Source organism: Protopterus annectens, chromosome 3.part0, assembly GCF_019279795.1.
Source record: "Protopterus annectens isolate FY-2018-M chromosome 3.part0, PAN1.0, whole genome shotgun sequence".
NCBI classification, from domain to species: domain Eukaryota; kingdom Metazoa; phylum Chordata; order Ceratodontiformes; family Protopteridae; genus Protopterus; species Protopterus annectens.
In genome coordinates this window covers 822,461,628-822,605,806 of record NC_056731.1, presented here as the reverse complement: position 1 = coordinate 822,605,806, position 144,179 = coordinate 822,461,628, and positions in this window count along the sequence as shown.

The window sequence follows — 144,179 nt, the reverse complement described above, 5'->3', positions numbered from 1 at the left end:
TCAGCATTAGAAATGACCACAACAGCCCCTGTGGGTGTACCTCATGCAGACACATCCAGCACCTGTAAAGTCCACAACAGTACCTCACCAGGAGTATGAAAGAGCTGGAACACATGTAATGTGTAGTCTGATTAAACAGAGTGCAGCTCCACACACTGCCATGCTGTCCACCCAGATGCAAGCTGTGCCTGATGTAGAAAGCCATGTCCAAGCTGGAATCAATGCACATGCTGCACCTTGTACAATCTGAATGGCAGGGAGCTATGCACATGAGGGACCTGAACCCCAGCACTGACATACATAGGACAGGCTGTACTGCATTATCCATAACACAGAAGCCACCCCCACGCATGAGTAAACTACCAGTACAGGTTGTCCGTAGAAACACTCGTTGAGTCCCCTCAACAGGAATCCTAATGAGTGGATGGGAGATGGGAGGTTTACCCTGGGTATCAATGTTATGTCACAGGTAGACAGAGGCACAGTATACTAAACAAGACATATGTCATGGCAAACTACACTTACAATGTGTTGATGGACAAACACACTCTCCGACTAGCATTAGAAATGGCCTAGGGCACATCGGTAGTGTTTGCCAATGTACACCCATGTTGTGGAATACACTACTGATGTTGGATGAGGCTGTTGTAAGTAGTTCACATCTGAACATAATGCAACATGGTCAGATAGGTTCATAGGTACATAGGTTTATACTAGGCTATCTTCCCTAAGGCAGGTATAAGCCTAGCACAGAGTTCACTGGCGTACACCACCCCTTATATGGAAACAGTACTGTGCCCATTATTTTGTCATGCCTCTCTCCAGCAGTGACACAGTGACGATCCCCGGGTTAAACGTATGACCTTCCATCCACAGGTCAAGATACCTCTTGAACACAGCCAGCAAGGTGCTCTGCCTCAAATGGACCGGGATTGTATTCCACAGCATAGGGAGTCTCCGGGTGATAACTCCATCCCTCCAACATGTCCAACGTACATCCCTGCTAAGGTGTAAGTCACCTGCACTAGTGGTTCAGGTGGATCTGCCAATTCTGAGGTGGAGCATGTCCATTAATCCCTGTTTGGACATGGCCTTGCATGTCAGGCACATGTCACCTCTAAGCAGACGGTATGTGAGTGAATAGAATGGGAGTGTCTTCAATCTGGCAGCATATGACAGCTGTTGGGGTTCCTTGATCCTTTAGGTGGGGGACATTCAGGGTGTCTCCAATTACTGCAGATGTTGGGTGAGATACATCCAGAATAGGGCATTCTACTTGATCACCGTTCTGATAAGTGAAGAGTACAGGGGAACAATCACCCACTAGATCTGGATGTGAATTCCATCCTGATCAGGTGGGCAATGTAGAAGGTCTTTCTAGCCACATGTTGTGCACTTTGACTTCAGGCCATGGCTCTGGCACCAGCTATCAGTTACCGTGAGTCCCTTGTGAAGGATATCCGTGTCTGATGCACTGTCCACTATGGCGCCCAGTGTGCAGTCATCTGCAGACATTGTCAGCCAAAGTCCTCCCATGTTGGCCTGTACTTCTGGGAAGTACATGACAAACAATGGGGGCCAAGGACTGAGCCCTGTGTGACACCACCTGTGACCAGCCTGGAGTCTAACATAGTGCCAGCAACTCTAACCCTGTGGGTCCCGTCCTTAAGCCAGTTTGCAATTCATCTTGTGACATATGGGTTTACATTTCAGTTGTTAGGGTTTTCCACAATACCTGAGTGGGGTATTGTGTTGAAAGTGTTTGCAAGGCCAAGGTAGGCTGTATGGACTGCCTTTTCCCAACAATGACCTAAGTGACCATTTTGAAGATGTCAACCCAGTACAAAAGGCATGATCTGCCCTTGACCAAGCCAAAATGGGATGGGTACAATGTCTGTATGTCCCCCATATCTTTGTTTATGAGCTCAATTATGATCCTCTCCATAGCTTTGCAGACTAGACTTGTTAAGCTTATGGGGCAGTAATTACCATGGTCTGCAGAGGCACCGCCTTTGTACAGATCTGCACAACTGGACCCTAACCAGGCTGTTGTGCACACTATGGAAATGTTAAGCAGTGATAGGACTAAAGCCCAGGATACTGACCACCACAGTGAAAGTACTAAACCACTACACTATACAGTACTACAGTGTTAGGTCAGTATGAACGGATGTTGACAATTGTGTGCAAAGTATCCCATGCAAAACCTGCAGGCACAGTATACTCCCTGTTGTGTTCACACAAAAAGCATCTGGACAGTAACTACACAACATGGCACAGAACACACAACCATAAACTGGAGGTATTTGTTGAAGGTCACACTCATCCACAAATGTGATGTGCTGCAGAGTTCAACATATGGAAAGCCCACACTGGGCATGCTCACACACTTAGATAAATGAGACATCTTTCACACAACATGCCATGGGAAGGCTGAACTGGGCATGCTCACACACTTGGTCCAAATGTTACTCCTAGCAACTGTGAAAACACACCGGAGGATGCTCATTCCCCTTTCTAGACACTGGTCATGTAAGCACCCTATAAGTATATCAGGAGAAAAGGAATCTCTCACTAATCTGAATAGCACGCTGCGCTAATGCGTCTGTCTCTAGTGTCATAACCTAGTTAGATAGGGGTTTGAATCCACCAAGTGGCAAGTGTGTGTGTGCAGGGGGGTCAGTATGTATGCAAAAAACATCCCTTTTGGCAACTGGGAAAACACACCACAGGATGTTCATTCCACTTTCTAAACTCTGATGATGTCAGCACCCTATAAGTATATCATGTGAAAAGGAATCTCCCAATAATGTGAATAGCGCGCTGTGCTAATGTGTCCGTCTCTAGTGTCATAACATAGTTAGGTAGGGGTTTGAATCCAGTAAGTAGCAAGTGTGTGTGCAGGGGGGTAAGTGTGTGTGTGTCAGTGTGTATGAAAAGAGCATCCCTTTTAGCAACTGGGAAAACACACCACAGGATGCTCATTTCACTTTCTAAACTGTGATGATGTCAGCACCCTATAAGTATATCATGTGAAAGGGAATCTCCCAGTAATGCGAGTAGCGCGCTGCGCTAATGCGTCCGTCTGTAGTGTCACAACATAGTTAGATAGGGGTTTGAATCCAATAAGTAGCCAGTGTGTGTACAGGGGGGTAAGTGTGTGTGTCAGTATGTATGAAAAGAACATCCCTTTTGGCAACGGGGAAAACACACCACAGGATGCTCATTACACTTTCTATACTCTGATGATGTCAGCACCCTATAAGTATATCATGTGAAAGGGAATCTCCCAGTAATGTGAATAGCACACTGCGCTAATGTGTCCGTTTCTAGTGTCATAACATAGTTAGGTAGGGGTTTGAATCCAGCAAGTAGCAAGTGTGTGTGCAGGGGGTAAGTGTGTGTGTCAGTGTGTATGAAAAGAACATCCCTTTTGGCAACTGGGAAAACACACCACAGGATGCTCATTTCACTTTCTAAACTCTGATGATGTCAGCACCCTATAAGTATATCATGTGAAAGGGAATCTCCCAGTAATGCGAATAGCACGCTGTGCTAATGCATCCGTCTCTAATGTCGTTAGATAGGGATTTGAATCCAGCAAGTGTGTGTGCAGGGGGGTCAGTGTGTATGACAAGAACATCCCTTTTGGCAACTGGGAAAACACACCACAGGATGCTCATTCCACTTTCTAAACTCTGATGATGTCAGCACCCTATAAGTATATCATGTGAAAGGGAATCTCCCAGTAATGTGAATAGTGCGCCGTGCTAATGCGTCCGTCTCTAGTGTCATAATATAGTTAGATAGGGGTTTGGATCCAGCAAGTGTGTGTGCAGGGGGGGTAAGTATGTATGACTGAAATCCCCCTTTTGGCAACTGGGAGAACACACTACAGGATGCACATACCCCTTTCTAAATGATATCACAATTATGTATGGCTTTTGAATACAGACATGCCACGTGTGTTTTGCCCACACAGAATGCCCATGTGTGCGGGTTGTCCCTCACAATAATGCATGACATTGATTAAACCAGTTATGGCAATGCACACATGATGTATGTGTGTGCCAAATACACATATGTACCTGTGACCTTCAATAGTTACCATGTGTGATGCCTGACACATGTGAATACATGGTATTTGCACAGGGTAACATTATGACCGTGGTCTTCTGTGCAGGTGCTGCATGTGGGATGTGTATATACAGTGTGAGATGTAGATGCTATCAGCCTAGTAGTGAGGGATACACACCTGGTCTGGGGAATATAGTCTACATGTTGCTGATGTACAGGTGCTGCATGTTCTCATCTGTTGTGGGAGTGGTAAGACGTTATTCCACAGCAATGCAGTGACAGCATGCTAAGAACCGTTCAGCCAGGGTGTCGTAGCTACACTAATTAATTAGCATTCAGTAATATGTCAGAATCCCTGGTGAGGGTCTGATGCCAACCAAGGTCAGGGGTCTACCAGCCTGTGTCACTTGCTCAGTGATCCCTTCCATGTTCCCTATCATGTATCCCGGTGAGGGACATCCCACATCAGCTGTGGTGGCATGGACAATGACTGAGTCATATGTGTCCATGAATCTGACTGACCTGTATGTTTGTGTTATGTGGTGGACCACAGTGCTCCATGAGCATATCACTGTGACCGACACATTGTCCAGCCTGGTGAGCATGTTCTCACTGTACTGGACAATAAAGGTACCTAACACAACTGCGGCAGTAGTGTTGTATAGCTGTACAGACTGTGCTTGTTTGACACACAGGATTTGTGTGCTATGTGTTATGTGCTGTGTGCAGGCCTAATGTATGCCTGTGTGCCAGCTGCAGAGATGTCTGCCAGTCATGCAGGATGCTATCCTTAGGCTCCACAACTGACCTGGTGTGTTTCCATGCTTGTATTGCTGTCCGTGTAGGTCCACATCAGATTGGTATTGCTGTCACTGTAGTATTTCATGCCACCAGACAGGTTATGCCAGTACTGGGTTCAGAGTGCTTAGTCCACAGTTCGGCCATATGTTTCCATCTCATACATGTGTTGTACATCCATGGGCAGGGGATAGGGTTGACTGTGTACATGTGGCAGCTGTGACATTACTACACATATCCCACAACTGTACCATAGAGGTGACTGACAACTGACCTTTGCACATGCTACCATAGTATTGAGATTGCATTGGTGATTAATAGCACATAGGGCCAATGGTGAACAAGATACATAGGTCCATAGGTTCATACAGGGATGTCTGCCCAGGGCATGTATCCCCCTATGCAGAATGTGTGTGGCTTTCAACATGCATTGTAAATCTGTCTTGCTATGCCCTTTTCCAAGGTTAGTATACTGTGCCTCTGTCTCACAGTGACACATAAGTGATACCCAGGGTAACCCTACAATGTCACATCCAGTCATTAATATCACTCTTGAAGACAGTCACTGAGTCAGTCTGCCTAACCTCTATTGGGATAATATTCAAGAATGAAGGGAGCCTCCAGAGTTGTGAATGTGCCCCTCCAGCATGTCCTATGTATATCACTCCTGAGGTTCAAGTCGTTCCAGCATGTATCCTGATGGGATCTGGATATTCTGAGGTGCAGCATGGCCATTAAGTGAGGGTTTGACATGGCTTTATATGTCAGGCACAGATTGCCTATGAAGAGGCAGTATGCCACCAAGTAGGGTTCGCAGTCACCTGCGACTTGCTCAGCCACAGTACTTCCATGTTGGCCTGTACCTATGGTAAATATATAATGAACATGACAGCTCCCAGGGATGAGCCTTGTGGGACACCACTTGTACCAGGTTGGAGGCTGACATGGCTCCAGCAAGTCTAGCCATGTGTGTTCTGCCCTTGAGCCAGTGTGCAATAACCATAGTGACATAGGGGTTAATATGTACACTGGTGAGCTTCCCTATAATGCACAAGTGGGGTATTGTATCAAAGGCTTATGCAAGGTCCAGGTAGGCTGTGTAGACCTCCTTCCCCTTGACAGTGGCCTTGGTGACTGTTTCAAAGAAATCAAACAGGTTTGAGAGGCAGGATCTGCCATTAACAAAGCCAAACTGTGTATGGTGACATGTCTGTAGGTACACAATATCTAGATATGTGAGGTTCATGTTGATCCTTGCCATTGCTTTGCAGACAAAGCTAGTCAGACATATGGGGCGAATAGTGTCCAGGATCCGTGAAGGCACCACCTGAATGCAGAGGGACCACTGTTGCTGTACGCCACTCTCTGGCCACATATCGTGTAGTAAGTCTGGGATTGAACAGTGGTGTTATGTCTGGGTGTAGTTCTTCTTGTGGTTCATGTAGGACACAGCCTGGGACACTGTCTGGTCCCATTGATGCAGTGTTTATTGCTTTGGGAAGGGCATCTCTTACCTGAGCATCTGTGATGTCAGGGCGGCACTCTGCATGAGACATATTTGCCCTTTCGGTGTGGTGGGGGGAGAAGGCAGCAGTGAACCTGTCCACTAGGATGATGGCAATGTCTGTATGTTTTGTATTTGTGTGACAGCTTGGATTACCTCTGAGCATATCTGGGTAGTAGCACCCGGGTTCCTAACATAACTACAGACAGCCTTGTGATTATCCTCAGTGGCTTGTGGAATCTTCTCTCAAAGATGGCCTTAGACAATTGTATGGGTGCCTGTAGTTGTCTTCCAATAACCATCAGTGGTGCCTTCACATTTTGGGAGGGTGTTGCATCATGTGGTGGCGTCATCCTTCTATTGTATAGTGTGTTTATGGCTGGTGTCCGACACCCAGGACATCTGCCTTTGGAGAATTGGGTCATGCTTTCATATGTGGTGTCATGATCCATGCATTCCTGAATGTGTCCATAGAATGCCTTTATACAGGTATCTGCAGTCTGGTCCATATTTTCAACAGGCCTGGGGCCTTTGAAGGTTTCCACATCATTTATGAGGGGTGTGAACTTGCTTGACATGAGCTGTTGACAGACGTGCCGCCCCCCAGACAGAGCAAGGTGAGGGTCACATTTAGCTACCTGTCGGGTGATAGAATGTGCCACATAACACAGGCACACAGGTCACTCCACAGCAGGTACAACTATGAGGTAGTCATTGTCCATGCTGGTGCAAACAACCTGAGACGTACCTCCCTGGACCACATGGAAAGAGACACAGAGGAGCTCTTACAGCACCCTCTCAAACCCAGGACTCCCACACAGCCTTCATGCTGACACAGGAGAGTATAGATTTCTCTGCAAACACCATCATACTGGGTGACATCAGATACCCAAACATAGACTGTGAACATTACACAAGCCACAATACCCAAGCTCTAGGGTTCACATAGATCAGACATTCTTCAGCTATGGAACAGGTAACCAACCTTCCCACAAGAGGGGCAGATATACTAGACCTGATCATCACAAACATGAGTACCAAATGCTCACCACTGGGAGTATATCCCTCATTGTTGCAATCAAACCATATACAAATCACACTGGAGTACTGGATCCCCCACATATGCAAACCTCGAACACATCGATGTGTGTGTGGGAAATGCCCCTATTCGCAGCTGTGACAGTACAGTACAGGATGCAGATCCCCCTTTTGAAACACTGATGATGTCAGGACTCTATATAACTATATTACCTGTATTAAAGTCCTCCTGTAATTCGCATAGCACGCTCTGCTAATGCATCTTTCTCCAGTGTCATAACATAGTTAGATAGGGGTTTGAATCCTGCAAAGGGAATGTATGTGTGTTAGTATGAGTGGGGTTTATGTGTGTGCACTATGCTGGGAGGGATAAGTGCCTTTCGCCAACTGGGAGAACACACTACAGGGTGCACATCCCTCCTCCTACACACAGATGATGTTAGCACCCTCTAAGTATAGCATTAGAAAGGATTTCCACAACTACTGCATATAGCACACTCTGCTAATGTTTCTGTTTCTACTGACATAACACAGTTAGGTATGGGTTTGCATCTTGCAAATGGAAAGTATGTGTTTTACTGTGGGTGGGGTTAGTGTGTGTGCACAATGATGGGGGTGGGATGTGGCTTTTGCCACATGGGGCTATGCACTGCAGGGTGCTCATTACCCTTAACAAGCAGTGATGTTGACAGCACCCTATACAAACAAAACTACAAAAGAGAAGGTGGTGGTACCAATAACACATGTAAGGTAACACTGCTTCAAGTAATGTCCACAAAACAAAGTAGGATAATCAAACAATTCTTTTATTCTATACAAACAACATGACAACAGACAACTGCCAGTACTCAGTATAGTGTTACATGCTACTGTAACACGCACATGTACCAGAATATACCTAGATAGTGTTTTGAAGCCTGTATGTGGCAAGTGTGTGGATGTGGGAAGTGTCTGTGTGTGCATTTCCGTATGGGAAACATGTTTGATGTGGCAATCAGGGCACCACAGTACCTGATGCACATTACATCTTTGAACTGATGAGGTTGCCTGCACCCTGTGAGTACAGGTAGAGAAGAGGAAGTGAGTAGTAAACAACATAGTGCACTTCTCAAATGTGTACCTGTCATGTATCGACAGCTACTCATGTAGGGTAATAAATTATGGGAATGGCAGGTGAGCGTGTGCATGTGTGTGGGTAGCAGGGTGTGTATAAATGCATGTGTGACAGAACAGATACATATAGCTGAATCTACATAACAGCACATGATGCATTCCCATGGTCAATGTTAGCATGTGATGGTGTGCAGCTGGTACACTTTGGTAAGTAGTATGGGTGCAGATAACAATTGAGGACATTCATACAGTTACAGCAGCAGGACTGCAGGGATATACACACAATCATACTGGAACACTGAACAGTTACAAACATGTTACTACTTATACACATCTATGTAGTCACCCTGTGCATCAGCAACGTGTATACCCTTTCCTGCACCAATGTTGTAGTATGCAGGAGGTGGCACAGTGTCATCATATGCACAGGGTGTGGGTTAGGTATGCCCAAGCCAGCCACTGGTGACACCAATTGACATGTGTGTGTATGTGTGTTTGTGAGGGGCAGCAGTACAGGGTGGACCAGTGTTGGTCCAGTGTGTGTGTGTATGTGTTTGCCCTAGGTGTTAGGTTTCTGCATGTGTGTAAGCACGCACACAGTCACACATAATGGCTGCCATGTACAGGGTTTTGTGGACAGCCACAGACTGCACCTGTCAGGTCATCCAGATCAGTGTCTGTGGGCACGGACATGGTACCTGTGCCTGGCAGGGGTGCTACGGGCCGTATCCGGTACTAACCCAGACTGGGTACTGTCGTCAGAAGCAGGGGTGTGCTGACTGGGCACAGTTCCCTGTTGGGACTGTGCAGAGCCACGTGCACATGGTCTCCTGGGACGTCCTGATGACAGCACAGACCCAGCATTGCTGGGGCTGGTGCTGGCACTTGAGGTGCGTGAGTGGGCCTGTTGTCGTCCGCGGCCACTGCCAGCTGGTGCTGTTGCTGGCATACGGCCACGTCGATGTCGCAAACGCACACCATCGCCCTGGCCCATGGACATCTGGTTGTGGAGCAGCTGTTCTATGCCCCCACAACGTCTGTCAACGACATCTGTGAGGTTACGGATAGCATTCGCAATGTCACGCATGCCGTCTGTCATGGCTGTGCGACATGCTCTCAGCTCCCTCAGACCCTGTCTGGTGTACCTTTCCATACGTGCCTGTGCCTGCATGACAGTTCTGAACATAGTGGAGGTTGACATACCTCCTTGGGCACATCGACCAGAGGCAGTACGGCCACAGATGCCCCCACGAGAACCCATGGGCGTCTGTCTGTGTGGTACCATTGGAGGACACTGCTCATGGCTGCCTTGTGGGGATGCATGTACCACAGGTACCACATTACCCTGATCTATGCCCACTGCAGACTGTCCATCACCTAGGGACAATGGTGACAAAGGATGTAACGGCAGGATGACTGTGTGCATTGACGGGGTTGACAGCTGTGTACTGTCAATTGGCTGACCAATGGTGGACCCAGACACACCTTCCTGCACCATTGCAGACATTTCATCATCATCAGTACCTGGGGCACAAGATTCAGGTTCCCTGCTGCAGGTCACCAGAGCAGCACCAGAACCTACGGAGGAAAACAGGGAACACAGATTACAGTCCCAACACATATTTGACAGAGATGCACTTCAATACTAATGCACACATTCAGAAATGGACACATGCACTCATGGACACTAACACACATGCACACATGGGCACAGGCACACTCGCACACATGCACACCCCACAGTAAACACACACATCAGTACCGTGTTACACTACTCTTAATTTAGTACAACTGGTTATTACAGTTATTATTAACACACTCACCAGCATGTCTACTACAGCATTACACTACTCTTACTAGTATTATAAATTGTTTTTCAGGTAATGTTACAAACACTCACCAGCATGTATGGCCTGCCTCGTTGCTAGATGGGAGGGACCTGGAAGTGTGAAGAGAGTAATGTCAGTGGGCACAAGTGTGCCATTTGTTTTGCACATGATACAGTACAGTAGTACACTAGTTCCCTTATCCACATCAGCTGCTCATAATGTCTGTATCACACATGCACAATTACATATCATGATGACATATACATACCACATGCACACCTTATGCGTGCATGAAGTAACAGTGTACAGAACAGTCATATGTACATACCAGGAGTTAACTCTAATCTCACCCTTACCTCTCTTCAAACGACAACTCAAACTGTACTTCCAGAACCACTGGCTTTGTTCTTGTTGGACTCCAGGCTAATGTCCCTCTCCCCACCCTCTCTTTACCTTTAACCCCCTCAATGTGCATAAAAACTAGCTTCTACCCTGTTTCTTTCACCTTGATGTCCTTCTATGCTCTGACCTACTTCTCCCATCCCTCCCACCTCCTCTTGACTGTCTTCCTTCTTTTCCTCACTTCCCTTCTTGACCCCTGCCTCTTCCCTATTATTTTATCTTTCATACTCCTTCTACTTCTCTACCCTTCTGAGCCCTAAGTATTATCTATATGGCTCTTGCCTTATTGCATAACCGTTATGCTTTAGGTAGAATTGCTTTGAAACCGACAGTACATTGTGTATGACTCTAAACTGTTTGAGTTCCTTAAATGTATGTTGATTTAATTAACAGGCTGGTGTATATTTCTATTCTGTTGGCTGTCTGTATTAACAACTTGTCTGTCTGCCTTTATTATGTTATGTGTGGAGCTTTTCTCCCCAGGCCTCTACTGAAAGTGGACATATATCCAGCTAGACTGTCTTGGTCAACAAATGTAACAGTAATAACAATAAATAGATATGGCATCTAACCTGCATGCTCGGTGTCTTGCTGCTGTGTGGATCCAACCTCCATCATGATGCATGGCTGTTGCTGTTGTTGTTCTGGGGCTGGATCCACAACACTTAGCAGTAGCCCCTCCTGTCTGGTGAGGGGGGGATGTGTGGCCACCCCCCCACCTGTGGCAACCTGTTGCCTGCGGATATCTGCAGCACGCTGGCGGACATTTCTAATCAAATCACTGCAGTGATGTCTCACCTGCTCATATGTCTTATTATGCATGCCAACATCATTTATCCTACTAAGTAGGTTTTACCACAGTGCAGACCTCTCCTGCTGATTCTGGGTGGTGCGTGAGAACAGGATGGCATAGTCACGCACCAGGCTCTGGTGAATCACGTCATCTTCTGCAGCAGAATATGCTGGGTTCCTTTTTGGAGCCATGTTGATCTGGAAAGGTACACAAACAGGTTATCAGCATAGTATCTCAGCAATACATGGTACACATTCTATACAGGGAGTATTAAATTGTACTTATTACTGCTTGGTTGTAACTTGATTACAGTGTAGCTATCATTCTAAGTCATTTTGACTAAGCACTTGGCCTTCAGGCCAGTTGTTTTACATTAGGGAGGTTTGTGGCAAGCACTGTGGTGGCAGGACACATATCTTTCATCCATTGAAGTTGGGAACTGCTGATTGAGGGTCCAGTGTACAAGTGTATTAGTTCTGGTATAGGCAGTTGGCCTTCAGACCAGTTATTTAACATTAACAAGGTTTGTGGTCTGCACTCGTGTGTGACAATAGGCTGTACTCTGCCATTCATAGCTGGGGACATCTGGTTTCAGGTTTATAGTGCCTGCATATCTGAGCTGTAACTTACTGACATTGCTACACCTTGTTTGCTGTAGCAAACACTACATCCAGGCCTCCTGGATCTACCTTTGTTTATATGCTTGTTATTTGTTAGCTTGTTATTTCACTGGTATGCTACTTCCACATAATACACAGCTTCTCAACACGTCTGTGACTCACTACTGATATCTGCATTGCTTACTGTACGTACTTCCATGTTACACATGACAGCAAGTGACTGCTTGTCATTGTTGCATTTACTTAATTGTGACACATTGCACTTGGGTTACCTGGCACTTGCTCACTGACGCTTTTATATCAGTCAGCAGTTGTAGGTAATATCAGTACACCCTCACTCCCCACTGGACCTTGTTTTCAATTATTACGGATTTCACAATAGTATTCTAGCATGTCCAGAGGTCAGTTGTCAGTTCCCTCCCCAGTCCAGCTGGTGAGTGTGGTACTCCAGAGACAATGTTAGAACAGCTGCATGTACACAGACAACCCCCTCCTCCTAACAACAAATTCAAACTCATGTGAGTGATGCAACCATATACCAAACTGGAGGCTAGGCTCTGTCTACTCAATACCACCATAACCAGTCAGGTAGCGAGGGAAACCACACTCACTACACTTCCAGTCTCACATAGACCTACCACGACAGCAGAACTAACACATGATCATACATGAACATACTTGTAGGCTCGGACTACAGGTCTGCCTACGCAGCAGAGACCTCCTAAGTAGACACTCAGGCAACCACTACCACGGAAACGTACACGTGCAACACATATAACACAAAGCCAATGTGCTGAACACTCACAGCCATTAACAGTACACAACACACCTCATACACCTGTACTAGGTGCCTCTATCATCAGGCACACTAACATCACATTCACCAGGCTTAACGAGGTGAGGGTAACGGTGTGCAGCCTGTCGGGCACTATGACCTGCCACATAACACAAACACTCAGGTAACCCCAAGGCAAGTACAGGTATGACTCAGTCAATGTCCATGCTGGTGTGTATGACCTGACACATACCTCCCTGGACTACATGACATGAGACAGTACAGAGCTCTCTGAGCACGTAGCCCAAGACAGTTTGACCCTGACCTTGAGTAGCACCCTACCCTCACCAAGAACAATGCCACAATATCAAGGCACGATGATCCCTTCCATCAATTGACTGACATACTGGTGTCATTCACAGGTGTGCCAATGCCTGCCATCTTGGGGTGGTATGCTTTGCTAGGGCCAGCTTGCACCTGTCACCCCTGTCCTATTGGAATTTGGCGGAGACTCTTGCTACACCCATAGTGCCTGTATTGGGCAAGGCTCATAAGGCAAACCCACATCCATTTGTATCACAAAGGATGAGGAAGTAAGAGTGATGCTACTCAACACCGGAAGTCTAGACCTCAGGATGCACGCACTCAAAACCCTACTTAGCATTCTGGACATCGATATCTGTGCAGTAACATGAACCTGTTTCAGGTTTCACAGGAGCACACCAGTACTACCAAGTTATAGCTGTTACCATTCTTGTTGGCCCCAACACTTGAACAAGGGAGGGGGAGTATCAGTATTCAATGCAGATTCCCATGCCTCCACATTGGTGGCAAAGTACAACATAGGTGTTAGGCCATTGAGTACAGAAGACGTAGTTGGGGACCTGGGGAAGAAACATGGTAGCGGTCTGTCATTTGTCAACCACATGGCCAACGTGGATTGAACGACATGTTATATAGCCCAGCTAATCATGAGGGATTCACATGTATGGCAGGGGAGGTCATTGTGCCTCTTTACTCATCCATCATCAGGCCTATAATTGCGTACAATGCACCTTTTGGGATGTACCTAACCAGACACCTACAGCAACTGGTACAGGACAACAGTACCTCATCAAGGGGATGCAATGGCTCACACAGATGTCATATGCTGCCCAGGTAAAGTAAATCCAGCTGGACTCAGTGGCATACTGCCTGTTCAGAGGCAATCTGTGCATGCCATATACAGCCATGTCCTACCCAGCAGTAATGAACATGCTGCACCTCAGGCAATCAGAGTCCCATACAGCCACATGCTCAGGAGAGCTGGACCTCAGCACTGACATACATGGACATGCTGGAGGGGCATATTCCTAACCGAGAGGCTCCCTTCACTCTGTAATGAGCTCACACTACAGGTTAGGCAGAGTCCCTCATTGACTCTCTTCCATAGGAATCTGGATGAGTGGATGGAGATCATAGTTGTACCCCAGGTATCACTTCTATGTCACTGTTAGACAGAGGCACAGTATACTAACGTCGGACAAGGGCATAGCAGCATAACTTGTAATTGGGTGGCGAAAGACAAACACATTCTACTAGGCTTACCAATGCCTTAGGGCAAATAGCCTAGTATGAACCTATGAACATGTGTGCACTGCTATAGTACTTCTGCCATATGTTGCATGTGTGTGTGTTGTGGGGGATGCACAGGTAATGGCCGGATATTTCTGCACAGGCGACACGTCTGACACATTCTGGGTGTTCATCCCTGCATACTGGATGTGTGTTGCCATCCAACCCTGTGATGTGGACACACATTACTCAGCCTGGATATACATATCCGAACAACACCACAAGCACAGTACACTACCTTGCTATGTATGCATGTAATTACACAGTTATTCACTAGTTATGACAGTGATGCTATCCATGCAGCCCATTGGGCCAGTGGAAGCCACAACACACACCGCCAGCACCTTTGCATATGCTTACCACAGACATCCCACATACTGCATGTACTGTGCACACACATATCTAACCCAGAACAACTGCACACCACTTATTAATCCTGTCCAGTGGACTACAGATACAGGCATATTGTATAACAATAGTAGGAGGCTACTGCAGCACAGGGCAGATTCACATGACGGCAAGGCATCTGTGGTCAGCAGTGTTAAGATGCTTCACATTCACCAAATGCACAGATATTGGCAACATTGTTGCAGACAGTTTAGGTGCAGGTACCTCTCCCATTCTGCTACACATGTGGTATTAGTTATCCCAGATGACTGTAACCTCCCTATCCTCTCACATGTCCAGGTGAGAGCCACCCTCATCATTGCAGAACACATAGCATCACTGTTGCGAAATGGTATCCCTGGATGTGTGCTACAGTCACCCCTGGAGGACATAGCACCACATGACAGACTGATATTAATCCCTGGCCATACTACGGGATATGTACCTGAACAGTGCCATACATACACAGTGGTCCCACACCAATGAGGAGTAACCTCTACTGACCCTGGTAACTACTGCATCATATGCACAACTGGCCTTGTGTTCTCATCTATAGAAGTTTTAAGTATGGGCAACATGTACAGCAATATTACATATGTGTATATTTCAGGACTATGTACACACAACCTATCTCATGGACATACCTATAGATAGTGAACTATGATACATTTGGAGGTGTCACAGTAAACACAGTATTGACCTGCTACTTTGCATTACCTTTGTTTGTGGCAGCTGTTGCTGTATCAGCAATGCTGCTTGCTGCTTGCAGTTTTCTGCTGCTGCTGCTGGTTTTGCTGCTGTCAGTCTGTTTATTTTCGTATTTCTGTTTCTCTCTCTCTCTCTCTCTTTCTCAGGTTTGTACAATGATTGTATTGCATATGTGGAGTGTGGGTACTGAATGCTTTTGTAGGTATCTGCATAGGCCCATGTGATGGCCTCTGCACCAATTGTAAGGCAGCATTGGCTAATTGCATACAGCCAGTTGTGTACTGATTGCATGTCTCACTGTGATTTCAGGACAGTGCTATAAAAAGGTATGTGAGATAGGCGTTGCCCTTTCAGATTGTAAGGGCGTGGACCATGCTGGTATGCTGTTGGAAAATGTTCTGTGAGTGTGAAGGTTAGTACATCTCTCATGCTTCATGCTGTGTTGTGAATTCAGGTTGCTGCATTTCTCACACCTGTTCCCTGTAGTGAGTGTGTATGCATACTGACACCCACAACTATATTTATTATGTATTGCTATATATACATATGTGTACATATACATACTGTCATATATGTACATTAGCTGACAATATTGGGTACAAGCTAACAATTTTCAGGGCTGTTTCTGTTAACACACACTAGTATGGGAATCCAGTAATTGGGACAGTGAAGGTCTGTCTGACATGCTTAGGGTAGTACACATACTATATTGCCTTTATCTTCATTCCTACTATTACATGTTCCACTTATTTAGCACTATATTCCTGTATGAGAGTCATGTCTTGCTGGTAGGTCGTACAGACTAGTGTTACAATGGTCTTGTGGTAGGGCCTACTAGTATGCTTGTATTTTGCTTTCAAATTGAGTACAGGGTCTATCAATCAAAGTGCTGGAGGCACCTTCCAGCAGTTAAAGGGGTTAGTAGGTCTCACAGGAGTCAGGCTGTGTTGCAGATTCTGGATGCTGCATTTATCTTCACTGTCTCCTGTAGTGAGTGTGTATGGATACTGACACCTACGACTATATTTCATATGTATTACTATATATTTATATATATGTAAGTGTACATTTACATACCTTCTTATGTGTACATTACCTTACATTATTATGTACAAGCGAACAATTAGTAGGGCTGTTTCTGTTAACACTGAACTAGTGTGGGAATCCAGTACTTTGGCCATTAAAACTCTACCTGAAATGCATTGGGTAGTACACCTCCTATATTGCCTTTATATTGATTCCTACTATTACATGTTATATTTATTTTAGCACGATGATCTCATGTGGTAGTCATGGCTTAGTGATAGGTCATATAGACTAATGTTACCAAGGTCCTGGGTTTGAGACTGGCAGTGGGAATTTATTTTTCTTTCCAAACCTTCCAGATGAGTACAGGACCTGTCAATCAAAGTGCTAAAGCCACCTTTAAGCAGTTAAAAGGGTTAGTGGGTCTCAGAGGGGTCAGGCTGTGTTGCAGATTCTGGCTGCTGCGTTTATCTTTACTGTCTCCTGTAGTGAGTGTGTATGGATACTGACACCTACGACTATATTTCTATGTATTACTATATATTTATATATATGTATGTGTACATTTACATATCTTCTTATGTGTACATTACCTTACATTATTATGTACAAGCGAACAATTAGTAGGGCTGTTTCTGTTAACACTGAACTAGTGTGGGAATCCAGTAATTTGGACATTAAAACTCTACCTGAGATGTATTAGGTAGTACACCTCCTATATTGCCTTTATATTGATTCCTACTATTACATGTTATATTTATTTTAGCACTATGTTCTTGTATGTTACCAAGGTCCTGGGTTCGAGACTAGCAGTGAGAATTTATTTTTCTTTCCAGACTTTCAAAATGAGTACAGGACCTGTCAATCAAAGTGCCATAAAGGCACTTTTAAGTACTTAAAACCAGGTCTGCGCTCGTTTGCGCGGATCTCACGCATGCGCACTTGCGTTTAGCTACGCGCACACAAGCGCACACCCGCGCTATTTTCTTTGAAAGAAAAGAAAAAGGGGTGACAGGAAAGTGGTGAAAAAGGGGTCACAAAGAGGGTAAGACAGTAGGGAAACAAGCGTGGGATTTGCAGGAGGGATGTAGGTAAGGCCCATAGATGCCCATGTCTTTAGCAGCAACAGCTATGCATTTCCATGTATTTTGGTGAGACATTTGAAACCTTCCACCCCTGAGAGAGGTGTCAGGACAACATTAATGTTTGTTGTAGAGCCAATTGTAATTAACAGTTTCAATGTCAAGCGGACATGTGTGCGACATGGACAGCTATGTATGGGGCGTAATTTTTTTTTGGGTACAGAGTGCCCTTTTTTTCAGGGAGAGTGGTATGTCAGGTGAAGGAAGTCGGTATAGCTGGGGAGGTAGGTTGGGTAGGTTAACAGACAAGACAGATGACGATATAGGGCGTGTATGACACACGTGGGGGTTACACAATTGACGGGACGGAGGTTGGGATATCCAAGATGCATGAGCCCACAGATGGCAACAGTGGAACTGATATCCCCACCCATAGGCAGTTGCCACTGTTGCTTCACAGCCCAGGATGGGCTGTGCTGGGGCTGTGTAGGCGGGCAACGGCGGGGCCGTTAGCTGTGCCACACGAGCCTCGAGCTGGCGTAGGGGCCCAAGAACGGAGTCTTGGATCTCCCTTCGCACCACAGACCGGACACCTTGGAGGGTGAGTGGACGAACTCCTCCGGCCACGCTTGCAGAGGGGGGACGGGCCCCATCCCCTGCAGCGCTTCCACCCGAAGGTGGCACAGGGCCACCGGAGGAGGGTCCGGAATGGGCACTAGTGCCAGGTGCAGTCGCCAGCTGAGGTGGGAAAGGTGGGTCCGCTGGGACCTGCCTTCCCAAGCGTTCTAGGTTTGTGAGTAGTTATGTTAGTTTGGGTTAGTGGCATATTATTCCATTCAGATTAGTTGTAACAGCATGCATTGGTATTCCCATTAAACAAACACCCAGATATTAACACCATTGAACAAGGGGCATATCAATATCACATGCATTATTTGAACGGAAATACACAATCAAACAAAATGCAGGGTTGATTAATGGCAACAGGCCATCAGATTTTCAGGTATGAACAGGGCACATGCATGAACAGACATGCATATATGTTTGGAACGGACAAATGTCCATGGTTAATGAAATGTTCACATACCAATATTTATTGGGTGTTGTTATATGGAATTATAGGGTTGGGTGGAGATAGAAAGTGATGACACATTCATAAGTTACACATTGATATACATTTGTAATAGGTACACAATTAAGTTGAGGCTGATGTTTCAAAATGATTTTTATTTGACTGTCATGCTACACCTGTTACAAATACATCACTATCCTACTTATTTTTAATTTGATCATATACATCATCCTGCTACACTTTGATGACAGGACAGGGGACAACTATGGCTGTTTAGTCTGTCAGATAATCATTCATTCTATCTGCAAATTGTTTACTGTTATCACCATATACAGATTTTGGCCTTGACATTCCAGATTCAGACACACTGAAATCAGTTTGGCATGTTAATTTGTACTTCACACATGCATTTAGTTCTGTGGAAACACACTGGGGCTAATATATTCAGGGGTTATTACTACTTTATTTATTCATACATGACCCTTTCTGTCACTCTCACACATCCTGCAACTTCACAGTTCATGTTGGTACTTCTAGGCTTTGTTCACATATTAAACCTGTGGTGATTCAAACACTTTCCAACAGCCTCACTTCTGTCATGATTCAGCATTTCAACAGGGGATAAATCACACATGTGACTACCTCAGATTCTGAAGCTGTACTCTGGAGACTACTGCAGGTTATACTACATTTAATTAATGGTGGGACATCTGTATTACAGCACTATTTATTTCTATAAATTATTTTTCCAGTCACACTTGCATACTGATGAACTTGTTGCAGACATACCTGCAAACTTTCAATTCTTGCTTGCACATTAGATTACTTTTAATCAATACACTGCAGTGTTCTGATACATGCTACACTATAATATTTATTTACAAGTACTAGATGGGGTTACTAACCTGCATGGTGGCGCAGCTGTGCCAGTCTATGGTCATGCTTCTCACGGTTCGCAGAGCGGACACCTGCAACTGTAATACAAAGGAAGTAATACTGGACTACACATCTCCATGGTATCAGCTAGTTGAAATCCTTACATACATGAGTAATATGTAACTTACTCAGTAGTGGGGCGTTGGGCATATCCCGGGCCTCCTGGATCCATTGGGTCAACTGGTCTTGCTTACGCCGCTTCAGGTCCGCATGGTGGTGACGGACCTGCTCACCAGTGCGTGGAATGCCAGTAGCACTGGTCAGATCATGAGCCAACTGGTCCCATGCCTCCACCCTGTACGCTCCCCATGAGACCTGGCCCTGCATGAGTTGGGCCTCGTGATGATGGACAAGGAGCCAGACCATGTATCTGGACTCCTCAACGCCCCAACGCTGTGCTCGAAAGCAATGTCCCTCACCTACTCCATTCATTCTGACTGCAGGTCTGTTCTACAATCGGTTATGGTGTGTATTCCCGCCTATGGGGCTTATATATGCTGCTTTTCCCGCACATTTCTCTGATTGGCCATTTTGGAATTGTATCTACTTCACTGAAAATGCTTTATCATGCTCCATTCTGTATTTTATCCCATATATATGCTATTTCTGCCTTTCTAGGTATTGCTGTCATGGCTTAGTGGTTTAGTACATTGACTCTAGTGCATGGTATCCTGGGTTCGAATCTTACCACTGATTTTTAATTTTCATGACAGAAATGAGTTGAGGACCTGTCAATCAAACATGCCATAAGCACTTTTAAGCACTGGCAGTTAGCTTGTGGGAGCGGCGCGCAAACGGTGTGCGCTGGGATAAACCTTAATTGGCTAGTGACACACATGTTGAGCTAAGCACAGCTAGTTGCAAACAGTTTCAGCATGTTAAACCGGTGCTTAGCAACGGGCATACTGATTGCAGCTTTTTAAACACTACGCAGCTACGGGCACTGTGTCTCACAGCAGCTTAGCTATCAGTACATTTCTAATTATTTTTATTATTGTGTTACTTCAATATGTATGCTCCATTTCATTCCATTTTACAAAAGGGTATACTTTTACATTTGGACAATACTGTCAGGGGCTTTTTTAGTGCTTATTTACAAAAAAAAAGGTTGTTGTGTGGGCTCGAACCCTGCCTGCCTACTCTTAAGCCAGCAACTCTACCACTAAGCTATTTCTTCTTGGCTTACTTTGCATATGTAGTTCTCATATCCTTTTCCACTGATTGCTAACTGCAGTTGCGCTAGTAGAACACCCGCGCACACGAGCGCACACAGTAGCACACATTTACGGGGGTTAAAAAAAATAAAACAGTTTTTATTTTCATTTTATAGCCTCTGTTCACTTTGTACACTGATGGTCTGTGGGGGAATGTGTTGTGTAGTGTGTTTGTTTACATTTCCATGGCTTCTCTCGTGGCTGTTTACTTTCAGCCATTATACACTTACGGGGGCGTGTCCGCATGCAGGGCTTAGCCTACAGACACGCCCCCTACTCTCTTACACGGACCATGTAAGAGTTACAGTGTGATTCAGCATGCCTCATGCGCCTCATGCATATGCATGACATGCTGACATCACACCGTTTAACTGCAGCCTCCGTGTAAGAGTTATAACTCTTACACGGAGGCTTCCTGAATCTGGCCCATTGTTTAACAGTGGAGAGATTGTAAAGTTTTAAATAGCTTTGAAATAGTCTCTATACATTGATGAAATGTTCAGGTTCAATATGAAAGATATGGAAATTGCTTTGATTGATGGATTGTCTCTATGTGAGGTGCTTTTATGGTAGTTAGATATGAAGCTTTCTCTGTGTAAACAACTAGAGTTCAGTTGGAATTCCTGCCTAAACAAGAGAACAGAGCTGTTCATGTTCAGAGGCTCTGACTGACAGGCAACTTTAGAATGTTAATTTGAATAAAAGATGGAACCTTTTAAATATGCATTAGCTCAAATTTCACTGCAACTGAAGTTAGACATATGTACTGGCATTGAAGAAGGGAAACAATTATAATGTTACACATACTGTGAAATACCTTTGGATACATTTTTAAGTAAATATATTTGAAATCAAGCATTTGAAGTTTGATAGTAGTTGTCACTGTCTAATCAGACTAAAATAGACAAGTCTTTGTGGGTTTGCAGCTTTATTATGTAAAAACACATCAGGATTGAGGCTTAATAACTTTAACTTAGATAAACTTATAAACAAACTATTACAGTCATACATGCTCACTCTCTGGCTGCACTCACAAAATGGCACTGAAGCTAGCACGTGCTGGCTATTTATATGCACATGGCAGCCTTGAAATGCTTCTTAAAGTTGCAACATACACACACACACACTATTCTACATTCTTCTTTGAGAAATAAGTCATGTAATGTTGACAACATTAATTGACATGCAAGCAATACAAATAATTTGTTTTCATACAATTATACAGAACTAAATATATATAATGAGTTATGTCCACGTTGCTGTGTATTTCACACTAGGTCTGGAAATACGATCAAATCATGTGACATAAAAATTAGAATCAGGTCTAGCAACTGGGACTGTCTCTGCTGAATGTTCAACTTTAGGGACATCAGGAACATCATCAGGAATGGAAGTAGAAGTTAAGACACGTTCTGCAGCAGGAACATTGTCTAGATTGTTCTGAGATCTAGAGTCTGTATCACAGGAACAATGCTGCAATATCGATTCTGGTACAAGAAGATGTCTGCGAATTCTCCTGTACTCCACACCCTCAGATTCTATAAAGTAGGATCTTGGCTTAGTACATATACCTGTTACTTGACCAATTTGGTCGAAACCTTTCGCCATTTGTATCTTCACTGTCTCTTCATCTTTCAAAGGATGAAGAAATCTGCTCAATTTATCATAACTGAACTTTTGGAAAGAATGCTTTCTGAATAATTCAGCTCTAATTGTCCTGTTGTTCTTTGCTTTAGGCCTCAACAAACTGGGAACTAATAGGCAATGTTGTTCTGGTTTGCCTAGACAGACGTCTCTGAGCAGATACACTAAGTATATCATCACGGGGTTATGTTTTTGAGATTAAGTAAATTCAAAAAAGACAGTGGTATTATCAGGCTTTGACCTTTCAAGTAATTGCTTTGCACTCTGTATTGCATGTTCAGCTAGATCATTTGACTGTGGATGTTCTGGACTACTAGTAACATGTACAAAGTCCCATTCTCTTGCAAATTTCTGAAACAACTGACTGGTAAATTGGGTACCATTGTCAGAAATAACTTTGTGTGGACTACCATGGACTGAGAAATGATGTTTCAACCTGGTGAAAGCAGCGGATGTTAGGTTAGGTAGCAAATCAATCTCAAACTAGTTCGAATAAGAGTCTGCCAACAATAAGTAATGCTGACTGTTCCACTTGAATATATCAGTGGCTACTGTTGACCAAGGTAGTTCAGGAACTTGACTTAGCTGAAGTGGTTCTTTTTGCAAATGCAACTTAGTACTATTGCATACTGAACAAGAAGAAAGTACTTTATCAATGTCTTTTAATAGAGAAGAACAAAATACTAATTCTCTTGCCCTTCTTTTGGTAGATTCAGAACCTGGGTGACCACAATGCAAAATCTAGATATATTCATGTTGTAAGGAAGCAGGAACAACAATTTTGGGAGCTTTGAAAATAATGCCATCTTCCATCAACATTTCATCTCTGTAAGGAAAATAGGTTTGCACTTCAGGTAGTACACTAGATTGCTTTGATGGACATCCAACATTAATATAGTGGTTGAGCTTTTGCAAAATTGGATGAGTCTTTGTATGATTTCTCAGCTCAAGTCTCGTGGTAGAAAAATGATGCACTTCCATGATGTCAAAGTCAAAATTCTCTGCATGAAGCTGTTCCATTGTATTTCTGGATGATAATGTATCAGGCAGCTAAAATAGTTTGCCTTTTGTACAGACCATTTTGAAGTTGTACTTTTGCAATTTGAGCATCATTCTTTGTAAGCTCACTAGAGCTGAATGCATAGGCTTCTTTAGTAACAAGAGGTTGGTCATCTGTTTCAGTCTGAATAGCTTGACCATAGATATAATAATGAAACTTTGAACATGCACATACTATTGCCAAAAGTTCTTTCTCAGTTTGAGCATATTGCATTTCAGTTTGTGTAAGAGTTCTAGCTGCATAAGCTATGAGTCTGCCTTCTTGAAGAATAACTGCGCCAAAACCAAAATTTGAAGCATCACAAGAAAAAGTTACTGGTTTATTGACATCATGGTATCTTTATGTAGGTGGGGTGTCAATTTTCTGCTTAAGGTCTTCAAATGCCTTTTGGTGCTGTTCCAACCAAGACTATGTAACATTTTTGTGCATCAGCTCTCTCAAAGGTACTGTAAACTCACTGTAGTCTGGTATAAACTTGCCTAAATAGTTGACCATGCCAAGAAAATGTTGCAGAGCCTAAACATTGTCTGGTGCTGGTATCTCAAGAGTGGCTGCTTGCTTGGATGGGTCTGGTCTCAAGCCAGTGCTAGGAAATAAATGACCGACATATGTAACTTCTGGTAGTCTGACTTTGCACTTCAGAGGACTGAGCTTTAAGTTCACTTCACATGCTCTGTCTAGAACTTTCTTAAGGTTTCTGTCATGCTCTGCTTCACCATTGCCTCCAACTAATAAATCGACTATTATGGCGCAAGAATAACCTGAATAAATGTGCTTCATTGCACTCTGGAATACTTCACCTGCAGAATTTATTCCAAATGGCATCCTGAGAAATCTATATCTGCCAAATGGAGTACTGAAAGTAGTCAGTAATGAGGATTTGTGATCAAGCATCACTTGCCAAATTGAACTTTTTGTATCCAAGACAGAAAAAACAGTTGCATTTGGTATTAGGGCTGCGACTTCCTCGAATGTATGCATTGGATGATGCAGTCCTTTAATGCTTTGTTCAAATCTCTTGGGTCAATACATATTCTGATTTTATAACTGTGGACAGCAAACAACAAACCAAAATGGATACACACCAGTAGAAGAAAAAACAAGGTACTCCAAAAACACAGATTTATTAAGAACATACAGTTGAGCGCTTTCATCTGTTACATCAACCAGACTACATCAGAACAACTCCCTTTCTTAACACTTCTCTTTTATACTCCCCCAAATTGATCAATTACTCAGTTTTAATTCATTCCATTTAAAAACACACGTACACTAAATATGTAAAAACAAATATATGTATATATATATATATATATATATATATATATATATATATATATATATATATATATATATATACATATATATATATATATATATATATATATATATCTAGGAAAACTGTTAATACACTAATATACCTGATATAAATGTAATATAAATAGTTATACACTTAAATGACGCATACAACAATCTATAAAAAACAATCTATAAAAAACAACCATATTTTTTCATCTTCAATATACTCGATAAACTAGTATATTCATTTAAACCTGGGAAAATGGTGGTATTCAACCTCAGCTGCCAACATAATTCACATGCATCTAAATGTTCAGGCGTAACCCTACCTTGTACATCATTAATAATATGTTGAATAACCAAGAACCAAAACTTGTGACTACTATGTTTCTCTATATGTCTACTCAGTGCATTAGTTTTCACCCCTTTAGCTATATCAGAGGTGTGTTCATATATTATTGTTTTAAATGCCCTGGCGGTTTTACCCACATAAAATATAGGGCAGTCTAATCACTTAGCTAAATGCACCACATTCTTAGAACAACAATTATAATGCAAATTAATATATATTTTGTAACCATTCAACATAAAAAGGTGATTCGTTTCAAATAAATATGTACATTGGTTATACCTCCCACACTTTAAATGACCTTTTTTTGGTTTAAATACATGTCCTTCAAGTGTGTACCATTCCTTTCCAGTAGATTTTTAAAATTAAGATCTCTTTTAAATGTAAAGGCTGGTACATTCCCAAACCTACTTAACAAATCCTGATCAGCAGTCAGTACAGCCCAGTTTTTCTTTATAATTGCACATACACTTGTAGTGTCCTTGTTGTATGTGCAAATAAAAGAAAATCTACCATTGGTAGTCCTAGAAAGTACAGCACTTGTACTCACTGGTGCTAAACATTCCATTTCCGTCCTTCTTAGAATGGGTAAATAAATATTATTGTTATTGTTTGCACATTTTATTCATTTACTTTAATATAATCTTGCAAATGGGGAATAGAAGGGTCTCAAAGTACATCACTCTTAAGGTGGGAGACTGTATATGTTAAATAACAAGTTAAGATGTGAAATAATTGTTCTACTATTATAAATTAACAATGCTTTAATTAATACAGGTTATCTTTATTTTACTGTTAATGACATCATATTTGATTGTAGCAGAGTAGATTGTGTTTTTTTAGCCAGAGTATTGGATGGATGTGTTTGCTTGGATGGTTAGACTATTCAAGCAAGGAGTGTTAGACTCCATGGGGGGGGGGGGGGGGGGTAAGATGGCTTTTAAAAGCAAATGTTTATTGCTAATTATATTTTTTATTTTTTCCAGTGTTCAAAATAGTAACTATTTTATATCTAATCAAACCTTCAAATGTTAATGTTCATATGATGATTACTAAGCAGTTCTTTAATAACAGATTGTCATTATCTATGAGAAGTACATGTATATTTGATAAGTAGGACAAATGGCATTTATTAACTGTATTTCCATAAATGTCAATGGATTAAATAATGGATGTAAGAGGGGTAACTTAAACAGATATTTGAAGTTGTTTAATTCTCAAGTTATTTGTTTTACAGGAAACACACTTATTAACAGACATAGACAGGTTAATGCTAAAAACTACATTATATTATCCAGTTCACAATATAATAAAAAAAATGGGGGGGGGGGGGTTGCTGTATTATGGAGAAATTCACTGCCTATCCCTATGGTTATAGAAACGGGTGTATATCACAACATCGAATGATGAATACATTGAATGAGATAACATCGAAATGACTTAATCGAACATCACAACATCGAAATGGGGAAAAAAACAAACAAAAAAAAAAACAAACATGTGGAGTGTGGATGACAAATTGCTCCATGCAGGGGGGGTAAGACCCCCTGCACCCCCCACACCCCCTGCCACTTAAACGTACCACTTCGGAGATCGCAGTTCAGTGCACTACAGTGCAGAAATGGAAGATTTCCATTTCCTACACTGTAGTGCAAACTTGGAGTTGGTATATTTAAGTAGAAGGGTGTGTGGGGGGTGCAGGGGGCTTGCCCCCTTGCCTACACCCTTAATCTTGTATGGCACTATTGGAGACTGCCATTGACATTGTTTTGATGTTTTCAGTCTTCAATGAAACCTGTTCGATGTTTTCACATTCGATGTATTCATCATTCGATGTGATATAAACCCTATAGAAACCTAGCAAGATTATAAAGGTATGCTTTGTACTGTAACTATAAAGTATACTAACAGGATATTAACTCTTATTAACTTGTATTGGATTCCTGGAATAGGAATTAAAACAGTTGAGCAAGTAATTCAAAACTCAAAAAGCAATATCATTCTAGCAGGAGACTTGTAAATTGTTACCAAGTGATACTCACACAATATGTAAAAGGAGAATACAGTCATCTGCAAAGGCATTGTTAAAATTTACTGAATTGTTTCATGTTAGAGACATAAATGAATTTTCAGAACCAAATTCATTATTTTTTGCACATTATTCCCATAGACATGGAACGCAGTCCAGAATTGACAGTTTATTTCTTTAACGACCTGATTTATACACTAGGCAAAGTCAAAACAGTAACCTGTCTGCTTTCAGATCACAATGCAATTACTTTTGGGCTGTTTTTGAAATCTAATAATAGTGTTAAAATCAGATTATCAGCATATATAACTTGTTTAAAAGGATTTAAGGACTTTTTAATTAAAGAAATCCTTTCCTTTATATAAATTAATAATATAGAACATACTTCAGAAATGTATTTATGGGATGCACTAAAATCATATATTTTTGATAGAATCACTAATTGGCTGTGAAATTAAAAAAAAACAATGGGACAAAGAATTACATGGGATACAAGAAAAACTTGATAAGTTAAAATGATAAAATCAGACAAATAAAAATAATGAGAAGTTTAAGATGATTGACTTCTTTATTAACCCAAAAGTTATGCACAATTTAACCACAAAAATAAAATTACTCAGTAAGTCCAATCACATAAAAGAAATCTACTCACATAGGAAGAAAAGAAAAGTAACAGAAACAGGAGATATTCTAAAGGAATTCAGAGATTATTATAACAAAATCAATCAAAATAAATAATTACAATATATATATATATATATATATATATATATATATATATATATATATATATAAACAAAGCCAAAAGGTGGAAGAAAGAGCTCAAAGTCAAGGATAAAGTCAACCTCTTTAATGAAGTAAACGCTACAACTTTTCACACGTTTTCATCTCCAGACTTCATCAGAAATACAAATAACATTTCCTCAACTGTCTTAAATAATCCAGTTAATTAAAAACCTACCAGTCAGTGTCTAAGCTTCATAAATATTAAGACATAAACATAAGACATTCAAGATAAAACCTTAATTACTTAAAAAATATACTGAATTACATATAAAATATTAATACACATTGTTAATATTACTTATACCAATATAAATACATATAGAAATTATAGATAAAAAATGTATGTGAACAAACAATTCTCATAGCTTGTATGTGTATTATCTAAGGCAATATCACCATCTACTGGCCAATATATAATACCAAAACCACACAGACACAGTGTGCTACAAATTGTATTAACCTGGTTTAATACCATTACAGTTTTGCTGCCCTGAGTTTTAATAAAGGAACTATAGATAAATGTTCATTCAAACCAGGATGTCTGCTAGCATCCAGGGTAACCTGCCAAAACAATCCATGGTATTCAAGGCGAGTTTCCCAAGGACCCCCCCTCTAATACCCATCGGGATACTCTCAAGGACAAAAAAGTAGGACCTAGTACGACAATCTGTATTAGTGAGTTTAAAAAGTGCATTTTTCACATTCCTTGTCCTTATGTCATATATATGTTCATAAATACATCTTCTTAACCTTCGCTCGGTCTTCCCAGTATAGAATGAACCACATTGGTTATATTCTGTGAGATATACAACCCTCTCACTATTACAATTGTAATAATCACTCGCCACCAAGTTCCTACCCCTAATAGCAAAATTAATACTTTCTTTGTTAGAAATAAATTCACATTGTTGACAACTTCCACATTTAAAGGTACCTTTTCCTTTTCTACTAGAACTTCTCCTATCCCCCTTTTGAGACTCCAAAAAACTTTTAAGATTTCTACCCTTTTTATATATAAATTTTAAGGGTCCTGTCTTTGAAAAGGGAAGGTCTGTAAATTCCAGAAAACTTTCCCATTCCACTTTCAGAATGTTATTCAAGTCAGTATTATCTGTGTTAAACTCAGTAATAAATGCTTTAGTCATATCCACATTGTTCACCACATTTATATTCTTTTCAGTCCGTGCATTAATATTTTCACCTAAAATGGGGCAAAATTTTCCTTCCCTGAAAGCAAGGACTTCAGCTTTAATATTTTGAATCAGCTCTCTTAGATAACCCCTCTCCTGAAAGGACAATTGAAGAAAATCACATTCATCACCAAAGTCTGAGTCCTGTGAGGTCATTCTACTTGCCCGGATAAATTGTCCTTTCACAATACTCTTTTTTTTGAAAGAAAGGGTGTGGACTAGTATAATGCAGGAAAGAATTAGAATGTGTGTTTTTATGATACACTTTAGATTTAATACCTCCATTATCCATTTTTTCTAGTGTAACATCTAAAAAATGTAAGGTATCCCTGGACATAGTATAAGTGAATTTAAAAAAATCAGTAGTAGACTCAATATAATTCAAAAACACATGAAGCCTAGATTCCGTATCCACCCAAAAAATACAGATATCACCTAGGAACCTAACATATTTCACCCAACAGTCGCTTTAATCAGACTGAAGTATATAAATTTTTTCCCACTATGCCAAAACTATATTAGCATAAGTGGGGGCACAGTGTGTACCCATTGCCACACCCTTAATTTGGTGAAAAATTTCACCACCAAAAAATATAAAATTATTTTTGAGGACAGATTCCATCAATGTTGTAATCACATGTAGGTCATGTGAAGAAATTTTAAAATCTTCAGTCAAAATTGCCTCTAACCTACTAAGTCCCATTAAGTGAGGAATAACAGAGAAAAGATCCTTGATATATATGGTCACAAAAATAATGTTTCCAAAATTACAATTCCCATCTATATTTTTAAGAAATTCCCAAGAATCTTTCAATATCTGACTACTAGACAACCAAATAGATTTGAGCTTAACATCCAGATATTTTGCTAGAGGTGCTGTTTTTGACCCTTCCATTGACACTATAGGCCTCAGAGGTGGGTCACTCAGATCCTTGTGTACCTTTGGAATTCCAAATATGGTGAGAATAATAGGTCTATCGTTACTAAGAAAGTGATGTGTCCATAGTAATGAGACCCTCCATCAAAAGGTCATACAAAACCATATCTATGTTCTTATAGGTGATATTAATTTCATTTTTGAAACCCTAGTATAGGTGCCAAGGTCACCTAGAAGGTTAAACAGTTTTCCTTCATATATAAGGGAACTCATAATAACAGCACACCCTCCCTTGTCTGGCTTCATAACTCGTATACTATGATCTAATTTTAACTTATCCCATTTATCTTTGTTCATATTAAATGCCCTACCCCTAGCATCATTGTAAAAGTGTCTTATTTCCTTCTCAACTTTAGACTCAAAATTCTTTAATTGGGGGTGTATGGGAGGGTTAAAAAGACTTTTCTGTTTAAGATTTTGTATTCCAGAACTTGTATTTTGATCACAAAACATAATTTCCAAGTTCATTTTTCTTGTAAATAATTTTAAATCAAGGATGTATATAGAAATATCACTCTTAACATGGGGCACAAATTTAAACCCTTTAGATAAATGTTTAAAAACCACAGCTGTTAATTCAAAGTCTGAATAATTAAATATATTAAAATTTTCATAACTATGTTTAAAACATTCTGAAAAAAGTACCATCACTCTGTAAACCATTGTTCATACCAGAAGTACCTAAAACCTCCCACTGCTACCCCGTCCCATACCCCACTTTGCTTCCACCCCATAATTCTGAAAATATTGAGGGGGTTCTTGATTCATAATCCTCTCGGACCTGCAAAATGGGGGAAAGTGTAAAGGGCCATTAGGTGAAACTTCCATTCCATTAAAACCATCCCCAATAGCATAAGATTGTATATTGACCCACCCACTATTGTCATGTCCACCCCTGACATAACCCATTCCCACATTCCTTTTTGGGTCTGGGTAGCAAGTTTTATTTTGGTATTTCAACAAATCCCTTTCTAATTTCCTCATTTTCCTACTAATATTAACCTCACATTTCTCTTCCACATTACTAAGTACAGCAAAATATTTATTCTTCTCAGCATCCACTGTGAACATTAAGTCAGAGGAAATATTCTTATTCGATACTTCAATTTCAGCACGTAATTCCCCAAGAGTAATCTCATTTTGTTTAATGGTGACCCTCACAATATCCAACCCACACTTGTTTAAAATCTCAAGTAAATCATTATAACAGTCAGTACCTTTCACAATATTATTAGGGTATTTTGAGAATAAACTGTCTGATGTCCAAATGAAAGTAATTGACAAGCCGATCTCTATGCCTGATCTTCAAACTCAAATTTCTAAACTGCAACCTAATGAAGCGCCAACTAATGATGGGATTATATCTGAACTTTATAAGCTTTTACCCAAAGAAGCCCTAGATATACTATGCAAGTTTTTTTCTATAGTCAAGGACAAGCTAAAGTTATTACTTCCTGGAAATATACCCTTATCTTTCCAATTTTAAAAATTGACAAAGATCTTATTGAATGCTCTTCATGCAAGCCGATTTCACTTTAAATGTAGAATATAAAATGTTCATGACAATTCATGCTAATAGATTAAAATATATTCTACCCTCCATGATTGATGATCAAACCAGCTTTATCTTAAATAGAAATATGTATGATAATATTAAAAGAATAATCGCAATAATTCACTATGCAAATAAAACAAAAGAGAACTTAACATTAATGAGTCTTGATATTAATAGTGCTTTTGGTTCAGTAAACTGGACATATGTGTTGCTGGTTGTAGAAGAATATAATTTCTCAAGTAACTTCACACATCTTATTAATCTTCTTTATAATGATTGTTTTGCATATGGTAAAATAGGTACTTTTACTTTTGATTCTATACAAATTTTGAAAGGAACCAAACAAGGATGTCCTCTTTCACCTCTGCTTTTTACGCTAATTATGGAACCATTTGCTAATTTTCTCAGATCAAATATAGCTATAAAAGGTATTAATATAAATGAGAATTTAACGTCTAATATTCAACTGTTTGTTGATGACATCCTACTGATATTAAATGACAATGATAATACTCTATCTGCAGTTTTCTTAGCAATGAATTTATTTCAAAGAAAATCTGGTTTTACATTTAAAAATGACAAAACAAAGATCTTACCTATAAATACAAATAAGAATAGAAGCAAAAATAAATTCATTAAATATATTGTCAAAGAGAAGAAAATTAATTATTTAGAAATAATTATAACAGATAACATTAACGATATAATCAATCATAATTATACTTACAGTATAAACAATATAAAAAATCTAATAGACAAATGGAATAACAATTTCTTCACAATGGAAAATAAGTTATTTATAATCAAAATTATTATCTTACCAAAAATCTTATATATTATACAATCACTATCATTACACCTCCCCCCACAAAGAGTTGTATTAAAGAATTTAACACTTTAATTTTGGGATTTCTCTGGTATCCCAACAAATCAAGAATTACTTTAAACCATCATATGAGAGACTGGGCAGCTGGGGGGATAGGGCTTCCAGATCTAGAATTATATTAATTATCATAAATTAGATAAACAATGTATATTTAGATTAAGAACACACAGCTAGGTGGAAAGAGTTTTTAGGAAATCTTTTTTATAAACTCTAGACATAATAGATATTCTGTTAATTATGTCATACTAAATAACAGTCTACATTGGTTATTAAAGGATTATCTTATAGGAAAAAGTCACCAAACAAGTGGCTCCTATTTAATTTCTACTACATTAAGCACTTTAAAAAAAGTATATATAGAAACCTGCTATATAAAGCATGGATATTCCTTATATTTCTTATGGCATATACCCAAGATAACATTGCCACCTCAAAATTAGAAATAATGATCACATTTAAAGAAAATTCTTCTTCTTCTTCTTTTGGCTTTTTCCCGGTTAGGGGTTGCCACAGCGGATCACCTGTCTGCTCATGATTGGCAGTGATGTTTTTATGGTGTCGAGTTGCCAGCCCGGCACCCAACCTTCCACAGAAGGCACTCATACACACACCTAGGGCCAATTTAGAGTGTTCAATCCACCTACAGCATGTCTTTGGGATGTGGGAGGAAACAGGAGTACGCAGAGGAAACCCACATGACCACAGGGAGGGCATGCAGACTCCATACGGAAGGCACCCCAGCTGAGGATTGAACCAGAGAACCTCTTCCTGTGAGGTGGCAACGCTAACTGCTGCACCACCGTGGCCGCCCCTCACATTTAAAGAAAATAATCTGCTATATTTGGTTTCAGTTAATGAAAGATGAAAAGCTACATTCTGTTGTTTATATTAAGAACAAATATAATTTAGATAATGACATGTGGCTAGGTATACAATCCTGCAGACAACATGTAGAAAGGGAAATTAAGTTAATGCAAGCAAGGATAAGAGATCACATCTGAAAATTAATTGAATATCTGATATTTTTAATGCAACAAAACACATTGGGTCAGGGTCTCTTATCTAAATTATATAGAGTTGTGAGGAAAGAAATAAAAAGTTGCAATGACAATTATTGGAACTACTTTACCCAAATTAATACTAGACCTCTGAGTGATGAAGAAGGTAAAAAATAATTCTAATATCTTCTAAACATACAACTTCATCTCTTAGATAAAATCTCTTTACTTGGAAATGTTTGCATAGCTCTTTCTTCACACCACATAAAATTAAATTATTGTTCAAGCAGAAACAAGTTTGGTGGTGATGTAAACAAGACCTTAAAGTGGACTGGCAACACATTTTTTTTGACTGTACTGTCTTAACACCTTATTGTTATAATGTTAATCTCTTTTTACAGGCTTTCTTGAAGATAAATTTGTTTTATCTAAAATCACTAATCCTTTTTAACACTCCTATTCCTATATGTGTTAAAAAATGAAATATCACATTTTGTGGTCTACACTATCTGGGCGGCCACGGTGGTGCAGTGGTTAGCATTGTTGCCTCACAGCAAGAGGTTCTCGGGTTCAATCCTTGGCTGGAGTGCCTTCTGTGCTGAGTCTGCATGTCCTCCCTGTGGTCACGTGGGTTTCCTCCAGGTGCTCCAGTTTCTTCCCACATCCCAAAGACATGCAGTAGGTGGATTAGACACTCTAAATTGGCCCTAGGTGTGAGTGTGTGTATGTGTGTGCCTTCTGTGGAAGGTTGGGCTGGCAACTCGACACTGTAAAATTTCACTGCCAATCATGAGAGGACAGGTGATCTGCTGTGGCGACCCCTAACTGGGAAAAGCCGAATGAAGAAGTGGTCTACACTATCTATAACGAGAAATGTTATAACTCAGAAATGGAAGAACAAATCTAAACCCTCCTTCCAAGAACTTATAAATATTGCAACTGAAGTCTATCACCTGGAAATCTTTACAATTAAGTCAAGAACAATCAGGATTACCTCTTGCTACAGTGCATGGACAAAACTTAGAGATCTGCTTGATAAGCAAAAATAACTGCATTTTAGATTTAATGTTATGTATAATAACTTGAACGACTTGATGGTTAACGGACACTCCTGTAAGTAGTTGTTTTTTTATTTTGTGTGTGAAGTTTAGTTGTAATTTTTTAATTTATTATGTTTACAAATCTCTGACTGTAAATATTGTGATTATTTTTCAAACTGAAAATCCAATACAAACTTTAAAAATATACAGAGGCCTGGAGAGATCCTGGTATAATAGGCAGGGGGTTAAATCTTATAACTGTTTACTATCACATGTTCATTCGTCTTTTAGACGAACGAACTATGTGCGAAAACCATTTCCCGAAACCGTTAGCGCGATCACCACAATGCTGAAGCTGACATGAGCAAATGGCCTCTGTTGTCAGCTCCAGTATTGCAGTGCAGATTGCACTATAGTGGGAATGGGGAAATGTACCCTTACCCTCACTGTAGTGCAATCTCGGAGTTTGTAGATATAAGTAGGGGGTGTGGGGGGTGCAGGGGGGCTTGCCCCCTGCAAACAGCTGTTGTAGTGTGTTGTTTAGGTAGGAGCATTTCAGTGTAGTTGACATTTTTGACATTCGACTGCACTGAAATGTTCCGTTCGACATTAACATTGTACGGTGTTCAGATTTCCGAACATTTGGTTCAGACATCTGTATTATTGAACAATGTTGAGTCGAACATGTGATAGTAAACCTCTTATAACATCTGTCTGTCTGTCAGAAAACCATGTCAGACAGCAGAGGCTTACACACAGACAATAGTTATGGCACAGTCAGAAGGCCTCCTTTTTCAGGCCTTGTCCTACAAGGTAGGGCATCCATACTCCTTATGACAGGAAAGTGCTGTAAGCCCCTATAAGCCCTTCAAGGTTGTTCTTCATGACATAACCAATATGCATATTTCTGTGGCATCCATGATTGATATGTATCTTGCTGATATTTTTCCTGGCATGTGTTCAAAAATGACATGATGTGAAAGTTTATTATATCATTCATTGCTTACAGGTATTACATGATCCCACAATAATTATGCTTTGTATTGCATGTCTTCATCTGGACATATCTTTATTACTGCAATTGTTTTCATCTCACTGTCCAGCTTAATGGCAGATGAGGACTTTCATAAATCTTTCTGTATGGCATGCTGCCACACCATCAGAAACTGTGAATGGTCCGCTGTTATAACACTTTCTTGTGTGTTGGTGCTGTTGAATTGCTGTTATTGGTCCCTGTAATTCTATGTAAATATGTCCAATATAATAATGTCTGAGATGTTCACAAATCAACAGTGGCAAACTTGAAATCATGACATTTCATCTGATCTGTGTTGTTATTTGTCACTTATGTATGTTGTGTGTTATTAGATTTCCATTTAGCATTTACGTGACTATAAATATTTGCTTGTCTATTACATGTTCATAGCTGATAACCTGCTTTCCTACAGGTGCCCTAACATTTCTTTGCAAAAACATGCCCATTTTTGATATACCTGATATCTATCACAGCTGTAAAGTCCATTTGTTCTTGTGTATACATGCTGAGGTGGAGAATGCAGTAGTGGTGGCTTGCAAACATAAATTCCTTGTATGTACATCTCATATGCAATAACTGCAGTCTGTGAATTCATCCCATAACGTGTCTTCTGTCCTTGATAACTCTTATCTCAACTTAGCATTTTATTCACATGTATATCATACTTTTACTCCCCTTTGTTACACTGCAGCTTTATAACCCATCACATCCTTTGTAGCATGTCTGTTTTTATTTAAGTGCATAACTGCGATATTGTCATTGACATTAATTATCATGACATCCATGTTGTAGGATTTATGTTAGAAATGTTTCTTTGACACTTCAACACATTTCCCTGCGGTATATCAGCACACTTTCACATTTCCCCTTCTATATTAATTAATCATGCAGTACAAACAATTATTATATGTGTACAATGCCCCCATTTCATTTCCCCTCCTTCAGTATTCTTTCACTGTACTTGCCCTTAATATTTCTGGGTTACAACACATGCTCGTATCTTAGCTTTACCTATAAGCAAGGTGTTTTGTTTACAATCTGTGCTCATGCTTGCAAGCAATTTCCATGGCTGTGGACACTACTGCTGGCCATGAAAAGGTAATTGCAAATGTGTAGGTGCAATGAGCAGCTTGCATATTTGATTAGCGCTGCTACTCATCGTGCTAACGTGCTTAATTGTGTAGGCTTACTGAGAAGCCTACATGATTTTTAATGAATCCCAGGGATTACTTTTTTATTTGCATGCTCTGCAGTTTTGTCCTGGAGCAAGTGAATAAGGCTTTTTATTTGTTAATCATTTTAAGTCAACTTTTTCATGTTGACATTTTTCTATTTAATTAATTTTAGGCAGACCTATATGTGTGTGTGTGTGTGTGTGTGTGTGTGTGTGTGTGTGTGTGTGTGTGTGTGTGTGTGTGTGTGTGTGCGTGTGTTTGCGTGTGTGTGTGTGTGTGTGTGTGTGTGTGTGTGTGTGTGTGTGTGTGTGTGTGTGTGTGTGTGTGTGCACTTATATTGGTAACCAATGGACAGCTTTTGGAGCAGTAAGTTAACCTAATCACAATGTTTTTGAAAGAAATCCATCTGGGCATGGGAAGAACATGTAAACTGTATTATACAGAGACCAACACTAAACCAACACCTGAAAGTAAAAAAGAAGCAGCAAACACTGCTTCTAAGGTGAGACAGTTTCTTAGTGTCTTTAATTATTACTAGCAAACAACTCCTTGTTTACAGATCTGATAATGAGTCACATTTTATACAGTAGTTCTTGGACTTGTTATAATTGCACTGGTAGTGAAAACTTTTGCTTGGATTTGTTACGCTGACTGAGTATAATCAGTGTCTGAAATGTTGTTTCATCCCTGTTTTACATTTTGCATTGAGGTCTGTGCCAGCCAAACTGAGCTGTTTATGTCTGCTTTTTGCACATAACCTCCATGACTGGAATGAGAGTCAGGATGTTGTAGTGCATTTTTAGGGTTATTTCTTTTGTCATCTCCTATATCTCATACTCCTCAGAATGGAATTGAAGTGGTCCTGGTTGAGAGTTATTCAGGCCCCTTTTCAGGAGAATCATCTGTCATAAAAGCATCTTCCCCCACAAATACACAGATTTCTACTGCAGTTTTACCTCCATCCAGTAGAAAGGTAACACTTTAGTAGGCATGGAGATCTACTTTTTCCATGAATAGAAAAGCATTTAATAAGTAATCCAGACTCCATAGCAGGCAGCACCAAATAGCAACAGCATTAACAGGTCTGCATGCAGAACAGCTTCAGTAAACAGGTTAATCTGATGTGTTCAGGTTTTAGTAGTATAACCACTTAATCTGTACACTTTGCTCCATCTAGTGACATAATATCTGATGTTACAAGAATGCTATACCCTCTTCTCATGCTAAACCCTTGTTGTTAAACTGCAGTTCTTGGTGCAAGCAGATATTTGCAAATCTAGAAACTATAATCAAACTTATACAGCATTAATAAGCAAGACATTAATGTCTGCATAAGTTTTTATTGTATTTTACTGACAAGATCAGTCAGGACAGACTATCATTCCTTCAGTGAAACTAGAACATGTTCTGCTCTTTTTAGTAAAAGCAGATTCCAATAAATCTAGCAGTCTTTGATGTAGGGTACATCTTTAATGCATAGAATGTCTAGATTGTATATCAAAATTTAAATCTGAGTATTTCACAGACATTTGTATTCCTTCATAACAAGGGTAATCATAGCATCCTCAAGTATTACTTCCAATCATTTGTCAGGAGGTCCTGATAACAAACATGGGGACCTCTACTTTGTTTAGTGAGTCTTTCATCTCTTTTTATTGCTGAACAGACTGAGCCAGTATCTCTGACTACTATCATTATTTAATTTACTGCCTCCTCGTGGATGCATTACCCATGACTGTGGGGCAACACAAAGATCCTGAACAATACCCCAGAAATCCATTTAAATTCATAACTATTGTTCTACATGCATACTTTGTCTCTACATGCAAAATGCTGCAACTTTTTTCTTCAAAATTTTTCTTAGCTCATTGTTTCTTTATGACTTTTGCTTTCAAAACTTGTAAAAACTTATCAGATTTAGATGTCAGCATTTGGTATCCTTTCAATACATAAAAAACAAGTGTAGCATTACAGGAACAACTGGGAATATACAAAAAAGTAAAGCAAACAGCCAAGAACCAGGAACTCATCACTTCATATCCTTAAAGCTTTTTATTCATATAAACAAATGTAAAAACATTGATTGAGCATTTACATCCTTTAATAACCAGGGCTTCATCACAATACTGAATAAAACAATTTAATTCCCTTATATACACTATTAATATACAAATTAGCCCCCTTAACTAAGTAATCTTAAAAGGTCTTGAAGAAACAGTTCCCAAAGTTAATATACAATTCATTAGAAGTACCTAATGAATGTTTTATAAATATATTATTAAAAAGACAAAATCAGTATGTGTTCATTGAAAAAATGAAAATTATAAAAAATTAGTAAACTGTATATGACCTCAAACAACACCTGATCTCATATTTAGCACAGGTTGTATAGAAATGTTTTCATTTATGGCAGGGTCTTGCGGGACATGCAACCTTAGTTGCCACTTAACGTCTCTGGTTTCTATTAGCACTTTGATATCTTCCCTTCTGGGATTTGCTTTTACTTTTTCCAATATACCAAACTTTGTAAACTGCGTACACATTTTTGAATGCTTAAAAAGTGCATTGTTTTCATTTTGTTTCCCTAAATCATAATTATGCTTGTAAATCCTTTTTTAGAGACTTCTCTCCATTTTACCCAGATAAGAGGGAGGACATCCCAAAAACTTTGGAAGGTAGACTACTGCTTTAGTCTGTCAATTTCCCACTTTCAAAGTCACCAGGGGACAGAGGTCATTCTTGAATCTTAAGCTTTTTACCTATAAAATGTAGGAACATTGAGCACACATTCCACATTTTACAATCCCCCTTCTTTAGGAATCATAAAAATCAGAAAATAATTTACCTCCCTCAAAGCATTCCTTTAAAATTTGTCCTGTTTTTGTAGCTGAATAGGTGTTCAGACCCTAACAATTGATATATAACAGGATTAGCTTTAACTATATTCCAATTTCTTTTTGTTATATTTTTAATTTTACCTAATTGAGCTCCATATTCAACCACCAAGGGTCTATCATAATTCTTCCCCTATGTACCTGAACCGTACGTGATAGCCCTAACCCTAAAATGTGGTTTATATTTATCACCTGATTAGGACTGCACATACTCTAGATTATCATTCACTAATTGGGGGGATAGCCTCTAACATCTTCTAAATGTGATGGCATCATGGCTACTCTTATGCACTGCCCCTTAATCAAACTTTTCTTTTGGCTATGGGGATGACAATTAGAAAAGTCCAAATAGGGATTACTAAAAGTAGGCTTCCTTTAAATAGTGAACTTAAAAACATTTTCTGAGTGCATAATAAGTGTATCCAAATAATGTATCTTTTCCTTGTTAAAATGATAAATATACTTTAAAAACTTAAAGTGTGATTAAGATAATTCACAAAATTTGATATATAATTTTCTGGCCCATCTCAAAGGATAAAAAATATTGTCTAAAAACCTAACATATAACTTAATATATCCAAATTAGTCAGACCCAAGAAGAGAATTAAATTCCCAATCTAATATACCAAGTTAGCGTATATAGGGGCACAGGAGGCCTCCATAGCTACTCCTTTAATTTGTTTATAAAATTCCCCTCAAAAGAAAATATAGTTACAGTCCAAAACCAAGCACATTAATTCAACTATCAAATTTATCTTTTCATTTGAAAAATTAGTAAACCTGACCATGCTATTATAAAAATGCCCCAGCCCTTCTTCATTGGGAATACTAAAACTAGATTAACCGCATCAGTGGTTAAAAATATCAGCTCCGTGGTCCAAAGTTCTTTCTTTACTCTTTTTAAAAAATCCCAGGAGTCATTGATCAAATGAGGTACAGACTGATAAACAAATTTTAACCATCAATACAGACCCCAATATGATGGGTTTTTGATCCCTGAGCTGCTACAATAGGTCTAAAGTGGAGTTTTCTTGTCTTTTGTGAATCTTTGGAATTCCAGATATATATATATATATATATATATATATATATATATATATATATATATATATATATATATATATATATAGATAGATATCCTATGAAATTCTCTGGTTTAGTAAATATTCTTCCAAAAATGAATCAATCCTTTGATGACCAATATTTACCTCATTAAGGAACACTGGGGAATATGTTTCACTAGCATTTAAGAATTCAAAAATCCTACTGGAGTATTCAAAATAGTTAAATAAAACAATGCCTCCACCTTTATCTGGTTTCATAGCATGTAAAGTTTTGTCTTTCCATAGTGTTTCAAATAATTCTTTCCGTTTTCTATTAAGGTTAGGGTGATTTGAACATTTAGTTTTATGTTTCACCCGTAACTTATAAATATCATCTACTATTACTTTCTCAAAAATATTTAAAATTGGGTGCAGTGGTGGATTGAATACACTTTTCTTTTTCACCTCACTTTCTTTGTTAACCATTCCACTTGTCCTAGCCTCTTTTTTTTTTGTTAAAAAAATGGCTAAGTTGAGTTTCCTGACAAACATTTTGCCTCAACCAAAGAATCAACAACATCAACATTTGCTCATTCAATTGTTCCACAAGGTTTAAGGATTTTTAAATTTGCTAACTGTGTTAAACGAGGGGATCCTCTTTATACACTGAATTGGTTTCACGGTTTAACAATACTGGACTAACACTGATGAGAACTTTGGTTAAGCGTTATAAACATGAAATTGGAAGTTATAGAACTCAGATGGAACAACTTCATGCAAAACTTAAAAGTTCAAATAGTTTTCTTTCTCTCAGTACATTGTATTCTGATATTGCAGCCAAAGCTGATCATTTGGGAGCATCTACAGTACAGAGAAAACAGGGTAAGCTTAGAAGGGATTTTGGACCTTATTCTGGAGCAACAGCTTATCCCTTAAAACCCCGTTATGACTACACAACAGACGGGGGGGGGGGCAGCAAAAATATTGCCACTTTAGTTCTGCTTTGTGACGCTGCAACTTCGGATGGAGGTGTGTCTGATGCTTCTCTTAATGTTGCTCCCAGTACAAGTGGTAATGCACTTCAGAATAATCCCCCCCCCCCATTACCTGTTGGTTCACCAGGTAATTTTTCTAGTGCATCCTTTGGGGCAAATAAGGACACCAAAGTGGTCAGCCAAGAAACAAATGAAAGGCAAAGCAAGGAGGAAGAACAAGGGGAAAACATAGAATACAAAACTGAAGTGTTGAATCTTAGTGGAATTCATTTGGACCCAGTGCATGTTTCTGTTCTAAAAAAAGGGCTAGCATTCATTCCAAGCAACTTAGTTGCTTACTGATTTCACGCTATATATAAGGAAGCAAAATTTGCAATACATTATGGATGATGTTTCACTGTCAGATTTACCGCCTGATTGTTTAAAGAAATGAAATACATTTAATCCTACACTTAATGGTACTCTTCAAGGATTCAGCAACATCTATGAGGATGAGCTGAAGGCCAATTTAACTATAAGATCCAGATACTACAATTTAAGTGCCACTGAAAGGACTGCTTTGAAAGACCTTTCTGGTAATAGAAATTTAAGGATTATGAAGATGGACAAGGGTGAAATGTTGGTCCTTATGAATAATAATTATTATAACTGTGAGATACAGAATATGCTAATTGATGAATCAAGTTACAGAGAAGTTTCCAGGAATACTATCAAGAGGAGTTTTTCCATTGTTGATCATACGTTGTTCGATTTATACAATCTTGGTCAACTGGACATGGACATCTGCACCTATCTTCAAGTGGATTTTCCCATAATGGCACTTTTTTTGGGGATGCCAAAGATCCATAAGGATAGGAACAGACCTTCTTTCAGGTCGATTTTATCTGCAGCACATTCAAATACTGAGACAATTTCTACTTTCTTGGACTACATCCTAAACCCAATAGTACAGAGTTCACAATATTATTTCAGGGACTCATGGCTCCTTCTGGAGCTCCTGAATGATTTTTCTCATTAGAGACTTTAATTTTCATTTTTCCTCAATAGATGTAGTCTCCCTGTACACTTGTATTCTGCAGGAGGCTGGAGGAGAGTTTTTAAGGGACTACTTGACTGTTCATACCACTTTTAAGTTGCACCAGATTAATATGACTTGTTCCATTATGGCCTTGATTCTTGACAATAACTACTTTAGTTTTCTTGATAAACTCTACAAACAGACCTCCATAGTAGCCAGGGGGGGGCAAGAGTTGCCTCTGTTTTTATGAACTTGGTCATGGTTATGTGGAGAGAGAAATTTCTGTTGAAGCATCCTTTAGCGAAGAAAATCTTGTTCCACAGGAGATACACAGATGATCTCTTTTTTCTATGGAGTGGGACTCTGGATGAATTTAAGTGCTTTGTGGAATACATCAACAAGAGCACTGATTTTTTGAGTTCACCATCAGTGGTTTTGGTGATACCTTAGACTTCCTTGACCTAAGTATTTTATATTATACCGCATCTCATTCTTTTGTGAGTAAAGTCTTTCACAAAGAGACCTTTGTTAACCAGTACCTTCACAAAGACAGTCTACACCCCTCCCATATGAAAAGAGGGGTGATTAAAGGAGATATGATTAGACTCAGTGGACTTACTAAGGATGAGTTTACATTTCTGCAAGAGCTGACTAAGCTAAAGGCTTTTATCATAAGACAGGGGATATAATTCAGACTGGTTAGGTACCATCGAATGTGAGGTTTTGGCACTATGGACATCCAAAGCCATCCTATTTTGGACAAGAAGCATTTAAAGATGTCTGCTAGTCAGGCCCCTGATGTTTTTTCTGATGTCCTTAAAGAAAGTTTTTGTTTTGTTTTTCCTGTTCCAGTTTGTAATGAGATGTAGTTAGTCAAGAATATAATACAAGAAAATTGGAACTTCATTTTGGGAAACAAGCTTGTATATAAAGTCTTGGGTGACAAGCCCAGGTTCATCTTTAAGAAATCTGTTAATTTTAAATCTATGTTTCAACGTAATAAATTTTGCCCTGATGTTGTACCTACAAGAAAGGTCACCTTTAGAACTTACAGTTGTGGTTTTTGTAAGCAATGTAGGTTCATTAACAAGTCATCCTCAGCATTTTTTTCAACACTGTAATGTGGTGGTTTGGGTGAAGGAAAGGCTCAGCTGCATTTCAAAAAATGTGGTTTATGCAGCCGTTTGTGATTCTTGTAATGCATTTTATATTGGCACGACTGTCAGATGTTTGAACAGATGGATTTATGAGCATGTTTTAGCTATTAGGAAAAATGACCATAAAAATGCACTAGCCAAACACACTGCTTTTTGTACGGATTTTAAGAAGTTTTTCTTTTGTGTAACTGACTCAGTTAATGCTGACTGTTTTACTGGAGATTATAAAGTTCATTGTAAGGAAAGCAGTTGGTAGATTAGACTGAGGGCAGACAGAGCTCCAGGTATTAATGAAACAATCAACATTAAATGCTTTTTCCGAGATTTAAGGATTTAATATTACTTGGAAGTTGACTTTGTTTATACATGCTTTTAACAAATTGCAGTTGCTTTTTAGTCCTATCACTTTAAATTTTCAGGGGAACTTTATATGTTTGTGACCTCATCAGTTTTATCTTTTAGTGGCTGTATGGCTCACATGATTATGTGCAGTCTTTTTAAATTCTTGTGGTGGATCTACATTTTACAATTTCTGATGAAGTTCTGTTCTGATTAAAGTAGAACGAAAGTGCTAAACTTTGTATCCGGAGCCTTGCCTTGACATTACTGTGTTTTTATTTCATTTTTTCAGTTTGGTTTGTTTTTGTGAGCCTAGTACATCTGACATCACACATGTACATGCATATGTTTCTCCTGCAAGTGAATGCATATCATACTTATGTGAATGCCACACATATTTTTGCAGTGATAATCACTGAGGTGATTACAGGTTAAATGCAGACATTACAGTTACAGCAGAACACTGATTTGTACATCTGCCCCAAAAGGACCTATACCATCTGCACTATATTCCATCAATTTGGCCAGACCACAGCCACGACCCATGGCCATAGATGACTCCTTCAGGAACCTCATTGGAGACCTCACTTATGATGAGATGCAGAGCATGATGCAGCAGTTCTTTGGTGACATGGATTGCACCATGTGGGACTCTGTCAGGCATGTAGTGTCTGAACTCATCCATGACTTTGGCCCCACCAGGAAGTTTCCTCAAGTGTTTAAGTATGACCTCTGTGGTCCTTCAGTGTTTCATGTTACCTTTATGTTCCATATAGCCTACAGTATAGAAAGTGTAACACATATTTGTGCATTGCTCAAGGTTATGTAATGTCATTTGAAGGTTATGCTTTTACTGTAGCACTATTGTTGCAGTACCACAGAAATGCATGTTTTGCCATCTCTTGTCCTCTAACCTTTTATATGTTCATAGGTTCATAGGTTGGTAGTAGGCTATCGGCCCTAGGGCCTATACAAGCCTAGCCATAACAATTCCCTGGATATTTCTTCCCACATTTACTTCCCTGGACCCCTGTCCAGCAGGTCGACTGACATGATCCCCGGGGTGAATTTCCTATCTCCCAACCAATCATCAAGGTTCCTTTTGAAGAGGGCCAAGGAGGCGGTCTGCTTGACATGTATGGGCAGTCTATTCCAGAGTATGGGGAGTCTCTGGGTCAGGAACCTATCCCTCCAGCATGTTTTGTTCATTGTGATGACAAGGAGCTCATGGCTCTGAGGAATTGGGAGTTCTTTAAGTGGAGCATGTCCAACAGCTCAGGGTTTGACATGGCCTTGTATGTTAAGCAGAGATCACCTCTGAGTAGACGATATGCCACAGAGTATAGCTGGAGTATTTTTAGATGGTCAGCATAGGGCATCTGCTTTAGTCCTGTGATTCTTTTAGTGAGGTATTTCTGCAGCCTTTCCAGCTGTTGCAGATGTCTTGTGAGGTACATACCAAATGGGGCATTGTACTCTATAATGGGTATAATGAGGGATGAGCACAGTGGGACAATGACCTCCTTTTTCTGGATGAAAAGCCCTTAGTGATGTGGTGTGCCACATAGAAGGATTTCCGGACTGTTGTGGCGATGTGGTTATCAAAGGTGAGACCACTGTCCACCTGTGTCCCTAAGTCTCACATCACACTTTCAATGTTTAGTGTACTGCCACCTATGTGGTAATTCATGGGTACATGTTTTTCCCAAAGGGGATAACTATACATTTCTTGGCATTAAGCTTGAGCCCATGGCTCTGGCACCAAGCATCTGTTTCTGTAAGGCCCTTCTGTAGAATATCCACATCATTTGGGGATTCAGTAATGGCTCCCAGTTTGCAGTCATCTGCGAACTTTGTTAGCCAGAGTCTCTTAGTGTTGGCCTGTACTTCAGAGAAGTTGATGCCAAACAAGAGCGGTCCCAGGACTGAACCCTGAGGTACTCCGCTTGTCACTTGTCTGGAGCTGGATTTGGAGTCAGCTACTTTTACAGTCTAGGTTCTGTCAGTAAGCTTGTTGGCAACCCGAGTGACGTATGGATTTAGTAAGTTTATCTGTGATTCCAGAGTGGGGGATGGTGTTGAAGGCCTTGGCGAGGTCCAGATAGGTTGTGTGGACCTCCTTACCCTCATCCACAGCTCTGGAGACTGATTCAAAGAAGTCAACCAGGTTCAGGAGACAAGATCGGCCCTTCACAAACCCAAACTGGGTGGAGTCCATTGTCTGAAGGTTGCCAGTGTCTTTGTTTATAAGTTCTATGATAATGCGTTCCATGCCCTTGCAGATCAGGCTTGTCAGACTGATGGGACAGTAGTTCCTGAGATCCAAGGTGGATCCCCCTTGTGGAGTGGGATAACTGTAGCTGTGTGCCACTCAGTGGGCATGAAGCCTGAGGTGAGGCTATGATTAAACATGACACTTAGGTGAGGTGCCAGTTCATTTTGTAGTTCATATAATGCACAGCCCGGGATGTCATCTGGTCCCATGGATGCTGTATTCTTAGCTTTGGAGAGTGCGGTTTCTACCTGTGTGGTGTGATTACTGGAATTTGGCAATCTTTTGGCATTGAGATGGGCCCTTTAGGGGATGAGAGGGGGGTGAAGTTGGCACTAAATCGATCTGCCAGGATATTGGCATTATCCTTGGGATCAGTATATTTAATGCCATTCTGTTGTAGCTCAAAGCATATCTGAGCATTGCCATTTAGATTCTTGATATAACTATAGAATGCCTTGTGGTTGTCTTTGGAATCTTTGGCAATTTTATTTTTGTAACTAGCTTTGTAGGATTTTATGAGGGATCTCAGGTTCTTACTGAGGCTGGTAAGGGAGTTTTTTGCATCCTGGGATTTTCCTCTTTTCTGCAACAGTTATTTTCTTCTGTTGTATAGTTTGTTTAAGGCAGGGGACCACCAGATTGGCTTCCTTTGTTTGGAGGAGAGCATCTTGGTTCTATTTGGGATGGCACGATTCATGCACGAGTGGATGTGCTTGCACAGTGCCTTAGTGTAGGAGTCAGCAGTCGAACTTTTAGCTCCCATCTGCATGGGTGTCATGAAGATTGTCACTTCTGACTTGAGTAGCATGAAGTTAGCTTTGGAGAAGTTTTTTATGGAGGTTTCCCTACTGGGGGGTGGGGGTGGGATGTGGATGTCAAGGGTGATTTGCTTATGGTCAGACCTGACCAATGAGGGGTGACCACTGGTGTGAAGCATCTATCTCCCATGTTGGTAATGACCAGGTCTAGGATATTGGAGCCCCTGGTGGGACAATGGATTAGTTGATCCAGTGTGTTGTAATTTATGAATTCCAAGAACCGTTGGGAAAAGGTGTTGGTACCCGAGTAGTTTTCCCAGTTAATGCCAGGGTAGTTGAAATCACCCAGTATTAGGGTGTTTGGTTGTATCTTAATATTTTCCAGTATGTTTAAAAAGGTGTAGTGAGAATCTTGGGGCATGGTGGGGGATCTGTAACAAGCTACAATTTGGATTGCAGTCTTATCTAGTGCTAGTTGCACCTGGAGAATATCAGATGCATTGTGTTGGGCAACTAGCCTGGAGGTATGAATATCCTTGATGAATATGGACACTCCTCCACCTTTAGTGTTCCAGTCTTGGTTTGGTGGCCGAAAAGTGTGGTAAGAGTTGTAGCCTGGTATTGCAGGGGTGCTCTCAGGAACCTTGAACCAGGTCTCAGTTACTGCACAGATATCAATGTTCTCCATTTTTAGGAGTGCCTCGAGAGAGTGCATTTTGAGGTTTAGACTTCTAGCATTGAGTAGCATTACCTTCATATTTTGCATGCTTGTATCTGTTACAGTGGTGGTTTTGTCCTTTGAACCTTGCCTAAAAAAGGCACTATAGGGGTGGCAAGAATCCCAGAGGTGACAGGTGCAGACCATCTCTGGCAAAGCATCTTGGTTTGTCGATCATGTCGTCCCAGGCAGACAAATACTGGATCCCCTTTGAATGACACCAGAAGCTTAGCCAATTGTTGAAGTCAATCATTTTATCCTTATACTATGGTATCATTCTGGGCAAAGGCAGGATGCTACTCAGGGCTAGGGTCATACCTGCCTGGGCCACATGATCCGAGAGCTCTTCCATGTCTCTTTTCATGTAGTTCAGGGAAGTATGTCTCAAGTAATTCACTCCGACAAGGACAATGACAGAGTCGTATTTGTACTTGTTGTGGAGTGACTTGAGTGCATGTATTATGTGGCGGATCCTGGCACCCGACAGGCAGCTGACTGTAATTTTCTCCTTGTTCAGCCTGGTGAGTGGAACATCAGTGTGCCTGACTATAGAGTCACCTATGACTAAAGTGCTGGGTACATTGCCTTGCCTTAGGGGCTGTTGGGTGGCACACTGGTGTTGTGAGCTATGTGTCACTTTGGTTGTGACTGGTGTTTGCGTTTCAGCTTTGGAGGTCCTTGTTGCTTGGGCAGGTTAATGTTAAGGGCCTCTGCATTTGTGAGTTTAGTGTTGCTATGTGTGGGTGTTGATGGTGTGGGTTTTGAAGGGCTATGTGTTGCTTGAGGTGTAGTGCAGGTGTTGACCTTCTCCTCATTTTGGTCTACATCCCATGTGTTTCACCTTATCTCTGGTATAAATGTCTTGTGTCCACTGACAAACAGACAACACTGTTATTCAAGAGTTGAGTATAAGGTAACATATTGTCACTGAGTCCCAGGTCCATTCAAGTTTGGTAATGGTGTCAACTACACTGTGACACACTGTATGACATGTTTATAGGGCTGCGTCAATGGTTTTCATTGTTATGAATAGTTGTACTTTGTTGCAACTTAAACATGCCTCTCCACCCTGTTTCTGATGATGGGAACCAGGGCCAATTGTGGCATTGTCACAATATTTCTAACATGGTTCATTGCATTTCTAAGGCTGATATGTACCTTCCATGTAACATCAATAGTAGGAATGCTGGTTGTGCCATTCTGATGATGTGCAGATGTGATCCACCTCTGCAGTGCTTTCATATTCAATCATATCCTGCTTCCACTTTGCACTCTCATACAGGCCTAGCCATTTTTGATAGTGTTGATGGTTAACATGGGAATGTTGGTCTGGTATATGAAGTGAATATATATATATATATATATATATATATATATATATATATATATATATATATATATATATATGTGGCGGCTCTCATGTATATCAGGAGAATATAGTACTGCTTTGGTCCTTAAAGGTTATTGTGCAATACTGACAGATTGATCACTGACTTCAGAACATCATGCAGTTCCAATTGCATAATGGTTAAGATGTTTGCCTTACATAACACAAGGTTCAGTGTTTGATACTCAAATGGGATAATTGGTTGTTATTAAAATGGCCCACAAGGACAGTTAGCCTAGCACTTTCCTATTATCCTATGACCATATGTAGGATTCCATGCAAGTACATCTTCTTAATGTATCTATACCTGTGGATTGTGCATCCCTGCTATTTCACATATTCCACATATAAGGGCATTCAGGTGTTACAGAGAGTGCCATGTATCCAATGCAAGTGTTCCACACATGAGTGTGTCTTTGTGTGTCTCTGCAGGGTCATAGCTGTACAACACAGTTGTACACATGTGAAATGTCCACTGAACAGTGTTTAGGATCACATTAAGTGCAGCTGAGTGGTTTCTGAATAATATGAAATGTTAGGCCTGTGTTCGAGGCACTTGCTTGTGTACAACTATATGTGCTTTCATGTAACTCACCACAATAAGGTGTGGCATAATCAAGTGTGTTTTCATGGCTATCTCATAGATACCTGTGTCTGCATGTGCTCATTTCAAATATTTCAAAATTTCAGAGAAACTTTATTGTCATTTAGGACCACACAAGTGCAGCCTAAACAAAATTTCAAATGTCAGCTCATGAGAGAAATGCAGTGCAAATAACATAGATACAGCGGTATCAGAGAATAACATAAGAAAGAAAATAACAACACGTATGACATGAAAGAGGTAGTTCACATTACAAAAACACACTCAATACCCATTATCCAGTGATAAATAATAAATAAATACCCACCACCAAACTCCTTCACTGTTAAGATAGAGAATAAATAGACACTAGTGAATAGCAGCTGCTTAGTTACCGTACTACACTTGTTAACTGTAGACATCACTCAGTATATCCATCATATTGCATAATAGTAATATTGGTGGTAGTTGCTCAGAGCAGCAGGATTCAATGAAAAAAAGAGGCTTCAATGTATCAGGTATTATGGTTGGTGTCCGAGTTAATAAGTTTTGCAGCTGTAGGATACAAACTGTTCCTGAATCTGGTAGTCCTTCCAGATGCAAGTTGTGAGAAAAAGTTGTGGGCCTGATGGGTCAAATCAGCTAGTATTTTGTATGTTCTCTTTCTTGCTCTTGTAAAGAAAAGCTCCAGAATAGAAGAGAGGTATTGCATATGTTCCTTTGTCACATTTGCAAGGATCTATGCTTACCGATCAAACAAAATCTTCATCAAACAGCTACTCGTCGAACACTTACCACTGAACATCCATTTTATCGAACAGTCATATCATTGTAAATAAAATCATTGAACTGTCATGGTTGGCCAACAACAAGGAAATAGCATGTAGTACATGTAAACATCACACTAAATTTGCTGATATTATTAATATACATTTGCAGTGATACCTTAAGTGTAAAATTAAATACTTTATTAAAATAGTACATTGAACCAGTACATTTAATTTATTTTATAGAAAGCAAGATATATTATACAGTTTTAATGTATATCAATAATGCATATCCTTAGGGTATGACTTTCCTGTGTCAGCCCATCACTCCAGGAGGGGCTGACACAAACGACTGGTGTCAGAGTCATGGACTAAAACTAAATGCCAAGAAATGCATAATAGTATCATTTGGGAAGTCATCCATCCCTGGTGACTATCATATTGACAACACACCCCTTTGAGTTGACCCAGTAGCCAGGGACTTAGGGACACACATAGATAGCAATCTAGCCTTTGATCATCATGTGTCTACAGTGGTGATGAAATCATTCTATGATGCACAACTTACAAACAAAGGTATGGCATATAATTCCAAGGAAGTCATTGTTCCACTGTATTCGGCATTCATCAGACCTGTCACTGAGTACAATGCACCCTTTGGTATGCACCTAACCAGGCATATCCAACAACTGGAATGTCTACAGAAGTTCCTTACTAAAAGAATACAGGGCATGAGTAATATGTCCTGTGCAGACTGCCTCAAGGCCCTATCCCTGTATTCTGTCTCCTACAGCGTTTTGAAGGGAAATCTATGCCTGGCATACAGGGCATTGCCAGATCCCACTCTGATGGACCTCCTGCATATCCACAAAACAAACAGTACCAGAATTATCCATTCTAAAGACTTAAGCCTTGCCTGTGATATAAATAGGACCTGCTGGAGAGATAGGTATGTATCCCAGAGACTACCCCGTCTATGGAACAGGCTCCCCATCCATGTTAAGCAGAGTTCCTCTCTAATCCATTTCAAGTGCAACTTGGACAATTGGATGGGAAAACGGAAATTCATCCCTGGTTTGGCACCTATGTCTCTGATGCAAACAGGTAACCTGTAAATGGTTCATCTCCCAGGCCCATGCTTACACTTATCAAGGGTATCAGAACTCGTCAGAGATTTGGAATGCATGGCTAGGCTTATAAAGGCCCTTATGGTTGGTTGTTAGCCTAGTAAACACCTATGAACCTATATAGAAACCTGGTATATAAGCGGTGTAACCTACCCAGGTAGGGGGCTCTACCCTCCACACCTCCTAACTATATATACCAACTCTGAGATCACACTACAGTGGGAAAAAGGGCAAATTTATAAAATGTTTTTTTTTTTGTTTATGCCATGCAATGTGCACTTGAGAAGGTGTGTTTATGAATGTTGTTTTTCTTTAGTTTTACTTCACAGAATCATCAGACATTCACAATGTTGGCCAACTGTGAATATTTTATGATTTTCTTTATGATGATATGACTGTTCGATACAATAGAATTTCAATGCTTAGTGTTTGATGAGTAGCCATTTGATGAAGGTTTCATTTGATCGGTAAACACAGACCCCATTTGCAAGTGGCTTCTTATTTGTGCATGTCTCTGTCTTTGGGCCATTCGAATACATGTGCAAGAATGATGCGTTACACATCCAAGCTCCTGGGAAATGTTGCAATCTGTTTGTATGACTTTATGTATCAGTACATCATTGATTTTAGGGCTGGTGATGCATTCAAGAATATGACAAATTTGCTGCTGTTCATCATTACTGTGTTGTATGTAACAGTTTTAAATATCTGTACCATAAACCGCACCACAAGTAAAACAAACCAAGTCCACACAAAGAGACTGAAACCAGGAGCCAGTAGGAAGGTATCAGGTATCAAGTATCAAGATACCTTCTTCATAAAGTCTTTGAACTGACAGAGACGAAAACGCTTGTATTTACTGTGTTGCAATAAAGAAGTGTGGACTTTAACATCAAAGATTCACTTTGTTTTGAAGTAACTGTACACCTATTTCATTTATTTGTTCCTGCTGGCTCCTGGTTTCAGTCTCTTTGTGTGGACTATATCTGTACCATACCTTTCTCAATCCATCAACCATCCAAACCTGCCATTGTCAGACAGCAGAGGTGCCAGTACCTAGCTGATTCTTTTCAGCTGCTTCTCCATGTTTCATGATGTGTTTTTTTGTCACATATGTATACATGGACCTGTTTGACAGACACTTGTACTGTTATTCTTACATGCAGTCTACCAACCCTGTTTCCATGCATCATTATAGAAGTTATTGTGTGCATGTACTGTTCACAAGAAATCTCAATTCATATAGCAACATCACTGGTTGTCCACCGTGTGGTGATGTGTTTGCATACTTGCCTGATGTGTGACTGCATGTTTGTTACAGTAGGATGTTAACTGCAGTGACATCTTCAATTTCCTACTATTGCAATATCAGTGGGTACCTGTTAGTTGTGTACACTGCAATACTGTACTAGTGTGATACAGTGTCATCACTACATCATGAATGTAGGGCACATTACCTTCTTTGCCATGCATGCATGCCCATGTTCATGTGTGAATAGTTTTCTATGACTGGCACATCATAGTATTGCTCAAGTATAACATATAGTATGACCCTGCATGAAGCAAGACATGTATGATTTTGTAGGTACAGTATGACTACACCAGCATAATATCATGTAGTAACACATTATGGTAACATACATCATTATGCATGTCATACATTTCTTATTTGGCATACAAGATCAGGAATGATAATAATGTATAATTTGACACGAGTATATATGCAGTACTGTTGGTTACTGGGCATGAACAGACAGTGGGCTTATTATATTTATGTAGCATTTTGTTTGACTTGTAAATGCTCATGCAGAGGTGCATCTCTGCTGTAGCAGGTGCTTTGTGTTGCTGCCTTGCCAGAACACTGATATTTGCTACTGTGGTTCCCCACCTAGTGATATCAGTTGCTGTGCTGGGAATCTGTCCATGGGTCATTAGCAGGTGTTGCATCCACTGTTTGTGTACCTGGTTATTGCTGCTTATGTAGTTCAGCATGTGATTTACTGTGCTGTGATATCCTTCTTGGAAAGGAAGGGTTTTTCATACCATGCCAGCAGTCATTTCTGGTCTACCATTCAGATGTACAGATGCACAATTTACAAAAAATGTAGCAGTAATGTTATTTACTTTGGTGCATTCTGTAGTTTTTTTGTTGGTGGTACATGTACATGTGGCACTCGTCCTTTGTTTGTTCTTTTCAGTGCCATCCTCTGTTACCTGTGCTGTCTATGTGTGTATAGTTTATGTGCATCATCCTGTCCCTTTCTGTTACACCTCCCTGGCCTTGTGTTGTTTGGTGTTCTGTACATTTTGTATTCCTGCCCTACCCAATTATCCTCTCCTAGTTACCAACACCCAAACAAGCCTTCACTTCTTCTTCACTCCTATAACAATGTGCCTCTGGTCATCCATGTGGCCACCCTTCCCTTCTTCCATGTGTGTTACATCTCGTATCCTTACTGCTTTCTTGCTGTTTTCTTCTTTCCTATCTTCTTGACTCCTTGGGGTGTGTCCATTGCATGTGTTCCTCGTCCCCATTTAAATTTTAGATTACTGCATACTGAAATGCATGGATTCTACAGCAGTCCAATATTTTACAACATACTTTTATGTAAACACTCATAATAAATCTTTCATTAGCAGCTTTACTAAAATACTGTGTAACAATACCTACATGCAGTCTTTGCAGTGCGAGTCTGGAGCACTAGTTCAAAAAATACACACATCTTCATCAAATGCCATGCATATTTGTGCTCTGTTATATAAGCATAACATTCCCTGTCAGTAATGCACTTGATTTATATAGTTAATTTGTGAATATTTTATCATTTGCTGCATAGGATCATAGGAGGTTACTAGGCTAATGGCGCTGAGGCATTATAAGCCTAGCCAAGAGTTGAGCTCATGTTTAGATGCTTTCTCATGCTTTCTATTCGCACTGTACTAGGCAACTTTGCAATGTATCTTCCCTTGTTTGGTGGATAGCACTCACCTATAGACCAATTCTGCATTTACAATGCTTTCTGTAGTACATAGTTTGGTGGATGCCATTTGTTTATCTCAGCATGCTCCACAGTTCAGCTGATCTTTGGGAATCCAGCCCATAATACCACTTAAGTTATGTTTATCTAAATGATATCTGATACATTCCACAAGGTCCAGGAGTACAGAATCTGCTTTAAATGAAAGATAAAGGAATAATAGACACATTCATAAACTGATAGATTCATCAAACATATTATTGAAGAGGACCTTTAATATTCTAGACATTGACAATCACATGTAAAACCAGGTTCTTTCATGATGACCTCCAGGAGACAGGCTTCAGACAGCCTACTCAAGCAAAAGCAAATTGACCTGTACCTAGTGTTCTCAAAGGGTAAGGCAGGGAGAGGTGGCCTCAGATCTGGAAATAGACATCCATTTTGGAACATGCACACTGTTATTACCACCTACCTAAACAGAACTGATGCAATTACAAATGATTGTTCAAGATTTAAGGAGCACAAACTTTTACAGAGCTGTGAGGAGCCTCAACAAGCCTGAAGATAACAGGGAAACTATGATGTGTATAAACAATTGGATTGCAACAAAACTGACATCAGGCGAATCAACAAACCTTTGTGTGATACTGATATGTAAATCTAAAACTGTAAAAAGAAACTGTATTTCTCAACTGTCATGAAGATAAATGCATGCAATGTTCCATAGAAATAGAACTGAGATACAGAGAAGGAAGACATGGGAGTCTTTTGTTATCAATCATCACCATCATCAATAGGACACAGAAGTGTAATGTAACTTCATAAGTTCAGTTTGCTTTGTGTCAAGTTTCAAAAGCGATCTGGATACACAGACTCCTTCTGATTACACATAGATTCTGTATTACCCATCTGATCATCAACTATTATTTTGAATTATTTAATGTTTGCAGAAGATCTGAATTGGCCAGGAGTTTATTCCATAGCCTTGAAAGTACTTGCATTACAGAGTTACCTTCTTTCCAGTTTTAAGTGTAATAAGAATTTTTGTGTTACTATTCTTAAATGTCTTCTTATCATTATATGTTAGACACTAATCTCAGTGACTTATCTACAAATGCATTAAATGTCAAAAATTATTTACCCTAATAAATATGAAATTATGAACAGTGCAGTGGTGCAAAGGTTAGCATTATTGCCTCACAGCAAGAGGTTCTTTGGTTTGATTCTCGGCTGGAGTTTCTTCTGCGCAGAGTCTAAATGTCCTCACTATATTTATGTGGGTTTGCTCCAGGTGCTCTGGTTTCCTCCCACATTCCAAAGACATGCAGTAGGTGAATTGGACACACTAAATTTGTCCCATAGGTATATGTGATTGTGTGGTACATCCTCCGAGGAGGGTTGGGTGCTGGGCTTGTGTGTGTGTGTGTGTGTGTGTGTGTGTGTGTGTGTGTGTGTGTGTGTGTGTGTGTGTGTGTATATATATGGATCTACTTTGTTTAAACAAATTTTACTTACCTGAGCTGAATCCACCCCGGACTGCCGAATTCCTTTCCCTGTGAAAGGAACCACTTGGCCACCATGGTGAACTGTGCCCTCTCTTCCATGTAGTGCAATCTCGGAGTTGGTATATTTAAGAAGGAGGGTGTGGGGGGTGCGGGGGGCAAAGCCCCCACTTTGGTGGGCTTACTTTTCCTCCGTTTAGGTTGGTTACCGTGGTGGCCAAGTGGTTCCTTTCACAGAAAAAGGAATTTGGCAGATTTAAACTTATTCAGTGTACATTTTGTCATCTCTTTTGGAATAATAAATTACCCACTGTACACCTGAAAAAAATAAACATTTATTAACTCTTATACAATTGGAAACAAAATATTCATTAAAATATTGGCCATGTTCAACAGATTTTGTATCTTAATATTATTGCGTAGAAATGGGCCAGTTTAAATTTGTCTGCGTCAACCAAAAGTTCACCTACTTACAGAAGAAATGTTTAGTCTCAGCTTTAGTAACCATTGGAATTTAGATGTACAGCACTGAGTTATCCTTTTGTTCTCTCTGCATATGACATTAAGTCTCTGCTAGTTTCCACTAGTGGACATTCTCCTTTAGACCGCAAATCTATGTTTCTTTTCCCTTACTAGTAACTTTGGTTTATTATTCAGTCAAGGAGGCAGCTTTTATTACTTTTAATCCTAATCTACTTGGTCAATGCTTCAAGGCAAGCTTTTTTTTATCTTATCCCAGCACTGTCTTTCATCCTCTGCTTCTCTTACATTATTTCATTTGTTGATACTATTTTTCTCTTAATAATCTAAAACACGTCACGTCTGTAATTGTATGTCATACTTGTGGCTGGCATGATGTTTTCTGGAGGGATATCAATAACTAATGCATAATGATCAGAAGTCCCAGGGGTTTAAACTCTCTATCCCATTAATAAAACTGTCCAGGCTTGGTAGGGCTAGGTCAAGTATAGTATTGTCATAGGTGAAAAAGCTAACCAATTGTTTTAAATTTCTCATGATAGAGTCTACAAAGTCTGATGCCTTCAGGGAATTAGCATGTAGGCCTACTCATTTACATTTTGGTCATTAGATTTGCTCTAAAGGTTTACAGGACAGTCTGTCATGTTATCAGAGAAAATAGAAAGACGCCAGCCAGGAAATAAAAGGGCTAAGCAGAGAAGAGTCATCCAGTTTAACCAAGAAAGGAGATGAAACATGTTTAAATAGGTAAGGGAGTGGAGAAGACAAAATGAAGAATAGTGAAGTTAAATGAAAAGAAGAAGATGGACATAAAAAGATGATGAAAATGTAATTCTGCTATAACTCCTATTGACAACCATCACCAAAAAAGTGAAGTGTAGCAGATATTCCTCCAACCACCTCTATGGCAGTTGGTATACAGTAAAGGAAATGCATGCGTTATCATTTCCCATAATGCTCAGTTGACTTTGTATATGGCTGACAGATTCTCCCCAGGAAGAATAGTACAGAATGCACAAAGCATTGTGCAATGCAGCTCAGTGGTAAGAAATTTAACTGCACATCAGATGGTTACTGATTCAAGTTGTGGCCTTTTGGGTTTGTTGGGAAAAGGACAGTATCTAGGTTTTAAATCTAGTGGTAATCTTTGAAGAGGTAATAACAGCACTTGTTGAAGGACTGACAATGTATTCCTCCTTTCTTGACCATGTTAAGTCATTTGACACTATTCCGCATAAGGGAATAACTGATAGATTGAAAGCATTAAACATCAAACTATACATAACAAGTCAGGGTGGGGGTCCTGACTATTGCAATTGTGTTACCAGTGTTATCTCATAGGGCTCTATACTAGAGCTATTTCTTTCTGGACTCTTCCTATCAGATATAATATCATGAAATGTGCTCTAGATAACCAAATATGCTGATAACTGCAAACCAGGTACCATAGTTATTTCAATAAAAGATGCCAAAGTATCCAAAATGGCCTACAAAAGGTTGTATGGCATGGTTGCAATGTTTTAATCTTTAGTGTCAATAAATGTAGCAAGACAAGACTTGGCAAACAGGACATAAATTGTGTTTTATATATTTTGCACTAATGTTTTTTACAGAAAAAACAATGTTCAGTATGTCTCTTACCTGTAATATACAAACATATGCTTCAGAAAGAATGAAATATAAATAACTTCAGTAATAGAAAACCATTAATGTTTTTCACATAGATCACTGATGCAGTAGCCTAAGCTCTATGGGTTATGTCCTGCTAAGGATATAACAGTCAGCCAGCTTCCAAAGCTTTAACAGAATATTAGATGGTAGTGACTCTGTAGGTGGATGATAAAATACTGCCACATCCAGATGATCCTGGCCTATAACATTTTTTAAAGATATCCATTCACCTTTTATTTCAAATAACAACATTTTGGATGCATAATGTTGAGTAACACAGATGGAAACCTCACCCCACCCCCTTTTTGTCAGTTCTGTAATAATGATTGCCTACAAACACTTTAATAAGGAGAGTGTATTTTTGTTACTACACCATACTTCAGTTAGCATTAATAGAGCATATTTTCCAATACTAGTATATTTTCATACTTCCAAATCACCATGTTTTTTATTTACGTTTCTTGCATTAGCTAGAAGAAACCTGATTTGTTTGCAACTGTTATCTAAGCTGTTATTGTGCAAAACTACCATCAGGTGAGCAACAAACCTTGTTTTACAGGTAATTCTATTAACCACAATATGTTACCTTGATTTCCTAAATGTACATTATCAATAGTAAAGCATTGCTGTCTCCCCACAATGTCTTTCCATATGATAAGCACCTTAATTCCATTTATAAGAGCCTCTCTCCTTATAATAATACTAGTAATCTGTCTGGCTTGATGCAGGCACACATTACACCATCTCAGGGCTGGGGTAGATCACCAAAGACTATAATCTGCTATTGGGCTAAGAACTATTATTTCTCTAACCTCTCTTTCAAAACTGTCCTGATGTGTCCTTCCTACATCATTACTACCAGTCACAGCTGTTACCATAACATGCTTTTTTTACCTATGCATGCCAAGATTCAAACACTTTTTTAAATATCTTACATTTCATTTCCTCGTATTGCTGTAACCATATTTCTTTCAGTCCTGGGCAAAATATGCCTTAACCTTCCTAACACAGACTCTCCAATAACTAAAACTTGTGTGTCAGTTTTGGAAACCTCCATTGCATCCATTATAAACTGTTCCATATTAGCTGTGGGCTTTTTAGCAGAATTATTATCAGTGGAATGTTTTTTTTTAATAACCATTTCCTTCAAATTCCCACCCAGAGCCCTCCTTTTCTTCTTTTTTTCATTTTCCATAACCTCTTCCACATCACCAGCATATTCTACTTCATCCCCAAATCCTTTTTATTGCAAACCATTCCCTTTGAGCATTTTCTTTTTTGTTTGTGTCTTTTGGCTTTTCCCAGTTAGGGGTCACCACAGTGGAACTCCGGTCCGCTAATGATTGGCAGTAGATTTTTACATACTGGCTTGCCGGGCCTAACGCACAACCTTCAACGAAGGAACGCCCATTCACGCATGTCGCTACACAGAAGACGCTCTAACTGAGAATCGAACGGGCAACATCTAACTGTGAGGCGTCAACGCTACCGCAGCACCACCACCGCAGTCATTGAGCATTTTCCTTTCTAATCAGTCAAAATGAAACCGACTACATCTGACCTGGTAACATTTCCCTTATCAATGGAGATGTCTGCTAAAATAGAAGATAACCTAACCCCAATGAATGTTAACTGTATCAGGAATTACATATTCTTGTTCCTGTTGATTCATTTGCACACTCATCTCCTCCTTTTGTTTAGGATAATTTGCACCAGCTATACGTTTATAGTCATTATCTACAGTAGGTCAACTTGTATCGCTTTATCTACAGGCTGAAGACACGACCAAAAAGTTTGTAATTGTGAATTATTTTTCAAGAAAAGATTTACAACGGGGGCAAGGAGAGGTTAGGGTCTTTCCAATTAGCATTCTCTTAAGTGCATTTGATCACCAGACATGTATCATACATTATCCTTAGCTGACCAATTGCACCTAACTCTGCTAAACATTTTACACTTGGTTTATTGATTTAAACCCCCTGTTTCTATCGATCTAATAGACAGGATTCATCCATTTGTCCCATGTTACTATGCACAGTGCTTATGAAAAAGAAGAAATGACTTAACCACTCTACTCACATCCGCTTGTACAGACCCCTCACAAAAGCACTGTCCTGCCCTGTAACCAAGGTTATTTATAACTACTCCCACTCCTACAATACCTCCACACAAAACAACGAGAAATCCCCAGCCCTTAAAAAGAATCAAGGGAAATGTAGTTCACACAGCACAGTTACAAAGTGCAACAATAAAGAATAAAATCTCACTCTTCACATACACAGCACTCACAAAAGCACGGTCCTGCCCTGTAACAGCGCTAGATATGACTACTCCTATATCTACAACACCTCCACATAAAATAATCAAAAATGTTTCACCCTTAAAAGGAATCAAGGGAAATGTAATCTACACAGTGCAGTTGCAAACTGCAAGAAGAAAGAGTAATATACATTTTTCTTCTTTAAAAAAAGTAGCCTTCAATTTTGCTAGACAGTGCAGTGTTGGGTTTTAGGAAGCTTTCCTTGTATTTTTGATGCTCAGTACATAGAACAAGAAAAGTTCCTTTTCTTTTTCTTTTTTTTAAATAACAAAAAGGTGGACTTCTATCTTGTAGGAAAGTGCAAAACTGGGTGTTAGCAAGCATTCCTCTTGTTTTTGCCACTCAGTAGATGGAACTAGAAAATACCTGTTCTTTTTTTTTTTTTAAGAACAAAAATGGCTGCATTTAGTCTTGCAGTAGAGTGCAGTTTTGTGCTTTAGGAAGCTTTCCTTGTGTTTTTGCCACTCAATAGATGGAACAAGAAAATTCTCTCCTGTTTTTTTTTTAAAGAACAAAAAGAACAACCTTCACTCTCATAGGATGTTACAGTTTTGGGCTTTTGGAAGTATTCCTCATGTTTCTGCCACTCAGTATAAGGAACAACATGCTTGTCTTTCTCTAGCCTCTTCAGTTTCTCCAGCCAGTGGATCCATCAAATCTGAATAAGCTGGGTTTTAGAGAGAGATAGATAGATAGAGAGAGAGAGAGAGAGAGAGAGAGAGAGAGAGAGAGAGAGAGAGAGGATATTCTGGAAGCTGCCTACTGCACAGTTTCAACTGCACTTATTTTGAAGCCACTTGAGTAATGGCTCTTTGAAGCTACAGTTGATCAACTGAGTGTTGTCTGAACTATTTTCATGACTGTGTCACTGTTTTTGCTTTGCACTTCTTCCTATTTGCCATTTCATCCTCCAATCTTTCTTCTCAAGCACACCAGTGGATCATTCATATGCTCTGCTCTCTTCTGATTCCACCAGTGAATCATTCATATACTCTGCTCTCTTCTGATTCCACCAGTGGATCATTCATATGCTCTGCTCTCTTCTGATTCCACCAGTGGATCATTCATATGCTCTGCTCTCTTCTGATTCCACCAGAGGATCATTCATATGCTCTGCTCTCTTCTGATTCCACCAGTGGATCATTCATATGCTCTGCTCTCTTCTGATTCCACCAGAGGATCATTCATATGCTCTGCTCTCTTCTGATTCCACCAGTGGATCATTCATATGCTCTGCTCTCTTCTGATTCCACCAGTGGATCATTCATATGCTCTGCTCTCTTCTGATTCCACCAGTGGATCATTCATATGCTCTGCTCTCTTCTGATTCCTTTGCCTCATTATGTATCTACTTCCTCTGGCCCTGATATTTTAAATGGTACTGATCCCTTCTGCCTTCCTCTTCAGGTACAACATGAGCACTTTCACCTCAGGCCTTGTTGTTCTTCTTGCCACTCCTCCCTTCTATGTGCTTTCCTGTCAGACATTTTAGCATCTTTGTCTCTATGATTGTTCATGTTTGTCACTTCAGCACCATATTAAGGGCCTGCACAATGAAATTTTCAGTGCTTATTTGTTCAGGCACCTTTGCTCTTTCTGTCAATGACCTAGCATATTTACCTGTTACCACCTCTGTGTACAGCATAACTGCATCTGCCAGTGGTTTGTTTCTGTATGCTGTATCCAGCCAAGCCACTCAAAACATTGCCAGATACATACATTATCCTCATTATAGTGCCATCAGACCATAAATTTAAGATTGATGGGTACAGCTGAGTTCATCAATGGTGTGCCATAGTTAAAAAAATTTCTATTGTCTGGACTCTACACCCAGTCAGTATTTATACATTTTGCACCACTGCCTACCTCACAAGCAGTCCTTTGTCTTGCAAATTATAATTATAAAATTCCACATTTTTTCAAATTGTATGAAGACATATGTCCTATCCTGTTTGCCCTATTAATTTGACAGTCAAGATTTGGAAACTCCTTCAATGAGCAGCTAGTGAATATTCCATCAAAAACTTTACTGGGTCTGCTCTCTTTCTTTTTTCCTTCATTTAGTTTGATAGTTCGGACATTCTTTCAATTTGTCCTGTTTTCCAAATCTTCCCAACTATCCAGTAGTATGCCCAGAATGTTCTTAAATATTTTTACCTCCTCCTCTTCTCACATAACTTTTTTCTCACTTCTTGTCTAATAGCAACCATCTCCCATGTTATGGGTCCCATAATGGCTGCTAGAGTTTCCATCTTGCCAAGGATTCTTTCTAGGTTCTCTTTCATGCTTGTACATAACCACTTCAGAATCACACACACACACACACACACACACACACACACACACACACACACACACACACACACACACGCACACGCGCATGCACACACACACACACACACACACACACACACACACACACACACACACACACACACACACACACACACACACACACACACACACTCCACTATTAATAGTTAATGCTGGGCAGAGTCACATAGTACCAAAATCAGGCAGGGTAGGATACAGATTTGTTTCAAACAGGGTGGAGCATTCCCACAGCTAATAAAAGACCCACTGTTTCATTTCTAGGGTCAACATGTTGCAGTAGTAGGGAAACAAACAGACTCATGATAACTTCACTCCTATGGAGAATCGCATCCTCATGGAGGCACTAATTGGAAAAGAGGGATCTAGACAGGCAGAGCATGCTAAAATATGGAAGGAACAAAGTTCTTGCAAACATAGATGGCACTGGAGCAAGAAATTATATTTTGGCACATTAAAGGAAGAGAGATTGTTTCCCATAAGAGGACTAAAGCATGACAGAATGTAATTGCACTGGTGGAGGTCAGAACAACACTGGTGAGGGATCTTTCCACTGTGCAGAGTCTGACACCTAATAAGGAGAACGTGATATTCCTTCATGGTGATAATTATGATAGTGCAGATGATGGTACATCCTTCAAAATTAAATCTTTAGAAATTTCATTGAGACAAACTACATACTCCTAAGTGATATATTAACAAACTTCATATCCCCTCCAAACCCAATTAACTCCACTGAATATGAGGAAATGTACACCACTACATTATACCAGCATGTAAACAGCTGCATAAATGCAGATGCACCCTGTAAGAACATGCACAAGACACACACACGCAAGGCTGTGTATACTAAACAAAACGTGCACTGTTATCTGATAATCTCTCCCTACATCATACAAATGATGGTAATTTGCTAAGTGTTAAAGTAGATGCAACATATTTAAGCTCCCATAACTGTTCTGTCTCAGCAGTACTCCCAACATGTTATAAATTATAAACAAAAAATATTTCCAACAACTAGGTACCTGTGTCCAAATACACATAAAGTCCAAGTTGCAAAAATAAGCAGACGAACCCAGGAAAGGCTCTTCTCTCCAGTGTAAAATTCAGGTTTATTCACAGTACAAACTGCGCAAGCGCTTTCACAAACAGCTTTATCAGGTGCTTAAAATGACATAAAAATAGCCCCTCCTTTTATACACATATTTACAAATCACATGACTTTACTCATTATTCATCACATGATACTGACATTGCATCTGAACAATTCCAACACAATAAAATATGTTATTAAAAATAAAATAAAAATATAAAAACACTCTTTAAATTATCTAAACAAAGGTAAGACGGATGCATACTATCGTGATGAATAATGAGCAAAGTCATGTGATTTGTAAATATGTGTATAAAAGGAGGGGCTATTTTTATGTCATTTTAAGCACCTGATGAAACTGTTTGTGAAAGCGCTTGTGCAGTTTGTACTGTGAATAAACCTAAATTTTACACTGGAGAGAAGAGCCATGCCTGGGTCCGTCTGCTTATTCATGTTATAAATTATGATTATGTAGTTAAAAATCAGCTCAAAAAGACTCAATCAATAAGGATCTAGGGAAAATGGTAAATAATAAATTAAACCTTAACCAATGTCAGTCTGCTGAAGACAGAAAAACATCTCCTAATTCGAAAGATCTAGTAACTCCAGAGAAATGATTGTACCACTGCATGTATGCTTCATTAATCTGACCAGTAGCTGAAAAGAGTGCTTCATTCCATAGCCTTTAAACAAAACACTGGAAATGAATTGAAAAGATGCAACCATTCTTTACAAGAAAAAAATATTTAGGGCAGAATTCTGAAGCATTTGCATAGTGAGAGTGCACATTCTCTGCCATTCCATCCTCTCTGGTCCAAGTAGTAATATTCAGCTTGCCTCCCAGGGATGGCTGGAACCTGTTGAATTTAATACCTTGGTTTGCAGTACACAAACTTGTGTTGCAGAAAGTACCTGGTACAATGGAATACACGATAACTGCTGCAGAATACATGGTGCATATTAAAGCTGACAAGATGGCATGCTATGACATACAGGAATTAAAAAGGGAAGTCAATGCTTCATGCTTACTCTACAGTCCAACATAATGCACAGACATGGATATGTCAACAGCAAAATGGTTTCTGCTAGTAAAATGATGATAACATAAGCTGCTAATCTCCATGTGCTGCAAGGTGCAATGGCTGATTGTAGTACCATAACTTGTATGTAAAGTGTCAAAACAGGTCTCATAATATCTGAATCATATTATAAGCAATTCTAAAAGTGTGTACCTACAATGCTGCAACTGCAAAACATAAAAAACATAAAAATAATGAACATACGGGAATGCACAAGGATCACATAAAATATCAAAAGCATGCATTCCTACTGAGTGTGAATATTAACATAACTTTAAGACAAACACTGTAGGACAGCAAAGGTGCTTCATACCCAGGTCACCAAACAAATGAAATACTCAGATAAGGAAACAGTGGGTGACATAGCTGCTGACCATTAAAATACACCATGGTAAATTCATTGAACAACATCAGTACAGATAAGCATTTCATGCATAAAATGCAAGCAACCCTAGACATGTTCCACAAAATGAAACAGGCTTCTTGACAAAAAACCCTGATTATTGATATCCCTTTCAAATGCAGCTGAAAAAGTCATACTGCATTTGTATGATGTCATACTCTGCAGTTATTGATGAAATCAAACATGACAAGCATTTCAATTAATGAATGGCACTCAAGTGTTATGTAGTCACACAAGGAAACAATGGTTGATCGATATGTAATCTCTGCACTGGCTCACATGTGCACATGAACATGAAGACTTACACAGTATGTTGTAAACACTAGGATAGTTCCCCTCCACACACTGAGACCATAAGCAACTGACCAATACTATGGATAACGATCTTGTGAAAAACATGCAACTCAAGCTCACTATGCTATGCAGGGACACACTCAACAGTTGGCCACAGTGCATGATAGGATCATGTAGGCTGAAGTTGTAGTCCATGTAAGCTACTTCTGGTAAACCAAAACATGCCAGCTATGCACCAGGTGAACATGTACATGCCCACAACTGCATTCTTTATGGCAGAAACACAAGTAATTATATGGGACAATGTATAGATTACATTTTAAAAGGCATATAACAAGAAATTGCAAACTCACAGGTACCTGCACAGGTTGTTCATGCATTCAAACAACAGGCAGCTGTTATGAAGTATGTGTTTCATGTAAGAGCTAGAATATGACAGTATAGTGTACCCCTGTGACTGCAGTCTGCCATTCCTGCCTCAGGCACTAGTGAAGGAACACTGTTCAGCGAGAACACAGCCATGGCATTCACATTAGGCTACTACAAGTGCTATGATGTCACATCAGGGAAGTAGCATGTCTGTCCTAACACACTGCTTGTTTGCACAAGCATACAGCACAGACAAATGTTGCTGCACATAACACAGTGTCATATTTTACATGAAAGTAGGGAGTTGGCACACCAGAATTGTGGAAAAGGAATATCATACTAAGCTTTTTTGTAAAGCACTATGCTGAGAGTCAAAATATCATAACATTGGGGCACTACACAAATATCTGAACTGTGAAAGGGCATATGGCCTACAAGATACCTGCTGAGTGACTGACATCTACTCATGTATTAGCAATCTGTGTCACAAACAGCTCACACTAATATAAAAAGACACTAGACATGTCACACAGCACAATCCAGTTAGACCCACTGGTTCATCGTATGATGTCAACATAAAAATATAGAATAGTGTATACAGTAATGTAAGCATACTGAAGCACTTCCGAGTCAATAATCTATATATCTGAACAGTGTGCATACAAGTAAAGAAAGCCGAAATTGCAATGCTGAAAAAGGTATGCATTCACACTATGAACAGTAACCAAAAATTTTGAAATTTATGCTATTCAGCATTGGAATTAATGAATTATTCAATAACTCTCAATACCAAATGCACATGAGAAGCACAACACATTGCATGAGTAAAACAAAAGGGAAGACATCACTTAAAAAGGTTTAGCATGAGTATTTGTATACGTATGTACATAAGTCATCTCCCCATGTTAATTCAGCAATGATATTAATTTGCTGTCTCACAGGTTGATAGATTTGGTGACCATCCCATGTCGGACCTTCTGGGTGCTCATTTAGTCATTTAGCTACTTTTTGAAGGTATGGGTTGATGGGCTGAGTTTAATTGAGATGATGCAGTTATTCCATAGGTGTGGCAGTCTTTGAGGTAATGACATTGTCCCGTTTCATGCTTGGCTGATATTAATTTTACTGAAGCCAAGCATCCTCTTGCTGTTCAGGGGACCAACACAGCTATTTTAAGTCAAATATTTCAAATAGTAAGGAGTCCTTTAATGTTCTATATGTCAGACATAGGTTTCCAGTAAGAAGCTGATAAGATACAAAGATGGGAGAGAGTTGCTGTAGTCTATGGAGATAAGAGACGCTCTAAAGATAATTGATTATCTTTGTGAAAAACCTTTGAGCCTTCTTCAGTTCCCTTACATTGTACCTGAGTAGGTTACAGAACAGGGTTCAGTACATTATAATTGGTATTGTGAGAGCTGTATACATTGGGACAGTTACCTCCCCCTCTGGTATAGCTCTCAACCCCACAGAGGACCATATAGCTAGCTCCATATGGTCTGCAGCTATTAGAGGCTATAGGTAAAACAAATTAAAGGTCATCATCAACAAGGACACTGAGGCCTTTTATTGGTCATTGCCCGTCAATGATATATAAAGCTGTTGTGGGGGGGGGTAATGTCAGAATGCAGCATTTTTAACAATGAAGACAAGGCCATTTCTACTATCCCATTCATGTGTAATTTTAAGTGTTATTTGAAGAGAGGTGATGTCAGCAGGGTTAATGACAATTTTCCCAAGTATGCAGGCATCTGCACTCCCAGTGAGCTGGACAATAAAGGCAACTGTGACATCTGAGAAAAAAATCACAGAAAGAGTGGCCACAGGACAGAGCCTTGGGGGACTACTCTTGTGACAGTGATGGTGAGGATAAATCCTCACATTCTTGTCTGTTGTATATATCCATGTAGCAAGTTGTGGACCCAAGTTATTATGACCTAATTTCCTTTAAGATACCTGCATTAGGGGTATAGTGTCAAATACTTAGCCAAATTAATCTAAGTTACATAAAATAGGTAAACATTCAGGTCACTCTCTTGAAGAAATGTATGAGTTTAAGCATACAAGAACTACTTGTTATAAAACAGTACTGGGTTACATTATGTAGAAGGAGGTAACTTTATGCATATGAGACTGAGCTAAGCCAGAGAGCTAAAGACAGCATTTGGTTAACTGTATTATTCACTGCTGGAACATGAAACTGCCTGTACAATCAAAAATGACTGAGGTAAGACATAAATTACAGTCAGATTCTGAACTGACTTTGGCTTAAGCAATGAATATTTATAGAGTAATAGAAGTGACTACAATTAATACAATGAACAGGCTTGCTTAGGATTTGGGTGTGTGAAACCTAAGTAGTGATTCTTGCTCAGGGTTTTATGTTGAATTTCTCTGCATATTTATGTAGTATTGGTATGTGTTTATTAATGTAAAAGTTGATAATATTATAGAATTCATTGACAATAGCTTGAGCTGACCCATTCGAGTCATTGAGGATAGTATCTCAGTCTATTTTCATATGTATGCCATCTATTCATGTATTGCATCATAGTTTCTGCAGAGTATAGAACGTCAAGACTATATATAAGTGTGATGCCCGTGCAATGGACCAGCAATCAAGGAGCCTCAATCCTCACCACTAACACCAGTGAGGGGCATCCACATAGGGGCGGATAACAAATACACCACAGTAAAGTACAATTTCCCTTAAGAGCACACAGAGATCACAGTCAGTCTGGGGTTGGTTTCTCCCTTTCTCTCCAGATCCCCAATAATACTCCCCACTGGCACAGCTATAGGGTCCAGATTTCAGCCTAGTGGGCAAGCTAAAACCTCCAGCACCCTCTCTGTCCAACCAGTGCTTTGTGTCCCTGCCCAAGTAGCTGACACACACACACACTTTGAAATAAGAGTTATATACAACCACACATACACTCCTGTGGAAAGCTGGCACAGATTCTCCAGCTGTGCCCCCATTCTGCCCAGTCTAAAAGGAAGTATGAGCTGCCACCACCCACTAATATCATCTACTAAAAAGGCCCTTAACAAAGGGTGCCCAGTTATTACAGTGCAATATTATTATCCAAATGGCAAGTGTGACTAAACAGCAAAGCTTGTTGGAGTGACTTGGACAGTATCACTACATACATGCAATGTACTTAAATTATCTCTACACAAAACAGCCACAGTTGAAGGTTTAAAAATATTTAATAATAAATAATAAGAACACAAGACAATACTTCTTACTACACAGTGCTAGTCACGAGTTCAGAGATCACAGAGAAATGCTTAAAATAATACAGTAGAATAGTTCTGACATCCATACAGAAAAAAACAACTAATCTAAGCTTCCTATTTCCTAGCTACATCTAAGAGAAAACACAGTTCTAAAATAAACTTACATATACAGCATAGGCAGTGCTGGTGAGTTGGATGTTCTCAAGACAAATGCTAAATGCTCTCCGATTCTCTCTCTTTAAATTGATAACACAGTGCTGCTTCACATTACATCATTCTAAACATTTTTTTGTTTTCCCAGGCTAACAGAAACTCAGAGGTTAATAGCCCTTTTGATCTTGCAGATGGACAGGAACCTAGAGCAATAAAAGAAATTATACATGTAAATTCTAGCCATTAACTCTGGCCTCAAAACAATAGGAAGAATTCCTTCATTTAGACATCTCGGCTCCGAGTTTTGACATCAAACAATTACACAATGCTTGACTTATCAGCTTTCTACAGCAGAGTGTACTGCTGTTACACCTTTGCAGTTCCACATTTAACAGCATTTTCTTCCATTTAAGACAACAAGCCTGTGGCTTATATTAATATTTACAAATGACAGAATTATCTACAAAATTCTATCTGGCTAAGCTGGCAGCCTTCACTTATCTTCACATATCTTCCCGTCTGGATAACTCAAGCTAGTTTTTCAAGCGACCCTTGAGAAATGTTGCTTGAGAGGGTTAGGTCTATCTGAGTATACCTTACCCCATTCTCTGTCTTGAGAGACCATCTGTGTTGGCATTGCTAATCCCACTGTGGTGCTGCACCGACATATCATATGCTTGCAACCGTAGGCTCCATCTTAGCAACTTGGCATTTTGCTGGCTCTGTTTAACCATGTTAGGGGATTGTGATCTGGCACTACAATAAATTTTCTTCCATACAGATAAGACTGAAGTTTCTGCAGTGCCCACACTATGGCTAGACATTCATTTTCTACAGCTGCATAACATTCCTCCCTGGGTTGGAGCCTACAACTGAGATAAACCACTGGGTGCTCTTCTCCCTCTGAAGAAATCTGGATAAGTACAGCCTCCACCCTATGGTTTGAAGCATCTGCCTGCACAGCAAATTCTTTGCACACACATGGTCCAAAAACTCAGACTCTATGTGTTTGAACTATATATTGAGAACTGTTCTGGATGATTTTCATACAAATGGCATCGCTTATGATTTCTAGTTGAGAATTTACACAACAAAGGCACAGTGTTTTCGACATTATTTTGGACATTGTTTTGCTGTTTTGGACATTATATGTTTTTGTTTGTGACACCAGTGTTTGCAACCTTAATCAGCACTTTTTGCTCAAGCTACTTTGGGGGATATACGCATATTTACAACATTAGAATTATTTGTGATTTATCATATACATTGTGAGCTTTATACCATCTCATTACCATAACAGGAAAGTTATATGCTTCATGATGTTATGTAACTATGTGCTTGTGCTTTTTTATTGTTTAAATTTGGTATACACCTCAATTGCATCATCTAAGACATCATTTTGTTTTTGCAACAGGAATTAAGGACAGTATATAGCACGTATTCCGCTCAGAAAAGTGGATGTGTAAAACAAGTTGTTCTATGTGCGTTATTGTTACAGGTTGCTTAAGAAATAACAGGATACATTATTATTATACTATTTTATTACCATAATGGGAAAGTTATATGCTTCATGACATTGTACGCAACTATGTGTTGGTGCTTTTCTACTGTTTAAATTTGGTATATAACTCAATTGCGCCATCCGAGATGCCATTTTGTTTTTGCAATAGTGATTTAGGACAGTACACAGCATTCATTTTGCTCATAAGGTGGATGTGTAAAAAAAGTTCTATGTGCATTAAGTGTCACAGGTTGCTTAAGGAATACTAGGATATATTCCCTATTCTAGGGATTTTTCTAATGCCTGTTTGACACACTTTTTATTTAAGGATGGACCCCTTATGAGCAATATTTACAAGATAGTCCCCTTTCAAGTCAGCCATATTATATACAGTATATGACTGCTTTGCATCCCCAATCTAAGATATTTATTCCTGGAAGTATTTATCCTATAGATATACCCTTTTGAAGTTGGGCATCCATTTTTAGGGCCTTTCTTTCTGTTTTTTATATACTTTATAAGTGATGTGTTGGACTGGGTATTGCCTAACTATATTTATATATTGAATGGCAACCAACCTACTTTTTTCACTATTTCCAAGGTGAATAGAGATTGAGGACTTAGCACAGCAAGCTATCTATACTCAGGTTTACCACTTGGTTTTGCAGGGGCTAATACTATCCTCCAACAATATCAGTATATAGGCTTATTTGGTTCTATATTTTCATTGTGGGCATAGCACTGCTAAAATTATAAGTGGAATGCCATTATTATATGCAGGGGCTACCATTGTCCACATCTTCTTTCACCTTAGGCCATATATGGGTATTTTTCTTTGTTTAAGCACACGAAGCGTTTGTTAACTCTGGGTTTAGCAGGGCTAATAGTGTCCTCGGTTCTTTTGCTATAACCAGTAAGCATTGGTTTTCTATTAACACCTTTTTTCTAGACTGGGGACTTTTCTGCCGGAAAGAGTTTCCATTGATTAGTGCTTATTACACCCAAACATAATATATATGTGCTGACTATTGGGATTGCCACTTACTATATATATTTTTTAATTTGATTTTTTAAAGTAATATCACATTCCAACAATAGTTTATTATACAGTTTTTTGATTTTTATGGGAGATTGACCCACAGATGGATCTTACCAACCTACTCAAGGGTCTATCATCGGATAGGGATGACTTGGCAATTTTTGGACTAAACAATAATATACAGAATGGACCTGAGGGCATCATGCAAATAAATTTGCGTGAAGCGGAATTTCATAAACTGAGGGCTCTGAGGGCCAATGTATGACATGCCAAACTATTCAAGGCAAATATAGCTAAAGATATTTCCCATAGAGTTTGAGGGTACGAATTCAACCCTTGGTTCCTGATGCTGATGCTAGCCTTCTGGAACAATGGGCTGAGGTACAACATAAAGCATTTATGGATTTTGTTAAAACACTAGCATCATATTATGACAGGACCATAGATAAAAACATATCTGATATCACACGTATGTGCATGGATATTGCAAAATATGCGGGTCAAGAGGGGTACAACAACTGTTTGAGGAAATTGAGTCAGGATCTTTTGTCATTAGAGCAGCAGTTAAAAGAAAAAAAGATGAAAAATTTTCAGAGATGTAATGGATTATGAGGGTGGACATCCCTATGCCACCAAGAAACGTGAGATTTGAACCTATGAATAGGAAGGTTGTCAAAAGAAAGAGGCCACGCTCTATACTGAAGAAATCAACCTTATCTAGTTGTGAGGATTCAGGTGAGGAATCTTCCTCTGGTTTAGAGTCCTCTACACAAAATGTCACAGACTCAACAGTGTCAAAGAAAAGCAATATGCCTATCCCTTTAGGGGTAAACAAAAGGGGGGGGCAGGAAACACAGGGGCAGAAAGCATGGAGGAGTTGCTCAAACTCATTGTACAGAAGTAGAACAGAATAATGTACTTAATATTTCCTCTGTTGAATTGCTACCTTCTCATGTCAAACTACTTAATAAAGGATTACATTTTATACCTGTTTTTTATGTGCCTGAAGACACCGTTGCACAGGACACATTCTCTTTTTGTAGATGCCTTAACCTGAAACTCTTTTTTCATACAGCATCTGAATCAGAACCACAACATGGATTCAAATACCATAAATCCAACTTCATTCCACCCATGCATCCCACTGTACTCATGTTTCAGAATTCAGTTCGCAAAGATCTACATTTTAACTACAGGGATCACTGGGCAAAATCTAACAACCTATCGAAACATGAGATGAACATGATTCAGGAACTGGGTACCAACCATGAACTAGTGACACTGCCAGCAGACAAAGGTGGGGCTATAGTGGTACAGGACTGCTCACAATATAATATGGAAGCAATGCGACAGCTCTCTGATAAATGTTATTATACACAAATGGTATGTGACCCTACCACCGGTTTCAAGAAACAAATAGATTATTTCTTGAATCCTGCTAAGGAAGAGGGGATTATAACTGACAATACATGTCACCACCTAACAGTTTGCGACCCTTCCAGCCAGTATATATATTTTTTACCAAAAATCCATTAGAGCTTACAAAATCCACCAGGTAGGCCAGTTGTCTTTGGCAGAGGCTCAATTACTGAACCCTTATTCCAGTTCCTGACTTTACATCTAAAACCCTTGCTCAAATGGGTCAGAGCAAGGATTCAGGATACCACTGAGTTCCGTAGGGTCATTTCTGATATGCAGTTGGAAGCAGGGTGGCTTATGTGTACTTTGGATGTTTCTGCATTATATACAAATATCCCCCATTGAGCGGGCTTGGAGGATCTGGAATATTGGCTATCTAGGTCCGAATTATATCTACAGGGCTTCAATACATTCTTACTCTGTTTAACAGAGCATGCCTTGACCAAATATGTTTTTTATTCCAGAACAACTGTTATTTACAGGTCAAAGGAACTGCCATGGGTGCCTCCTTCACCCCCATATATGCCGATCTCTTCATGGCCTATATTGAGGAACAACTGATTTATGATAGGGTCCTTAACATCTACATGGATGAGATTGACATCTGGAGGAGATATTTGGATGATTGCTGGTTAGTATGGAGGTCTGATAGTATTTATCTTCAGGAGTTTGTTGACTACTTAAATGATAATAAATGGGGGACTGAGTTTACAGTTACCATTGACACCAATAGAATCACTTTCTTGGATGTATTAATAACCCGGAATGCTGATCACACACTAACTACTGAGGTTTACTGTAAACACCCCCAATTTAACTCCTTACTCCATGCTACCAACTTTCATCCTCCTCATATATGCAGAAACATTACAAAGTCACAGTTCTTACGTATCAAAAGGATATGTTCAGATGCAGCTATTCATCATTCATATGAGGAAGATCTAGTTATGAGATTCAGGCAGAGAAGTTACAAATGAGGGGACATATACCAGGCCGAACACTGGGCATCTAGTCAAAACAGGTCTGGTTTACTTCAGTATAGGACAAAACAAAGGACAACAATCCACCAATCAGATTAATCACTACATATGGTAGGAATACGCATGTCCTACTCAACAGTGTATGTAGGCACTGGAATAATCTCTTAGCAGATACCAGGTTAAGTGAAATTGTAGATGACTCATGTCAATTTTCTTTCAGAAGGGGCAAAAATATTGGCTCACATATGAGTCATTACAAACATGTATATACATCTGATACGCATTCAACACAGACAACATTAGAAGACAGGGTCTTACAAGGTTGTTTTCCGTGTGGTCATTGCACTCATTGTAAAAGGATGCTGAAGACCAGGGAATTTACTAGCCAGAATACCGGGCAAGTGTTTAATATTACATTTTTTGCAAACTGCCAGTCAGATTGGCTCATTTACTTGGCCACCTGCAGTTGCTCTGCCTTTTATGTTGGACAAACCTCAAGACCAGTTAAATTTAGAATCTCAGAACACATAAGTGATATCAGGATTAGGAAACCAACAAGTGTCATATACAAACATACCAAGAAACATCCCAATGCCGTTTTTAATTTCACTATCATTGACAAATTACAAGGTGATAGAAATAATAAATCAGGTTGGCACCAATTGCTAAACAATAAGGAGAAAAAATGGATTATTAAACTGGGTGCTTTATTTTCCCCAGGACTTAATGAATATCTTTACTCTGTAATTTTTTCAGTTAGCCTCTAGTGATATATTATAAAAGGAGAATGGATGTAACCAGAATTTACTACACTGATGAAGGCTTGACAAACTCATAGACGAAACCGGTCTGTTGTCATGTTCTCCTACTTGTATATCATTAAATTTATATGTCACTGTTTGCTGGCTCTGCATTTTGTTTTTTGCTGAGGATTTTTGGGGCCGTGCAGCTACCATACTTGCAGGGGCTCGCCTCTTTCTGGAACATTTTTCTTACTCAGAAGCCCCATAATATCCATAGCTACCCTCTGAAATAGCTCCTCAATCACAGGCAAAGGCAGAAAGGAGCTCTCACCTTGTCTCCTGCCTTGCCTACCTTTTGGCACTGCTGACATGTCCTGCAGTACTCCGTTATATCGCTGGAAATTCCAGGCCAATAGAAGTTCTGTATAATACATCTCTTTGTATGTTTTATGCCTATATTTGCTGCAAAGGGAATATCATGGGCTATGGCTAGAAATGCCAGATGGTAGGCTCTAGGCATTACCAAGTACTGTACTCTCTCACCTCTTAGCCCTCCCTCAGAGGCCACTGTCTATACAGTAACCCTTTGTCCCAGTATACAGATTCCCCCTTCCCTTGAGAATCAGGTGCATCACTAGTGACCTGCCTCAGACCTTGCAATGTAGGGTCTGAGAGCTGAGCCTGTCTCAACTCTCTCTTTGTAACCCTTCCCAGATCCCCTTCCACAGGAAGTCTGGGATCCTCTGACAGTGGTGCCTCACTGTCAGCCTGGGTACTACTACTCACCTCTACCTTTGCAGTCACTCTGTCCAAAGGAACATCAGTACCTACAAGCCGCTGTGGTTCACCTTCAGTCTCACTGCTACCACGTAGCTTCCTTCCTGAAGTAACCACCTCATCAGTCCTGGCTGCAAGTATGTGGTCTGTCTGGGTTTCCCCCAGCATGAGGCTACCAGACTCACATGCTTGTCTCGAAGCCTGACTGCATGTAACTGCATAAACACATATTACTGCCTCATCCAAATCCTTCCCTATCAGGACATCTGCAGGATGATAGTTTGGTACCCCTGTTGTCTCAAAACAACCTACTATTGGTATTTTGTCTTCCCCACTTACTGGCGCTCTCACCTTTTGTTCCCCACTTTGCCTCCATGCACATCTGTATACCACATGGCCCCACTGGTTGCATTCAAAACATTTAACCCTAGGTCCTGGACATGTAACTGGACAAGTGGCTTCCCCTGCTACTAGCGGATTCTGTTGGGGCAGTCTGGGCTGCCCACCATGGGTTCCTTTAGACCAATGAGCAGTACTGGGGGTCCCTTTCCTGTGTAGGGATGACCTGCTTGGTAGATATAGGTCTCCCTTCTTCCCCAACTCCTCTGAAGTAGCACCAGATCCTCATGTCCTCAGGAAAAGTGCTAAGGGCTTGTTCCCTCACCAAAAGGTCTGCCAGCCCTTCAAAAGTGGTGACCCGACATCCACTCACCCACCCACCTATGAAAATAAGTGCTCAGTTCAGCAACATATTCACACACACTTTCATCTGCCTTGCGTCTATGCTCACAAAACATTTTCCTATATGTTTCAGGTGTTAGCTTAAAAAATTCTAACAAACAGTTCTTAACAGCAGTATAATCAAAATATTCATGATCAGAAATTTTAGACAGCACAGATGTTCTTCATCTCACATTGCTGCAGTCCTAACACTTGGGTAGTCCGCTGTCCCAGTCGGCCTGAATACCAAAGTATAAGGCTGACGTCGGTCAAGGCGCATTAGTTTGACGTCAGGACGTCAGGGTACAAATGCGCATGACCGACGTCATATCCTCAGTCTTTTTTGCCGCATGGTCCGATGCAGAAGCAGTATTGCGAGTGCAGGTTGGCGTTCTGAAATTTTCTGAAGTCGGAGTTTCAGACCGAATCAAAGTTGGCTAAGCACCCGTAGAATATTTTGGTTTTTCTTGCCTCAGTATTTAACCGGATGTCAGAAAAAGTGAATAACTGTATTTCTTGTGGGAAACAGATACCTCATAGGGATTACCATACCTTGTGTATACCTTGCTTAGGGCCTGAGCACGACGTTGTTGGATGTCGCTCTTGTGCTAGATTTAACAAACGCACTATAAAGAGAAGGTTAGACTGTGCCAGGTTAGTTTTGGGAAGCGTTGTAATTATAAAATGCCGTCGGATGCTCCGACGCCCGCTTCGTCAAAAAAGCGCAAGGACAAAGCAGCAAAGCCTAGGTTGGAAGAACCGTCTGTCCCGGACGCCGGTTCTTTAGAGGGCTCGGTGGAGCCGGAGGTTCTGCCAGAAGTTTCTTTGGAGTCTCAGGGAGAGACTTTACTGTTACAAGATGTGTCCTCTCAGGAGGTAGGCCAGGCTGAAGGGGCTTCTCAGGTAGCTGTTCTCCCCTCCCTTCCTAAGGTGGTTAGGCCCTCCCCTTCTGTTTCCAAGGCTTCTTCGAGAGGCAGGCCAGGTTTAACTTCAGTGGGTGTCTCTCCTAGTTCTTCAGGGTCTCTGCCTAAGAAACATATGCTTAAAATGGCAGAAGATTTGATTACTATGATTAGTGGTTCTATGCCCCCTCCTGATAAGAGGCCTAGGGTGGAACCTGAGCTTGAGAGTTTTGAGCAGTGTTCGGAGGCTTCTGAGTCTTCGGTTGAAGACTTACAGGAGTATCCTCCTTATTCTGATTCTGATGTAGATGATTCTACTCCTTCGGCTTCTCCTCCTGAGGATTTTTCTTTTTCAGAGACTCTTCATTCCATGAGGGAGCATTTTAAATGGGAAGGTCAAGATTTCTCTGATTCCAGGAAAAGGCTTAGGGAATTTTTGTTTCTACCCCAGCATAGGCCTTTAGCTATACCTCCTGTTCTGGATGTGGTGGAAGATGTTTTTGCAGAGGCTTCCCTGAACCCTGATTCTTTGCCTCCTGCCCCAGTTAAACCGGATAGGTATTATAGGGTGCCTGAAGCTCATAAGTATCTTAAGAGTCCTAGGGCAGACCCAGAAACTGTTTCTCAGGGGCCTAAAGGTGTTAAGGCTTCTGTTGTTAAAAATCCTGTTCCTCCTGATAAAGAGGCAAGGGCTTTGGATAGATGGGGAAAGAAGGTGTATACTTCTTCCACTTTAGCCATGAGGGCTTTGAATTGCCAGTTCCACATGTTAAAATACCAAAATTATCTCCTTTCACAATTGAAGTCTAAGGTGGATGCTCTGGCGGAAGGTATTGAGTGTAAAGAGTTGCAGGATTTAGTTCATGTTTCTGAACAGGTGGGTAAGCATTCTTTGCAATGTGGTTTTGATGCTGTACAGGCCTCTTCGAGGGTGGCTGCCACTGGTTCTGTTCTTCGCAGGCACGCCTGGCTGAGGGATCAGAATTTAGCTGAGCATGTTAAGACAAGGATTTTAGATGCTCCGTTACAATCTGATGTGTTGTTTGGTTCGCCTGTGGAAGCAGTTTTAAAGAAAATGGAGGACAAGGCTAAGTCTATGCAGACTGTTAAAGATTTTTTACAGGTTCAGCCTCCGAAGTTTAGTAGGAATTGGCCTACTAAGGGGTGGACATATCCTTCTTATGATTCCCAGTCTAGGGGTAGGTCTAGACGTGGTAGGGGCAGAGCTCAAGGTTCTTTTAGGCCTAGAACAGGGAGTTCACCTGCTCAGTCTTCTGGTGAGGGCAGGGGTCAGTCCTTTCGTAAACAGACCCAATGACCTGCCTTTTCAGCTGCCAGAGCCTTCTCATCTGGCAGCACCTTTGGGAGGAAGGCTGGCACTTTTCAAAGAAAATTGGAGTTTAATTACCCAAGACAGATGGGTATTGGATATCATTCACCACGGTTACAGGTTTTATTTCCATACCTTGCCTCCTTTCAAAGGCATGCCAGACATTCCTCCTCTACAAAGAAAAGAGGCTCACAAGCAAATTTCTCTGTTACTCCAAATAGGGGCCATTCAGCCGGTTCCTGTGCCAGAAAGGGGCCTAGGATTTTATTCTCGCCTGTTCCTAGTACCAAAAAGGGGAACACGTGGAGACCAATTTTGGATTTATCTATCCTCAACACTTATCTGGACATTCCCAAGTTCAAAATGTTGACGTTACAACAGCTTTTACCTCTGCTGGGAAAAGATCACTGGATGGTAACTTTAGATCTCAAGGAGGCTTACCTTCATGTGCCTATCAGACTAAGTTGCAGGAAGTATCTGCGTTTTCGAGCTGGGAATTCCCATTATCAGTTCTCTGCATTGCCCTTTGGCTTATCTACTGCGCCCAGAGTATTCACAAAAGTTCTGGCTCCAGTGATAGCTTACTTCAGGCTAAAAGGAATACAAATCTATCCTTACTTGGACGACTGCCTGATTCTGGCTCAAGAACAGGAAGACCTTCTTCAGCATTTGGAATATGTGATAGCAGTGCTAAGATGCCTGGGGTATTCTGTGAACGAAATAAAGTCCAGTCTAGTACCCTCTCAAGACATGTGCTTTCTGGGTGTGAGACTGAATACAGCAACCTAGATGGCCTTTTTAACCCCGGACAAACAAAAGAATCTTTCCCTTTACTTCCATCAACTATCTCTTCAGTCCGGGCTGACTGCAAGGACAGTCCTTCAAGCCTTAGGGTTCATGGCATCTTGTATTCTGGTGCTTCCCAATGCCAAACTGCATATGAGGAAGCTGCAATGGTATCTCAAAATGTATGGACACAGCACTGCCAGGATTTGGACACTGTCATTCAAATAATACCTTGCATTCAAAAGGAATTTTTGTGGTGGGCTCAGGAATGTCACCTAAACAAGGGACTCTCTGTGACCCGGCCAGAGGCGAGTCAGATTCTAACGACAGATGCCTCAGACATAGCTTGGGGAGCTCATCTGAATGGAAAGTGGATACAAGACAAGTGGCCTGCCAGACTACAGCATCTACATATCAACATGAAGGAGATGTTAGCAGTCCAGTTTGCATTAATGGCTTTCAAGGAGTTACTTCTTCCAGGGCAGGTGTTGATTCTAACAGACAACACAACTGTCATGTGGTACATCAACAAACAAGGGGAACACATTCTTATCCTCTATGCAGGCAAGCAATGATTTTGTGGGAGACTGCGCTCAGCTTGCAACTAAATCTTCAGGCAAGGTTTCTGCCGGGAGCACAGCACTCCTTAGCAGATGTGTTAAGCAGGCAAATCATGGATCCCCACGAGTGGAAACTGGATCTTCATGTATTTCGAAATTGACAGTGTCATGGGGAACTCCAGACATAGATCTGTTCGCTTCTCCACTAAACCACCAGCTGCCAAAGTTTTGCACGAAAAGGTTTCATCACACAGCTTGGAAAGTGGATGTTCTTTCTTTCAGTTGGAAAAATCTTCATGTGTATGCCTTTCCACCTCTGCCTCTCCTCCCAAAGGTACTCCTAAAGGTCAGACAAGACAAGACAAGGATGATTTTAATAGCTCCAGATTGGCCTCGGCAACACTGGTACCCATTACTGAGGAGTCTGGTAAGGAAGCCTCCATGGCCTTTACCTTTGATTCCACACCTATTCTCTCAGAGGGACGGTCATCTACTCAATGTCAAGCTTCACTCTCTTCATCTAACAGCCTGGCATATTCTGTTTTGAACCACAGCAGGTCTCAACTTCCTCAACAAGTTTTGAATGTGATTATGGAAGCCAGAAGACCTAGTACAAGGAAAGTGTAAGCAGAAAAATGGAAAAGATTTTTATTTTGGAGTGCAGCAAAGGATTTGGAGGTTTCTGAGCCTAATTTGAGTGTGGCTCTTCAATATCTTACTAAGTTATTGGACAATGGTTTGTCTTTCTCTTCCATTAAGATTCATGCTGCAGCAATTTCAGCTCACTATGATTGTGACCCACCATTGTTTTCTCATCCTTTGTTCAAGCAATTTCTTAGAGGGGCAAAGAATATAAGACCCCCACGTAGAGCTCCTACTCCTGCTTGGGACCTCAATTTTGTGTTGGAGAAACTTACTCTACAACCTTTTGAACCTGCGGCTACTGCTGAATTGAAATACTTGTCATGGAAGACTGCTTTTTTGTTGGCCATTACTTCTGCAAGAAGGGTTTCTGAATTGCAGGCCCTTATGGCGGTTGAGCCTTTTTTGATTTTCCATAAGGATAGGGTATCATTACGTACTAATCCTTCCTTTATGCCTAAGGTGGTCTCTAGTGTGGCTTTAAACCAAACTATTCATTTGCCTACTTTTTATGCAGATCCCCAAAATAAGGGGGAAAAGATTTTGCACACTTTAGATGTACACAGGCAGTTGCGTTATTATTTAAGCAGGACTAAGGATTTTAGGCAGTCCCAGCAGTTGTTTGTTTCTTTTGCTTTGAGTTCTCAGGGCAAGCCTGTGTCAAAACAAACTATTTCTAAGTGGATTGGGTTTTGCATTGCATTTTGTTATTCCCATCATGGCAAGGAAATTCCAGCTGGGATTAGGCCTCATTCCACTAGGGCTACTGCCACTTCAACAGCATTTCTAAGGGGGGTGGTAACTAAGGATATTTTGGAGGCAGCTACTTGGAGTTCAGTGCATACTTTCTCTAAGCATTACCACCTTCCTCTCTACTCTAAATCTAGGGCTGGTTTTGCCACGGCTATTTTGCAGGGCATGTTGACAGCTCCTGCTTCTTTATGATTTGCCAGCCTCCCTTACCTCTGCTTTGGGATTCTACCCAAGTGTTAGGACTGCAGCAATGTGAGATGAAGAACATAGTACAGTTTTGTACCTACCATAAATGTAGATGTTCGAAGATCCACATTGCTGCAGTCCAATTTACCCTCCCTCCTTCCCCTCTGTGTTTAGGGGTGGTTGTGTGGGTGGGGTTGTACTTTTGTATATATTGTATATATATTTGGTACAGGAGTGTTTGGTGTTTTTTGGTTTTGGCCTTATCTTTTTAGGGTCTTCTGACATCTGGGGCAAGAAAAGACTGAGGATATGACGTCGGTCATGCGCATTTGTACCCTGACGTCCTGACGTCAAACTAATGCACCTTGACCGACGTCAGCCTTATACTTTGGTATTCGGGCCGACTGGGACAGCGGACTACCCAAGTGTTAGGACTGCAGCAATGTGGATCTTCGAACATCTACATTTATGGTAGGTACAAAACTGTACTTTACATCTTTACCATGGAGTAAGGTGATCAGGAACCATACCCAGAGCCTTTGGTCAACATCATACTGTTTTCATACCCCCTAAAACATATGAATGAGGCTATCAAAATGATCCCCCTCTTTAAACTGCGGAAGAAATTTACTGACCTTTTGTGCTTCTGGGGTCCGGTTACTCTCTTCCCCATTACCTCCATGACTCTGGAGAAGAGTCAGCATTTCCCTCTCATGCTTCCTCTGCCGCTCCTTTTCCTCGGCTTCCAGGTGTAGCAGTTTCTCATTCTCCTCAGCCTGTAGGCTCCTCAGTTTCTCAGCTGCTTCTATCTCCAAATGACTGGCCCCCAACTCAAGCCTCTTTAGCTCCAGATGGATTTTAAGTCCTCTGCAGAAAGGTTGAGCTGTCCATTCTCTGAGGGTATTATATCTCCACTGCCAGTCTGATTGTCCTCCTGATTGCTGTTTTCTGATGCAGCTGTGACCAAAGCTGCACTCATGTCTGCCTTAGTCAGGCTTCCATGCATCAGTCCCCTGGCACATCTCAGCCAGCTGGCTCCTTTTCAGCTTTCCATACTCCTCTGCCGACATGCTTGCCTGCTCTCCCTGACTAACTAAGCTAACAAAAGAAATAAAACAATTGTGATCTGAACTCTGAGTATTCAATGCGTGGCTGATTTAGAGTACAGAAACACCTTCAGTGATCACTGTACACAAGCTACAGGAATTCACCATCCACATCACTACAAGCCAATTAGTAGGTGCCAACCAATTAATAAGTGGAGTAGATATCTCACCACTGCCAAAGAAGTAATATGTGACTCCCATGCACTGGCCCAGCAATCAAGGAGCCTCAATCCTCACCAGTAACTGCAGTGAGGGGCATCCACATAAGGGTGGATAACAAATACACACACAGTAAAGTACAATTTCCCTTAAGAAAACACAGAGCTCACACTTCACAAAACCCTACACTAAACCAGACATACACCACTAGCTATCCACTTACCTTAACCCAACCCTAACCTTAAGGTCCCCAACTATCGCACACTCACCTTACCTGCTCCCTAACCCTAACTCACCTACACCACCCTAACTCTCACGTCCACACAATCGCACATTTACCTGATCCATACCCTAACCCTAACTCACCTAACCCACACCCAATCGCACACTCACCTTCATTCGCACACTTACCTTAACCCGGACTGTAACCTTCGCTCCACAGTTGTGGAAATAGCGAAGCTGCAGAAATGGCCCACTGAATACTTTGCCTAGGAAAGTATTCTGTGTTCTGCAGCTTCGCTATTTCAAGCATTCACTCTACTAGGTTCGATATTATAACATTCAAAGTTTTTAGACTTCGATGTTATAATACAGACCCGAAAAAACAACTAATCTTATCTTCCTATTTCTTAGCTATATCTAAGAGAAAACACAGCTGTAAAATAAACTTACATATAGAGCATAGGCAGTGCTGGTGAGTTAGATGTTCTCAAGACAAATGCTAAATGCTCTCTGATTCTCTCTCTTTAAATTGATAACACAGTTCTGCTTGACATTACATCATTCTTAACAATTTTCTGTTTTCCCAGGCTAACAGAAACTCAGAGGTTAATAGCCCTTTTGATCTTGCAGCTGGTTAGGAACCCAGAGCAATAAAAGAAATTATACAAGTAAATTCTAGCCATTAACTCTGGCCTCAAAACAATAGGAAGAATTGCTTCATTTAGACATCTCGGCTCCGAGTTTTGACATCAAATAATTACACAATGCTTGACTTATCAGCCTTCCTACAGCAGAGTGCACTGTTGTTACACCTTTGCAGTTCCACATTTAACAGCATTTTATTCCATTTAAGACAATAAGCCTGTGGCTTATATTAATATTTACAAATGACATAATTATCTACAAAATTCTATCTGGCTAGGCTGGCAGCCTTCACCTATCTTCACATATCTTCCCCCCTGGAGAACTCAAGCTAGTTTTTCAAGTGACCCTTGAGAAATGTTGCTTGAGAGGGTTAGGTCTATCTGAATATACTTTACCCTATTTCCTGTCTTGAGAGCCCATCTGTGTTGGCATTGCTAATCCCACTGTGGTGCTGCACTGACATATATGCTTGCAACCGTAGGCTCATCTTAGCAACTTGGCATTTTGCTGGCTGGCTCTGTTTAACCATGTTAGGGGATTGTGATCTGGAACTACAGTGAATTTTCTTCCATACAGATAAGGCTGAAGTTTCTGCAGTGCCCACACTATGGCTAGACATTCATTTTCTACAGCTGCATAACATTCCTCCCTGGGTTGGAGACTACAACTGAGATAAACCACTGGGTGCTCTTCTCCCTCTGAAGAAATCTGGCTAAGTACAGCCTCCACCCCATGGTTCGAAGCATCTGCCAGCACAACAAATTCTTTGCTCTAATCTGGACTGGCTAACACAGTGGGTCCCCCCAAAGCTTCTTTAAGCTCTGGAATGCCTGCTCACATACTCTGGTCCACACTACCTTATCTGGCCTGTTCTTCCTTGTCAGGTCTGTGAGGGGAGCAGTTATGGTACTATAACTGCGGACGAACTTTCTGTAGTACCCTGCTGTCCCTAAGAATGCCCTTACCTACTTTTTGGTAGCAGGTGTAGGCCATGCCTGAATGGCTTCTACTTTGGCAGGTTCTGGCCTGATCTTACCACTCCACGCTCTATGTCCCAGGTAGGAGACCTCTGCCATACCCACCTGACATTTGCTCAGCTTAATGGTCAACCCTGCCCTCTGTAGTCTGCCCAGCACCTCCCTGACATGTTGAAGGTGCTTTTGCCAGGAATGGCTGTAGATGGCAATATCATCTAGGTAAGCAAAGGCAAACCCTCCTGCTCCTGCTAGAATATGATTTATCACCCTCTGGAAAGTCGCTGGGGCATTTTTCATCCCAAAGTGAATCCTTGTGAACTCATACAAGCCAAAAGGAGTCACAAAGGCTGACCTCTCCCTAGCACTGGGAGTCAAGGGCAACTGCCAGTATCCCTTGGTAAGATCAATGGTGGTAAGATGCTTAGTCCCCACCCAGCTGCTCTAGGGCCTCATCTGTCCTAGGTATGAGGTAAGCATCTGACTCTGTGTGACTGTTTAATTTCCTGTAGTTCACACCAAACCTGGTGCTGCCATCGTTCTTTGGCACCAGCACCACTGGGGAGGCCCAGGGACTGTTGGACTCTTGAATTACCCCTAGTTCCAACATCTCCTGTATCTCCTCTCTCAGAGTCTGTTTGATTCTCTCAGGCACCCTATAAGGGGCCTGCCTAATAGGCCTTTGGAGTCCTGTATCCACCTGGTGCTGCACCAGATGGGTGCACCCTTGTTTCAAAGTGAACATGTCCCCAAACTCCTGTAACACTGCTTGGATTTCATGAACTTGGGTAGGAGATAGCTGCTGGGACATTGCTAACCCTTCCACTGAGGTGTCAGTCCAAGCCTCACTGAGGAGATCAGTCACCAGATCTCCCTCAGATTCCTCCTGAAAGCCACTGCAAATACTCAGCACAAGGGCCTCCCTATCATGGTAAGGTTTCATCATGTTAACATGGTACAATTTGTGCTCCTGCCTTCTGTCTAGCAGTTCCACCATGCAGTTAACATCACTTACCTTCCTTACCACCTTGTAGTGTCCCTCCCAAGCTGCTTGCAGTTTGTTGTGTCTGACGGGAATGAGAACCATTACCTGATGCCCTACAGCATACTCTCTAGCGCAATCATTCCTGTCATACCATATCTTTTTCTGTGGATTGGCTTCTGCCAGGGTCTCCTGGGGCAAGCCGATGAGTTCCCTGAGTCTTGTCCTGAGGTTTAGGACATATGCCACAACAGACTCCTTGTGAGATTCACACTCACCTTCCCACTCATCTCGAATTAAATCTAGAGGTCCCCTCACCCTATGCCCATTTAGCAACTGAAAGGGTGAAAACCCTGTGGATTCCTGGGGAATCTCTCTATAAGCAAACAACATATGGGGCAAATATTTGTCCCACTCCCTCTTAAACTGGTCTGCAAATGCCCGTAGCATGGATTTGATTGTAGAGTTTAACATCTCAGCCAGACCATTAGTCTGGGGATATTAGGAGGTGGTCTTCAGGTGCTTCACCCCACAGTACTTCCACAGACAAGCCAGCAGGTATGACATGAAATTGGCACCTCTGTTAGTCAGTATTTCTTTTGGGAAACCTACCATGCTGAAAATATCTAATAAAGCATTTGCCACCTTTTCTGTCTCAGTGGAGGACAAAGCCACTGCCTCAGGGTATCTTTTAGCATAATCTACTACTACTACTAGGATATACTTTTTCCCTGTGGAACTTGGGTTGCTCACAGGCCCCACAATATCCATAGCTACCATCTGAAATGTCTCCCCAATCACAGGCAAAGGCATCAAAAGAACTCTCACCTTGTCTCCTGCCTTGATTACCTTTTGGCACTGCTCACAGGACCTGCAGTACCCTGTTATATCTCTGGAAATTCCAGGCCAATAGATGTTCTGCCTAATACATCTCTTTGTGCATTTTATGCCCATATGACCTGCAAAGGGAATATCATGGGCTATGGCTAGAAATGCCAGATGGTAGGCTCTAGGCACTACCAACTGCTGTACTCTCTCACCTCCTAGCCCTCCCTCAGAGGACCTTCTCTATACAGTAACCTTTTTACCTGTATACAGACTCCCCCTTCCCGTGAGAATCAGGTGCCTCACTAGCGACTTGCCTCAGGCCTTGCAATGTAGGGTCTGAGAGCTGAGCCTGTCTCAACTCTCTCTTTGTAACCCTTCCTGGCTACCCTTCCAAAGGAAGTCTGGCATCCTCTGACAGTGGTGCCTCACTGTCAGCCTGGGTACTACTACTCATCTCTACCTTTGCAGTCACTCTGTCCAAGGGAACATCAGTACCCACAAGCAGCTGTGGCTCACCTTCGGTCTCTCTGCTACTGCGTAGCTTTCTTCCTGAAGTAACCACCTCACCAGGCCTTCCTGCAAGTATGCAGTCTGTCTGGGTCTCCCCCAGGCTACCAGACCCACACGATTGTCTCAAAGCCTGACTGCTTGTAACCGCATAAACACATGGTACTGCCTCATGCAAATCCTTCCCTATCAGGACATCTGCAGCATGGTAGTTTGGTACCACTGTTGTCTCAAGACAACCTACTATTGGCATTTTGTCTTCCCACTTACTGGCTCTCTCACCTTTTGTACCCCACCTTGCCTCTGTGAAAATATGTATACCACATGGCCCCACTGATTGCATTCAAAACATTTATCCCTATGTCCTGGACAAGTACCTGAACTAGTGGCTTCCCCTGCTACTGGCAGACTCTGTTGGGGCAGTCTGGGCTGCCCCCCATGGGTTCCTTCAGACCAATGTGAAGTAATGGGAGTCCCTTTCCTGTGCAGGGATGCCCTGCTTGCTAGGTATAGGTCTCCCTTTTTTCCCAACTCCTCTGAAGTAGCACATTGTCTATCAGCTAACCAGATCCTCATGTCCTCAGGCAAAGTGCTAAGGGCTTGTTCCCTCACTAAAAGGTCTGTCAGCCCTTCAAAAGTGGTGACCTGACACCCACTCACCCACCTATGAAAATAAGTGCTCAGTTCAGCAACATATTCACACACTCTTTCATCTACCTTGCATCGATGCTCACAAAACTTTTTCGTATATGTTTCAAGTGTTAGCTTAAAAAATTCTAACAAACAGTTCTTAACAGCAGTATAATCAAAACATTCATGATCAGAAACATTGCAAATTACAGCTTTACCATGGAGTAAGGTGGTCAGGAACTGTAACCAGAGCCTTTGGTCAACATCATACTTTTTACATACCCTCTTAAACATATGAATGAAACTATAAAAATTATCCCCCTCTTTAAACTGCGGAAAATTTTATCGACCTTTTGTGCTTCTGGGGTCCAGTTACTCCCTTCCCCATTACCTCCATGACTCTGGCGAAGAGTCAGCATCTCCTTTTCGTGACGCCTCTGCCTTTCCTTCTCCTCAGTTTCCAGGCACAACAGCTTCTCGTTCTCCTCAGCCTGTAGATCTCTCAGTCTCTCTGTTGTTTCTGTTTACAAATGCCTGGCCTCCAACTCAAGTCTCTTTAGCTCCAGATGGATTTTTAAGTCCTCTGCAGAAAGGTTGAGCTGACCATTCTCTGAGTGTTGTACATCTACATGGCCAGTCTGATCACCCTCCTGATTGCTGTTTTCTGATGCAGCTGTGACCAAAGCTGCAATCATGTCTGCCTTAGTCAGGTTTCCATGCACCAGTCCCCTAGCCTGGCACATCTCAGCCAGCTGGCTCCTTGTCAGCTTTCTGTACTCCTCTGTGGACATGCTTGCTTGCTCTCCTTAACTAACTAAGCTAACAAAAGAAATAAAACAATTGTGATCTGAACTCGGAGTATTCTCTGCGTGGCTGATTTAGAGTACAGAAATACATTCAGTGATCACTGTACACAAGCTACAAGAATTCACTATCCACACCACTACAAGCCAATTAGTATGTGCCAAACAATTAATATGTAGAGTGGATATCCCACCACTGCCAAGCAATTAATATGTGATGCCCGTGCACTGGCCTAGCAATCAAGGAGCCTCAATCTTCACCACTAACACCAGTGAGAGGCATCCACATAGGGGTGGATAACAAATACACACACAGTAAAGTACAATTTCCCTTAAGAGCACACAGTGATCACAGTCAGTCTGGGGCTGGTTTCTCCCTTTCTCTCCAGATCCCCAATAGGACTCCCCACTGGCACAGCTATAGGGTCCAGATCTCAGCCTAGTGGACAAGCTAAAACCTCCAGCACCCTCTCTGTCCAACCAGTGCTTTGTGTCCCTGACCAGGTAGCTGACACACATGCACTTTGAGATAAGAGTTATATACAACCACACAGACACTTCTGATGAAGGCTGGCACAGATGCTCCAGCTGTGCCCCCTTTATGCCCAGTCTAAAAGGTAGTACCAGCTGCCACCACCCACTAATATCAGCTACTAAAAATGCCCTTAACAAAGGGTGTCCAATTATTACTGTGCAATATCTTTTCAGGCTTGCTAGTTGTTGCTGAAGCACCCACCAAGGGGAGAAAATGCTGAGAGAAGAAAAGGAGCCACTTTTGCGATTTTAAGTATTTTCTTCTGATTTTTTGTTAAGTTTTACTGCTTTGCCGCCTACTTTTTGGCATTTTCCAGCTTGCTAAAGTTTATATCTGTAACAGTAACAGTACTTGGAACACATCTAGAGGCTGTTTACTGCATTTCCTGTGTTGCACTTAATTTAAAATCGTTTTTTTTTTCTCTAAAAATTGCATTTTACCTGATTTTGGCCTAGCACTCAAATGTGGGGTCATTTATTGCACTGTTGTGATTATTTTGCTGCTTGTGTATCTCTGCTACCTTTAAACTACAACAAAAAGAAAAAAAAAAAAATCTTGCTTTTTTCCCACTTTCTGAAAGTTAAGAAAGTTCAGTTACAGATTTGCTGTTCTGAACTGTTTGGAAGTTTCTAGAAGGCCAGTGCTTGCTTGGGCTAAAGGGAAGTCTCTGTGTTCACCAGTGGGAGTGGTTAACACTGAACAGCCTGCCTGTCCCTGGAGGAGTGATTACTGCCTAGAAGCTGTAGTTTTATTGGCCATTTTGGGTCAATTCTAATCTCCTTGATCTCTCTCTCTTAAAACCTGGCTGCCTCATGGTTTTGGCATCTTTTCAGGCTTGCTAGTTGTTGCTGAAGCACCTACCAAGGGGAGAAAATGCTGAGAGAAGAAAAGGAGCCACTTTTGTGATTTTAAGTATTTTCTTCTTATTTTTTGTTAAGTTTTACTGCTTTGCCGCCTACTTTTTGGAATTTTCTGGCTTGCTAAAGTTTATATCTGTAACAGTAACAGTACTTGGAACACTTCTAGAGCCTGTTTACTGCATTTCCTGTGTTGCACTTAACTTAAAACTGTTTTTTTCTCTGAAAACTGCATTTTACCTGATTTTGGCCTAGCACTCAAGTGTGGGGTCATTTATTGCACTGCTGTGATTATTTTGCTGCTTGTGTATCTCTGCTACCTTTAATCTACAACAAAAAGAAAAAAAAAAACAAAAAAATCTTGATTTTTTTCCCACTTTCTGAAAGTTAAGTAAGTTCAGTTACAGATTTGCTGTTCTGAACTGTTTGGAAGTTTCTAGAAGGCCAGTGCTTGCTTGGGCTAAAGGGAAGTCTCTGTGTTCACCAGTGGGAGTGGTTAACACTGAACAGCCTGCCTGTCCCTGCAGGAGTGGTTACTGCCTAGAAGCTGTAGATTTATTGGCCATTTTGGGTCAATTCTAATATCCTTGATCTCTCTCTTAAAACCCGGCTGCCTCATGGTTTTGGCATCTTTTCAGGCTTGCTAGTTGTTGCTGAAGCACCTACCAAGGGGAGAAAACGCTGAGAGAAGAAAAGGAGCCACTTTTGTGATTTTAAGTATTTTCTTCTGATTTTTTGTTAAGTTTTACTACTTTGCCGCCTACTTTTTGGCATTTTCCGGCTTGCTAAAGTTTATATCTGTAACAGTAACAGTACTTGGAACACATCTAGAGCCTGTTTACTGCATTTCCTGTGTTGCACTTAATTTAAAATCGTTTTTTTTCTCTGAAAACTGCATTTTACCTGATTTTGGCCTAGCACTCAAGTGTGGGGTCATTTATTGCACTGTTGTGATTATTTTGCTGCTTGTGTATCTCTGCTACCTTTAAACTACAACAAAAAAGAAAAAAAAAAAATCTTGCTTTTTCCCACTTTCTGAAAGTTAAGAAAGTTCAGTTACAGATTTGCTGTTCTGAACTGTTTGGAAGTTTCTAGAAGGCCAGTGCTTGCTTGGGCTAAAGGGAAGTCTCTGTGTTCACCAGTTGGAGTTGTTAACACTGAACAGCCTGCCTGTCCCTGGAGGAGTGGTTACAGCCTAGAAGCTGTAGTTTTATTGGCCATTTTGGGTCAATTCTAATCTCCTTGATCTCTCTCTCTCTAAACCTGGCTGCCTCATGGTTTTGGCATCTTTTCAGGCTTGCTAGTTGTTGCTGAAGCACCTACCAAGGGGAGAAAATGCTGAGAGAAGAAAAGGAGCCACTTTTGTGATTTTAAGTATTTTCTTCTGATTTTTTGTTAAGTTTTACTGCTTTGCCGCCTACTTTTTGGAATTTTCTGGCTTGCTAAAGTTTATATCTGTAACAGTAACAGTACTTGGAACACTTCTAGAGGCTGTTTACTGCATTTCCTGTGTTGCACTTAATTTAAAATCGTTTTTTTTCTCTAAAAACTGCATTTTACCTGATTTTGGCCTACCACTCAAGTGTGGGGTCATTTATTGCACTGTTGTGATTATTTTGCTGCTTGTGTATCTCTGCTACCTTTAATCTACAACAAAAAGAAAAAAAAAAAAATCTTGATTTTTTCCCACTTTCTGAAAGTTAAGAAAGTTCAGTTACAGATTTGCTGTTCTGAACTGTTTGGAAGTTTCTAGAAGGCCAGTGCTTGCTTGGGCTAAAGGGAAGTCTCTGTGTTCACCAGTGGGAGTGGTTAACATTGAACAGCCTGCCTGTCCCTGCAGGAGTGGTTACTGCCTAGAAGCTGTAGATTTATTGGCCATTTTGGGTCAATTCTAATATCCTTGATCTCTCTCTTAAAACCCAGCTGCCTCATGGTTTTGGCATCTTTTCAGGCTTGCTAGTTGTTGCTGAAGCACCTACCAAGGGGAGAAAACACTGAGAGAAGAAAATGAGCCACTTTTGTGATTTTAAGTATTTTCTTCTGATTTTTTTGTTAAGTTTTACTACTTTGCCGCCTACTTTTTGACATTTTCTGGCTTGCTAAAATTTATATCTGTAACAGTAACAGTACTTGGAACACATCTAGAGCCTGTTTACTGCATTTCCTGTGTTGCATTTAATTTAAAATCGTTTTTTTCTCTAAAAACTGCATTTTACCTGATTTTGGCCTAGCACTCAAGTGTGGGGTCATTTATTGCACTGTTGTGATTATTTTGCTGCTTGTGTATCTCTGCTACCTTTAAACTACAACAAAAAGAAAAAAATATATATATCTTGCTTTTTTCCCACTTTCTGAAAGTTAAGAAAGTTCAGTTACAGATTTGCTGTTCTGAACTGTTTGGAAGTTTCTAGAAGGCCAGTGCTTGCTTGGGCTAAAGGGAAGTCTCTGTGTTCACCAGTGGGAGTGGTTAACACTGAACAGCATGCCTGTCCCTGGAGGAGTGGTTACTGCCTAGAAGCTGCAGTTTTATTGGCCATTTTGGGTCAATTCTAATCTCCTTGATCTCTCTCTCTTAAAACCCTATATCTCTCTTTTTGCGCGGTTTTGCGCACTGAGCAGCGTCGGGCAGCGCCACCTAAACAGGTTTAAACTATTCCAGGGTCCACAAAGTCTGCTCTTCACTTTTTCCCTTAGAACTGTTCAAACTGTCAAAGTAGTCACTCTATTCTCTTTCTAAAGCCCTGCACTTGCTCAGCTCTTATAAGGAAACACTAACTAACTAAAGCACTGCACCCTCCTTGACTTCTCATAAGTATTAGGCTCCCGATTGGTCCTTCCTGATCAAGTGAAAAATCAGTTCCCTTCACTAATCTGATCAGTAAAAAAACAGCTCCCTATACTAATCTGGTATGTCCAAGGGTCAGTTTCAAGGTTACTCTCCAGTCCAGCTGGTGAATCTGGGAATTTTGAGGCAATGTTACAATTGCTTTATGTACACAGACAACCCTCTCCTCCTTCCAACAAACTCTAATACATGTGAGAGATGCAGTTACACAGCCAAATTGGAGGCAGAGCTCTCTCAACCCAAGACTGGCTCAGTCAGTCAGGAGGAAAAGGTAACCACCCGTACCACAAATCCAGTCTCACACAGACCTATTGCATCTGCAAACCCAACACATAAACACACAAAAACATACTCGGAAGCTCTAAATAAAAATCTCCCTAAACAGCAAAGACCTCCTAAGCAGATATCCAAGCAACAGCCACCCCTCAACAATACTCACAAATCACATATCTCACAAAATCAGTGTGCCTCACAGTCACAGCCCTTAATGCCAAACAACACACCAAATACACTTGGTATAGGGGACTGTATTGTCCGTCACACTGATGTCCTGCTCACCAGACTGAACAAGGAGAAAGTCACTGTAAGCTGCCTGTCAGGTACTAGGATCTGCCACATAATGCAAGCACTCAGGTCACTCCAAAGCAAGTACATGTATGACTCCGTCATTGTCCATGCTGGTGTGAATGACCTGAGACGTACCTCCCTGGACTACATGAAAAGAGACATAGAGGAGCTCTCTGACCATGTAGCCCAGGCTGGTATGACCCTGACCTTGAGTAGCATCTTGCCCTCTCCAAGAATGATGCCACAGTATAAAGACAAAATAATCAGTTTCAACAATTGGCTAAAGTATTGGTGTCATTCAAAGGGGATCCAGTGTCTGTCAGCCTGGGATGACATGCTCGACAAGCCATGTTGCTTTGCTAGGGACGGCTTGCACCTGTCCCCCTTAGGCTTTCGTATACTGGCCAAGGCTCTTGCCACCCCCATAGTGCCTTTTTTAGGCAAGGCTCAAAGGACAAACCCACCTCCATAGACAACCCAAGGATAAAAAAACTAAAGGTAATGTTACTCAATGCCAGAAGTCTAAACCTCAAGATGCACACACTCGAGGCTCTCCTCAGTATGGAGAAAATCGATGTCTGTGCAGTAACAGAAACCTGGTTCAAGGCTCCTGAGAGCACCTCAGCACTACCAGGTTATAACTCATACCATGCATTTCGGCCCCAAAACTCGGACCAAAGCACAAAAGGAGGGGGAGTATCTATATTCATCAAAGATACCTACACCTCCAGGTTAGTGGCACTGCACGAAGCATCAGAAACCATCCATATGCAACTAACAGTGGGCAAAACTGCCTTTCAGTTTGTAGCCTGCTACAGAACACCCTCCCTATTACAGGAACCCACTTGGCATTCCTGAGAACACTGGAGAATATGAAGGTCTCTCCAAACACTATGTTATTGGGTGACTTCAACTACCGAAACATTAACTGGGAAAAGTACTCAAGCCCAAACACCCTCGCCCAACGGTTCCTTGAATTTATAAACTCTAACGCAATGGAACAACTGGTCACCACTCCCACAAGAGGGAACAACATATTGGACCTGGTCATCACCAACATGGGGACTCTATGTTCCACACCAGAGGTAAACCCCTCATCGGTAAGATCAGACCATAAACAAATTTCCCTGGACATCCATATCCCGTCCCCACCCCCAGCCAAGGAAATCACTGTAAAGAATTTCTCAAAAGCCAACTTTGCACTTCTCAAGACTGAGGTGGAATCCTTCAAAGCCCCCGGGCCAGGGGATAATACAGCCCAATCCGCAGAATCCTTTACAAATGCATTCTATGAGCACCTGCAGGAATGCATGGATCGTGCTATCCCAAATAAAACCAAGACTCAATCCTCCAAAAACAGGAGACTGGTCTGGTGGACCCCGGCCATAAATAAGCTATACAACAGAAGAGGAGGAAGCTACTACATGACAGAGCAAAATCCCAAAATGGGAAGGCATCTCTGATCAGTATTAGCAAGAAACTTCGATCCCTCATAAAATCATCAAAGGCCAGTTTCGAAAGAAACGTTGCCCTAGACACTAAATATAATCACAAGACCTTCTTTAGTTATGTCAGGAATGTGGGTGGAAACTCCCAGATATGCTCTGAATTGTTGCATAATGGTACAAAATATACCGAACCTACAGACATAGCCAACATCCTGGCAGACAAGATTCAGCGCAAACTTCTCCCCCCCTTCCCCCCAAAGGAGCAAATACCTATCCAAACTGAATGTAACCTCCCTGACATCACAGAGGCACAGGTGAAAGCTGCCCTCTCCAAAGCAAAAAACACAGCATCTATGGGACCGGACGGTGTCCCAGGCTGTGTCTTACATGAGCTCCAAGAAGAACTGAACCCTCACATTAAGTCACTGTTCAAACTTAGCCTTACTACAGGATATGTACCCAAAGAATGGCATACAGCTACAGTGGTCCCACTCCACAAAGGTGGTGCCACAACGGACCCAAGGAACTATCACCCCATAAGCCTGACTAATCTGGTCTGTAAAGCTATGGAGCATATTATCATGGAACTCATAAACAAAGACATTGGGAGCCAATTCGGCTTTGTTAAGGGCAGATCTTACCTCTTAAACCTAGTTGATTTCTTTGAAATAGTTACCAAAGCCATAGATGAGGGCAAGGTAGTCCACACAGCCTACCTGGACCTCGCAAACGCCTTCGACACAATACTCCACTCGGGCATCATAAATAAGCTTACCAGCTTAAATATCAACCCCTATATCACAAGATGGGTTGCACACTGGCTCAGAGATAGAACCCACATGGTCAGAATTGCAGGTGCCATGTCCGAATCCAAACCAGTTACAAGTGGCGTCCCACAGGGCTCAGTTCTGGGACCTCTCTTGTTTGGTACATACGTCTCTGAGGTTCAGGCTAACACGGGGGGATTATGGCTGACAAAGTTCGCAGATGACTGCAAACTGGGGGCCATAATCGAATCTCCAGCTGACACAAGCATCCTCCAAAAGGGTCTCACAGAGACGGATGCTTGGTGCCAGAGCCACGGCCTCAAGCTAAATGCTAAAAAGTGCATAGTCATCCCCTTTGGGAAAAACAAGGTGCCCACAAATTACCACATAGGTGGTAATCCATTAAGTACGGAAGAAGTAATTAGAGATTTGGGGACCAACGCAGATAGTAATCTCTCCTTTGATAATAACGTTTCCAAAGTGGTTAGAAAGACCTTCTATATAGCCCACCTTATCACGAAAGGGTTCGCATCTAGATCAAGACAGGTCATTGTGCCCCTCTACTCATCACTCATCAGGCCCATAATTGAATACAATACCCCTTTTGGGATTTACCTTACCTGACACCTGCATCAACTGGAGAGACCCCAAAAGTACCTCACCAAGAGGATCATGGGCTACAAACAGATGTCCTATGCAGCTCGACTAAAGAAACTCCAGCTCTACTCAGTTGCTTACCGCCTACTCAGAGGCGATCTATGCCTGACGTATAAAGCCATGTCAAACCCAGAATTAATGGACATGCTCCACCTCAAAAAATCCAAGTCCCTTAGAGCTACACGCTCCAGGGACTTATACCTCAGCACAAAAATAAGTAGAACATGCTGGAGGGACAGATTCATTTCCCAGAGGCTCCCCTCACTCTGGAATAGAATCCCAATTTATGTTAGACATAGCCCCTCGCTGACCCTCTTCAAGCGAAATCTGGACGTGTGGATGGGAAATCGCAAATTCACCCCTGGGATCTCTTCTGTGTCCCTGCTAGACAGAGGCAAAGTAAACTAATCTTAAAAGGGTACCTTCTGTGACCTACTTTACAGACGCACAGTAAGCTAATCTAATAGGGAGGTGGAAGCCAAATACACTCTGGCTAGGTTTATAAATGCCCTAGGGCAGATAGCCTAGTATCTACCTATGAACCTATGAACCTATTATTATCCAAATGGTAAGTGTGACCGAACAGCAAAGCTTATTGGAGTGGCTTGGACAGTATCACTACATACATGCAATGCACTCTAGAGCTTAAATTATCTCTACAGAAAACAGCCAGATTTGAAAGGTTTAAAATATTTAATAATACATAATAAGAACACAAGACTATACTTCTTACTACACAGTGCTAGTCAAGAGTTCAGAGATCACAGAGAGATGCTTAAAATAATACAGTAGAATAGTTCTGGCATCCATACAGAAAAAAAACAACTAATCTAATCTTCCTATTTCCTAGCTATATCTAAGAGAAAGCACAGTTCTAAAATAAACTTACTTATAGAGCATAGGCAGTACTGGTGAGATGGATGTTCTCAAGACAAATGCTAAATGCTCTCTGCTTCTCTCTCTTTAAATTGATAAGACAGTGCTGCTTCACATTACATCATTCTTAACAGTTTTCTGTTTTCTCAGGGTAACAGAAACTCATAGGTTAATAGCCCTTTTGATCTTGCAACTGGTCAGGAAGCCAGGGCAATACAAGAAATTATACATGCAAATTCTAGCCATTAACTCTGGCCTCAAAACAATAGGAAGAATTGCTTCATTTAGACATCTCGTCTCTGAGTTTTGACATCAAACAATTACACAATGCTTGACTTATCAGCCTTCCTATAGCAGAGTGCACTGTTGTTACACCTTTGCAGTTCCGCATTTAACAGCCTTTTCTTCCATTTAAGAGAACAAGCCTGTGGCTTATATTAATATTTACAAATGACAGAATTATCTACAAAATTCTATCTGGCTAGGCTGGCAGCCTTCACCTATCTTCACAATAAGTGTGTGTGTGTGTGTGTGTGTGTGTGTGTGTGTGTGTGTGTGTGTGTGTGTGTGTGTGTGTGTGTGTGTGTGTGTGTGTGTGTGTGTGTGTGTGTGTATATATATATATATATATATATATATATAAATATATATATATGTGTGTGTGTGTGTGTGTGTGTGTGTGTGTGCGTGTGTGTACACACCAAAGCTCTCCTTTAAGTGACATGTTCAGAACTTTTTATACACTATAATGGCTTCTTTGTGGTACTTAAACTTTTCTTTTATACCCTGTTTTTCTTTAAGACTACAGGTGCCAAGTTATTCAATCTTTTGTCACCCTAAAAACAAGTTGTGGGGGGGGGGAGTAAAATAAACAGCCCAGTTTCCAAAGTCCACTCAATGTCCTATAATGTTACAGCTTATTGGACTTTTGTATGGCATCCACAAGGTTACCCATTCCCTCTGCATCATGGAAGAAAGGAGTATTCTGTGTAATTTATTCCAATGTGCACAATTATGAAATCAAAATCATTGTCAAAACTTTGGATATGTTTAACGGGTTTAGTGACATCTCTTATCTTAGCTGCAGGAAGGCAGGACACTGCAGCTTCTTCCTAATCTGACTTAGTGAGTGTGGCTGTTTAGTCTAATCATAGGCACCAGATATGAGAGCTTTCTCCATATGTTCTGTTTTTATTCTAAGGGTGGATTTAGTAGTCAAGTTATTAACTTGTTTCCTTGTAAGTGGTACCTGGTGATGTGCGGTACAGGTCCCATAAAACTTGAAGATCTAGGTGTGAACTGCAAATTTCTTCAATTAAGTGGAATGCAAATGGGTAGCAATTAAAAGAAACTTGCCAGTGAACATTGAGCAATTTAGGCATTGCCCAAGGAGTCTGAATACAAGAATGCTGGGCACGAGGAGATCAATTGTTTCCTGTACTTTCTGATTTATATCACTTATCCTCATGAATTAGAACTGGGGAATGTATTAAAAAGCTATGGGAAGATTATATTATTAATCTCTCCATGGCCATGTGCAAATTAGCAGCAACTCAGACCAAATTCACATTTCCACAGTGCCTAACTTATTAGAATGGTGCAACTGGTTTTAAATGAAAAAACAGTCTAGAGCAGAAGTGAAGGAGAAAGATGTCTATATAACTGTGTTATATGAGGGCATGACTATCCCTGTGGTTATGCATTGGTAGTCAATATTCAGGGTATTTGGAACATGATGGGAGGGCAAATAAATTGAATTATCTTAAGAGAAGTGCCTTCATAAGATTATATTTTTCTGATCACCAATAAGACCCAATAAAAGCAGAGTGTGAGGGAACTGTAAAGTCGTTAACATAAGGGGTGGGCAACTGCAAAGCTAGTTTGTTTACAAACATAATTGAAACATAGTGGTTGGGAAATTTTGTTTTTTGCCCCAAATAGGCTATTCTCTGATAGAGTCTATCCAAGTCAACTTTCTTGGGAAGACAACAAAGTATTTTATATTCCTGTTAAATAAAATGCTAGTTTCCAGCTGCGCCTACAATTCTCAAATAATTAACCTGTTGTAATTTATATCACTCACCAAAGGAGACGCACGTTTTGTTCTCTTTTGTAACCTAGAACATTTGGTATTCTAGTAAAGAGAATATTAAATATAACAGTAAACTGCAATAAAAATAACACATGGCAATTCAACAAAAATATACAAACTATGCAAACCAAGAAATTTGCTTTTTCACAGCAGTCTGTCCTGTAGCAAATACTGTTTTAGTTAACTTTTTGTTTGCAAGACCTTGATTTTTTTTCTTATCCCTTAAATAAATATATTATTCTAATACTATTAATTACAAATAAAAAAGATGACTAGCTTACACAATCAAATTGCAACATGTGCTCTATTTAGTACTTATGACTAACAGCAAGAAGACCATTTGTTACCAGTCATGTGTAAAGAGTAATTATACAATGTTGGCTCATTTGTATTTAAAAAGAGCACACTGATTGGACATCTCAATCAGTGTGCCTTTTGTAAATCGAGCATATTCCAATAATATAAAGTATGGCTTCTGCTCTATTGAGCAGCCAGACGTTCTATTGAAATATGCTGAGGGACACAGCAAAAACAGAAGAAAAAACAGGTGCATTCTCAAAAATAAACAGAAATGTACCTAATTTTCCTTATTTGTCTGCTCTGTCCCTTGTAAAATCTTGACAGGAAAAACAACAGCAGCCGAGATTCTCTTTTCTCCATTGCTTCCTCCGCACTGCACTGATGTACCGTGCAAGCATGGAGATGCAACTCCCATACACATGCTCTGTACATCAGTAAAGAAGGAAAAATGTGGAGAAAGACTACAGCGTCCTTATACAAAGACATTACTTAAGAAAGGTAAACGATTCCTTTCTTAAATAATGTCATTGTATGATAACAATGATCCACTCCTGGGTGTGAGTATATCAGGATTTACTCACGTCTGGCTTTGTTTAATCACTCGGGCTTTGCCGTCATGATCAGACCATGCCGGCTGTGGGTAAATCCTGATATATCCACACATAGTCATAGACCACTAAATCATTTAAGTAGAAACACCCTAATATGTAATGCACATGAGGTATAAAAAGAAAACATTCACTTTTTTAATTTCTCTTTTAAACGTGAAAAATACAGACCATGAGACGTACACATTCTGCATAACTGTAAGGGAATGCTCATAGTCTAACTGCACAAAGATAATGTGTTGACTTTGAAAGCTGCTAAAGATAGGCCAGCATATAGGCAACAGTCAAACAGCAGGAATACGTTTACTTGACACAAACTAATGGTAAAACAGGCTGATGCACCACTCAGGATGACTGAACATTAGACATTTGAAAGGCCTTGAGGTTGTACCTCTTCACATGACAAAAATTGCATCAGTCACAAAATGCATATCCATAGTATATGAATGAATATGCAGCTGCATGATGTATTCAAATACATCAACTTTCCAGGGAAAAAAAACACTGTGAGCTTGCATTTGTAGCGACATAGGTACAGAGAGGCATGTAACTCAGTCATGTGTGCTATGCACAACACACAGTTAAATCAATAAAAGTCACTGCATTTCAAGATTATGATCCAACAAAACAAAATCACAGCAATATGGGCAGTCTTATTTGTTTGCTGTGGCAAGTATCCCAATAATTCTGAACTGCCTCATGATGTAACATGGCAATGTTATCTGCAAACACATTTACACAATGTCTCACAGTCAATGACTAATAAAGAAACAATGAAGCAGTGACCCAGCAAATCTAAGAAGCAGCTACATTAGTTCCTGCATCAACTAGCCTGTCGTATCATGTGTTTACTGGCAACGAAGTTCATAGCAGCTGTTCACAGGATGACAGCATCTGTGCATTACAACACACCCTGACACTTCAAGGTTAGCCCATAACTGTCAGAGGAATGGCATTGGTTTTGTAACTCCTAGAGTGATTTTAGAAGCGAGTTGCACTTATATAATGAAGTATATCATAGAATGGCATTTGACTCATAACTCTCAACTGTCCAGATTTTCACAGAATGTTAAGATTTTTAACTCATATTTTGGGTCTATTCCTTATAAAATATGTTGTTTTCTGGCCAATCTTTGAGGATGGAAGTCACTAAATAATGACATGCATTTCAATTTCAAACTTTTTACCCTTCAGAAAATGCATGCAAATACAAAACCTGTTACTCTATCAACTATCTAAGTTTAGAGCGATATTTAAAAATTGTTCCTATTTTTGAGCCTTTGCTTCCACCATTATGTTTGGCTTTGTCCAGACTTCTTGTGCTAAAAGTTTGCGAAGTGTTACATGACTTAATACACAGGAAGTCATTACAGAACAGATACATAACTGCATTTGCAGTGAAAATAGCAACAGTAAGCCAGGAAACCCAATATACATGCCACGAGATAAGATTACAGTGCCTTTCAGTGAATGATGGTGTCAGCAGTTACCTGCATATGCTGCCATCATAGTGACTATGCACAACACTCTGCTGGTGGCTAATATACCTTAACAATCATGTCTTGCTGGTGTCATGCATCCCACACAACAAGGTTTAATCTTTAGTACAGATGATTTAGAAGAGCCACATATATGCAGGCACATGATAAATATCATTGAGAGGCCTTCCACAAAAATGTACGTACATCATGATCACAATGCACTGTCATTGTAGTGTGCACAGCAGTACTACTCACAATGCACTGTGACTATGTTGTGCACAGCAGTACTACTCACAATGCACTGTGACTGTAGTGTGCACAGCAGTACTACTTACAATGCACTGTGACTGTAGTGTGCACAGCAGTACTTCTCACAATGCACTGTCACTGTAGTGTACACAACAGTACTTCTCACAATGCACTGTCACTGTAGTGTGCACAGCAGTACTACTCACAATGCACTGTCACTGTAATGTGCACAGCAGTACTACTCACAATGCACTGTCACTGTAGTGTGCACAGCAGTATTTATCACAATGCACTGCCATTGTAGTGTGCACAGCAGTACTATTGCAGCTTACATTTAAATGCACACCAACAATCCACAACATAATTAGCCTAAAAACATTTCCTGCTGCTGCTGTGATTTGGCATGTGAGAATAAATCTAAGTAACACACATCAAAGCATTACTACAAACAGCCACATATGCACAGATAATCAATTAATGCATAACAGAGAATAACTGTTGTGTTGGTAAACAAAATACTGGCATGTGGTTACCATGGGCTCATACCAGATATGCAACTACGTCACTTTATGGGCTGTTTGGAGAGCAGATGCATACCCACTGGTATGTATTATGACTGTCTGTGTCCATAAGGCAGTGTGTGTGTGTGTGTGTGTGTGTGTGTGTGTGTGTGTGTGTGTGTGTGTGTGTGTGTGTGTGTGTATTGAATACCAGAAGCCTGAACAGCAAAACCTCTGAACCTGAGGTCTTCATTAACCTCAATGATATTAGCACTTGTGTAATTACAGAAACATGGTTCTACTCTAGTAATAAAATTTCCTGAATTCCAGAGCACAATGCATTTCATGCATTCAGATCCATTGGCATCTATGTGGGAGTATCTGTATCTGTATTTACTCTTGATCATACCTCTCAGCCTCTTAGAGCAAGAAATCTGGACAAAGCCATAATAAAAGTGGGACAAAGGCCCAAAATAGGGACAATTTTTAAATATTGCTCTTACAAACTTAGAAAGTTGATAGAATAACAGATTTTACATTAGCATAAATTTTTGAATCGTATGAAGTCTGAAACTCAAATGTCTGTATTTATTTTCTGACTTCAAGCTTTAATGAGTTGCCACTAATTTTCCAGAAAACCACAATTCTATGACAAAATAGACTCAAAATATGAGGCAAAAAAATCTGGACATTTTGTGAAAAACTACAGTTGAGAGGTATGTTATACATCCCTCATACAGTATGCAGATGACTCCACTCTCATTTGCTCAGCACCAACTCTAACAGAACTACAACAGATCACTCAAGCATCTTTCTCTTCTGTTGAAAGTTGGCTATTAAATGCTCAACTCCTCCTCAACCCAAATAAGACCAAACTCCTCATCTTTCAACCCTCAAAATCTACCCCGAACATCCCCCATTTCAACATACTTGCCAAAGACAACACTTCCATCTCACCAACAGCCCACACTAAGCTACTCGGTGTACAGATTGACAACAAACTCAAATTTGACACTTACATATCACTCTCAATAAAAAAAGTCCACAAAAAAACTGGGTGCCTTGTATAGAAATCAACAATACCTAACCAAACCAGCCAGAATCTCTACCGCAACTTCCCAACTAATCTCAACCCTACTCTATGCATCACCCATACTCACAAATCTTCAACAATCAGACCTAAAAAAACTCGAAGCCTGCTACAATAAAATTGCAAAATTTGCATCGGGGACTCCCACCACAGTCACCACTGTGTCTCCCTTAGAAACCTAGACTGGCTTGAGCTCCCTCAACTCCTACACCTAACCCAACTTACCTCATAAACTTGTAAACCACCCTCTTAAATTTCCCTCACTTCATACACTTCTCCAACCCTACCAATCCTCCAGACCCCTGTGCTCCTGCAACAAAAATCTACTCCAAGTCACCAAACCCAACAACTCTGCAGGGGAAGCGCTATTCTCCTACTCCATATCCAAAATTTGGAACTCACGTCCCACTGCCATAACTACCCTCCCTTCCAGCAGACTCTTCAAAAATGCTCTTAAAGCACACCTAAAATCTCTCGGGCCATGTCCTTGTCCATACCTCAACTAACCCCCCCCCCTTTCTCCTGTACCACTAATTAGCTGCCAGCTCTACTATTAGCTGTCAACAGGTTATCAGTATTTCATATACTTTAACTAGCAGATGATTGCAGTACAATGTTTACTCTTTTCTCTATGTGAGAAATTAATACTACTAGGCAAATGTCTTGCACCTTATATTGTTATTATACTCTGACATATGTCATTACCTGTCAGACTGTGTCTTTGCTATAAATACCCTGTTTTTTTTTTCCTCTGAAATGCTAGATTATACTCTCATATTATGTGAAATTTTACTTGTCTGAATATATGGAGCCTTCCTTGTGATATTATACTCTGACATATAGGTAATTTCTCCTGTTGAACTGTGTTTTTACTATAATTATACTGTTTCTTTTTTCATCTGATATGCTAGATTGTACTCTTATATTATATAAATCTCATATGTCTGAATATATGGAGCTTTTCTCCCCTGGCCTCCGCTGAAAATGGGCATATACCCAGTCTGACTTTCCCGGTCAACAAATGTAAAATAAATAAATAAATAAATAAATGTTCCTGATCCCATTGTCTCTTAACAGATTTCCCATGGTATTAATCTGGAACAATCTGAAGTCCTAGCACTCAATAAAATGTTATTATCACATAACAACCAAATATTCTTATCTATGACCCCTTCAGGGCATGCAAAATACTTTAACCAGTTAGAAAGGTTAAGAAGAATCAACTATCTTTCTATAGTAAACGACAGAATCAAATATTTTTCTTATGGGAAACATCATCTATCAACACATAAACTGGAAAACATGTTACCAACAACAAATATGTCCACAGATTTTTTGACTTCATACATACCAATACACATGACCACATTGCTCTACTGCCCATTAGAGTCGTAAATCTTCTTATTTTGTCCTCACAACCATTTTCCCAATTACACCATGTTGCTTGTTACTCCTCCCTAGTCAAATTTGACCATCTTGTTGCAGTCTTCCCTGTGTAAACTTTGGGTCTCAAGTTATTCGTCTGCATTCAGGGATTACTACAAAACCAGTTATTTGCTATTGACTGATAATTACAAATGGTATAGCTCCCCAGTAAACTTTGTCCATAAGGCTAATGCCTATCTCTCTGACTTTTCCTCCCTCTTGGACAGATGCGTTTAGACATCTGTACCAACCGGGCATCAGCATAATGGCAGCGATCACATCAACAGACTCTATAATAAAAAGGAAATGCTCCTGACCTTCACTAAAACATATCAACTTCATCTTTATAAAAGAGATTTAAAATGGGAAAGGGAGTATCTCAAACTTAACATGAGGAAATGCACATCCAGCCGTGAACCTACAATTGCAACTAATTCAAAAGACAACCATAAGGCATTATTTAGCTATATTAAGAAGTGTATAAATAACCAAAAATTATAAACTGAGTATATCTCCAATGGTACTTCTTTCTCTGACCCAATGACATGGCTGCTATTCTTGTGGACAAAATATTTTTCAACTTCACTCCGTCCACCCTCTCCTTTGTCCCCTTAAGTCTCTCCCACAATCCCCCAAGTTAAATTTGGATCAAGTCCTTTTGGCACTTTTTAAATTTAAAAATATTACTTCCATGGATCTTGACAATACCCCTAGATATTTGCTGAGAAGTGTATAGACCCACTTAGCAAAACCTCACATCAATTCTTCAACCTGAGTCTATCTATTTTTCAAGGTTATAGAATGCATTACAGATGAACTAACAAGCACTGATAATAGGTTACTTTATATCCCTTGATACATATCAATCTGGCTTTATAAAAGGCACATCATGCCTGTTCAGCCTGGCGGAATTCTCTGAAATGGTTACTGAGGCCATTTATAAAGGACATGCAATCCATACCACTTATGTGGACCTTGCCAAGGCCTTTCAGATTACCCCCATGTGATGTCCCCAGTCTGGGATGGTAATCAAGGAGCCTGAATCCTTACCACTGGTGCTGGAGAGGGACTTTCACTGGGAACAAAAATGGATACATTCAGTATTTTCAGATGCAAATCTCTCTGCACCAAACACAATTTCCCTTAAGAGCACACAGGGAACACCCTCAGCCCAGGGGGTCTAGGTTTCTCTCTCTGTCTCTACCCATGTCCCCAGTAAGGGTCCCCACTGGCACAGCTGTAGGGTTAGTTCCTCAGCCAAATGTCAAAGCCAAGTCTCCAGCACCCTCTCTGTGAAACCAGTGCTTTGTGTTCCTGCTCCAAGTAGCTGATACACACACACACACACACACACACTGTATGAGATTTAATTTTCACATATGCACATACCTGGGAAAGGCTGTCACAGATTACCTGCTCTATCAACTTTAACCAGACTATAAGGTAGATTTACTGCCACCAGTCAATTAGTGTAAAGCTCTTAAAAGGGTATCCAGTTATATTGAGTGAAATTAATATTAATACAAATGGTAATGTTGACCAAACAGCCAGGCTTCAGGAGTGGCCACAGTCTCACCAATAGATATAAGTACAATCAAAGGTTAAAATATTTCTCTAAAGGACCTGCCACATGAAACGTTTAAATACATTTAATAATAAATAATAAAAGAACATGAAAATATACAATGTCTATTTACAGTAAACACCAGAGTTTCAACCATAGGAAATATTAAAATAACACAGATGAATAGATTCACACAGATACAGAAAAACAGACTTAACTAATTTCACTATATTTTCCTGACTAATTAAAAGAGTTATTATTCCCTGCTCACCTACTAGAGCAAGACAAGATGAAGTAGGTGAATGTCCTTCTGTTTTTGTTAGGTTCCAAGTCACAGACTGCTCAGTTTGACTGAGAGACATCTCAATATAATATATAAATATTATTTCTGAGATAGCTTACAGAATGACATCACATCTGATTATCTGACTCTGTTTTCCACACTATCACCAACACTAGAAGCTGCCAGGATTTTAACACCTATGTGTTACCATACACACAGATAGAGCTTTACTCAGATCTATTGCAGCTCCTGGAAGTCATAAAACAATTTTAACACTTTTACTTCTCCTACAGAGCTACTAAGCCAAGCTTTTTACAGGCATTTTGTGTCTGGCTGCAATCACAACTGTATGATACAATCTTTATGGCCTAATTTAATTTCAATTATTTTCCAAAGTTAGCTGTGACCGAGCTTAATGTCTTCTCTGCCAGTATCCTCTGTTAAACATATACCTTTAAACAGTTACACTAATACATGTACATTTCTTTTCTTTCCAGCAGGGCACACTGTTGGTACATTTTTAACACAAACAGCTTTACAAATACATTTCTAACACAATCAATTGTACAAATCAGTTTGATATTCAAATAACATATAATTCTTTACAAAATTACAGCTAGCTGTGCTGACATATGTTAAAAACCCACTGCCTTACTTCTCCTGGTATAGCTGGCAGTACCTCCTATCGTCACACCCCGTGTTATTGACAAACCCTCCAGCATTAACCCATCTATAGTTTGCCATAAAAGTAACTGGCTGCCTAACAGAATCTACACCATTAAGGTCAGGAATATTTGCTTGCTGGAAACAGAAACATGCCAACAGTGGTGCCCCACAGAGCTCTGCCCTGGATACCCTCCTGTTTGGTGTGTGTGTGTGTGTGTATATATATATATATATATATATATATATATATATATATATATATATATATATATATATGTGTGTTTCTGTCAAAAAAAAAGATATCAACAGACTATGGCTAACCAAGTTTGAGGGCCGTTATCAGGTCCCATTCTGAACAAATGCTTGGCATATTATTACTATTATTACTGGCTTGTGGTGTTTAGAAAATCTTCATAATTGTACAACTGATCCTTTGTGGTACCTTCTCCAGGTCCAAAGAGGTCATAGTCCCACTTTATTCATATCTTATTAGACCCATCATTGGATATAATGCACCCTTCAGTACATACCTTGCTAAGTTCCTAAAACAGATTGACACCTCAACATTTCCACACCAAAATGTTGCAGGCCTTAGTACCTTTGGCTCCTCTAACAGACTAAAGCTCTGTCCATCTATTCAGTGTCAGAGAGACCCTTGAGGGGTGGTTTCTGCTTAGCCTTCTGTGCTATAAACAACCTAGTGCCTTTTGAATTGTTTCATCTAAATAGAACTATAGGTAAAGCAAACACCTTCTCTAGAGACCTAAACCTATGGTACCACATCAGCAACACTAGATGGTGGGACAGATACGTAATCCAATATATTCCCCCTTTTTCAGAAGTAGGCTACCTTTATCTATCAAACATAGTAACTTCCTAACAGCCTTTGACAATAATCTGGATGACTGGATGGGTGATTGTAAATTTTCACTGGGGATATGTGGAGAAAGTCTACTTAATGGGTGACATTGTTAATCTCCCACCAGAAGTGGGTGATGTAGCTGAGCTTATCAATGGCCTCTTTATCTGTAAACTTAGTAAGAACCTATGAATTTATGTCCCTATAAGCTTAGCAAGAACCTGTGACTCTATGTCCCTATATGTTACTGGTACATATGCACAAAGTGCACATGGAAAGTGCCTGTTGATCTGATACATGGAGTGAGCTGGGATGCCATGAGATTTCATCGGTCACTTTGGTGTGCAACAGCCAGACAAGTTTTAGCATGGCACAGTGGATGAGTGGTACACAGTGTGGATGCAGGGTACAATAGTATTTGGCTTGTTCTAGTCACAGGAATAACTTTATACTGGCCGAATGGAGAGATGATAAAATCAGCAAGAAAAGAAGTGTAATATTGCTTGAATTGAATTCACCCACAAGTTTTGGTGAGTACCTTCAAGGGGTGGACCTTGTTTGTACAAAATCTCACCAAGATGGAACTGATATATAGACTGTATTTTTATAGCATCTATCATGGACAGAAATGGGTTAAAATATATAAAAAAAATAGCTAAGTGCACAAGTCCCAGGATAAAAAAGTGCCAAATCCTGGTATGTGCACTGGTGCCAGGACTGGAAAAAATGACAGTCTAGAATTCTCAAGACATGGAAACGTTCCGACAATGGGGCTAGGCCAGGCCCAAGGGGGAATGGCCCCACCTACCCATTGTAGAAGGAAGTAATAGTCCACAAAATAACACAAAAACTGACAAGCCAAAAAAGAGACGTAAAAAATGATATAGTGGACCACTGAGGATAAAAGAGAAATGATGTTTTGTTATTATTATGCAAGAAGCCCAGAATTTCCAGATAGAATATATTTAAAAAGATTAAGACAGAAATTAGAGGAAAGAAAAATACTTGCACAAGAAAAAATATCAAAAGCTTCAAATGCAAATTTGTGTTCATTAATACAACATATACATGAAAAATATTATACAAATGAAGAAAATGTGGAAAACGCATAAATATAGTTGCAAGTATAGAAAACTTCCGGAAGAACCTCATGTTGATCAGGAACAAATGCTGCAAAGGTTAAGGAGAGGCAAATTCAAACCAAGAGATGAAAGGTTAATATTGGAGGTCCAAGACAGTGGGCTATGTACACGTTGGTTTACAAAGTCCACTGAACATGTGGGAGAAACAGATAAATATAGGTTTTGTAAAACAGAATTGGAAACAGTTACACACCTCATTGCTGGTTGTAACATACTAATGGCAGAAAGACTGTATACTGAAAGGCATAATAATGTGGCAAGACTGTTGCACTGGGGATTGTGCAAACATTATGGTATTGAAGTGGCTGAAAAACACTGGAAACATGAACCACAAAGCATCATAGAAAATGATGAAGTCTACATTACATGGGATCACCCATTACCAACAGTTCAAAAAGATAGATGCTAGAAAACCGGATGTAGTGGTCCATGAAAAGAAGACAAAAGTAGCATTGATCATTGAAATTGCCACACCCAGTGACTACAGTGTCTTGCATACACAGAGACAGAAAGTCATAAAATATCAGGACTTGCAGGCAGATATTAGGGCAATGTGGAAGAAAGATACCCAGACAGTTCCAATAGTAGTAGGAGCAACAGGTCTTATAAAAAATAATTTACAATCATATTTAGATATGTTACCAATACATGTAATTCCATACAATCTGCAGAAGGAGTCATCATTGGGCACAATGCAGGTGCTGCGAAGAGCACTTCTGGCTGACATCAAAGATAATACTAATTTCATGAACTTTAATCGTAGTTTGACTTAGGAATGGGGTCCATTCCTATCATGGTATTAGAAATCCAAAACACTTGGAGAAATTTAAAAAAATGAAGAAATCTTGGGCCATTTAAAAAAAAGCAACTGGGGAACAGCAAGAATATAAACAGCAAAACCTATAGATTTTTGACAGGTATAAACAAGAAATATGGACATAGGAAAGAAAGAAAGAAAGATCTGATATGGTGCAATATTTATGCAAAGATGAAAGCTAAACTAATCAATACAAAAATGCATCTCCAAAGATATTTGAAGAGAAATATAGGCAAAGGTATTTAGGTATGGAAAATTTCACAACAGAAAAAATAAGATCACAAAGGGGGAATGTAGAACAGAAGATCAGTAAAGTAGAAGTTAAACAAATAGAAGCTAAAGTTGTGGAACACCTGCAAAGTGAAGGATTTAGTGTAGAAAGTCTATCACAGGTTATGTCACAGCATCGTAGAACAAGGGGTCCCCCAAAGTAAGGAGAAACAGGTGGAGTAGCATACATCTGAAGGTAAAATATGGACATGAGGAAAAAGAGATTTAATATGGTGCAGTATTTATGTAAAGGAGAAAGAAAAACTAATCAATACAAAAAAGCAGCACCAAGGATATTTGGAGAGAAATACAGGCAAAGGCATCCAGATATGGAAAATTTCCCAATACAAAAAAATAAGAAAACAAAGGGGGGGAGTCCAAAAGAAGATTATTAATGGAAAAGTTAAAGAAATAGAAACTGAAGTTATGGATTATCTGCAAAGTGACGGATTTAGTTTAGAGAATCCAACTCTGGTAATGTCTCAGTATGATGGAACAGTGAGACCCCAAATTAAGGAGAAACAGGTGGAATGGGAAGCATCTGATCACTTGCACATGAAAATACTCTGGAGCCTTCAGCAGGAAGCCAGTACAAAAGTTTAGTTGGAGATGCACAACAAGGAAAGGAGCAGGAAACAGGGCAACTCTGATGCAGTCAATGTTGTGGAGCACACCTCTCAACTATACAGATTTTTGCAGAATGTCCAGATTTTACCTCATATTTTTTGGTCTGTTTTTCATAAAATTGTGGTTTTCTGGCACATTAGTAGCAAATCAATAAGGACTGAAGTTATAAAATATCGACAGACATTTGAGTTACAAACTTCGTACCCTTCAGAAATTTCATGCTAATAAAAATGTTATTCTATCAACTTTCTAAGTTTGTAGAATCAATATTTAAAAACTGTCCATATTTTTGGACCTTTATCCCACTTTTATTTATGGCTTTATCCAAATTTCTTGCTGTAAGAGGTTAAGAGGTATGTCGTGGAGTGATAGGCTAGTGAGTTCCTATATGAAAGAGCAATAGATTACATAGGATGCAGCTGAAGAGAATATGTGGCAAGGAGATGTTCTGGAATTTTCTACAGAATGCCTGCAGGAAACAGAGAAGAGTTGCTTGATTTAATAGAGATGCTAGATATATTAAGATTGATGAAATAAATAGATTAAAGAAAGTCAATTAGACCCAAAATATTAGAAGTCTGATAAAACAAAATGAACACAGTAATCAATACTATTAACAGAAATTCATGTGATGCAATAGAAGTAAATAGGATATATTACTGTGTAGCTAAATTAATAACAGATAAAGTCTTACCACAAAAATACAGGGCAATAAAGGAAAGGAAGGGAAGAAATCAAACGCTGTCATGAAAGTATCAACTAGAGAAAACAAAAAAGCAATTAAGATAATAAGTGTCACTGTTAGAAGAGTATAGGAAAGGGAACAGATGAACAAAAATACTTAGAAAGACAGGCACGCTAAAAGAAACATGCAGTATTAGAGCAGACTGGGATCTATCATAATCTATTGCAAATAATAAACCAAAAATATCAGCACAAGCAGAAAAACTTAGAAGATATGCAAATAAATGCAAAGGAAAAGTACATTCCTCTTCCTCATCTCTCCTTCCTCTTGTTAACCACTTCTTTACTTACTTCTCATCTCCTTCTCTCCTACTTATTAGAGTTTTTTTTAATTACGTTCTAAGTTCCACTCCTGATAAAATGATTTTATACTTCTTATGATACTTTTTTTCTCAAAACTATACTGTGCATTTTATTATTTGTTAAGTCTGTAATCGAGAATTTATATATATTATTACTATTTAAATTTTGTTCTTTGGAGATTTTTCTCCCCAGGCCTCCGCTGAAAAAGGGTGCAAGGTCAGACGGACTAATCCAGTCAAAAAATGTCAAATAAATAAATAATAACATAATCAATTAATTGGATTACACAATTCAGTGGATTACACAATTCATTGATTACACAATTCATTGGATTACACAATTCATTGGATTACACAATTCATTGATTACTCAATTCATTGGATTACACAATTCATTGGATTACACAATTCATTGATTACACAATTCATTGGATTACACAATTCATTGGATTACACAAAAAGGTTTTATAGAGAACTCAGAAGCAAAGCAAAAGGAAAAGAAACACCACAAAAAAAGAAGAAATAGACACATTTTGGAGAAATACCTGTGAAGACCCTGTGGAACATAACAAAGATGCTAAATGGATAGAAGAAGTAAAGAAACAGTAAGAAGTTCAGATGTACAGGATATGAAATGGGATGAAGTAACAGCCAGAGAAAATCGAAACAAAATTAAGAAAAGCTCCTAACTGGAAAACCTCAGACCCAGGTGCACTACCTAACTTCTGACTAAAGCCCTGAGTACCAACTACTTATATGCACGCCCTGAACAGACACCAACCTAGGTAACAGCAGAAAAAAATTATGCTCCTCCTTAAGAGTGAATCTGCAAGCTATTCTAAAAGCTATAGACCAGTAACTTGCCTTCTGACAATGTATAAACTATATACTGGAACTGATGTCGACAGACTTTATTGTCATTTAGAAGAAAACTTAATCATGGAAACAGAACAAAAGGATAACAAAAGAAAGTCATATGGTACAAAGTATCATTTGTTGTTAAAAGAATTGTAAAAAAGAGAAGAATATAAGTATGGCATGGTAGATTACAAAAAAGCATTTGACAGCATCCTACATTAATGGATAAAGGAGTGCTTACAAATGTGTAAGATACACCCTACATTAATCAATTACATTACAGTGACCATGAAACAGTGGCAGACCATTTTACAGTTAAGCCATGCTAAACGACAATTTATTATCCCATGCATAAAAATTCATGGGGGATATTCCGTGGTGACTTTTTGTCACCACTGATCTTTTGTCTTGCCCATAATACACTGAATTGGCTACTTAACATATTAGGTCATGGTTACAATCTGGCTCTCAGAAAAAAATATAAAGTGTAATGATTTTTCGTCTTCTTTTTGTGGATGTTTTAAAACTGTATAGTTCATCAGACGAGGAGCTGAAAGCACAACTGGAAGTGGTCAAAACTTTCTCAGATGATATAAGAATGTTATTTGGTCTTGATAAATGTGCAAAAGCAACATTTAAAACAGGAATGCTGTAGCACCAATAAAACATCAGTTTGGGACAGGAATGTGATATAAAAGAACTTGAGCAAGAGGGAGTGTATAAATATTTGGGAACTGATGAAGGATCGGCAATAAAACATGAATAAATGCAAACAAAACTCAGTAAGATATATTTTAGAAGACAAAAATTAATATTGAAAACAGCATTGACATCTAGAAACAAAGACCAAGCTATACACCAGTTTGCTCTTCCTGTTCTAACTTATAGTTTTGGTGTGATTGACTGGCCCCAAAATGTATTGAATCAGTTGAGCAGGAAGACTAAAAACATGCTTTATGCTTATCAAATGAGATATAAAAATGAGTATATACCACGATTATATATTTCTTATTTTGAAGGAGGTATGGGTCTCCTCAAAACTGATTACATGTATAGATCTGTAATCATACAACTGCATATATATCTGCTGACCTCATCAGATCTAAACATAGTGAAAGTTTTAAAAAAACAAAGAGAACAAGTCTAAGATAACTTGAATGCTTAGTTTAGCAGAAGCATATCGATGTCAAGTGGGAATGGAAATCAAACCAGAAGTAGACAAAAAATTCAGGCAGCAACTGAATGTGCCAAAAAAAAGACTATAAGGAGAAAAATCAGATGAGAAGGCAAGAAATGTGTAAAAGGCATGAATATAGTTGCAAGTACAGAAAACTCTTGGAACAAACTTATTTCAATCAGGATCTAACGCAGGAATGGTTAAGGAGAGGTGAATTTAAACTAAATGATGAAAGGTTAATATACATGACCCAGGATAGTGGGCTACATACATATCGGTTTATAAAGTCCATTGAACATATGGGAGAAACAGACAAATGCAGGTTCTGTAAAACAGACGTGGAAACAGTCGCAAATCTTGTTGCTTTGTGTGATACACTAATGGCAGAGGGCCTATATACTGAAAGGCATAATAATGTGGCGAAACGTTTGCATTGAGGACTGTGCAAATATTACAATACTGAAGTAGCTGAGAAGCATTGGAAACATGAGCCACAAAGCATTACAGAGAATGATGAAGTATACATCACAGGGGATCACCCACTACCAACAGCTCAAGAAACAAAAGTGAGAAAACCAGATATAGTAGTCTATGAAAAGAAGACAAAAGTAGCATTAATCAATGAAATTGTTACACCTAGTGATTACAGTGTTTATGTACAGAGACAGACAAAGTTATAAAATACCAGTATCTGCAGGCAGAAAAGAGAGCAATGTGGAAGAAGGATACCTAGAGAATTCCAATAGCTAAGGAACCTTGTGACAAAATGAACTATAAATGACAAAAAGTCCTACTATAGCTCTGCCCAGCTCAATAATAAATCCAACCCTTGAAAATGTGGTCTACTCTAAACAGAATTCTATCTCCAGGTAGTCCCTCAAACCCCTCCCCTTACCCAAATACTTCTCCACAGGAAACTGCTACCCTCCTCAATAAACAGTTCATTGACACCATCCAGAATCTTACACCCCCTAACTCCAACTCCTCCTCAGCACCTAGCCCTCCCAACCCTCCTAGCACAACACCTTTTTCCATTCACTCTGTTCCCACTCCTTACATTAAATCTCTTCTTCTTAAGCTCAAACCCTGTTCTCCCTCCACTGACAATCTGCCTCCTTTCTTCCTCAGATTAGCTGCTGAATTTATTGTCTACCCTATGTCTATACTAATTAACAGATCTATCCTCAAATCTACCGTTCCTGACCTGCGGAAATCCTTTTTCACTATTCCTCTGCATAAAGGTGGTAACTCCACTGACCCTGCTAACTACCGCCCCATTGCCATTCTTTCCCCCCTTTCTAAAATCACCTCCTCCAGCACAGTCTACTCACTCCTACACAACACGGTTTTCATCCTAAACACAGTACAACTACTGCCCTCCTCTCTTTTACTCACACTATTGCTGAGGCCTTTGACAACAATAAACTCATATCCTGTCTCTTCCTTGACCTTTCCAAAGCTTTTGATACAGTCTCACATCCTTTACTACTATCTAAACTTGCCAATCTCAACCTATCTCCCACCTCGCTGTCTTGGTTCTCTAGCTACCTATCTGGTAGGCAGCAATCAGTTAGATGGTTAGATGGCTCTCATCCTCCTCACCTTTCCTTCTTGTCCCAACTGGAGTACCTCAAGGCTCCATCTTGTGTCCTCTTCTGTTTGATGTCTTCACCAATGATCTCTTCACATCGTGCAAAGAATCTTCACTCATTCAATACACTGACGATTCTACACTCATATCTATCTCAAATAGTATCTCTGATCTCCATACCCTAACCCAACAGGCCTTTCTAGCAACTGAAAAATGGCTATCCGACAACCTACTTATCTTCAACCCAAAGAAAAAGACAAAACTTTTACTCTTCCTCCCCTGTTCTCTTACTCAACATAAAACCACCTTTGCTATAAGGTCTTCAAACAACACAATTATCCAACCTGATACCCACACAAAACTCCTTGGAGTCATTATTGATGATGAACTAAAATTTAACCTGCACATACTCCAATGCATAAAAAAACAGTTAAAAAACTGAGCCTACTATATCGGAATAAAAAATTTCTAACACCCAACTCTAGACTCACCCTTGCACAGGCACTCCTCCTTCCCTCCCTCCTATATGCCGCTCCTGTTCTCACCAATATTCGGGTCACAACACTGAAGAAACTCCAAAAACTTACCATAACATTGCTAGATTCATAACTAACTCTCCATACAATGCACATCACTGTACTTCATTAAATTCTCTCCAATGGCTAGAACTCCCTCAACTACTGCAGCTATCTCAATTTCAAATATTGTACTATTCTCTACAAACCAACACTCTGTCCATCTATTTCATTCCTGATCTCTACCTATACTCCATCTTGTTCCCTCTGTACTTCAAATCAGCAGCTACCAGATATCTGCCAACCAAAAAAAAAATCGCTGGCAAAATACTCTACAAACACTCTGTTGCCCATGCTTGGAATAAGCTTCCCTTACACATATGCTCCATCACCCACTCCTCTCACTTTAAAAATGAACTAAAAATGTACTTTCTCAACTCCAAGACCTGCCCCTGCTGCCATGAACCAACCTAACCTCCTTACACCCTTTCTCATGCCTAGGTACCTCATTTCCCTTCTTTCTCTCTCTCCCAGCAGGGTGGCATATACTGATTGTTTCTTTTTTTCCAAATAAAGATGATGCAGAACATTTTTTTGTATATAAGTACTGTCTGTGTGTATATATAATACTTGTGTTCCTTTTTGATTATTTTTTTTTCTACTCTGTACTTTACTTTTGCTGTATAACCAATTTAACAATTCTGTAGCTGTCTATGAACGGAATTCATCATTTTATATTGTGATGTACTTTTACTGTGTATTTAATGGAGCTTTTCTCCTCAGGTCTCCTCTGAAAATGGGCCCCAAGCCCAACAGGACCAACCCAGTTAACAAATGTCAATAAATAAATAAGGCAATACATTTAGAGTCATATTTAAATATGTTACCGATACATGTAACTCCATATGAACTGGAGAAGGATCAAATTAAGGGCACACTATGGATGCTGCGAAAAGCACTTTTGGCTAACATCAAAGATTGAAACAATTCTAATTTCATGAACTTTAAGTTCATGAAAGTGAGAAAAGCCGGTTGTATCCTTACATTTATGTAACAGAGAACTATAGTACATCCTGTAAAATAGGCGAACCTCAGGATGGTACACCTACTGATGTGAGCGTGTGACAGTTTAACTGAACAGAATCCTACTGTAGCTGACACATTCATTACTGAAGTCAAAAATTACATTCTGTTGCTGAGAAAACTTAAATATGGCACTGCTACTATAACTGCCGATATACTGACTATTAAGACAGTTGTTGTCCACGGTCAGTGTTTGGTCCAAACAACATGTAATTACATGTAGGTGATTGCAAATAATTTAAAATAAGATGTAAACAGAGCTTTGTTCTGCTCTTTACATTACACATTTTTTGCTTTCTCTTGCTCACACATCATGATATTTCTGGATATTTTTAGTTTAGTGTCACCAGATATCCAGCTGCCCAACTCATTTAACACATTGTGCCACCACCATCACATTTGACTGCTGTGGGAATCAAATCAAAATATCTGAATTAAAATGTTTTCCTCAATGTAGGGGCTTTATCCCAAACCACTGATATTTAGATATGCTGCCACTTAGTTTGCACCAACATGAAGAAGGGTGATATATACATCTCTTTTCTCAGAGTTGGTGTAATCTTAAAGGTAGTATATTTAGAGATCTGAGTTGTGGAGATGAAACCTACACATCTAGCGGTGGAGCAAAGTATATCCCAGCCTGCTAAGAAGCTTGGATATTGCAACCTGTTGAAACAGCGGCAGTATAATGCACCGTGGGATAATTGTGAGTAGTAGGATGGGTGTGGGGAAATTCAGTAATGGTAAGCAGAAGTAAACCCACATTTTAGAGGTCTGTACATAAAATGACACTCAGCTAAAAAGCAACAGTCTGTCTGCAGCCACATACAGTGTGACCCCATCCCATCATCTGCATATGGAAAAGTAGTTACAATAAACCTTGTTATAGATTTATGGATACAGTTGTGCACATGATTTTTGCCAGGGCATTGAGAGGCTTATGTTTACAGTGTGTCACAGCATCTCAGTTGATTTTCTTGCAAAGATGGTGTCCACATGATTGTAAGCAATTTCACATATATTTTTGCACTACAAAAGTATACATCTTCTGTGCTAGTGGCCCATCTTCAGACATCTTATGTCAAAGAGACTGTGGCTGCACAGTGATCTCTACTAAGTCCAGAACTTATAAACATGATATCATAGACTGATTTCTCTGTTAGCATGTATGCAAGCATGCATGCATAGTGCTTCATGACTGCCAGTAGTATGTTAGTGCTGTACCTATACCACGTTAGACAAAGTGACTCACATGCATCCTAACACTATGGTCAATACATGACAAAGAGGTGTAGATCATAGTCATATCCAGAAGAATGTCTACATAAAGGCAGTGCCTGGGGCATAAAGAAGCATGCATGGCTAAGCACAGTGATGTGATGTCCTGTACTACTGATTGACATGTATGCAGTATTTTACTGCTGGTAGCACTGCCCAGTGCACATTATCCTTTCCTGGTGCTCAGAATGTTTTGTTCACAGAAGTCAGATCCACAAGATTCCACATGTAAAAAACACACTCTCCAAAGCCAAGAACACAGCATCCATGGGACCTGACAACATCCCAGGCTGCGTTCTACATGAATTACAGAACGAACTGGCACCCCACCTAAGTACCATGTTCAATTATAGCCTCACCTCAGGCTTTGTGCCCACTGAATGGTGCACAGCAATTGTTAACCCACTCCACAAAGGGGGAGCCACCACAGACCTTGGGAACTACCACCCTATTAGCCTGATGAGCCTGGTCTGCAAGGCTATGGAACGTATCATCATGGAACTTATAAGCAATGACATTGGTAATCTCCAAACTCTGGACCCTACCCAGTTCAGATTTATAAAAGGCAGATCATGTCTCCTAAACCTGATAGACTTCTTTGAAGTGGTCACCAAAGCCATAGATGAGGGTAAGGTGGTTCACACAGCCTATCTAGATCTCGCCAAGGTTTTCGACACCATCCCCCACTCTGGAATTATAGATAAACTCACTAAACTAGGTATAAAATCTCTGTCACAAGACGGGTTGCCAACTGGCTCACTGACAGAACCCACACTGTGAAAGTAGCAGACTCTAAATCCAACTTCAGACCAGTGACAAGTGGAGTACCACAGGGTTCAGTCCTGAGTCCTCTCCTGTTTGGTATCTACTTCTCCGAAGTACAGGCTAACACAGAAGGTCTTTGGCTAAAAAAGTTCGCAGATGACTGCAAACTTGAGCCATAATCAAAACTCCTAATGATGTGGACATCCTACAAAGGGGCCTTACTGAGACAGATGCCTGGTGTCAAAGCCATGGCCTCAAGCTCAATGCCAAAAAGTGCATTGTCATCCCTTTTGGTAAAAACTCTGTACCCATGAACTGCCACATAGGTAGTAGTCTACTTAACACTGAAAGTGTGATAAGAGACCTTGGGACACAGGTGGACAGTAGCCTCTTCTTTGATAATCACACACTGCCACAGTAGTCAGGAAATCCTTCTATGTGGCACACCTCATCACAAAAGGTTTCTCATTCAGGAAAAAAGAGGTCATTGTTCTTCTCTACTCGTCACTCATTAGACCCATTATAGAGTACAATGCCCCTTTTGGTATGTACCTCACAAGACATCTACAACAACTGGAAAGGCCACAGAAATACCTCACAAAGATGATTGCCGGCCTCAAACAGATACCCTACGCAGACCATCTCAAAAAACTCCAGCTTTACTCCATCACATATCGCCTACTCAGAGGCGATATCTGCCTAACATACAAAGCTATGTCAAACCCAGAGCTGTTGGACATGCTCCACTTAAAGAAATTCCAATCCCTTTGAGCTGCACGCTCTAGGGACCTAAACCTTGTCATCACAATAAACAGAACATGCTGGAGGGATAGATTCCTGTCCCAGAGACTTCCCATACTCTGGAACAAACTACCCATCTATATCAAACAAAGCTCCTCATTAGCACTCTTCAAGAAAAATCTTGGTGATTGGATGGGAAATAGGAAATTCACCCTGGGGATCACTTCTGTGGCTCTGCATAACAGGGGCACAGGAAAATAATGTTCTTGGGTGGCGAAAGCCAGGGTACCATTTGGCTAGGCTTATATAGGCCCTAGGGCCAATAGCCTAGTACCTACCTATGAACCTATGAACCTATGTGTAGCTGTGTGCTGTAACACTATAACCATCTGTTACCTCCAGTGACGTCCACAGAACGTCCATGGCCAGATCATAACTGGTAGTACCCATAAAAACATAAATTCAATGACTCAACAGTATGGCATGCAACTCTGTTCATGTAACTTTTTAGTTTATTAATCAAAAACACTTGAAAGCCCAAACAGTTTTACCATAATTTTGATCATGAGATATGTTGAGCAAATATCATTCAAATAACATTAATATGCCTTTAAAATATATCGCAGTTAAGACAACCTTTAGATTGGTTCCCTAATTTACACAAGTATGAAAGCTAAAATGTTGACTTCATGAAAATATTCTAAATGCATTTTGACTAACTGGGAAAAAAAACTTGCCCTGTTTTACATACTGGTGAAAGTACTGTATTGTATCCAGCCTCATGCAAATACATGGTAATTCAGTAAAATCCACTAGATGTCTCCCTGGACCCAAAAATGGTATCCCTTCTTTGTTTTCCATAGTAACTGACAACTGCATTATAATAACACACTTAACAAAATCTCTATTCCATTAACTTAAACCTGTGTGTTAGTTAAATATACTTGTTCCTGTCATAAAACTATCACGTGCAGTTCAAAAAAGATTTTATTTGTACCATTTCATTAAGTTCAGATATGCAGAAACTTTAAAAGCGTGAAAACATTGAATGCTCTCTTTGTTTTAAATTCTAAGCACTGACTACATGGATCTTTTTCAGATTCATCCTGGAAGTATTGTCTGGTTATGTAATTAGCTCAGAGTCACACAGTTAGACAAACTGAGGTTTAGAGAATCAAACCTGGGCCATAGGATGCAGCTTTGTAACATTTTAGAGTCTTACTCCTTTACAGTGACTGCCTGCCCATACACCTTACTGCAAATGATTGTTTAGAGCCTCATGTCTAAAGTTCTCATATAATTGCTCAATTGCCGCAGAATGGACTTTACATTTGGCGTGCTTGCATGGTATTATATGCCTAAACAAGTATTGCTTACCCTTCTATATCTCACATCTGAATATTATTCAGTTACCCTAGTTCTACATGCCTTCTGGTTTTGCTGTGTAATAGCCTCTGCATTAACATAATGCCAATTTATAATATTACCCACTTTCACTGACATTAAAAATGTACAATATTAACACACACACACACACACACACACACACACACACACACACATATATATATATATATATATATATATTAATTTTTAAATGGTGCAATAAATGTATATTCAGATCTACATATTTTCATTCTCAAATATTGTAAGTTATCTTTTGTTTCTGGCATGCGTCATGCCCATATCTTTCAACCTATTGGCACAAGAAATCTAGACAGAGACAAACATAATGGGGGGGGGGCTAACGCCCCAAATCATGGACAGATTTTACATATTCTTCTTACAAACATGGAAAGTTGATAAGAATAACAGATTTTGCTTTAGCATGCATTTCCTTAAGGATATGAAGTGTGAAGCTCAAACGGTTGTCATTATTTAATAATTTCAATCCTCAATAATTTGTCAGAAAACACTTTTATGAGGAACAAAGTAAAAATATTAGGCAAAAAAATCTGAGCATTCTATAAAAATCTAGACAATTGAGAGGTATGGTCATGCCTGAAAGGGGTACACATAGAGCAGTCCACTCATCCAGTTAATGAATATTTAAATACAATAATTAAGTAAAATTATGCAACATTTCTTTATAACAGGAAGTCATTAACAGTGTCCACATAAATTGCTTACTTTCCCAGGATTACTAAAGCAGTCATACTGTTGGTATAGCTGACATCTTAGTATGAAAATAGAAGTGCTTGTTGTAATCAATTGGCATTTCATTATCTAAGCTGCACATTTCTCCTTCATTTATTGTATTACACATTGCTTGTGTGTCATTCTGAATTTACATTTTACAGCATGGAATATGGTTCTCTTGCTGTAAGCCAATGTGCCTAATGACTGTATCCTGCTTGGAGAAGGCACTGCTATAACTACCAGCCATGGCTTCACAGAAGTGGCACACTGAAGCTGTATGCAAGGTGTGCTAGTGACATTAGACACCTGGAAATCCTTACTGATCAGTTGCACTGGTAACCGAGGAGAAGCAGCAACAGCAGGGACCAAGGAAATTTGCCATACACAGAGGAGATGCACACATGTATACTGTGTAACATAACTGAGTGTATTCTATGTGCTGTCATCAGTTTTGCAATATGTGAAGGGAGTGAACAGAGTGTTTATTGCAAGTAGAAGTTAGGGGGAATCACATGTGGATATACTGGGCAACTACATGCACAATAGATGCTGATTACCATGGACTCTTCAGTGATTTCCCAGCAGACCATCACAGGGAGTCCATATAGTTTGCAGGCTTTGGATTTTTGGGTCACATCAGCTCTCTCCTATTTCTGACATACTTTGTAGAAGGCTGCACAGTTCTTCTGCAAACTGCCCTCATCAACCACCAGTGACACAGTTATCTTTATATACACACAGCTATTGTTATATACACACAGCTATTGTTATATAGACACAGCTATCATTATATAGACACAGCTATCATTATATACACACAGCTATCGTTGTATAGATTGTGTCATTTACCATTAATCATTGATCTTGTCATCATCCTTTGCAAGTGCTGCCTTGCTTTCTATGCAGCATGCCTATGAATTATGCTTTGTTCTGCCTTATTGTATTGTTGAAGTTTGGGGTCAGGCTTATTCTTTAGTGATGAAATATTGCCAGGTTTATTGCTTAGTACTGCCAAGAAGTAGCCATAGTGTGTGTGTGTGTGTGTGTGTGTGTGTGTGTGTGTGTGTGTGTGTGTGTGTGTGTGTGTGTGTGTGTGTGCATGTGTGTGCGTGTGCGTGTGCGTGTAGTGCATACAAGCTAATCTGAACTGGTATTTATTTATATGGCCCATTCCTTGTTAACAGTCTGTACATAGCTGATGGTGCTGCTTTGTCTTGTTTTTGTTTGTTCATTCTTTGCTACTTGCTAATGGTTGGGAATGTGGATCTATGTGACCACTGACATGCCACGTGTTTGCAGGTTTAGATTGATTGTGTATTACCCATCATACAGTCTCATTCAGTGGGATCTCGTGTTTGTTTTGATTAAGTTTTGTGACTTCTACTGTTGTGGCTGAATCCTATAAATGAAAAAGGATAAATTTACTAAGGAGAATCACGTGATCCTGCTGGAGATCTTGCATTACTGGATCATACTTGGTCCAAGGTTGCCACATGCAGGCTCTGTATGGCCATCCAAACTAATATTAATGCTGCAGGTGGCCACAGCTGTATTGTACTGTACAGCGGTGCACATTTCCCTAGTAAACATATGAACAGTCTGCAAATATGCCTAGATACCTAGCAAACAGGTGAGTGAGCCCTCCACCACCACTTAAAGACATGTCCTTGTAGGAGTTCCTTGTTATTTAGTAGTATTTTAGGATGATGCCTTCACGCTGAGATAGACCTAGAGGTTAATTCATCAAATAATCTTGCAGTGCACTTGCGAGCAGCCTGCTGCTTAGTGTTTCATATACTACTTGGACAAAACAGCTTTCCTAACTTGTGGACTCTGACATTCAACACCTTTATGTTCTACACAATCAGCTCACACTACCAGGGCATTACAACCTATATGTTTTCCATGTGAAATGCTTGTGGTTAATTTCCTCATGGCCATTCTTCAGAGATAAATAAATCTAATGAGCTTCCAATGAGAAAAGTTTTACATGGGAGCAAATCTACCCCACCCATTTGGGGGGCAGCACAGCACTCCCTAATTAATGTAACTACCTCAAAGGGAGGCCACACACATGCACACCCACACATGTATATATACATGCAAGCAAACACACACACACACACACACACACACACACACACACACACACACACACACACACACACACACACACGCACACACGCACACACACACACACAAAATTACGTGATGTTGTTTGCAGCTGTAATGATATGCTTGAACAGCAGCATCAGGGAGATGACACAATATGCCACTATGGGCCAGAGCATTCATCAGATGGGGCAGAGTCTTTCAGATGTGACTTGGACCAAGCCTGCCCTGCACACAAGCAATCAACAGGTCATCACTAAGTTCAGCAGTTTCAGTCACAGCAATGGTTTAGTGGATCAAGACACTACTACTTATGTTCATTAAACAGCTAAGTTAGCACACAGTACCTCATCTGATGCCAGAAACATGAAGGATCTAACTAGCATCTTCTGGAGTACGTGTGATGCTTAGTACATGTAGAAACATGCCATTACTCCATTATCCATAGCTGAGCATATCTACAGTGCCACCAGATTTGCAGCTGTTGCTGCATTTAGTGAACGTGAGGAGGTTGACTTCCATAAGCAGCTAGGTCCTTCTGGTTACACTGTTCCTTTGCCCCTAGCTCCTTCAGCATATGTCCTTGCTTGCACCCAGTGTACAACAAGGAGGTCAGGATAGAAGAACAGATGAAAATAATACTGACAGGTTATAAAGAGGAGAAAAATCCAGAGGTGGTTATACAGGTACCTATACCACAAGGAGAGCAGGAGTGTCAATGGCAAGGAAGGACACTCAGCAAGAATTAGGCAGAGGCTGATGGCAAAAGAAACAGAACAACGGCAAGGTCTTGCCAGAAAAGCATATGAGGGATGTAGACGCGATTAGATACAGTAAAATGTATATGGCAAATTTCAGATTTACTGGAGTAGCAGACAACAATCAGGACCACTGGAGGGTCAGGCACCATCTAACAGTACCTACATGGCTTTATCAGCAGGCTACAGTTCTGTGCAGGTAACCATCAGCACAGCCTGTGCCCAACTAGTGTGACTCACTTCCTAGTTTGTCTTATCCCATTCCCTGCATGTGGCTTAACTTTGTTCATCACCCTTTGTCTACCTAGTGTATGCATGCATGCATGTGTTCAACCACTGGCACTCCATGCTTATATATGTAAAGCCACCACTGATTGTTTTTACTGTTTTACATTTGTTGTTTTACCCCAACACAGTATTCTACACCCTCTCTTTGTACCCAGTTTGCCCTTGCACAGTGTAGCCTCTTATCCCCTTTGTCTTCATATACAATCTGCATGTCGGCATCACTCTGCTCTGCTACATACAGTGAGACCCATAGAGTTAGTTACAGTTGGTCTGTTTGATTGCTTTTGGTTATCATACCAGAGTTGCATAGGCCTGCATGCTCAGTAGGGCTACAGCCTGGATATTTCTGCTTTCTAAGTATGTATTGCACTGCATAGCAGCACATATCTATGAATCCTGGACAGTATAGCCTTCAATTTAAGATGAATCCCTAGATTATTAATTACAATATTGTATACTCTAGGCAATGCATACTTATCAAAAATGTCTTTCTCTACTGCATAATCTATAGAAAAAAACTCATAAGTGTTAGGTTTTGTAAAAGTGAAAATAATGAACACTAATCAATTTGTTGTCCAATAAAATATTAAATTGTTAACTTTAGATTGAAACAAATGTAAAGTACTGTTGAAACTTAAAAGTTTGAATAATTTTTGAAAAGCTATAGCTGAGACTACAAACAATTTATGAATTTTAATGTTCATTAAAATATTTCTTTCTAAACATTACAATGATAATTCCAATTTAACATTTTAAGATTTGAACCCAAATATTAAACAAGTAGAAACCTATTTACTTTCTTTATGCAAGCTTTCTAGGAATTGCTCTCAATTGTCCCTGATTTGTCAGAATGTCCCTGATTTTCCCTAACATTTTGGTGTGTTCCTTTAAAAATATGCACTTTTTGGCAAATCATTGGGGACTGCAGTCATTAAATAATACAGACACTTTAGTTTCAGTCTTTGTAGCATTCAGAAAATGCATACCACTGCAAAACCATATTATAGCGTCTTTCTAAGTATATAAGACCAATATGTAAAATCTGTCTCTCATTTTGGGCCTTTTGTCTCTCTTTTTTTCTTTGTTCCTGATTCGTCTGCTAAGAGGTTGAGAGCTATATTTCTAGGACTTGGAAAAACCTAACTAAGAAATAATAATTCAAAAATAAAATGTCAGAATTGATAAATTTATAATGTCGGGCTTCTTGCTACCTGCAACTCTTACAGAGCTGGAGATGGAATACTATGGAAATTAATCAGCAACAAAATTAAACAAGTTAATGCAACAAAACTTTCCCTTGGTAGCAAGTTGTTTTAGGTAAATTAAGATTTAATATTAATAAAGATAATGCTATATTGTTAATAATGTTGTTTGTATTGGTTATGTTTTACACTACAACACATTGATTACTTGTAATGCTATTGTAATAAAAATGTTTTCATTTGCATGACTAAATATCTGAGGATGTATACATTTATAAATAAATTTAAAAAACATATCTTTGAATTGACAGTCTTCCTGAAAGGTATAGCCATAAAACCCCATGTTCAACACAAAACATATTGCTGAGAAAAATAATAAAAAACATAAAAAAGACAAAACTTAGTACACTTAAAATTTATTTCATCTTAAAAGACTTCGCCAGGCTGCACACACACAGTTAAAAATCAACTGTTTAAATGCAAACTTCAAGCAAATCACAAATCAGAAATAAAATACTTTACTTCCTTTTAATTATGTCTCAATTTTCTACTTGAGGGGAATGCTTTGAATTTTTCCTTATCCTCAATACCTGGAGCATTACCGGCATTCAATTTCACTTGCCAGCTGTACTCCTTCCATTTTAATTCTTCCTAAGCAATCAAACCTCAGATCAATATGCTTAACTTGATCAAGGACATACAACAAATAAAAAGAAAAAAAAACAAAACAAAACAAAAAAAAAACAACAAAAACTTTACATTCTGGAAAGCTAAGTAAAAGCTTACATAATGTATTAGTTTGTTCCATTTTTTCTCTGTGGTATACATATGTTTGTAAATTCACATTTGGAGAGTCCTTATGGATTTACATACAAAAGAAAACATTGCATGTACAACAGCAGGCTGCATATACTATATATGCAATCAAACATTTTAGATACAAACAGTTTCTTATTTCTCAGTACAACATTATTTGCCCCTCGTGCTATATATTTAGCCTAAATACAGTTAAAACATCTAGCTTTATTATACATCTTTGAGGTTTACCACTGTTTTTTTTTCAAGAATTTATTTCTAACTTCTACCTCCCCTCTTTCTTAATAAAACTGGTGTTTCCACCCCTTTTTCAAAAGACCCTGGCAATCCTTCACGAATTCTCCAGTTGTTCTTAATAATTCCCATAATACTGTCTACATCAACTGAATTATTCAGTAGAGTGGCATCTTTATAATTTTTACATTCATGTGTACTTTTGAAAAAAATGTAATTCTTAATTGGCTTGAACACTGCAGTTCTACCGTTACAGATTAAATTCATATTCTTTTGAACAATTTCATAAGGATAACCCCCATTTTAAAAACCCTTAGCAAGAATCTGACTGCCTTTAAAAACAAAATCATAATTTTCTGTCAGCCTGCAAATTCGTCTACACTGACTTTTAACTACATTCTTTTTAACCTGTCTAAATGCAAGTTTCTAAAATATAAATATATGTTGCTCTCTACTGATTTCATAGGTTCATAGATTAGTACTAAGCTAACTGCCCTTGTGAGCCATTTTAAGCCTAGCCAATTATCCCTTGTGAGACTCAAACCCTGCACCTTGTGTTTGTAAGGCAAACACTTTAACCATCAGGCCACCCTCCCACCCATTTGTTAAATATTTTTGTTCTGAGTTTTCTCTTTTCATTATCTTTGTATACTTCTGTGTCAAAAAATGTATACTTTCCATCCCACAATTAAAATAAAAATCTTTGTAACTATATGCATTTCCTGCATCTATATGACAAAATCGAATGTTGTAAATGCCGAACTTGATAGTTCGAAAGTTGAGAATGTCGAAGCCGCGGAAACCCAAATTCTTTCCCAGGGAAAGAATTCAGTTGGCCGTTTCTGCGGCTTCGGCATTTTTGGACTGGGTCAAGGTAAATGTACAAATGGGTAGTGACGGACTTTAGGGTTAGGGCACGGGTCAGGTAAGTGTGCGATATTGATGGACTTTAGGGTTAGAGCGCGGGTCAGGTAAGTGTGTGGTTGTGACGGACTTTAGGGTTAGGGCGCGGGTCAGGTAAGCATGCAGTAGTGATGGACTTTAGGGTTAGGGCTGGGTTAAGGATAGTGCATAGATAGTGGTGTATGTTAGGTTTAGTGTAGGTTTTGAAGGTGTTTGGTGTGATTGTGTTATGTGTGGATTTTTCAGAACAGCAATTCTTTTCCCTAGGAAAAAATTTGCTGTTTTGAAGTGTCGATGTTATCCGAATTCAATCTTCCAAGTTCGAACTTATGGTGTTCGACATTTTGGAAGTTAAATTTCGTGATATAGACCCCATTTCCTTCAGATAAGATATTAAACCAAGGCTTCATTTGCCTGAATTAGTGGTAGCTTAAGTGGATGTAAATCATCCCATGGCACCTATTGAAAAAAGTAAGGGGACTGCCTTGGATATCTCCTAAAAAGAGGCCATTGGCCTATTAAACAAGTAAAATAAATAGTTCATAAACTCTTGTAAATAACTTACTTCATTTTCCATACAATAAAAATATAATCAATAAAATGCAATAATATTCTTCATGATATATGTTTTCCTTCCCCCAATTAGCTATAAATAAATTTGCCATACCTATCTTCCTGAAAATTATCATTACATATGGAGTAATTATCATTTTATATATATATATATATATATATATATATATATATATATAAATAACGTTTTCTCATGTGTGGATTTGTTTCCTGATTATCAGTTATGTTAACATTTTCTTCATTGGCAAAGATCTTCTTGTTATTTTTTTCTTCAACAAACAATGTAAAAAAAAGTTATTAATAATAATAATAATAATAATAATAACATGTTTAATAATTAAAAAGTGTTATTATTTACAAGTATAATCTTTATCATTCCCATTTTCTCTCTCCACCCAAAAAAAAAAAAAAACAAAATCTTTACTTTACTTTTTAGGCATACATATATAAATTAGCTTTCTGTGGAACAATTTGTTAAACCCAATATTAATCCTAGATCTCCAGATTTTTATTCTGAAGCATAACTGATTACCTTCAATAAGCTACTTTCTGGTGCAGCTTCTCATGTTAAATAGTCTGTAAGGTAAAGTTCACTTTCTAGTGAACCACAGATAGTTTTTACAGTTGTCTATGTTTTAGTGTCTGGAATGACTATTTGTTCATGACCTTTTGATGGAGTTTAATGTCTTTAATATGCAGTTCTAGTTCATAAAGATTTTTCATTATGGCCAGCATGTCCTACAATTCTTGCCTCCACCTCATTATTAACTTTTAGCTGCTAAAATAAATTTGCTTTTTACATTTAGCTCTATTTGCTTGTTATCATGGCTATTAATATATTATATAGTATATTGTTCAAGTTTGTTTATAGGATCATTGGAGATTACTAGGCTATCAACCTGAAGGTAATTTTAAGCATGGCTGTTTCAACCCAATGTAATACTTTAGAGAAATTAGTCAGTACCCAAGACTGCATTTAGTGATGACTGCCCATGTCCAGGAGGGTTGTCGGCACTATCCCTGGTAAGAATTTATGGTGCCCCATCCATTCATCCAGGTTCCACTTGAACAGTGTCATAGAGGTGCTCTGTTTCACATGAATTGGTAGCCTGTTCCAAAGATGTGGAAGTTGTTGGGAGATCAATCTGTCCCTCCGGCATCTCCTATTTAAGTCACAGGCCATATTTAAGTCCCCGGAATGGGTAGCCTTAGACCCATTTGATTTACAGATATGCAGTAAGTTCATTAGGTTTGGGTCTAGGGTTGCCAGATTGTCTGTAGTCCAGGCATAAGTCTCCCCTAAGAAGTCTATACTATACGGAGTATAGTGACAGGGATTTTAGAAGGTCCATGTAAGGCACATGCTGGAGGCCCTTGATCTTCTTTGGTAGAAACCTCTGATGTCTCTCTAATTGTACATGGGGTGTTATACTCAATTATAGGCTGGATAAGTGCTGAGTATGGGGGATTATAACTTCTTTTGCTTTTGAGGTGATGCCTTTACTAATCAAGTGAGCTACGTGGAAAGCTTTCCTTACAATGGTAGACATGTGGTGGTTGTGGTTAAGGTCACAGTCAACCTGTGATCCCAGGTCTCTTACCACTTCATGGGTACTTAGGGTATTGTTATTGATTTGATACTCTGAAAGGACATTGTTTGTGCCAAAGGGAATGACAATGCATTTCTTTGCATTCAGTTTGAGACTGTGACTAATACACCAGTCGTTGGTCTGTGTGAGACCATCCTGGAGTATACCAACATCATTTGGGGATTCAACAGTTGCACCCAGTTTACAGTCATCTACATACTTGGTCAGTCACGGCCTTAGTTTAGGCATGAACTTCTGAGAGGTATATACCAAACAGTAGAGCCCAGCACTGACTCCTGTGGCACCCCAACTGGTAACAGGTCTGCTGGTTGATGTGGAGTTACCCACTTTGATAGTGTGTGTCCAGTTTGTGAGCCAGTTGGCAACCTATCCTACAATGAAGGGGTTTACATTCCATTTGCTAAGTTTATTGGTAATTCCTGAATGTAGGTTGTGTCAAAACCTTTGCCAAGTTGAGGTATATGTGCACAGATTTGCCCTCATCAATGGCCTTGGTCACACATTCAAAGAAATCCAGCAGATTTAACAGTCAGTGGCTTCCTCTTTCAAATGAGATGTTGTGCAAACTACTGTTGTACTTTTGAGAAAAAACCCAGTCCATTTTTCTCAGTCAGAAATTATGTTCTTTATTTCTCAGTATCAGAGCTTCAGAAAATTTTGAGTAATCTTCTATCCTCATTTTGCAGGTCCTTCCAGTTCTGCAGGTCCATGCTGTTAGAACTTGATCACAAGAAAATGTTGCAGATGTTAGTTCAGATGTAGCAGATGTTTCTGGGTCTGTTCCGTCACTAATAAAGAGGCAAATTGAGCATCTTCCTTTCCTAACTTTGCTGGTACATGCCCATGGCTCTCTTCACTAGACCCTGTTCCAATTTCATCTTGAGACTGTTAATTGTTTAATGGCTATTGACATCAGTGTATCAGTTACTATTGAATGGGCTCTTGAGCCTGTGGCCACAGCTTTGATACTTGATCTCAATGACATTAGCATTGTCGTGGGCATCAGGCCTTTTGATGTTAGTGCCTAAGATGTAGGAAGGGCCTTTGGCATCTGCCTGGGGTGGGACAACTTCTCAGGGTTAGCACTGGTCCCAGTGTCATCAGGACTAACTAGTCTGGCCCCAATTTTGCCTATCAGCCTTTGATACCAAAAGCCATTGACATCAGTTTCAAGGCCAAATGATTCCTTGGCCTCATTGGGTAGGGTTGAGTTATTGGCATCAGGCTTAAGAATGTTGTATTTGTTCCCAGCTTGACCCCAGTTGATCATTTAGGATTATACTGTTAACATGGGGTATGAGCACTGATATTGGTCCTGGTGCTACTGATGTGGGATTCCCAGCATACGGCACCTTTAATGATTATGCCCCTTTATTTTTCTGACTCTAAGAATCTCACTAGTCCACCACCGGAAATGGAAACACATTTTTTTCACTCACAACAGCTAAGTTCCAATAGCAAGAATTCTGCCCATTACATTCAAAAAAGAAGAGCAATAAAAGACCCTGCAGAATAGCGCATGGTCTTATCTAATATGTTGTGTGCCTTTGCCATTTATCACAATGATAGTTTTACTATCATTAGCTTCCTTCTAATGCTGCTGCACATCAATACAGTTACAGTCACCTGTAGATATATGAATGTTTTGATTGTTGATGGCTTTGCATGTCTGCATCTAATATGGTGAATTATTGGGAGTGCTCTTATTCAGATATCATTTTATTGTGAGTCTGCACTAGTTTTTACTTTTTGAATCATTAAATCCTGGTAGTGTGCCTCATTATCATATTGCCTAGTGAAATGTCATTACTGTTACAATGACATGGCTTGTGGTATTTTATGAATGGCATTTGTCTTGCATGTTTCTTCACAGAGTTCAACAAACATACACTTATGCGCTGCTGTCTTCTGAATTGCACCCACGGTCTGCAAATTATTATCTTGTCTATTTGACCTCAGTTGTAGAGAAGGTTATAAAATTACTGCTGAAGGAAACATGTCCCAGGACAGCAGGTATTTTCACAGGACAGGCATACCATGTATATGTAATACAGTTTTTTACTGGTTAAATAGGGTAGGAATATGTCTGACTTTTGACATATTTGACATACTGCATTTGACAGAGAACAAAATAGAAGGCTAGTTTATACAAATTTTACAGAACTGCAGTGGGCTCCAAGTAATAGCAGGGATAAAACAATGGCAAGACAGTAAAACAAGGTTATTGTACATAGAGTTTATTCAGATTATATGCTGGTCTGTGAACTATCTCAGGGACTAGTGCTGGGGGTTGGGGGTGAGTCTCTTTTCAGTGAACTTTTAAGTGAGGTTGCAAAAATTTTAAAATAAAAGTTTGAAAATTTGTCTTTCTGCTGATATCACTATGTTATGAAACATAGAAGAAGTACTTGAATGTGTGGAAAGGTGGAAAAGAAACCTGACAGGACATAGGCGCAAAAAGCTGTTGAAGGCTGTGGTGGGACAGAGGGTGAGAGGGGCACTTAGTGATCTAAAAGGGGCAATTTTTTAAAACTATTTACTACCACAACATATGTTCACTTGGAGGACATTTTAAGCTTAGCCAATTTTCCTTTTGGTTCTTGAATTAACATTTCCTGATCAGTCTTACTTATCCCATGGCTGATAATTGTACATTAGTCCTAGTGAGAATAACTGTGATCATACCATAAATAACTTGAGGGGACCCATGTAAGGGATGCAGCATTTAGGAACTGCCTTTATCCATTAGTGGCATGAGGGGCAATCCTGGAGTACATCTTCTATTACCCATCCTTAGATCCAAATTGCATTTGAATACAGACAGGGACGAGCTTTGTTTTACTTAAATGGATAGTCTGTTCTGGAACAGTGGTAGTCTCTGTGATATATATCCATCCCTCCACAACATTCAGTTTAGATACCTGGACTGAGTATTTCTGATGCCATTTGACTTGCTGATGTTCTATAGGTCCATCATTATTAGGTTGGAGGATGCCTTGTATGCCAGACTCAGGTCATCTCTAAGCACTCTGTGGGATACTGACTATAGGGATAAATCTTTGAGGTGGTCCATGCAAGACCTACTGTTTAGGACTTTTATCCTTTTAGTAAGGCATCTCTGTGGGTATTCCAATTGTTGCATGAGTCTGGATAGATACATGCCAAAATGGGCATTATACAAAATGATTGACCTAAGAGGGTTTTGTAAAGGGGGGCAATAACATCTCTAGATCTAGTCACAATCAATTTGTTTATAAGCTGTGCGTGTACATCCCAAAGGATGTCTAGTTTCAAATCATGATTCTGGCACCAGTTATTGTTTGGGACAAACCTTCCTGCATGGTTGTTGTCATTTGGAGACTCAATAACTGCTCCTAGCTTGCAATCATCACAAACTTACTGGCCAAAACCCTTTGGTATTTCCTTTTACTTTTGAGATGTATATACCAAACAGAAATAGTCTCAGCACTGAACCCTGGGGGACTCCATTGGTGACTGGTCTCTTTCTAGAGGTAACTTCCCCTATTTTGATCTCCTGCATCCTGTGAGCAAGTTGGCAATCCAGCTAGTGATGTAAGTGTTTGCTCCTAGATTATTCATCTTTTGTACTACACCTGAGTAGGGGATTGTGTCAAAAGGCTTGGCCATGTCAAGGTAATGTGGTGTGAACTGTTTTACCTTCATACATTGCTTTGGTGACAACAGTAAAGCTTAAAATTTCCCCATGATTTTGAGCCTTTCATAAATGACTGCCCAAAATGTACCTGGGTGGGCTGCTGCCACTTCAGTTGAGGTCCACCTTCCACAGAACTGCACTGACAGGTTTAACAATATGACTGTTATTAATTATTAAATAACAGTGAAAGCCATAAACTATCAGAAATTGGAATGAAACAACGAAACGTTAGTTGTAAAAAAAGTGCTTTATTTGCTTTAATGTCAAACACAGAACAAAAGTGCTTATTATTTTTTTTACAACTGACACTTTGTTGTTTCGTTTCAACTTCTGATCATTTATAGTAAACAGTGCAAAATACCAGAGTTGGATCATGGTTAAATGGGGCCCTAGCCAGTGTAAAAGACTGGGCCCCCCAGAGTAGCCCCTCCTGCAGCAACCCCCTACTGCTCCAGCAGCAGCCCCCTCCCCAGCCATTCCAGTGTTCCATTACTTGGCTATTTCTCCTCAGTTACCATAAACACTCTTCAAACCTGTCAGTTTGCATACTGTTTGTTTATTTACTTCTACAATGATCACAGAAATTGAAATAAAATAGAACAAACACTGAGGCATCTGCTAAACAAACAATAGAGTCTCGCAGTGAAAACAGACTTAGCATGAGCAGTAAACTTCTCTGTCCTTGAAACTCACATTCATTGAAATGGCATGAAACCCACATTCATTTTGCATCTGGCTAGTGGAGGACTAAGCTTACCTCAGAATTTTTTTTCAAACCATAGGCTCCTTACACATTTTTAGGGCCATGCATGCATGTGTGTGTTCTTTGATTCACCTTTCTGACTGTATTAAATTATATTCCTTGTATAACACAGCACCACTTGTTCGAATGTGTTTTACATTTGTAGTTTTGAACAGTCTTCTAGTAAGCAATGAAACAAAATGTATGAACCAATAATGACAAAACTGCCCAATTCAGAAAATTTCAACCATAAAAAGCCACTTCTGTCATTACACTCCACCAATATCAGTAAATATGAAATATCTCTGTAGAAGTAAAGTCATCTAAATAATTCCACATTAAAGGGCTCTGTAACTAATGAAGAGGTTGCTGCTAGCGAACAACTTTATATTTCATTGCTTCATCTACAAATAAAGTGCCTGTTGCCCTTGAAGAATAAATTGCCTATGTTACATTAAAAAAATCATAAGCTAGTAATATTGCAATAGGGAATTGATGGCAAACTGATAACAGGTTTATAGTTACTAGGCATCTCCTCCAAAGGAGGAAATTCTCAGGATTGCAGCAGCCACGCCTTTTAAAGTACAACACAGTACAGTATCTGCACTCTATCTACATACTGTGAAAGTAGAACCCACAGCCTTCTGCATCAAAAGCAAGCATACTATCTGTTGTGCTACTAAAAAGACAATCAGACTTGGCATAAGTACCACTAAACTTCTCTTCCTCTGAAGTTCTCAGCTCCTTGTAAACCTTACTTGACACTTAACTAAATCTCTCAACTTCACAGCACAAGAAATCTGGAAAAAAACAAAATTTATTTTTGGGGGGCAAAGCCTCCAAACCAGGGACACATTTTAAACATTGCTTGTATAATCTTAGAAAGCTGGTAAAATATAAAGTGTTTTGTGTTACCATGTGCTTCCTGAAAGATAGGAAAACTGAAACTTAAAGGGCTATCATTATTTAATGAATTCAATTCTCACTTGATTTGCCAGAAACTACAAATTTTAAGAGGAACAGACCAAATGTATGAGCCAAATATTCTGTGAAAATCTGGACAGTTGACAGCCTTGGACTCAACTCCTTGAATAACAAGTGGTGGTATGGGTAGAGAATTCAGGCTCTTGTTTCTTGTACCTAAGGCACAGGGTTTGAGCCTGAGTAACACTAACCACCAATTATACCTAAATGGGGTATTTTACACACACACACACACACACACACACACACACACACACACACACACACACACACACACACACACACACACACACACAGAATATGAACCCACCACAAACACACACACAGAATATAAACCCACCACACACACACACATACACACAGAATATGAACCCACCATGCACGCGTACACACACACACAAAAGCACACACTCACACACGCACACACGCACACACACACACACACACACACACACACACACACACACACACACACACACACACACACACACACACACACACACAAAATATAAACCCACCACACATACACAGAATATGAACCTACCACACACATACACAGAATACGAACCCACCATACACACACAAGCAGAATATGAACCCACCATACACACAAGCATATAAGCAGAATACGAACCTACCACCTGCACAGAGCATATAAGCAGAATACGAACCCACCACACACACAGAGGATATAAACAGAATACAAACCCATCACACATATGGAGCATATAAGCAGAATATTAACCCACCACATGCATAGAGCATATAAGCAGAATATGAACCCACTGCACACACAGAGGATAAAAGCAGAATACAAACCCACCACAAACACACACAGAGCAAATAAGCAGAATACGAACCCACCATACACACAGAGGATATAAGCAAAATACAAACCCACCACACACACACAGAGCATATAAGCCGAATACAAACTCACCACACACAGACAGCATATAAGCAGAATATGAATGCAGCAGCAGCATAGAAAACAATAAAACTCTGCTTGCCACGCCATCAACAAATTTGTGCCTAAGTGTGGACTGTGCTTGGTGTGGAAATTGACACTGCCACCACTATGCAGTTTAAGGTAAGATGGTCTTGTAAAATTGGGGGGGAGGCTCCCTCCCTCCTCCCCCGCTCTATGGTTCCGGTGCCCTTGTGACAGGATTAGACAGAGGAGCAAAAATGTGTCAGCTTAATTATTTGAAAAACAATTCACTTAGAAAGGAAAAATAAAAGCTAGCCATTGACTACTAGAGGTGAATTTACAGCAATAGGAAAACAAGAAAGGAAACTGGAAGTAGCTGTATCAGATGGCCTAAAAGTAAGTAAAATCAGCAAGGTGGGCTGATGAAATGTAGGTATGCATGAGAAAGGAGGAATTGTAGGCAGTTTGTATTACCATAGGTGGAATTCATAGACACTGTGAGAAGTAAATATGGGTCTTTTTGCATGGTTCTCAGCAATATGCACAATGATGCCAAATCATAGAGCCGGAATCATTAACAGCTACATAACAGCAAGCTATTTGGTATTCGTTAAATGGCTCTACACACTATGCATAAATGCAAAACAAAGGAAAATGGCAAAATATGCTAATGATAGCATACAGAGTCAAAGTATGACAGCATAAAGAGTCAAAGCACATGCTAATTAACCAAGCCAATATGGCAGAGCTATTCAGGAAGCTATAAAGTAATTGTGTGAACTCAGTGTAGCCTTTGCCCTGTATACCAAATCTCTTTGGAATACTGCATGATTACACTTATAAAAAAGCTCGTTGGGGGTTGATGCTGCTATTATTATGCTGTATGTGCATCAGGCTTTAAATCTGAGTGCTGCTGCTGCTGCCAGACCTCAGGCAAGAAGAAGAAGGGAGCTTAGACCCCATTTGACTTGTCATAGACTACATGATGCAAACATTGCTGAGAGACAATGGGTGGACATGGAAACACTGAAGGAACCTCTGCCATCCCCATCTTAGGCCTCAGGGAAATTGTGGAGAACCCATCCCACTGGAAACAAAGGTATGTATAGCATTAAGTATACTAGTTGCTGCTACTTTCCAAAGACCCACAGGGATATACTAGGGGTGCTACAGGCATCAGCCTGTAAAATATTACATCAGTTTTAAATGCAATACTACTGCATGCAAGGGATCACATCTGATTCCCACTCACTCCACTGCAGTCAGCAAGAACCATGCAAGAATTCTATGTAGTAGCACACTTCACTGAAGTTTTGGGAGCCATAGATTGCACACACACAGAAATAAAAGCTCCACCTGGGGAACAGGGATGGAGATATGTCAACAGAAAAGGTTTCTACTCTGTAAACTTTCAGGTTGTCTGTAATGCCCAAGGGATACAATGTCTGTGCAGGTAATTTGGACAGTTTCCAAGATTCACACAGATGGCACACCTGCAAGCTGTATACCAGGTTTACTAGGGGTGACATTTCTCAAGGGCATCTAGTAGGAGATGCAGGTTATGCACTTCAGCCCTGGCTCATGACACCCATGAGAAACCCACACAACCTCACCGAGCAAGGACACAATGAGGCCCATGCTTAATCTAGGAATATCATAGAATATGTGTTTGGATTGCTTAAATCAAAGGTTTCAGTGTCTAGACACATCAGGATGTACACTGGAGTACAACCAAGGAACCTCTGCCAAAATACTTACAGTCTATGCTATATTACACAATATACATTTTGGAGACAGCTTCAACAAGGACAGCAAGGGGCAGGAACACAATTTCAAGAACCACAGGCGGGGCAACAGATACATATGAAGAGTCTGAGGGAGAACCACCAGCTGCAGATGGTGCTGGTAGATGGAGGCATGCACAGTGTGCCCTGGCTCTGGCTAAGAGGCAAAGGAGTACACACACAATCACTACCTAGATCAGAGCCTAGAATCCCACACACATTCATATAGGAAAACTGATGCCTGTTAAACGCTACAATCTTTACTTAACCATGTAATTGCTGTGTTCTGATTGCATCAGAGAGGGACAACCCCTAATGACACAATAGGAAAAACTAACATGATGTTTAAGGAAAGGATACCTACCCATCTCTCAGACATTAATAGGAAATTAGATAATAATGTCCTATATAGGCATATTCAGGAAGTAGGGGAACATCATGTATTTAAATTTAGAGTTTTGGAAATTACAAATATTGGAGATAGAGGGGGAGCTATAGTTAATAAAACTGAGTTGGTTGAGTGTAAATGGGTTAATTATTTCAGGGCTGATATTCATCCTGGTTTAAATGCAGTTAGTAGCATAAAACCTGCATTAAAAGAGAGATCATGTTATTTACGATATATTGTCCTTTAAGAAATATTTTAATTGTTCAATTGTGTAATTAGGCTGGCTAATTTATATTAATTATATTGGTCCTATAAGTATTTAAGCTGTGCAAATGTATTGTGAACATTGAGGAAGAACTATGGGTTTGAAAGCTTTGTATTTATACATTTTTTACTTCAACACTTTATTAAAACTGTTTTATAGGGAGATTTTGGATTTGGGATTGTTTTTTACACATTTTGGTGATTCCTTGGATCCTTTGACTGTTTATCTAAGTTTTTTTGGAGATGAAACAGAAAACAGACACATAATTATATATATAATACACAGACAGGATGGCTGTGAACCAAATTATATATGAATGTATGCATCCATCATGCACAAAACAATTTAAAAGGTAATGTTTCCTATGACTACACACAACTTAGGACTGCCCTCCCTCAAAAAATATATATATCAACAACAATATATAACCGTTCTGTAATTCACACAACACAGGTTTGTGTAACTGTGCAATACAGTGCAGCATTAGCAATAACAATTCACAATGCAGCAGGAAAATTTAAGACAACTATTATACGTGCCATCTCTATTGCTGTGGAGGAAAGTCAGGTAGAAATCACAAGCTTAATACATGTATTTCTGATAATCCATGTAAAAATCCTACACCTTGCTACAAAATTATAATACACTAATGTGCAATAACTGTGCAAACAAAAACAAAATGCAACCTAGAAAATATAGTTCAGGTAGCATTATGTAGCATACTTTTTGTAATGCAGACATAACTGATATATCTGGGCTATACCAAAACTAAAGGTATAAAGGAAAAAATAAGATTAATAAATGGCTTGAAGTGGGCATTTCAATTCACAATTTAATGTTACAATAAAAGTATTATGTAAAAAACAAACAAAAAAAAAACACGCCAACATTCCCTGTCAATAAAGCAGTGTAGAAAGTAGATAATTCTCCAAAAGTTGTGTTTATTTAGCAGTATCTTGATCTATGGATCCAAACAGTCTCATACAGTACAAGTGCATTAGCTACACAATTACCTTTATATAGTGCAGAATCAGCCCTGTGTGCACTGGGAGCATGCAAATGAGGTGCTAAATCATTAGCATTCCTGAATACTACAATCTGTACTAAGTGCAGGAAAGGTAAGCATGATGTAAGGAGCTACACAATTACATGCAAACACCCTAGCTCTGCAAGGATAAGCATTTAGAAATGTTACCTGCTAATTGCTTGCAGCAGGTGCCTATAGTCTGACTGCAGGAACAATCAGGGTTTCACAGTCTCCCTCTTGGGTGAACACTTACTGAGGGTGTGTCAGGGAGAATAGGCTTATCAAAAATCTGAAAGTATATCAGCTGAATTAGGACAGGAACATTCTAACATTCAAATGCTGGCTTTAATGACTGCATTTACTGTCCCTTACTAAGAAATGTTTTTCACATTCAAGGGAGTACATTAAACATTTACACAGATAATATGTGCAATAAAACTAAGATAGAATTCCTCTTAAGAAAGCACAGATAAGGTAATGAGGCACCATAAAGAAAGACAGAAATATACCTGCAATTTTTACAGTCTTTAATACTGTGTGAGTACATGGGTATCCTAAATGTTGGCAATATTCCAATCATCCAGACATATAATGCCAAATGAGAAAGAAAAAAGCTTCATAACTTGTATCTGTTGCACTTTCAATCTGACTTGATACAATGTTGCAATTTCAGTACATCTAAACACCTTTTCTCCTTGCTAATATATGTCTTTGCCTGTGGCAAATATAGGAAATATTCTTCAATAATTGTTTTTAATACCTTAGTTTGATGGTTGAAATTCATACAGGTTCCTGTTCAGAAATATACATTGAAGTACTTATTTCCAAAATGTTTTCCCTTAATCATTTGCATGCTGTTTGGCATTGTACTCCATTGAGTGGCAGCAGTTAGTTGCAATGAATGTCAATTCTTTACCCAAGGTAAAAGCTGAGAACTTTTATTTGGACTGTAATCAATTGTGCAATTAAGACTGGTAATGTTGCACTTTCCTCAGGAGTCTGGACAGTACTTGGTAAAGAATTTTAAGCTGTCACGCATGTATCTCTGTAGCATGCTGTGTAAATATATTCAGCTTAGAGAAACAGTAGAGGTGATGCAAGGTTTGAAACCATTTCACAATTCATTTTACTGAGGGAATTCATAGTAAATCTTGACACTTATTTTGTGTATGCATGTGTTGCTGTGGGAAACTCAAGTAAGGCCATTTTTGACTAAAAGTGACAGACAGATGAGTAATTTTAAATGATGTCAATATTTACTGTGTGTGCTGTGTAAAAAAAATGACAGCATTTCTTCTCTTCACTGTGGCCTTCTCCACTCCCAGGGCATTAGCCAAAGTTCTGATATTGTGAGACATACAGTACATGATAGTACTCATGTGGCAAGGAAATGTGAGAAGGCTGAATATATCAGTGTAATACAGTAGTATTTCTGCTAATTGCTAGATACACACTGTGATTAATTTCATGTTCCTTCATATTGTTATCCAAAAACTTTTCTGAATGCTTCTGTTAAATATTGCATTTTGCATTTGCAAGCCTCTTGGCAGCATGAAATGTACTTTCACAGCTCAAGGAAACATTTAGTTTAGGCTGCCTTATGCAGCACAAACCTGTCTGGAGGCATTGACTGAATGTCAACATTCTGGATAGTACTACGTGAAAAAAACACCTACCAGGTAACTTTCTTTGTTGCACAAGGTAAATACAATGAACTTAGAGAAAAAGGTCACCTGATGCATGGTTTGTATCCATTTAAATGATAATTTTACACAGAGTGGCCAGAATGCATATTTAACCACATTTTCTGACATGATTGTGTTGTTTAGAAAACAACTCTTGTCACTATTGCTTGCAACATTTGAGCTGTTGTGTGTCTACTTTCACATTTTGTCATTAACTACAAGTCTAATTGTTCCATAAGGTACATTTCTGATGTTGCAATGCGATGTGAAAAGGATGACTGTGTCACGAGTGCACTTTTTGCTCTGGTCATTGCTATATATACCAATTGATTGCATTTAATTTACTATCAGCCTCTATCTATATCATATATTTTTTTCTAATGCCTTTTCCATTTGATCTGTACTTAGCAGTGTGCAAACGTGGTTCACTGCATAAGGAAAAATTGAAAATTTTAGTTTAGGCTACCTTCAGCAGCATGGATAGTATTACTGCAGAGAATGCACCTGGTATATGTCCAAATCTGTGTCACAAAGCATAAATTAAGTGAATTGAGTAAAATAAGGCACATGATCCATTACCTAAATCCTGTTTAGAGATCACATTGCAATTATGCACAAAATGTAATTTTTTTTTTATTTTAATATGCATTTGGTCTCCAATTTTACCCACTTAGGGAAAAAGTGGAAAATGTAGTTTAGGATACCTTATGTAGCACAAACAGACCTGCTGGCATTGCGCACCTGGCAGCACTCTGGATAGTAGTCAGTGAAGAACATACACCTGTCATGTTACTTTCTCTGTGGCACAATGTGTAAATGAAGTGAACTGAGAGAAATAAGGTACATGATGCATTGTATGAATCTTTTTCGGAGATCACATTCAGTTATTCTCAGTATGTAACTTTTTTTAAAGATTTTTAATCTGCATTTGTTCTCCACTTGGCAGTGCACAAACACTGTAAACTACCTTAGGAAAAAGTGAAAATTTACTTTGGGATGCCTTTGCAGCACAAACTTGCCTTGCAATGTTGCACTTTTCTGAGCACTTGCGGTAGTACTGAGTGGAGAAATTCCACCTCTCACATACCTACCTGCATGGCACAAGTTGAAAATGCAGTGAGTTTAGATAAAGAACACAGCAGATTAGGGGGTCAAATCCACCTAAAATATGCTTTTACAAAGGGTGTAAGAATCACATTTCTCACATCATTTTGATTAGGACTGTAAAACTAAAGAAAATGACAAAAATAAGTTATTGCAAGCAATATATGAGTAATGCTTGTGTTAGTAAACTTTTCTATTTAGCATATATCATTAATACTTCACATATAACCTCAGGC